The sequence below is a fragment of the Symphalangus syndactylus genome, chromosome 13 (genome assembly GCF_028878055.3).
Source record: "Symphalangus syndactylus isolate Jambi chromosome 13, NHGRI_mSymSyn1-v2.1_pri, whole genome shotgun sequence".
NCBI classification, from domain to species: domain Eukaryota; kingdom Metazoa; phylum Chordata; class Mammalia; order Primates; family Hylobatidae; genus Symphalangus; species Symphalangus syndactylus.
In genome coordinates, this window is record NC_072435.2 from 88605193 (window position 1) to 88727088 (window position 121896).

At 43.3% G+C, this 121896-nt stretch overlaps 1 protein-coding gene, 1 long non-coding RNA gene and 1 other non-coding gene across 4 annotated transcripts; 2 read left to right on the top strand and 1 right to left on the bottom strand.

The window, feature by feature from the left end:
* Positions 1 to 52071: 52071 nt before the first annotated feature.
* Positions 52072 to 92633, bottom strand: LOC134732038 (uncharacterized). Its single transcript, XR_010114902.1, has 3 exons — positions 92309 to 92633; positions 69442 to 69563; positions 52072 to 52329 (listed from the first exon to the last, which is right to left on the bottom strand). It is a non-coding gene; the product is annotated as an uncharacterized lncRNA (long non-coding RNA).
* LOC129461372 (small nucleolar RNA U13) lies at positions 55553 to 55653 on the top strand. Its single transcript, XR_008650520.1, has one exon. It is a non-coding gene; the product is annotated as a small nucleolar RNA U13 (small nucleolar RNA).
* Positions 92634 to 92718: 85 nt separating the features above from the next.
* Positions 92719 to 118943, top strand: NUDT4 (nudix hydrolase 4). 2 transcript variants are annotated; one of them, XM_055237597.2, is made up of 5 exons: positions 92719 to 93290; positions 110404 to 110514; positions 111585 to 111629; positions 115484 to 115571; positions 115831 to 118943. In XM_055237597.2, the coding sequence occupies exons 1-5, from the start codon at positions 93192 to 93194 to the stop codon at positions 116031 to 116033; spliced, it is 546 nt and encodes a 181-aa protein (XP_055093572.1). In that variant the 5' UTR covers positions 92719 to 93191; the 3' UTR covers positions 116034 to 118943. The 2 variants fall into 2 exon arrangements, with proteins under 2 accessions (XP_055093572.1, XP_055093573.1); XM_055237598.2 differs by having other exon boundaries at positions 92721 to 93290; positions 115487 to 115571.
* Positions 118944 to 121896: the final 2953 nt, after the last annotated feature.

Genomic DNA, 121896 nt, shown 5'->3' on the forward strand with positions numbered 1-121896 from the left:
AAAAGAAATACAATTCCTTTAGAAAACAAATGATCAGGCCAGGCACAGTGGTTCACACCTGCAATCCCAGCACTTTGGGGGGCCGAGGCTGGTAGATCATGAGGTTAGGAGTTCGAGACCAGCCTGGCCAACATGGTGAAACCCCGTCTTTACTAAAAATATAAAAATTAGCCAGGTGTGGTGGTGCACGCCTGTAATCCCAACTACTTGGTAGGCTGAGGCAGGAGAATCACTTGAACCCAGGAGGTGGAGGTTGCAGTAAGCCGAGATCACACCAGTGCACTCATCCAGCCTGGGTGATAGAGCAAGACTCTGTCTCGGGGGAAAAAAAAGAAAACAAATGATCAGACCCAACTCAGTGGGTTTAAAAGGCTTTCCTGAAGAAATGAGATGTTTGTTGAGGTTAAGAGGAAAGAAGTAGATGTTAGCTGGTGGGGGCAGAGAGTGGGTGAGCGGGCTTAGGAAGAGGGGAGCCTTTCATCCGAAGGAAACTGCACTTGCAAAAATCTTAAGGCTTGCAACAGTGAGCAGCAAATGCATAAGAAGAACCTAAGAAAGGCCACCCAAGCAGGAGAGCAAAGAACCATTGAGCAAAGCAGTGATAACACAGGTGGCATAGGCCAGGCATGGTGGCTCATGCCTGTAATCTCAGCCCTTTGGGAGGCCGAGGCAGGCAGAACACTTGAGGTCAGGAGTTAAAAGACCAGCCTGGCCAATATGGTGAAACCTCATCTCTACTAAAACCACAAAAATTAGCCAGGTGTGGTGGTGGAGTGTGTCTGTAATCCCAGCTACTAGGGAGGCTGAGGCAGGAGAATTGCTTGAAGCTGGGAGGCGGAGGTTGCGGTGAGCCAAGATCGTGCCACTGCCCTCCAGCCTGGGCAACAGAGTAAGACTTTGTTTCAAAAAAAAAAAAAAAAAAGACAGGTGCCATAGGTAGGAAGGGGTTGACCCATGCAGGGTCTGGCTGGCCAAAACATACATTTTGATCTTTATACCAGGAAGAAGAGTTTTAGGGTAAGTTGAAGATCCTTGAGCAGATGTGTACTTCTAAACATCACTCTTCCTGCATAGTGGAGAGTAAGTTGAAAGGGGCTAAAGAGGAGGCTTGGAGACCAACTTAAGAGGATCTGCGGTTGTCCAGGTGAGGGATGCTGGTTCCCTTAGTGAAGATGAGGAGAAATGGACAGGGCTGAGATACTGAGAAAATAAATGCCTGTTAATAAGCAAAGGTTAAGAAAAATTGTCCATACCATGGTGTCAACCTAAAGGAAAAAACTGAGGCAAAATTTGTATACGTATAGAGTTTATTTGGGCCAGATTTGAGGACTGCAACCCGGAAGCATAGATTCAAGTTGCCCCAAATATACACTCCAAATAGACTCAATGCAATAATGGGACAGAAATTTAGGGGAATGGCCAACGAGAATGGCCGGGAAAGAGCACTAAGGAAACTTGGGAGGTGAAATCTTGTGTTGTTGGTTACATAAACATAATTTTTTTTTTTTTTGAGATGGAGTCTTGCTCTGTCGCCCAGGCTGGAGTGCAGTGGTGCGATCTACAACCTCTGCCTCCTGGGTTCAAGCAATTCTCTCGCCTCAGCCTCCCAAGTAGCTGGGATTACAGGTACCTGCCATCATGCCCGGCTAATTTTTGTATTTTTGTAGAGATGGGGTTTCACCATGTTGGTCAGGCTGGTCTCGAACTCCCGACGTCAGGTGATCCGCCCACCTCAGCCTCCCAAAGGGCTGGGATTACAGGCATGAGCCACCACACCAGGCCATGAACATTTTTTTAATTCATCCAAATATATGTTTAAATGATTAAGTTTCATTGTATATAAAGTACACCTCAATAAGGTTAATATTTTAAAAAATCAGTTTAGCTTAATTATTAAGAGCAAGTACATGGATTTTGGAAGTGTACAGATATGGCTTTGAATCCTAGCTTTACCATTAGTAATTGTGCACTCTAAAAAAGTCAATTAGCCAATGTAAGCTTTAAGTCTTATCACTGGTAAAATGGGGAGGGAGGATGGCTGTTTTGAAGACCAAATTGCCTAGCTTAGCAGATTGCCAAATACAAAGGCAAGAGGGCTTTTCATTCAAATTTTATTCCTTGCCACAGTGGAAGCATTAGGTGAAAAATTAAAGTTTCTTGAGTGCTTCCTTGTTTTCTTTTTCTTTCTTTTTTTTTTTTTTGAGACAGGGTCTCATTCTGTCACCCAGGCTGGAGTGCAGTGGCATGATCACGGCTCACAGCAGGCTCAACCTCCTGAGCTCAAGCAATCTTCCCACCTCAGCCTCGCAAGTAGCTAGGACTACAGGTGCATACTCCCACATCTGACTAATTTTTTTAAGTTTTTTTAATTAAAAATAACTATGTTGCCCAGGCTGGTCTCAAACTCCTGGGCTCAAGTGATCCTCCCAAAGTTCTGGGAGAACAGGCATGAGCCAGCAGACCCAGCCCATTTCTTGAGGGCTTCCTATTATTAGGCCTATGGTAGGCCCTTTACAGGTATTGTCTCATTTGATCATGGTCATTGTTCCTATAGCTTAGAAACTTCCCAGGAGCCAGTAAGTCAGTCAAGGTCATTCACAGAGAGAACAGGGAGCCAAAGGTCCTTGCCACAGTGAGAGAATGCTGCCTTCGCCCCACCCTCAGTGACTGGGGAGGAAACATGAGGGTCCTCACAGGGGATTTTCCAAAAGAGAGTTTAACCCAAGTGATCTGAAAGATGATTCTAAATGGCACACAGTTGGTCATTTATTATTTTGCTTTTATTGTATTCAGTTAACTTCTGTTTCATAGTAGTCTTCCATTTATGATAATTAATTTCCTTTTAAAATAAGCTTAAGTTTTTAAAGTGAGTCAAATTAAAGAAAATTATGAAAGAATTGATAGTATGGGCATTACTTGTATATTTTTCAAAATTGTGAAGAGGATTTGGAAATGACTGAAGCTTGAGAAAGGATGGGCCAGCCCAAGCAGGGGCATGTTAAGGCCCTGAGATGCCAGAAAGACAGTCCAAGGAGGCGGGGAGGATTCTGGCTCGCTTATGACCCTAGAACACCTGAGAAGAGGGTAGAGGGTCAGAAAGGGGGCGATCTCTTTCCTCGCCATCATAGAGGTTACAGCTGACACCTATAACAAAAGACAGGTCAACAGGAGAAAAGCCTAACACATTTATTTGATCACAGTTTTATGTGACACAAGAGCCTTCAGAATAAAGACCCAGAGATACAAGGAAAACTGCCCATTTTTATGGCTTAGGTTCAATGAAGAATGGACAGCCATGTAGAACTGCGGTTGGACAGAAAAGGAATAATCTAAAGGAAATAGACTGAGTGGGGAAACCTTTTAAGCCCTGTGGACTCAGATTCTTCTTGGCCTCTCTGCAGCATTTCTTTCTTCCCAGTACGGGGCCGGACCCTTTCTGCAGTGGGAGTCTTATGACCTATTACCAAACAAGGTAGGTTAGAGAATTTCTTTATGGCCCCTCTTACACAGAAAGGCCTGGGAAGGTTAGAGTAATATTTTTAGCTTTTCTGGCTGGCTTTGGGGAAGAGCAGTTCTGGTGTCTATGACCTCCCTTGCGGAAGGATTCTAGTTTCTACGGCTAGCCTCAAGGGAGAATAAAGGGTGAGAGACAGGAAGGCAGGGGAAAGTCAGAGAGAAACTTTGCTTCTGTGGCTGCTTTGATACCTTCACTTGGGGTATTGTTTTCAGAGCCCCACTGAGGGCTTATGCTCACATTACTATTGCCTCCTATTTGAGTAGCTTCAAGACATCTAGGGACAATACCTGGACCCCAGAGAAGGAATAAAGATAGGGAAGGAAGACATGGGAGGAGGAGAGTAGGAGGAGGATGGAAGGAAGCTGGAGCAAGTGATCCAGATAGAGTAGCTGTCAGCTCCAGGCTGGGATTCCAGTGCCATCATCTCTCCACCCCAGCTAGGGCAGCTGTCTGGGGAAAGCCAAAACAGCTCAAAGCTTTCAAGAGCCCTATTTTCCCTTATGAACTAGGGAGAACCCGGCTGTAAAAATGATCATTTTCAAAAACAAAGAATTAAAATAATGAATCCTCTTGCAGTTTCAGCCTTGTTCAGTGACTGTCACAGGTGGCCTTTGGAGACAAGGCAAGAGATAATAGGGTAATTATTCCTAGAAAAAGACAGTGATGGTCTGCAAATTTAAATCCAGAGCTTCTTACACCAGGTGTTGTGTTTTCCAAGCAAGAGCTTTGCAGAGCAGCTGAATGGCACACAAGGTACATTCTTCTCAGAAGCTACAACTGCTTGGGTTTTTCCTAATCTTTAGGGGATTTTTTTAAATGCTTATAGAATTTATTCTATGCCTTGTTTCCGCTCCTGTTTTTCTGATACCAGCAGGCTGTAGCATTGGATTTGGTCAAATTAACTTTTAAATAAAGCCCCTAAATTCTACTCCTGATACCCTTACCAGGATCATCCCCCAAAACACACACTGTCTATGCCCAGGCTCTCAAGAGAGATGTTCTGGAAGCTTATTCACTTACAAAGGGAGCAAGAGCAAGAGAAATTAAGAAGCTTCTTTAAAACTGCAAATCAGTTTGCACAAAGAAAGAGCAGGAAAATAGGAAAGAGTGGCCAGGCTTCAGTGTTAGACAAAGTCTAGACCCAGGAGAAAGAACATCAAACCTACACACTACGGGTGGATTTTTGTGGGGGTTAAAGGATTATAAGCCAGAGGCTGGCTAATGCAGGAGGATCACTTGAGCCCAAGCATTCAAAACCAGCACTGGTCAACATAGCGAGACCTGTCTTGAAATACACAAACAGCCAGCACAGAAAGACAAACTTCACATGTTCTCACTTATTTGTGGGAGCTGAAAATTAAAATAATTGAACTCGTGGAGACAGAGAATAGAAGGATGGTTACCAGAGACTGGGAAGGGTAGGTGGGAGTAACGGGGTAGCAAGGATGGTTACAAAAAAAAATATAAAGAATGAAAAAGATCTAGCATTTGCTAGCACAACAGGAGGACTATAGTCAAATATTTAATTTAATCGTACATTTTTAAATAACTAAAAGGGCATAATTGGATTGTTTGTAACACAAAGGATAAATACTTGAGGTGATGGATACCCCTGATGTGATTATTACACACTGCACGCTTGTATCAAAATATTTCACGTAACCCATAAGTATATACACCTACTATGTATGCACAAAAATTAAAAATTAAAAAAAATTAATAAAAAGAAACAAAAAGGGGGGGGCTTGCAGGTTCACAAGAGATCATTTGGGAGAAGGCCTGGTTCAAAATGAACACTGAATGTTTGCAGATTGACTCAATAAATGCATGAGTGGCTGGCTAAGCTGGTGGGCCCATGGCAAGCCCAGGAGAGAGAAGATAGGGAGCAGACCACCAGAAGCTTATTCTTAAATGCTTCTCTAGTCTCAGTCAAATTTGGGTCAAAAAAAAAATAGATGACACATCTAGGTACCTTAGGGCCCCTTTGTCCAGATCTATTCATTGGAACAATATGAGAATCAGCACCTCCCCACCTACATTTCATAATAAAGATCGTAGGAGTTTTCTCAATTAATTGTTCACAGTCAGTTACAGCTGGAACTGCTTGTTCTCCGCTTTCTCCCCTTCTTACAACTGCACTTGACTAGTCTTATTTTTTTTTTTTCTTTAAAAAGATCATATAAGCTCCTAGGCCTTTCTAAGCTTAAAAAAGCTGAAACTCACTAAGAGGAAAAGAACTGTGAACATGCTGCATGATAACTTCCATATGAATTAGTAAAACTTCCCTAAACATGTGGTTGTTATCATAGATAGCATCATTGTTTCAGGGAGCATTTACTGAAAGGCTACTATGTACCTACAGACCTCATGTCGATGCAGGACAGGTGCTTGATCCTAAACGGTGGTGACAGTTCACATAGACAGAGAGCACTGGGTGAAGAGTCAGGAAATATGAATTCCAGTCCTGGCTCAGACACTAAGTGGCTTTAGAAAAAAGGCATTCCAAGCAGAGAATAACTTGTGAGCCATCACAGACTGACAAGAAAAAGCATGTGAGATCAAGAAACTATAAGCAGCATGGTGTTCAGTAGAATCACTGGGCAGGAGTGGCTAATACATAGTGAGTGCTCAGTAAATAGTTGTTGAATGAACAGATGAGGGGGAGGAAGACACAGATCACAGAGGATCTTATATTCATTCTATGCTAAGAAACATGAATGTCTCAGCCAGGCATGGTGGCTCATACCTGTAATCCCAGCACTTTGGGAGGCCAAGGCAGGCAGATCACCTGAGGTCAGGAGTTTGAGAGCAGCCTGGACAACATGGTGAAACCCCATCTCTACTAAAAATACAAAAATTAGCCAGCCGTGGTGGCGGGTGCCTGTAATCCCAGCTACTCAGGAGGCTGAGGCTGAAGAGTCGCTTGAACCCGGGAGGCAGAGGTTGTAGTGAGCGGAGATCGCACCATTGCATTCCAGCCTGGGCAACAAGAGCGGAACTCTGTCTCAAAAAAAAAGAAAAGAAAAGAGAAAAGAAACATGAATGTCTCTTGGAGGCAATGGAGAACCACTGAGGACAGAGGACTTTATTCAGACTTAGGTTGTAGCTAGGGGCTGTGCTACATAAGGAGTTAATTTAGGAGAACAAGGAATTACACAGAAAGACCCATTAAGGCTGGTCGTGGTGGCTCATGCCTATAATCCTAGCACTTTGGGAGGTGGAGGCGGGAGGATCACTTGAGGACAGGAGTTCCAGACCAGCTTGGCCAACACAGCGAAATCCCGTCTCTACTAAAAATACAACAAAAAATTAGCCGGGCGTGGTGGCACACACCTGTAGTCCAGCTATTCAGGAGGCTGAGGCAGGAGGATCGCTTGAACCCAGGAGGCGGAGGTTACAGTGAGCTGAGATAGCGCCACTGCACTCCAGCCTGAGCGACAGAGTGAGACTCCATCTCAAAAAATAAAAAAAAAAAAAAAAGAAAAAGAAAAGAAAGAAAGAAAGAAAGACCGGTGGCCGGGCGCGGTGGCTCACGCCTGTAATCCCAGCACTTTGGGAGGCCGAGGCGGGTGGATCACGAGGTCAGGAGATCGAGACCATCCTGGCTAACACGGTGAAACCCCGTCTCTACTAAAAATACAAAAAATTAGCCGGGCGAGGTGGCAGGCGCCTGTAGTCCCAGCTACAAGGGAGGCTGAGGCAGGAGAATGGCGTGAACCCCAGGGGGCAGAGCCTGCAGTGAGCCGAGATCGCGCCACTGCATTCCAGCCTGGGTGAAAGAGCGAGACTCTGTCTCAAAAAAAAAAAAAAAAAAGAAAGAAAGACCGGTGAAGAAGCAATGATCAAAGAGAGGGAGAAGAGCAAATGGCTTGGAGAAACCAGACCTGAAACAGACAGCACTTGCTGGGTGATTAGATGAGGGAGGTAAGTGGAAGAAAAATTTCATCATGGGCTTTTAGGGTAATAAAGTTCTTGATAGCAACACTAGTTTATATAGAAAGTGCATAAAGTGCAAGTAACTGATAACTTCAGTTTGGAATGTTAAGTGGAATATCCATGTGGAAATAAACCACAGCTAACATTTACTGAGCCTTTCCCATATGCCAAAAGCTGTTTTAAGTCCCCTACAGATGTGAACTTGTGTAATCCTGCAACAGCCCCATGAGATAGGTACTATTATTAGAGTCCCTTTTTTAGACAAGGAAAACAAGGTACAGAGAGTTTAAGTAACTTCTCAAGGTCACACAGCTGGCAAGTGGCAGAGTCAGATTCAAACTTGGATAATCGACTCCAAATCCCACTTTCTTAACCTCTGTGTAAATGGGTATTTGCCATATAGTAAGAGCACAAAGCCATCACTCTACCTTTTCTTGGAGAAGTAAAAAAACAAAAAATAATCAAATCAAAGTGATGATTTACATTTTTTAAGCACACAAAATGCAAGAATTCCAACCATCAGATTGTGAATGCCATTATTTTTGGTGCGGTAAAACATATTAATAGTTAAATCTAAATCTACATTTTAATATACATCTAGTCTCCAAAGCAAACAAGATGTAATGTGATTTTTAATATGCACTTGTCAAGTCCTGCTTTATTTATTTATTTATTTATTGAGACAGTCTTGCTCTGTCACCCAGGCTGGAGTGCAGTGGCAGGATCTTGGCTCACTGCAACCTCTGCCTCCTGGGCTCAAACGATCCTCCCACCTCAGCCTCCCAAATAGCTGGGACCACAGGTGCATGCCACCACATCAGCTATTTTTTTGTATTTTTAGTAGAGATGGGGGTCTCACCATGTTGCCCAGGCTGATCTCAAACTCCTGAGCTCAAGTAATCCGCCAGCCTCGGCCTCTCAAAGTGCTGGGGTTACAGGCATGAGCCACTGCGCCCAGCCCTAAGTCATGCTTTTTTATATAATCTATTTAGAGTAAATTAAGTAGCATATGTCATTTGTTTAAGGAAAAGTTAAAGCTGGTGTTTATATGCATTATAAGTATTATTACAGAATATATTAAGACATACTTCAATATAATCTTTAAAAACAATTCTCATAAGTTGATTTTTTTTTTTTTGAGACAAAGTTTCATTCTGTCACCCAGTGAAGCGGCATGATCATAGCTCATTACAGCCTCAACCTCCTGGGCTTAAGCAATCCTCCTGCCTCAGGCACCTGAGTAGCTGGGACTATAGGTGCCCATCATCATGTCAGGCTAATTTTTAAATTTTTTTTTTTTTTGAGACGGAGTCTTGCTCTGTTGCCCAAGGCTGGAGTACAGTGGCGAGATCTCAGCTCACTACAACCTCTGCCTTCCAGGTTCAAGTGATTCTCCTACCTCAGACTCTCGAGTAGCTTGGACTACAGGCGCCCACCACAATACTTGGCTAATATTTTTGTATTTTTAGTAGAGATGGGGTTTCACTATGTTGGCCAGGCTAGTCTCAAACTCCTGACCTCAGTTAATCTGCCCACTTCAGCCTCCCAAAGTGTTGGGATTACAGGCGTGAGCCACTGCGCCAGGCCCTAATTTTTTTTTTTTCTCTGTAGAGATGAGGTCTCGCTATGTTGCCCAGGCTGGTCTTGAACTCCTGACCTCAAGCAATCTCCCACCTCGGCCTCCCAAAGTGCTAGGGTTATAGGCATGAGCCACTGCACCTGGCATTAATTTGATTTTTTTAAAACCTAAAATAATTTCTTTATTTTCTAACTACTTTGCAGAAATAACATAATGACTTTAGTTCCTTAAAGGGGGTCATAACATTATTTATTACTATAAAATAGATTTGAGTTTGAAAAGATCAGGAACTACTGCTTGGCACCGAGGTGTAATTTCTGCCATTTTGAGACCTATTCCATAACCCAGTGATCCCCGTGAACAACTACGACAAGAATAAATATGAGGTCCTTTCCATTCCAGGGTTTGTGGTAGAGGGTTTAGCTTTGACTTGGACCCCTTACTGAGTGACTAACCATTACATAGACAGAGCTTGTGACCTCATGGACATGCTCAGCTGGTGAGCTATTCTGCCAGGAGCTCAGTGCTATTTTCATTTGGCTTTAATCTTTCCTAGATCAAGACATAGCCTTCTTTGAAAAGCCAGGTTTAGTAAGATATACACATGATGTATTCTCAGAAATGAAAGGAAACAATTTTAGCTTCCTTCCCTGGTTACCAAAACTCTAGAACTTACTGTAACCTTAATAGCAGCCAAAAAGAAGGTCTTTTCTCTTGACCCTTGGCTGACCCTTCTTCCACTTCCACGAATTTTCTCCCTCTTTCTGGCTATGGCATAAGTTTTGTTCCCCTTGAGATTCAGCCCTTAACAGAAATAATTCAGGCAGGGTAACAGAATGTTCTAGAGCACTCAGCCATGACTACTGAGTGCTCAAAATATAGCTACAGTGACAGAGAAAGAAGATTGTAATTAATTTAAACTTTAATTTGAAAACTTAGACCAGATTTAGTTATTGAAGAACTTCTACATAATTTAGTTATTGGAGAACTTCTGCATATGTTTGGAATAACTTTGATATGTAAATCTACTTTTTCAACTGTAAATTTTGTGAAATCTAAATTTTATAAAATCTAATTTTATGAAATCTTATGAAATCTAAATACAGACCAAGTATTTCCAATGAAAATTTAGTCTCCAAACCGAGATGTGCTATGTGTTACATCCACACCAGATTTCAAAGACTTAGCACAAAATAAGTAACTGTCTCATTAATAATTTTTATATTGATTACATGTTGAAATGATAATATTTTGGCTATATTGGGTTAAAGGAAATATATTATTAAAATTAATCTCACATAGTTCTTTTTACTTTTTAATGTGGCTATTAGAACATTCTAAATAATATATGGGGCTCACATTATTTCTATCAGATGGTGATGGTCTACAGCATGGGTGATGGTGTCACAGAGACTAAGCTCCCCCGACTTGCTGGCTCTGTGACTTTAAGCCATCTTCTTAACCTCTTTATTATTTTATTTTATTTTAGAGACAGAGTCTCACTCTGTCGCCCTGGCTAGAGTGCAGTGGCATGATCTTGGCTCACTGCAACCTCTGCCTCCCAGGTTCAAGCGATTCTCATGCCTCAGCCACCTGAATAGTTGGGATTACAAGCATCTGCCAACATGCCTGGCTAATTTTTGGATTTTTAGTAGAGACAGGGTTTCACCATGTTGCCCAGGCTGATCTCGAACTCCTGGCCTCAGGTGATCCACCCATCTAGGCCTCCCAAAGTGCTGGGATTACAGGTGTCAGCCACCGTGCCTGGTCTACTTAGCCTCTTTAAACTTCTGTTTACTCACCTGTAAACTGAAGAAAATATTGGCCGGGCGCAGTGGCTCACGCCTGTAATCCCAACACTTTGGGAGACCAAGGCAGGCAGATTGCCTGAGGTTGGGAGTTCGAGACCAGCCTGACCAACATGGAGAAACCCCGTCTCTATTAAAAATACAAAATTAGCCAGTCCAGGTGGTGCGTGCGTGTAATCCTAGCTACTCAGGAGGCTGAGGCAGGAGAATTGCTTGAACCTGGGAGGCAGAGATTACGGTGAGCTGAGATCACGCCACTGCACTCCAGCCTGGGCTACAAAGAGAGACTCCCTGTCTCAAAAAAAAAAAAAAAGAAAGAAAAGAAAATATTACAATCTTCTGAATGGGCATACAGTGAATTTCACATGAGACAGTGAACATAAACTCACCACTGTGCCTGACTTACAGTAAAATATTCTGCAAATATTTACTTTTATTATCATTGTTATTATTCTCTAGCAATCATCCAGATATTTAGCAAAAGAATGCCTCAAAATAAATATTAGTTCCCTATGGGTTGCCTCTTGTATCTCATGACTAGATAAATTGTAACCTCATTTTCCAAAATGAAAAAAAAGGGACTTGAGGTCAGATATAGGTTTTTCTCATATTTGTCAGTTTTTTAATATTTAAAAGATCACTTTTTTTAGTTGATGAAATGCTTTTGGTAGGGGGGTTAAAATAATGAAATTACTTAAAACCCAGACTTCCCTGAAAAATCTAGGGCATGAGGTTTACTCCTAAGAAACAGTGATTCTCAATATCTCAAATAATCCAAACTCAGCAATCCTTCATTTGATTCAGTTTTGGCCAGGTGCGGAGGCCCATGCCTGTGATTCCAGCATTTGGGGAGACTGAGACAGGAGGATTGTTTGAACCCAGGAGTTCGAGACCAGCCTGGGCAACATAGTAAGACCCCATCTCTACTAAAAATAAAACATTAGCTGGGCATGGTGATGTATGCCTGTGGTCCCAGCTATTCAAGGGGCTGAGGTGGGAAAATAGCTTCAGCCTGGGGGGTCATGCCACTGCACTCCAGCCTGAGTGACAGAGGGAGACCCTGTCTCAATAATAATAATTAGATTCAGGCCGGGCGTGGTGGCTCATGCCTGTAATCCCAGCACTTTGAGAGGCTGAGATGGGCGGATCACGAGGTCAGGAGATCGAGACCATCCTGGCTAACACGGTGAAACCCCGTCTCTACTAAAAATACAAAAAATTAGCCGGCCTGGTGGCGGGTGCCTGTAGTCCCAGCTACTCGGAAGGCTGAGGCAGGAGAATGGTGTGAACCCAGGAGGCGGAGCTTGCAGTGAGCCGAGATTGCGCCACTGCACTCCAGCCTGGGCAACACAGCAAGACTCTGTCTCAAAAAAAAAAAAATTAGATTCAATTTTGAAGACTAAAGTTTCATTAATGTCCACACTTTTTGCAGCGGAGGGGCAGAATTAAAGAGACTTCTAAATAAATGGGCTGAATATACATTAGGGACATCTGCTTTGAGAAAAATGGAGAAGTACATTTCCCTATCCCTTCTGCAAAGTACAACTAAAAATCATGGACCTTATATATAAAGGTGGAAAGAAGAATGCAGACTGCTAGGAATCTCAGGACCCAAAGAATGACATGGCAGTGAATTTCCTGGGTTTCTTTATTGCCTCCTATATCCCAAACTGTGCTGGAGCTGGAGAAGGTAGATGCACAGAATGCCAATAGATACAGACAAAGAAAGTCTAAAACAAGCCTGATGTTTCTAGCCAAAGGACCAGGAAAAGAGAAGTTTAGCCAAACAGCAAGATAGAAAACTTTTTGATAATAACCACTCTACTCCAGCTAAACATCATAGAAAAAACTTTGACTCCACCTCCACCCATGCCATCAAAGGTAAAGGAGGGAGTCTGGACTTCCACTTCTGTTAATGGGGCACCCTTCCCCTTCTCCACTGGGATAGTGTCAAAGTAGCTCTAGTGGAGATAATAAGACTTTTTCCAGTGCTCAAAAGTAACAAGGCCACTCCAGTGCTTGCGGTATCAGTGGAGGCAACATGGGGAGCCAGAAATCCCACCTACACCCGGCACTAATGAGGAGCCCTTTCTGTCCTGAGGATGTTAATGGATGCTAAGTGGGGAACCTGGATTTCTACCACACCTGGCATTAATAAAGAGGTGGCTCCCTCACCCCTTTATTAGAAGAAGCCAACTAAAACAGAAGGCTTAAATAAGATCCAGAGTCCCATAACACAATACCCAATGTCCAGGTTTTGATAAAAAAAAATCATTCATCATAGTAAGAACAAGAAAAATCTTAACTTATTTAAAAATATAACCAAAAGGTGCCAACAGTGAAATGATAGAGATGCTAGAATTATCTACAAATATTTGTAAACAGCTATTATAAATATGCTTCAATTAGCCATAATAAACATTTAAACAAATGAAAAAACTAGAAAGTCTCAGCAAAGAAATAGAAGATTTAAAGAAGAACCAAATGGAAATTTGGAACTGAAAACTACAACGATAGAAATTAAAAACTCAGTGGACGAGCTCAACAGCAGAATGGAGGAGACAATAGAAATAAACAATGAACTTGAAGATAGATAACTAGAAATTACCCAGTCTGAACAACAGAAAGAAAATAGATACCCCACCTCCAAAAAATTAACAGAGCAATAGGGATCTATAGATTATTTTAAACAGTCTAACATTAATATCACTGGAGTCCCAGAAGAAGAGAGGAAAGAAGATGAAGCTGAAAAAGTATTTGAAGAAATAATGGCTAAATATCTCAAGTTTGGCAAAAGATGTAAACCTAGAGATTTAAGAAGCTCAATGTACCTCAACAAGAAAAACCAAATGAAATCCATACCAAGACACATCATAGTCAAACTTGGGAAAACTAAAGACAAAGAAAAAATTATTAAATTAAGTCTCATCCATGGTTCATGACCAAAAAGAAAAAAACAATATTGAAAGCAGTGAAAGAGAAATAACACCTTACTCATAGGAGAAAACAATTCTAATGACAACAGATTTCTCATCAGAAATCATGGAAGCCAGAAGGAAGTGGCATAGTGTTTTTCAAGTGCTGGAAGGAAAGAACTAACAATCCAGAATTCTATATTCGGAGAAAATATCTTCAGGAATGAAGGGAAAACTTAGACATTCTCACAGGTAAGAAAACTAAGAGAATTTGTCACCATCAGACATAAGCTAAAAGAAGGGCTAGGCCGGGCGCAGTGGCTCACGCTTGTAATCCCAGTACTTTGGGAGGCCGAGGCGGGCGGATCATGAGGTCAGGAGCTCGAGACCAGCCTGGCCAACATAGTGAAACCCTGTTTCTACTAAAAATACAAAAAAATTAGCCGGGTGTGGACACTCCTAGTAGTCCCAGCTACTCAGGAGGCTGAGGTGGGAGAACTGCTTGAACCCGGGAGGCAGAAGTTGCAGTGAGCTGAGACCATGCCATTGCACTCCAGCCCTGAGTGACAGAGTGAGACTCCGTCAGAAAAAAAGAGAAAAAAAAAAAGTGCTAAAGGAAGTTTCCTAAACAGAAAAAAAAAAAAAAAAAAAAAATGATAAAAGCAATAATCTTGGAACATCAGGAAGAAACAGTAAAATTATGAGTATATATAATGTATTTTTCTTCTCCACTTAAGTTTTCCCGATTTTTTTAAATAGCTAAAGCAAACATAACAGTGACGTGGTTCTAAATGCATATAGATGGGATATTTAAGATTTATGGGCTGGGCGCGGTGTAATACCAGCACTTTGGGATACTGGGGTGGATGGATCGCTTGAGCCCAGGAATTCAAGACCAGCCTGGGCAACATGGCAAAACCCTGTCTTTACTAAAAATACAAAAAATTAGCCAGGCGCCATTAGTCATGCCTGTAATCCCAGCTACTCAGGGGCTGAGGCAGGAGGATCACCTGAGCCTTGGGAGGTCGAGGCTGCAGTAAGCCATGATTGCACCACTGCACTCAAGCCTGGGTGACAGAGTGAGACCCTGTCTCAAAAACAAACAAACAAAAAAAAAGAATTATAAATATGGAGAGTAATAAGACATAAGGAGAAGTAAGGTTTCTATCCTTCACTTAAATGGCTAAAATATCAATTCCAGTAGACGGTGATAAGTTATGTATATATAACCACTAAAAATACTATGCAAAGATACACTTAAACGCACTAAGTTTTTTTTGTTTTTTTTGAGACAGAGTCACACTGTCGCCCAGGCTGGAGTCCAGTGGCGCGATCTCAGCTCACTGCAAGCTCTGCCTCCCTGGTTCACACCATTCTCCTGCCTCAGCCTCCCGAGTAGCTGGGACTACAGGCACCCGCCACCATACACAGCTAATTTTTTTTTTTGTATTTTTAGTAGGGACGGGGTTTTACCGTGTTAGCCAGGATGGTCTCGATCTCCTGACCTCGTGATCTGCCGGCCTAGGCCTCCCAAAGTGCTGGGATTACAGGCGTAAGCCACCGCGCCCAGCCTAAATGCACTAAGTTTTAATAACCCATAGGAAGTTAGAAAAAAAACAGAAACATAAAACCAAGAGAAAACAAAAGATACGAAATACAAAAAATAAAATGTCAGGCACAAGTCCTATGACATAATTATGTCCAATGTAAACGACCTAACACACCAATGAAAAGACAGAGATTTGCAGAGTAGATGAAAAAACATGACCCAACTATACATGTGTCTACAAGAAATTCCAATTATAATTAGATAGGTAGATTCAAAGTAAACAAATAGAAAAAATACATCTCATCTAAACATTAATCAAAAGAAAGCAGGAGTTGCAATATTAATATCAAATAGACTACTGAGTAAAGAAAATTACCAGAGATGGGGCAAAACATTCCATAATGGTAAAAGAGTTAGTCCATCCAGAAGACGTAGCTTCCTAAATGTGCGTGCAACAAACAACAGAGCTGCAAAATGTGAAACACACCTGATAGAACTGAAAGAATAAATAGACAAATCCACACTAATAGTCATAAACTTCAATGCCTTCTCTCAACAACTGATAGAACAAGCAGACAGAAAATTGGCAGGGATGCAGAAGAAGTCAGGAATACTTTGTTTGTTTGTTTCCTTGAGACAGGGTCTCACTCTGTCACCCAGGCTGGAGTGCAGTAGCATGATCACAGCTCTCTGCAGCCTGGACCTTTCAGGTTCAAGTGCTACTCCCACCACAACCTCCCTTGTAGCTGGAACTACAGGCACCTGCCACCACACCTGGCTAATTTATGTTATCTTATTTTTTGTAGAGATAGGGGCCTCACTACGTTGTCCAGGCTGGTTTCAAACTGCTGGGCTCAGGCGATCCTCCTGCCTTGGCCTCCTCCAAGTGCTGGGATTAAAGGTGTGAGCCACTGCTCCCAGCCTAATAATACTATTAACCAATAGGACCTAATCTACATTTATAGACTATTCCACCCAACAATAGCAGAAAACACATTATTTTCAAGCGCCCATGGAACACATCCCAAAATAGACTATATCTTGGGCCATAAAACCAACATCAACAAATTTAGAAGACTAAAGGCTGGGTGCAGTTACTCATGCCTGTAATCCCAGCACTTTGGGAGGCCAAGGGGAGTGCAGATCACTTGAGCTCAGGAGTTCAAGACCAGCCTGGCCAACATAGTGAAACCCTGTCTCCACTAAAATATTAAAAATTAACCAGGCGTGGTGGCGGGTCCCTGTAATCCCAGCTACTCAGGAGGCTGAGACAGAAGAATCGCTTGAACCTGGGAGGCAGAGGTTGCAGTGAACCGAGATCGAGCCACTGCACTCCAGCCTGGGTGACAGAGACTCTGTCTCAAAAAAAAAAAAAAGTATAAATAAAACAGCCATATTTAAGAAAAATATTGTTGCAGGTTGGGTTTCCTGGGAAACAGATTCAGAGATGGAGGCTTACACACAGGAGGTTTATTGGGAAATGATCTTGGGATTAACACCTGTGGAGATACCAAAGCTGCTGATTCAGGCAGAGGGGGATGTTGGGCTGCAACGCAGTCACAGCAAGGGCTTCCGCCCATCTCCTGGGGAGCCCTCGAGCTAGGATGGCCTTACAGAAATATCCCAAAATAAAGCAAGGGGGCTGGACATTTAGATCTCACATCATGATGTGAAGGGAAATGACCTTGGACAGCAGGCTCCTCATCACTAGGGTTGTGGGGGGAGAGCAGGAGGAGACAGGTGTGAGCTGTCAGCCAATCAGACTGCCAGTTTCAGTCCTGAAGTGGGAGATCTTGGCAGCACACCCAGTGTTTATTCTAAGTATGAATCACCTACTCATTCACTCTCACCAGGGAAACCTTTACGTAGACACAATAGACAGTAAAGGCTACCTCCTGAAGAAAGAGCAGGCTGTTAGAAAAAAATAATCATAGGCCAGGCGTGGTGGCTCATGCCTGTAATCCCTGCAATTTGGGAGGCCGAGGCGGGCGGATCACAAGGTCAGGAGTTTGAGACCAGCCTGGACAACATGGTGAAACTCCGTCTCTCCTAAAAATACAAAAAATTAGCTGGGTGTGGTGGTGCATGCCTGTAATCTCAGCTAATTGGGAGGCTGGGGTAGGAGAATTGCTTGAACCCAGGAGGCAGAGGTTGCAGTGAGCCGAGATTGTGCCATTGCACTCCAGCCTGGGCAGCAGAGTGACACTCCATCTCAAAAAAAAAAAAAAAAAGAAAAGAAAGGAAAAAAATAATCATAGCTACAGAACTTATTCTTACCAGAGGTAAGATGACTTGTCACCACCAAGGTAAGGCAGCATCTTATGCTCAGCACAAGACTGATCCCAGCTTCCCTGTCCCACGTAAAGGCAGTCCAGCAGTGAACCTCATGCCAGTGACCCACTCTTCTCTCTGTCCCTTGCCAGCACTGACAATATCTTACCAAATGCCAGTGACTGACACATGAAATGCATTCCATCCCAGAGAGCCTCCTGCATGTTAATTTTTTCATGAATGGACAGGGAGAAAACATTTATGTGGAAATCGTTATGACAGAAAAATGGTCTATGGCTGGGTGTATACTTTCAGCAGAGCTCAAAGGTCAAACCTTCAGTCTGATCATACAGTTTTCATGCTTTCTGCCTGCTGGAGATTTCCCCAGAATTTTCCAATAGAAGAAAGAAAGAAAAAAAAATCATTAGAACCAGAAAGAATATCTGCCTGTCATACTCAATGTTAAAAAAACCATGTGACTCCGCTAGGCATGGTGGCTCATGCCTGTAATCCCAGCACTTTGGGAGGCTGAGGTGGGTGGATCGCCTGAGGTCAGGAGTTCAAGACCAGCCTGGCCAACATAGTAAAACCCTGCCTCTACTAAAAAATACAAAAATTAGCCAGATGTGGTGGCAGCTGTCTGTAATCCCAGCTACTCAGGAGGCTGAGGCAGGAGAATTGCTTGAACCTGGGTGACGGAGGTTTCAGTGAGTCGAGATTGTGCCAGTGCACTCACTCCAGCCTGGGTAACAACACCAAAACTCAGTCTCAAAAAAAAAAAAAAAAGTGACTATTTAAAACAAGGAAACTCATTCTTTTGCCCACTTATGGTATGATCATTTAAAATAACATTTTTAAAAATATATAGTACAAACTTGCGGGAGGTTGTGGGGAGAAAGAAGGAAGCCTTTCTTCTCAGCACTTTCCAAAAGCAGACAGATGAAATATAGACCCAGCACTAGAATAATGACTTCAGATGAAGTCCTGTGAAAGCAAGTTCTGTCTGACTGTCTGTCTGTCTGATGTGACATCAGTGGTCAAACCCTGGAAATGATAGCTAGAGGGCAAAATCTATTTTAGGTGTTCTCTCAATCCCCTTAGCCTCACCAACCCACTTGTCCCAGGTTTATCAAATCTGTGCTAGAACCTGGCCATACTGCTAAGTCTAAATCTCCAGGAAAAATAACATTTAAAAAAGAAAAGACTGGGCCAGGCCCAGTGGCTCACGCCTGTAATCCCAACAGTTTGGGAGGCCGAGGCAGACAGATCACCTAAGGTCAGGAGTTCGAGACCAGCCTGGCCAACATGGTGAAACCCTGTCTCTACTAAAAATACGAAATTAGCCAGGCATCGTGATGGGCACCTGTAATCCCAGCTACTCAGGAGGCTGAAGCAGGAGAATCACTTGAACCCGGGAGGCGGAGGTTGCAGTGAGCTGAGATCGCGCCATTGCACCCCAGCCTGGGCAAAAAGAGTAAAACTCCGTCTCAAAAATAAATAAAAGACATAAATACAGATGAAACTCAAAGGTAGGGGCAGTAAACCTACTTAGTGAATAATCAAGGTTCTGCATTTCCTTTTCCTTTTGGTATGAGTGCAATAATCTTGTCCCCAGTCTACGGGCTTTTCTGGTACTTCCAATCAATTCCTTCCAGGGACCTCACCTAATCCTTTGTACATGGTCCCAGTTGTCTGCCTTCCTGAGGTAAACGCATCCCTAAAACATTCTGTGTGAAGGAGATGTTCATAGTACAAATAATACTTTTCCACTGACTTTAATTCTGATTCTCTAGTATTTTTATCTTGGTTTCTAATCTATCTCTTGGCTACAACAAGTGAGTCATTCGTAAAGTGAAGAATTTATTTTAAAGTAAGCAATCATACCACCCATTTTCTGTTTTCATCCAGAGAGGCATCTAAAAATGACTTTCCCCTTGTAGTCCCAAAGTTCTCAAACCTACACTCACCTCTTTGCCCGAAACTTCCAGCCTCAACTATGTTTAGGTCTCTCTCTGCCTTGCTTAGAGCCCCACCCTCACTGCGATAGTTTTCTAGAGATGCCCATCAAAGTATCGCAGAGTTGTTAAAGAACAGGAATTTATTTTTCCACAGGTCTGGAAGCTAGAAGTCCAAGCTCAAGGTGTCAGCAGGGTTGGTGTCTCCCAGGGCCTCTCTCCTCGGTTGTAGATGGTTTTCTCTCTGTACCTGTCTATATCCACATTTCTTCTTGTAAGGTCACTGGTCATATTGGATTAGGGCCTACCCATAATTTTATTTTAACCACTTCTTTGAAGACCCTATTTCTAAATACAGTCACATTCTGGGGCTCCCTGCCTTAAGGGACAACATCCACCACATTGACCGGTATGCTAAAAGGAAGTATTACATTTCTTTGTGCCAATTGCCTTAAGAAGCACGGCAGAAAGAAGCAAGAGAAGCATGTCTTGGTTTTCCCAACTCACTACTCCACCTTCCAGGTCCCTGATTTAAATGATTTCATGACACAAGTAGGAACAGACCCTTTGGGCAACTCAGCAGCTAAGCCAACATCACCTTAAGCAAAATGTTAGACATGAAAATATCACATTACATGGAAAACAGAGTTAAGGGACCACAACTACAATAAGGAGAAGACTGGTTTTTTTTCTCTCTTACATTGTTTGTGTAACTAGGAGGATTCCTATACATAATTTCTTTATATGCATATGTATTCATATATTATATATAACATTTATTGAGATCCAGCCATGTGCCAGGCACTGCTCTAAAAGCATTATGTGTACTAGCTCACTTAATCCTCACGATAGCTCCATGAGGTAGATACTTTTATGATCCCTAAATTATGGACAAGGTGCTGAAGCACAGAAGTTAAGCCGCTGCCCAAGGACACACAGCTGGTAAGTGTTGGAGGTGGGATTTGACCCTGGAAGTCTGGCTTTGGTATCTCATGCATCACAGTTAGCAGCCTATTGCTTATTTTGATCAAGTCTTTTCTATTTCTAATATGCAATTAACATATAAACACTGTTAGTTCCATTGAAAAACCCACTGCAGAGATTTCAGAAGGGGCTGCAAACCCCTTTGAGCAGGCTCCCATCAGGCTACCTTTCCTGAGTGGTCAGCAGCTGCTTTGCTCCTCTGTGAACTTTTTCCTTAATAGCAAAGTGTCCTCAAGAAGACCTCTGGCCTCAAGAAGCTCCCCACTCTTGTACTGGCAATTGCCAATACAGTGTACAAATGTACACTGCGTCAACTGGTCCTAGACCACCTGGGAACAGATGCATCCCCACGAGGAAATATTAGAGTTGAGGACCAGGTGAAATCATAGTCATACCTTCAGGACCCTCCATATACACTTGCCTTATTCAGCACATACTCAGTACTAAGAACTTGTTTAAGTTATATACACATATTAGCTCACTTTAGCCTAGAAGAAGCCTACGAGAAGATATTAATGTTCATCATTAAGAACAATGTATATAAAAATGTAAACTGCAAAATGTGTTAAAAATCTTAAGCTTTAATAAGCTGGAGTTAAAAGAGAAATTGAATTCAATCACATTATCCTTACTCAAGTTCAAAACCATATATATTTTCAAAAATTATTTTGTGTAGAGATGTGGCCTCACTATGTTGTCCAGGCTAGTTTGGAACTCCTGGGCTCAAGCAATTTTCCCATCCCAGCCTACCACAGTGCTGGGATTACAGGCACAATCCACCTCAGCCAGTCCAAAAATATTTTTCTTAAATCATACTCTCACAAAAACGTTTTGTCTCACTCCACTTCCAAAGTAACTCATGGAAGCCATGAAAACCAGAACCAATTGTTAGGTAACATGGGGTACCTTAAAATGGCGCCGTACCTTAAGATGGGGCCGGTTCCGGGTTCTTCTCCCCTCCTTGACCGGGCACTGTCTGAACTGCCAAAGGAGGGACAATCAGAAAGAAGCATCTCCCAACTTCCCTTGGGCCCACCCCTAGCCCAAGCCACGTAGGCCCAAGGGATATAAAACCCAGCACACCAACAGCCCTCTCTCGATACCTCCAATAAAGATCTCTTGACTGCGACCGGTGTAGTTTGGTCTCTGCCCGGCCCCTTTCACCAATAATAGTAATGGGATTAAAAATAAATAGAATTTATTAAATATCTACTGTGTCCCAAAATGGCGTGTATTTCTTTTCTTATTCTTTTTTTGTAGAAATGGAGTCTCACTATCTTTGCCCAGGATGGTCTGGAGCTTTTAGTCTCAAGCAATCCTCCCACCTCAGTCTTCCAATGCACTGGGATTACAGGCATGTGCCACCCAACGGCGTTTCCTGGACTCACACTGATGTCTCAGGTCTGCCTCTACAAACTACTGGATGTTGAGAAAGTCCTATAACTTTCCCATGCCTCAGCTTCCTCATCTGTAAGTGGGATGACAAAGATACCTACCTTGTACGGTTGTTGTGAGGATGAACTGAGCATATGTAAAACGCTCAGAAAAACACCTAGCATATTGTAAGAATGATAGAAGTGCCTGCGGCTATCACCAAAATCTCACAACCTTGGTAGTACACATTTTTACATCTGAGGAAAACATCTGAGGCTTAGACCTGAACTTGCCCCAGGTAACTCATTAGAATGTGGCTGGGGCGGGGGACAGTGGTGAAGGTTCCAACCCAGGTGTGGCAGATTCCAGAGCCTGCGGTCTGAACCAGCCCCTGGTGACCTTTACCCCCAGAGCGGAAGAAAGGCAAACAGGCGGAAGCCCACAGCCAAGGCCATCGTGCTGCGCATGATCCGTGGCACCCGTCCTTCCCTGACCTTTGCCCACTGGAAAAGCCAATCCCAAAGCAGCCTGGGGTAAAGGGGCGGGGCCTTGTGGTTGGCATAGCAACAGAAATGGGTCAAACTCACCTGGGGATTAGGGCGGGGTTGTTTGTCACTAAGGAATCATTGCTGAATGACACTACAGTGGAGAACCAGAGCCCCGGGCTTTTCTAAACAAACAGCCCTGGTCACTGCTGGATTCAAAGTGCACCGCCGGGGCCGGGCGCGGTGGCTCACGCCTGTAATCCCAGCACTATGGGAGGCTGAGGCAGGCTGATCACGAGGTCAGGAGATCGAGACCATCCTGGCCAACATGGTGAAACCCCGTCTCTACTAAAAATACAAAAATTAGCTGGGTGTGATGGCGGACGCCTGTAATCCCAGCTACTCAGGAGGCTGAGGCAGGAGAATCACTTGAACCCACGAAGCGGAGGTTACAGTGACCCGAGATGATGCCACTGCACTGCAGCCTGGCGACAGAGCAAGACTCTGTCTAAAAAAAAAAAAAAAATGCGCACCGCAGGGCCCGCCCGCCTCAGCAAGCAATGCTGGTCGGAGCCCTCGAGCACACAAACTACCTCCGGCGAAAGGAAAGAATGCGGGGACAGAGACCTGTCCTGGGAGAAGCTCCTTAGGAGATGGAGCACCGAAAGATGCCTGACGTTTTTACAACTCCTCTTTGACGTTTGTGTCCCATCTCTTCTCAGAAGAATTAGCCATGTTTTGTGAATTCCAGGTTCCATCTTCAAAAATACCCTTGGATTCTAGTCAATCACCAAAATGGCAGAGACAGCCACCTGAGACCAACTAGAATATCCACACCAGTGGAAGACAGCCCCAGTGGTAAATTTCCTAGATGTACAACTATTGATTTCATGATGTATTATTCCATAAGGTGACTTTAAAACAGGACAAAAGTCATGATTCATATCTTTGTTTCATCTTGTCGTTAATATTATATCTGGTAATTTTCTTGAAAACATAAGCACTTATTTTACAAATTTGTATGCTTTCATAAGTACTTCATTGTAACTTTAATAGTAAATAAACTTTCGGTTTATTAGGGTGTAGGAGAGAAAATCCTACAAACAGAAATAAAACAATTGTGATGAATCATTCATTAATCCCTGGGAGAAGGAGAGTGGGCATACTGTGGGCTTAGGCCCACTAAGAAGGACCTGGATTCACATCCTAGCTTTGTCCATTGTATGTGGCCTTGGGCAGGTCTCATAAGCTGCACTCCTTTGCAAAATGAAGATAACAGTATCTATTTCTGAGAGCTGTTTTCAGAGGATGAAAGTGCGTAACAAGTGCCTTATCTTACACATGGCCCAGTCTTGGCTCAAAAATGTTACTTTTCTTTCTTGAATATCCCCACTTCCTCTTGAACAGCCTCCCCCAAGGCAGTTAGTTGCTTGTCTTTCTCCCTAATCCCCAGATAATTTGTTCTGAACAGAACAATTTTTATCCCGGTAGCTTAGAACAGTGGCCAGCCCACAACAAGTACTTGGTAAGTGTCTGTTTATCTGGACTTGGTTGTGCTGTAATTTATGTGCTGACTGAGAGCTCCCAGGGATAGGAACCACGTCAGCTAGCATCTAGCATAGTACCTAGTACATAGTGCCTACTACATAGGCTACGCTCAGTAACATAGTTGTGTTACTACGCATTGCACTTCTCATTTTTGCAAGGTACACAAACATATCTGTCTTCAGCAGCCAGGCAGGTGAATTAAGATAAGAGCGATAAAGTCTGTGACAAACTGGAGGCATTCCCATTCAACTAAACAAAAAACACTTTTCTGGCCAAACACAACAATCTGTCCACAGGATTTACCCCTCTACCATAAAACTGCCACCATAAACAAAGCTTTGTAATTAACAAGTTCTTTTTTTTTTTTTTTAATTTTTTTTTGGGGGGGCAGGGTGTCAATCTGTCTCCCAGGCTGGAAGGCAGGAGAGAAGTGGCATGTGGTTCACAGTAGCTTCAACCTCCTGGGCTCAAGTGATACTCTCATCTCAGCCTCCCAAGTAGCTGGGACCACAATCACATGCCACCATGCTGGGCTAGGTTTTTTATTTTTTGTAGATATGAGGTCTTGCCATATTACCCAAGCTGGTCTTGAACTCCTGGCCTCAAGCAATCCTCCCACTCCAGCCTCCCAAAGTATTGGGATTATAGGTGTGAGCCACCATGCCCAGCCCACAATTACTTTCTTATATGTTATCTCATTTGATACTTGAGCAATTTTCTGAAGAAAGCATTTTTGAGTTCATTTTACAGGCATCTGATAGAGAAGCTGAGACTCAAATACAGAGATTTGTCCAAATCAAACTAAGTTAAAAGCCAGCCAGGGATTTGCATTTGTCTTCTAACATCGACCCAGGACTCCCGCTTCTCTTTACACCATATACTCTTCTTTATATGCTGCTGTTTTTCTCTTTATAGTTTTTCTAGGACGAAAACCAAGCCCCAGGGGCCGGGCGCGGTGGCTCACTCTTGTAATCCCAGCACTTTGGGAGGCCGAGGCGGGCGGATCACGAGGTCAGGAGATCGAGACCACGGTGAAACCGTCTCTACTAAAAATACAAAAAATTAGCCGGGCGTGGTGGCGGGCGCCTATAGTCCCAGCTACTTGGAGAAGCTGAGGCAGGAGAATGGCGTGAACCCGGAAGGCGGAGCTTGCAGTGAGCCGAGATTGCGCCACTGCACTCCAGCCTGGGCGACAGAGCGAGACTCCGTCTCAAAAAAAAAAAAAAAAAAAAAAACCAAGCTCCATCAGAAGGTTAAACCTGTGTCAGGTTTACAGTCCAATGACCGCCATGGGTCATAATCCATCTAGAGCTCTGAGACAGGTGCCTTTAGAAACAATGCCCTCTTTGCAACCAGAGGAGCGCGAGTTTTCCTCGAGTCATCAGCATAGAGAGTCTTGGCAACAAGGTATGATGAGCATGATGAGTGGGCTGATAGGAAGAACTCTGCACTCAAATGGCAATGAGGAAGCAGGCTCCTTATATCAACGTGAAGAATCTTTAAAGGAACTTGAGTTTGTAAAGAGAGCGAGAAAAACAAGATAGAGTCTTAGCAACTAGAGGAAACAAGCATCTCATTTATGTAGGCCAGTGTTGTCCAACAGAAACAAAATGTGAGCTACATATAACTTTAAATTTTCTAAATAGTAACATTAAAAAAGTAAAAACAAAAGAAATGAATTTTAATAATACATTATATTTAACCTAATATATCCAATATATTTTTTAACATGTGACCAATATAAAAATTATTAATGAGCTATTTTATTTAATTTTTTTTTTGAGACAGAGTCTTACTCTGTCACCCAGGCTGTAGTGCAGTGGCTCAGTCTCGGCTCACTGCAACCTTGCCTCCTGGGTTCAAGTGATTCTCCTGCCTCAGCCACCTGAGTAGCTGGGATTAATTAGCATGTGCTACCATGTCTGGCTAATTTTTGTATGTTTAGTAAAGACAGGGTTTCACCATGTTGGCCAGGCTGGTTTTGAACTCCTGACCTCAAATGATCTACCTTCCTCGGCCTACCAAAGTGTTGGGATTACAGGCGTGAGCCACTGCGCCTGTAATTCTTTTTTTAATTTACATATCTTTTTTTTTGGACAAAGTCTTTGAAATCCATTGTGCATTTTACATTTACACTCAGTGGCACTGGCCATATTTCAAGTATTCAGTAGCAGCTGGGCGTGGTGGCTCACACCGATAATCCTAGCACTTTGGGAGACCAAGGCGGGCGGATCACCTGAGGTCGGGAGTTTGAGACCAGCCTGGCCAATATGGTGAAATCCCGTCTCTACTACAAAAAAAAAAAAAAAAAAAAAATTAGCCGGGCATGGTGGCGGGCACCTGTAATCCCAGCTACTCGGGAGGCTGAGGCAGGAGAATCGCTTGAATCTGGGGCAGAGATTGCATTGGGCCAAGATCACGCCACTGCACTCCAGCCTGGGCGACAGAGCGAGACTCTGTCAAAAAAAAAAAAAAAAAAAAAAAAAAAAAAGAAGTACTCAGCCACATGTGGCTAGTGGCTGCCATCTTGGACAGCACAGATCTAGGCCAAAGAAATTCCTAAAGGTCTATATTTCTGGCATAGTGGAAATGAATGACATGGCTCTCTTCAAGACCACTGAGAGGTCTCATTTCCAATGCTGCTAGTCCAGTTTGAAGACCGATCTTTTAGGGTCAACTTCAAACTTTGCCACCATTTAGAGGGCAGCGTGTCAATTTCCAGCCAGTTGCTCTGCAAAGCCAATCAGAGCCCATTATGTTTGGCTCCCTGTTTTTGCCTTGCAAGAGTGCAGTCCTCAGCATGTCCCCTTTCAAATACCTATTATTCTGGTGCTGTCTTCAGTGGTGCCATGACTGGCAGTGATTAGGGTGACATTTTTTATGTGCCTGAGTTCACAGAGCAAATTACATAGCATGAGTGGCATGGTGATTAAGTGGCTGTGTGTAAAGACTAGAATCGCTACATTTGCATGTCTCTGAATAATGAGATGCTTATCTCCATTATGTGGCAATGAGGTCGAAATTGATAGCGCTATTAACTGTTTACACAGTAAGCATAATTTTCTATTCTCTCTCTCTCTCACTGGTTTCAAAGCAGCCAAAAGCTTTGAGCCCCCTAGCAACCCTCCCAAATAAGTTTTCCATAATAAGAGATTTCCACAACCCCCTCAATAAATTTTCTGGCTGCCTTCCAGAGCCCACAGATAATCCAATCCACCCTCTTGGTTTCACAGGGAGGAAGCTGCAGTGTAGAGAGGTGAGATTTGTCCAAGGTCACACAGAAAGAAAGGGAGCTGGAAAACAGAGGCCTCCAACAATACCCATTCCTTCTCTGATTTGTGTCCTCTAGCGCCCGGCTGCAGCTTTGGAATAATGAAGTCCCAACTTCCAGCCTACATACATAGTGTGCATTCTGGTCACACACCCATTTTGCTGCTGAAGAGATGATGAAACTGGCTGAAATTATAATTTGATTCTCCAAACACAAAGACCTTTTCAGTTGACCCTAGAGATGAGCCCTAACTATACTTTGAATCAACAAACATCAATTTTCGCAGCAATGAAATAAATATATGGAGAGAGAGTTATAGTTACAGTGGGTTATAAAACAGGGCAGGGGAAAGCTGTGACTATTTATTTGGCTCTGCTCCTAGCAATGAAGTATTTATCCATCAGCCATGTGGCAGTGACATTTTTGATATGAAGTGCAAGTTTGAATTAATAACTAAAGAGACTGTTTTTAAAAATAGATCATCAGTGTAGCAACCCAAAAATGTATCCAACAAAGTGCTTCACTAGCAATATTGAAAAACATGAGGAGGAAAAAAACCCTCTCCAATTAAATTCTAACTCACCGGTGCTTTAGTGGTGGAACAACCACAGCAGCATGAAGGTTAACTGCCTCGGCACAAAAGAGGAGACCGAGTAACGGGATTTGTCAAGTAGATCGTGGCATCAGCTTAACATTTGTGGGAGTTAAACGAATGCATGAACAGTTGTAATGCTGAGTTCCATTAATAAATATGATGGTGAAATGGCCTGGAGTGAAGTATTATTATTTATTATGAACTAAAATGGACTATTTGTTTGTGATATATCTTAAAAGTACTGAGTGCCTTAAAATCACTAGAAGGGTTCATTACCTCTGTATCCCATCAATAACCAAAGATCTTGTCCTAGGAGTCAAAACTGAAGGAGATTCCAGGTAGCATAAAGCACAAGAAAGCTGATTCCCATTTAGCAGTGGGTAAAGAAGTTGTGAAATCCTTCAGGACTCCACTTAAACTTTGCTGGATTGAAAGAGGCCCTCCCTGGAACCCATAGTCTAAATTATACTTCTTTGGTATAAGTCACCATATTTCTTTTTTTTTTTTTTTAAGATGGTGTTTCACTCTTGTTGCCCAGGCTGGAGTGCAATGGTGTAATCTGGCTCACTGCAACCTCCACCTCCCAGGTTCAAGCGATTCTCCTGCCCCAGCCTCCCAAGTAGATGAGATTACAGGCAAGTGCCATCACGCCCGGCTAATTTTGTATTTTTAGTAGAGACAGAGTTTCACCATGTTGGCCAAGCTGGTCTCCAACTCCAGACCTCAAGTAATCTGCCCGCCTTGGCCTCCCAAAGTGCTAGGATTACAGGTGTGAGCCACCATGCCCAGCTAAGTCACAATATTTCCACATGCACTGTTTCATTTATTGTATTTGTTACACAAAGGTACTTACTACCTGTCTTCTCCACAAAGTCTGTGAACTCTAGCAAGGCAGGTGCCTGTGCACCTAACAGCATATTCATCCAATCAAAATGTACCTACAGAGCACCTACTAAGAGTTAGGCAACATAATTCTGCCCTCATATAGTTTACATCCAGATAGGGGGACATAGATCTTAAACAAGCAAGTTGATTTGCTTTTTTTTTTTTTTTTTTTTTTTAGGCAAGGTCTAAAGTGAAGATCATGCCACCACTCTCCAGCCTGGACGACTGAGCAAGATTCCATCTGATTTCTATGAGCAAGATTAGGGGTTTTTCTTAATTTTTTTTTCTTTTCCAGGACAGTCTTGCTGTACTGCCCAGGCTGGAGTGCAGTGGCGTGATCTTAGCTCACTGCAACTTCCACCTCCTGGGTTCACGCTGTTCTCCTGCCTCAGCCTCCCGAGTAGCTGGGATTACAGGTGCCCACCACCACGTCTGGCTAATTTTTGTATTTTTAGTAGAGACGGGGTTTCACCATGTTGGCCAGGCTGGTCTCAAACTCCTGACCTCATGATCCACCCACCTCAGCCTCCCAAAGTGCTGAGATTACAGGCGTGAGCCACTATACCTGGCCAAGATTAGGGGTTTTTCCTTCTGTAGGTTCTGTAGCATCCTATTTTAGCATTCCTACATTGCTATAATTAATACTAGACATATCCGTCCCACCTGACATGGATAGGAACTATGTACCAGCCATATTTTTATCCCTTTTTTTCTCTCTCTCTTTTTTAAGAGGCAAGACCTCGCTCTGTCACCCAGGCTGGAGTACAGTGGCATGACCATAACTCACTGCAGCCTTGAACTCCATGCTCAAGGGATCTTCCTGCCTTAGCCACCTAAGTAGCTAGAACTACAGGTGCGTACCACCACACTCAGCTAATTTTTTTATTTTTGTATAGAGACAAAGTCTCACTATGTTCCTTAGACTGGTCTCAAACTCCTGGTCTCAAGTGGTCCTCCTGCCTTGGCCTCAAAGAACTCTGGGTTTACAGGTGTGGGTCACCCTGCCCAGCCTATTCCCATTCATAGTACACCTTCAGTAAATACTTGTCAAAGTAATGACCAAGTAAATGCATTTTTATCTTTTTAGGACACTATTATACATGCCTAGTCCTTACAACCACTATTAGACCAGGGAATTATTGTTAGCATCCCAGGAAAGAAATAAAGTTAGAGTACAGGCTGGGTGCAGTGACCCACACCTGTAATCCCAGCAATTTGGGAGGCTGAGGCAGGAAGATCACTTGAGGCTAGGAATTCGAGACCAGCCTGGGCAACATAGGGAGACCGCTCTCTACAGAAAAATTTAAAAATTAGCTGGACATCATGGCGTGAGCCTCTGGTCCCAGCTAGTCAGAAGGCTGAGGTAGGAGGATCACTTGATGCTGGGGGTTTGAGGCTGCAGTGAGCCGTGATCATACCACTACACTACAGTCTGGATGACAGAGCAAGACTCCATCTCAAAAAAAAAAAAAAAATTAGAGTACACAGAAGCCATCAACCCAACTTCCAGCTAAGAGACTACAAATGCTGAGGTTCATTTGGAACGTTTGCCCCTTGGTTTATGGGGCACAAAAGATGGCCTGGCTCCCTTAAGCCTTCTTTGGCAGTGAATGAATGGTCCTGCTCATGACTATCCCAGCTCCTACAGCCACTGACCAAGAGGCAGTTCCTGACAGCCATCTGGACTTACACATCACTCCATGACTCACCTATTCATAAGTGTCAAGGGAACTTGCCTCCAAGTGTGTGTGGTGTAGTAACACTCAAGAGAACATAATTCTGAGCATGTGTCATAAACTAATTAGAACAAATTCCTCCCTTTAATTTATTTATTTATTTATTTATTTATTTATTTTTGAGACAGAGTCTTGCTCTGTCACCCAGGCTGGAGTGCAGTGGCACGATCTTGGCTCACTGCAACCTTTGCCTCCCAGGTTCAAGCGATTCTCCTGCCTCAGCCTCCCAAGCAGTTGGGATTACAAGGCCCACCACCACACCTGGCTAATTTTTGTATTTTTAATAGAGATGGGATTTTGCCCTGTTGGTCAGGCTGGTCTCAAACTCCTGACTTCATGATCCACCTGCCTTGGCCTCCCAAAGTGCTGGGATTACAGGCATGAGCCACCACACCCGGACAATGGGACACTTTTAAGAGAGTCTCAAAAGAATCTCTAAGATTTTGGCCAGACTCGATGGCTCACGCCTGTAATCCCTGCACTTTGGGAGGCCAAAGCGGGTGGATCACCTGAGGTCAGGAGTTCAAGACCAGCCTAGCCTACATGATGAAACCCTGTCTCTACTAAAAATACAAAAAATTAACTGGGCGTGGTGGCATGCACCTGTAATCCCAGCTGCTTGGGAGGCTGAGGCAGGAGAATCGCTTCAACTTGGGAGGCAGAGGCTGCAGTGAGCAGAGATCGTGCCACTGCACTCCAGCCTGGGCAACAAGGGCAAAACTCCATCTCAAAAAAAAAAAGAAAGAATCTATAGGATTTCATCAAAAATTGATGTCCCTGTGACATCTTCTCCCCCAACAAATTAAGGAGGCACATAGACTTCTCTAGCTAAACTAAGAGGCTCTAAGGACCAAGCACGGATGACCTCTGAAGTTTTCCTTTCTCACTTTCCTAGCTCTCGGCCCAAATACTAGTTATCAAATGGTACCTGGGTAACTTTTGGAGATATTTTTTGTTTGTTTGTTTGTTTGTTTGTTTTTGAGACAGAGTCTCCCTCTGTCGCCCAGGCTGGAGTGCAGTGACACGATCTCGGCTCACTGGGTTCACTCACAGTGACACCCCCTCCTGGGTTCACGCCATTCTCCTGCCTCAGCCTCCTGAGTAGCTGGGACTACAGGTGCCCGCCACCACATCTGGCTAATTTTTTGTATTTTTAGTAGAGACAGGGTTTCACCGTGTTAGCCCAGGATGATCTTGATCTCCTGACCTCGTGATCCACCTGCCTCGGCCTCCCAAAGTGCTGGGATTACAGGCATGAGCCACCGTGCCCGGCCTTTTTTTTTTTTTTTTTTTTTTTTTACTTTCAGAGATATTTAAAGCTTCTAAAGCAAGACTCTTGACACTGCTCTAAGATGAACTTAATCATGATGCACTTTTAAAAACAATGCCTGGGTGTGGTCCAGCTTTGGGTTTATAAACATGCTATCTATTTTTCTTCATATTCTTATAAGTAATTCTGCATCATTGCTAAACCATGCAAACGAGCTTTTCATGATTCCTAATGAGCAGCCTCTTAGTCACAGCACAAGACATCCCTCATGATAACAAATATGGAAGGAACTTGTTTCCATCTTGAATATAGACCTTTCTTCTGTCCTAAGATAGAAAGTGGAAAAATCAGAGAAACATGCCTTGTGTAATGTCCCATTTATTCTTCTTTCTGAAAGACAGAAGGTAGGAACTACATTAGATGCATTCTGAGGTTTCCAATTCGGCAATACCAAACAAATGTTACAGGCTAAATTGTGTCACCCAAAATCCATATGTTGAAGTCCTAACCCCCAGTACTTTAGAGTGTGACATTATTTGGAGATACAGCCTTTAAACAGGTGATGAAGTTAAAATGACACCCTTTAGGGTGGGTCATAATCCAACCTTACTGGTGTCCTTATAAGAAGAGGAGATCAGAACTCAGACTGGACACGAAGGGAAGACCATGTGAGGACACAGCGAGACGGTGGCAAGCCAAGGAGAGGGGCCTCAGCGGAAACCAGGCCTACGGACTCCTTGACCTTCCATTCCAGCCTCCACAACCATCAGAAAATAAATTTCTGTTGTTCAAGCCGATGAGCCTCTGGTATATTATTATAGCAGCCTGTGGTATATTGTTATGGCAGCCTGGCAAACTAATACAACAAATGATTTTTAAATGTTAGAGCAATTTTACAATCCTAGTGCATGATGCATTTTGTTTGTTTGTTTATTTGTTTGTTTGGGTTTTTGTTTTTTGTTTTGTTTTGTTGAAATAAGGTCTCATTCTCTTGCCCAGGCTGGAGTGCAGTGGCATGATTTCAGCTCACTGCAACCTCTGCCTCCCCAGCTCAGGCGATCCTCTTGCCTCAAGCCTCTTGAGTAGCTGGGACTAGGGACTACAGGTTTGTGCCACCATGCTCAGCTACTTTTTAAATTTTTTGTAGAGATGAGGTCTCACTATATTGCCCAAGCCAATCTCAAACTCCTAAACTCAAGCGATCCTCCTGCCTCTGCCTCCCAAAGTGCTGGGATTACAGAAGTGAGCCCGGCCGTGATGTGTTTTATCTGCCATTTTGGCTAACAATGTTTTGACTCAACATCTATAATACAAATATTTTAAGTAAATAACACCAATACTAATTAATTTGGGTTAAGAAATAATTTTTGGTGTGAATGCCATTAAGCCAATTTAAATTTTTAGTCCATTTTCTATGGAGAACAATGAAACCATTTTCAGCTTTTTCCATTTTAGGTTTTATTCAGCCGCAGTAACTGTCACTGAATCAATTTTTATGAACATACATTTCATGACAAAGATATGATTCATCAATGAATGTTTTGCCCAAATATAATTTGATCAACTGTGGCCTTTTATAATCTTTCTGCTGCAGTTAGTATTTATATTATATGGAAAAATTTATCAAATTTTTCAGGTCAAATTTTACAGGTAAAATTTTAGTCTTTGGTCATTTTTTAAAAATAATAGTTGTATTAAGACATAATTCCCTAACCATAAATTTTATCCTTTTAAAGTGTACAGCTAACTGGTTTTAAGTATATACAAAATTTATGCACCTATCACCACTATCAAACTTCAGAATATTTTCTTTTTTCTTTCTTTCTTTTTTTTTTTTTTTTTTTTTGAGACAGAGACTCACTCTGTTGCCCAGGTTGGAATGCAATGGCGCGATCTCAGCTCACTGCAACCTCCACCTGCTGGGTTCAAGCGATTCTTCTGCCTCGGCCTCTGGAGTAACTGGGATCACAGGCACGCACCAGCACTCCCAGCTAATTTTTGTATTTTTAGTAGAGATGGGGTTTCACCATATTGGCCAGGCTGGTCTTGAACTCCTGACCTCAAGTGATCCACCCGCCTTGGACTCCCAAAGTGCTGGGATTACAGGCGTGAACCACCGCACCTGGCCAAATTCCAGAACATTTTCATCATTCTTAAAACATACTTCCCATTTCTCCTTCCATGTCTCCCAGCCTGTGGCAACTACCAATCTACTCTCTATGGACTCACCTATTCTGGGCATTGCACATTCAGTCATGTGTTACTTAACAACAGGGATACCTTCAGAGAAATGTGTCGCCGGGTGGTTTTTGTTGTTGTGTGAACCTCATAGGTGCATTTATACAAACCTAGAAGGAATAGTCTACTGCATACCTAGGCTATTGTAACACAATGGTAAGTATTTGTGTATCTAAACATATCTAAACATAGAACAGATATAGTGAAAATGGCCAGACATGGTGGCTCACGCCTGTAATCCCAGCACTTTGGGAGGCCGAGGTGGGTGGATCACTTGAGGCCAGGAGTTCAAGACTGGCCTGGCCAACATGGCGAAAACCCATCTCTACTAAAAATACAAAAATTAGCTGGGCGTGGTGGCACACACCTGTAATCCCAGCTTCTTGGGGGGCTGAGGCAGGAAAATTGCTTGAACCTGGGAGTCAGAGGTTGCAGTGAGCCGAGATTGCATCACTGCACTCCAGCCTGGGTGACAGAGCAAGACTCTGTCACAAAAAAAAAAAAAAAAAAGAATTTTTAAAATATTTATAGCTGGTTGAAAAACTCAAAAGAGGCATAATATTTTTGTAATTCATGAAAATTATATAAAATTCAAATTCGCTAACTATAAATAAGGTTATACTGGAACATCACCACACTCAACCACATCTACTCATCTAGGTACCATCTATTACTGCTTTCTCATTGCAATAACAGAGTTAAGTAGTTGTAAAAGAAATCATTTGAGCCACAGAGCCTAAAATATTTACTAGCTGGTTCTTTACGGAAAAAGGTCTATCATATGGCTGAACCATCTCATCTTTGTCTTTCAGACCGTATGGTATGATAGGCACTAACTGTCCAAATAGTTGGCAGAAAGAGCAAATGGCAGCTACCCAAAGTATGGGTCTCAGGCTGTTGCCAGTTGAACTGTTAGGATCATAATGAGATAAATACAAAAACTGAGAGTAAGCCTTAGAAAGTTATAGAAAATTGACAAAGTAATTTTATGTCTATTTGAATCTAATACCTGAAAAATGAGGTTTAGGCCAGGCATGGTGGCTTACGCTTGTAATCCTAGCACTTTGGGAGGCTGAGACGGGAGGATCTCTTGAGCTCAGGATTTCGAGACCAGCCTGGATAACATAGTCTCTACCAAAAATACAAAAAATGAACCACGTATGATGGCATGTACCTGTAATCCCAGCTACTCAGGAGGCTGAAGCGAGAGGATGGCTTGAGCCTGGGAGGCAGGGGTTGCAATGAGCTGAGATCACACCATTGCACTCCAGCCTGGGTGACAAAGCAATACCCTGTTAAAACAGAAAGGAAGGAAGGAAAAAAAGAAAGAAAGAAAGGAAGGAAGGAAGGAAGGAAGGAAGGAAGGAAGGAAAGAGAGAGAGAGAAAGAAAGAAAGAGAAGAAAGAAAGAGAGAGAGAGAGAGAAAGAAAGGAAGAAAGAAAGAAGAGGGAGGGAGGGAAAAGTGAAGTTTCTATTTTGTATGTCTTTGGGATTTTTTAAATTTCATCTTTCTAGCCATGGATTTTTATTATATTTTATTAAAATATCAGTTCACGACTAATGGAATTTTTAAGACTGACCCTTTTACACAGTTTGAGATGCACTGAAATAGAAGATCAATATCTTTAGAATCAAAGAAGTGGATCTACTAGGACATGAGCATCCTGAGGGCAGGCGTTTCATCTGCCCTTGTGCACCTGTTTCGCCAGCACCTACGACAGTGCCTGGTACACTATAATAGGTGCTCAATAAACACTGGATGAATGTACAGATCCAAAACAACTCACTTCTTAACTCTAGTATTGTTGTCAAGGATTATCATTTTCTAGGTTTGTTTTTGTTTCTAATTTATTTTCAGAGGCAATAGATAGCATAGAAGCTAGTACCAGGCCTGTGTTCATATCCCAGCTTATATTATTTATTTATTTATTTATTTGTTTATTTATTTTCAAGACAGAGTTTCACTCTTGCTGCTCAGGCTGGAGTGCAAGGGCGCAATCTCGGCTCACTGCAAACTCTGCCTCCCAGGTTCAAGCAATTCTCCTTCCTCAGCTTCCCAATTAGCTGGGATTACAGGCGCCCGCCACCACACCTGGCTAATTTTTGTATTTTTAGTAGAGACAGGGTTTCACCATGTTGGCCAAGCTCATCTCGAACTCCTGACCTTAGGTGAGCCGACTGCCTGGGCCTCCCAAAGTGCTGGGATTACAGGCATGAACCACCGTGCCCGGTCTGAGTCCTACCCTTTTAAAACAGTCCCTCCAGGTTAAGATCACCAGATATTTTGGCAAATTGTAAGGTATCTATTTGTATATGATTTTTCATGAATTCATAAAGTAGTTCTCATAATTTTTTTTTTTTTTTTAAACAGAGCCTAGCACTGTTGCCCAGGCTGGAGTGCAGTGGTGCCATCACAGCTCACTGCAACTTCGACGTCCTCTGCTTGAGTGATTCTACCACCTCAGCCTCCCGAGTAGCTGGGACTACAGTGTGAGCCACCACACCTGACTAATTTTTGTATTTTTTGTAGAGATAGGGTTTCACCTTGTTGCCCAGACTGGTCTTCAACTCCTGGGCTCAAGTGATCCACCTGCCTTGGCCTCCCAAATTGCTGGGATTACAGGCATGAGCCACCATAATCAGCTCATAAATTTGATCAATACAGTCCAAAGACCTAACTTCAGGTATATAAAGTACACCTCATGCGTTGATGCAAGTAATGTGTAGAAGTTTCCATTCTGACATCCCGCACACAATCCCACCTCAATCCCAAACAACCTTCACAAAAAAACAAAATTTTTTCAGAGTGAATCCCCCTAAGTCTGTGGTAGCCCTTTCTTAGGAAGGTCCCCAGGCATTGTGGGGGTGGCAGAAATACTGAGTGGCTGTCCGAGGAATGACCCTCTTTATTCTTACATACTAGCACAATATTCAGGGTTACTGGAAGACATAGCTGAACCAGAAAATGTCTGTGTCTCCATGAACCTTGCTGCCTTGTTGCCTGGCTGTGTTCTTCCTTGAGCCTGGAATAATCTTTTTTTTTTTTTCTTTGAGATGGGAGTCTTGCTCTGTCGCCCAGGCTGGAGTGCGATGGCACAATTTCGGCTCACTGCAACCTCCACCTCCCAGGTTCAAGCGATTCTCCTGCCTCAGCCTCCCAAAATAGCTGGGACCACAGGTGCACACCACCATGTCTGGCTAATTTTTGTATTTTTAGTAAAGTTGGGGTTTCGCCATGTTGGCCAGGCTAGTCTCCAACTCCTGGCCTCAAGGGATCCGCCCACCTCGGCCTCCCAAAGTGCTGGGATCACAGGCTTGAGCCACTGCAAGCCTGGAATAAACCTTCCCCCAGTCTCTGCCTACTGAGAACTAGACATCCTTCAAGAACATCTACGTCTTCACTTCACTTATTTATTTATAGTATCACAGTCACTAAAGTTCCAGGAAGTCACAGAATCATAGCTATGAATGCTAGAAGGAACCATAGACAGTTGAATCCAGGGGTTGCAAACTCAAAGGCCTATAGAAGCTGCACAGGTTATTTGATAGAAAGAAGACTGCCAGATGGGGGCTGGGGAGAAGAGCAAAAGATAGAGCCATTTAGAGAGGGCAGATACTCAGCTCAAGTGGGCTGTGGCCAACTGGTACATGTGGCCCAATATGCCAGATTTGTTTTAATATATTTTTTAAGTCGACTATTCAGGTTTTCATGAGTTACCACTCTTTATTTTAATTTTGGTAAAATATACATAACATAAAAACTTACCTGGCCGGGCGCGGTGGCTCAAGCCTGTAATCCCAGCACTTTGGGAGGCCGAGGCGGGCGGATCACGAGGTCAGGAGATCGAGACCATCCTGGCTAACACGGTGAAACCCCGTCTCTACTAAAAATACAAAAAATTAGCCAGGCGTGTTGGCGGGCGCCTGTAGTCCCAGCTACTCAGGAGGCTGAGGCAGGAGAATGGCGTGAACCCGGGAGGCAGAGCTTGCAGTGAGCCGAGATTGCGCCACTGCACTCCAGCCTGGGGGACAGAGCAAGACTCCGTCTCAAAAAAAAAAAAAAAAAAAAAAAAAAACAAAAAACAAAACTTACCATCTAACGATTTTTTTTTTTTTTTTGAGGCGGAGTCTCGCTCTGTCACCCAGGCTGGAGTGCAGTGGCGCAATCTCGCCTCGCTGCAAGCTCCGCCTCCCGGGTTCAAGCCATTCTCCTGCCTCAGCCTCCCGAGCAGCTGGGACTACAGGCGCCCACCACCACGCCCGGCTAATTTTTTGTATTTTTAGTAGAGACGGGGTTTCACTGTGTTAGCCAGGATGGTCTCAATCTCCTGACCTCGTGATCCGCCCGCCTCGGCCTCCCAAAGTGCTGGTATTACAGGCATGAGCCACCGCGCCCGGCCCATCTAACGATTTTTATGTGTCCAGCTGAGAAGTGTTAAATACAATCACATTGCTGTGCAACATTTTAAACTTGCAAAACTGAAACTCTAGACCCACTGAACAATAATTCCCCCTCTTCTCCCCCATCCCTGGTATCCACCATTCCATTTTCTGTTTCTGATTTTAACTATTCTAGGTACCTCATAAAAATGAAATCAGGTCAGGCACAGTGGCTCATGCCTGTAATCCTAGCACTTTGGGAGGCCGAGGTGGGAGGACCACTTGAGCCCAGGCGTTTGAGACCAGCTTGGGCAACACAGCAAGACCCCATCTCTACAAAAATATATATATATAAATAACAAATTAATATTGGGCATAGTGTCACGTGCCTATAGTCCTAACTGCTTTGGAGGCTAAGGCAGGAGGATGACTTGAGTCCAGGATATCAAAGCTGCTGCAGTGAGCCATAATCTTACCACAGCACTCCAGAAGAAAGAAAGTGGAATCATACAGAATTTGTCTTTTTATGACTGGCTTATTTCACTCTGTATAATGTCCTCAAGACTCATTCATGTTGTAGCATGTGTCTGAATTTCCTTTTTTTTTTTTTTCTGAGACAGAGTCTCACTCTGTCACCCAGGCTGGAGTGCACTGGCACAATCTCAACTCACTGCAGCCTCGACTTCTGGGGTTTTGACAATCCTCCCACTTCAGCCTCCCAAGTAGCTGGGACCATAGGTACGCTCCATCACTCCTGGCTAATTTTCATATTTTTGTTCGAGATGGTGTTTTGCCATGTTGCCTAGGTTGGTCTCCAAGTCCTGACCTCAAGTGATCCACCTGCCTCAGCCTGCCAAAGTGCTGGAGTTACAGGCATGAGCCACCATGCCCAGCCTCCATCTTTTTAAGGCTGCATAATATTTTATTGTATATATAGTCCACATTTTTTTGCATTCATCCATCAATAGACACTTGGTTGCTTCTACCTTTGGCTGTGTGAATGATGCTGCTACCAGCATGAGTATACAAATAATGTATCTTTTTTTTATTTTGAGACAGAGTTTCACTCTTGCTGCCCAGGATGGAGTGCAATGGCACGATCTCGGCTCACAGCAACCTCCACCTCCCGGGTTCAAGCGATTCTTCTGCCTCAGTCTCCCAAGTGCTGGGATTATAGGCATGCACCACCATGCCCAGCTAATTTTGTATTTTTAGTAGAGACGGGGTTTCTCCATGTTGGTCAGGCTGGTCTCAAACTCCCAACCTCAGGTGATCCACCCACCTCGGCCTCCCAAAGTGCTGGGATTGCAGAAGTGAGCCACCGTGCCTGGTGAAGTATACAAATAATATATCTTTTGAGTTCCTGCTTTCAATTCTTTTGGGCGTATATCCAGAAGTGGAATTGTTGGATCACGTGGTAATTCTATTTTTTTTTTTTTTAGGAACCACCATACTGTTTTCCATAGCAGCTGCACCATTTCACATTAATACTAACAGTACACAGCATTCCAATTTTTCCACATCCTCACCAGCATTTGTTGTTTTTTGTTCTTTTGATAATACCCATCCTAGTGGGTATGAAGCAGTAGTATCTCATTGTGGTTTTGATTTGTATTTCTCTAATGATTAGTGATGTCAAGCATATTTTGATGTGCTTGTTGGCCATTTTAAAAATTAGATTGTTTTACTATTGTTGAGCCCATTTTTAAATGATGAACACTAGTTTAAATTTTATAAAAACAAACAAACAAAAAATGGCCAGGTGCAGTGGCTCACACCTGTAATCCTAGCACTTCGGGAGGCTGAAGTGGGCAGATCATTTGAGTTCAGGAGTTTGAGACCAGCCTGAGCGACATGGGAAAACCTCATCTCTTCAAAAAAATACAAAAATTAGCCAATTTAGTGGCACGCGCCTGTAGTCCCAGCTACTCAGGAGGCTGAGGTGGGAGGATCACTTGAGCCCAGGAGGCAGAGGTTGCAGAGAGCAGAGATCGTGCCACTGCACTCGAGCCTGGGTTACAGAGCAAGACCCTGTCTCAAACAACAACAAAAAACAAACAAAAAAACCACCGTAACACCATGTGGATAAAATACATGCTTTCAGGCAGTATATGGCCTGGAGACCTCCATTTGGTGACCTCATCTAGGCCCAACAAACTCATCTTCCAAACAAGGAAACCAGAGCCTAGATCATAAAGCCAACAGTTGCACATGGCTATCTGATATCTGAGCCAGCATTAGATCTGAGGTCCTCTAGTGCACAAGGCATTAAGAATACTCACCAGAGCCAATGCGTCTGATTTGTAAGGAGTTGCAATTTGCTAAAAATTCATAACTGGGCTTATTGACTTGTGGGTGAAAGTGCAAAAGTCAGGCAAGGCGCAGTGGCTGGTGCCTGTAGTCCTAGCACTTTGGGAAGTTGAGTGGGTAGATCACTTGAGCTCGGGGGTTCGAGACCAGCCTGGGCAACATGATGAAACCCCATCTCTACCAAAAATACAAAAAATTAGCTGGACATGATGGCACACGCCCGTAATCACAGCTACTCAGGGTACTGAGGCAAGAGGATCGCTTGAGCCCAGGAGGTCGAGGCTTCAGTGAGCCATGCTGGTGCCACTGCCCTCCAACCTGGGCGACAGAGACTCCTGTCTCAAGAAAAAAAAAAAAAAAAAAGAAAGAAGGAAAGAAAGTGCAAAATGCAGCAGCACAAGAAAGAGTCAGGAACTTTCTGAAAGGAACTCTCTCTGGCAGCTGCTTCAATCTTCTTTCTCTAGAGGTAGTAAGAGAGGGCTGGAGATCTATTCATTATCTTTTAACAATGGACAAAGAGAAGCCTGTCTGCTGCATTAGTCATTGCTTGGAGGTCCCCGACTTCTGCTTCCACTACTGCTCTCTACCCCTAAAGTGACTTCTCTTTGATGCTATTTATAAAATGGAATGTGACCCTCCAGCTAGGCAGGGCTGGGGGCTTGGGGCGGGGGGGGGGGGGCATGAGTGAGATATTAAAGCCGTATTTCTGCTTGGGTCTGGTATGTGGCTTCTCAAGAGTACATGTGGCAATAAGAAAGTGGAATGATTGTTATTTGGGATATAGCTCTCACGGGAGGAAAACTGAGCAACTTTCTTGAGAAGGAATAGTGAACATGTGAAGGTGTCCAATTTAGAAAAGGGGATGGGCTTCCTCTTTCTGGGAAAGACTCACCCCGACTTGTGGATTACTAAGGAATGGAGTATTTCTGCCTCTAACTTGCTGTGCATCCTAAAGTGAGATCCTGTACTTCCTTCTACCTCAATTTCTCTCTTCATAATATTGAGGAAAAGTTACATAAATGCAGAGTTTCCTGCCTTGCTGACTGTGGCACTTAATCACACTAAATAGACATAAGTCGCATATCCATGCCATCCTGCCTTGACTGGTGTCTTCTGCTCAACTGGCCCTTGACCAACTTCAGCTGCCTTTGGTAGTTCAAGAATTGACAGTTTGAGGAGACATAAGAGCAACTGTAATAAACTGAGGGACCTCATTCAAACTCATTTGTTGCTAAAGACCATCTTAAAATTTCTGGTCACCTGGAGCAAACCATCAGCCAGCAACTCCCAGATCTCATCATATTTGATGTTGCTGTGAGAAGTGCCACTCCCCACTTCCATGATGGCTGGAGGCTAGGAATGTGCCGGGGAATATCTAAAGGGGTAGTGGATATTTGAAAATGCATTTGGGGGATCCGGGCCGGGCGCGATGGCTCATGCCTGTAATCCCAGCACTTTGGGTGGCCAAGGTGGGTGGATCATGAGGTCAGGAGTTCGAGACCAGCCTGGCCAACATGGTGAAACCCTGTCTCTACTAAAAATACAAAAATTAGCTGGGCATAGAGGCACGTGCCTGTAATCCCAGATACTCAGGAGGCTGAGGCAGGAGAATCGCTTGAACCCAGGAGGCGGAGGTTGCAGTGAGCCGAGATTGCGCCATTGCACTCCAGTCTGGCGACGGGGCGAGACTGTATCTCAAAAAAAAAAAAAAAGAAAAAGAAAAAGAAAATGCATTTGGGGGATCCTCAGAAAAAGCTGCTAACTACACCTAACGGCCGGCAACCAGCTGTGTTATCCACATTCTAGGGTTGAGTATCATGACACAACCACAGTTTAAGACCATCTGGGCTGGGCACAGTGCCTCATGCCTGTTCTCCCAGCACTTTGGGAGGCCAAGGCAAAAGGATCACTTGAGTCTAGGAGTTGGAGACCAGCCTAGGCAATGTAGGGAGACTCCACCTCAACAAAAAATAAAAACAAATTAGCTGGGCATAGTGGCGCATGCCTGTAGTCCCAGCTACTCGAGAGGCTGAGATGAGTTTGAAGACCAGCCTGGGCAACATAGTGAGATCAAGATGGGATCACAGGCTGAACCTGTCATTGCACCACAGCACTCCAGCCTGGGCAACAGAGCAAGACCCTGTTTCAAGAAAAGAAAAAGACCATTTGAATGATGCTTTTTATACCAGGATTGGAACTTGTGATGCTCAGTTGTCTACTTCTTTAACCTCCAAATTCCATAGCATAAACTCAGGAAAGTAGGTTTAACAAATGTTTGACATAGGCAGTAAATGGCCCAGTGTGGAGCACCACTTATTGAATAAGTGTGCCCAGGTTTGTGAGTGCATTAATGTACATTGCCTGATAACATTATATGCTATCTGGATTTAGCCAAAAATTAGGCTTTATTATAATCTCCTGTAATCCCCTTTTCAGGGCAAAGGCCATGTCTTAACTCATTTTTGTATTCCAAGCACGTATAATAGTACAAGGCCTGGCCCAGAGTAGAGCCTCTCAACCCCTGATTAACTCCTAATCATCCTGCAGTTCATTCAGTCAAGTTTGAATGCTGATTGAGTACACATGTGTGCAAGGCAGTGTCCTGGGAACTGGGGGACAGCAGCACAGGACAGCAAGGTCCCTCCCTCAGGGCACTTGCAGCCTAGAGGAGCTTCACCTCCTGCAGGAAGGTTCCCTTTCCCCCCATCCCTCCTGGATGCTCCCCGAAGACACTGCACCTATCCCAAAACCACACTTACTATACGGCACTATAATTACCTGTATGGATTTCATTAGTACAGGGCTGTGAATTATTAATCCTTGGAACCTCAGAGTCTAGAACGAAGCACAGTTCTCTGTAGATGCTACTCAAATGCTCATTAATCACTGAATCCACACCTCCCTTCTGGCTTCCAAGACAGGAAAAGGAGGCTCAGATGCTGCTCTCTTGGCTTGTTCCTTGTGCTAACCAGCTGCTTCGTAACTGCCCACTTATTAACCTGGTTGCCCCACTAGAGTGTAAGTTCCCCAAGACCGAGGGCCATACCTTATTTACCGTTGTATCCCAACATGCAGCACAAGCAGGCGCTCCATAAATATTTGTTAGATCATTGAATAAACAAGTGAATTATGAATAAAATGAAAGAGGCTTAGATATAAAAATGATACCCAGTCATACTTATAATGATAGATCCCTAAAGAGTAAAATAAGACTATTCTGTTTTTGTTTTTGAGACAGGGTCTTGCTCTGCGGCCAGGCTGGAGTGCAGTGGCACGATCATGACTCATTTCAGCCTCAATCTCCTGGGCTCAGATGATCCTCTCATCTCAGCCTCCTGAGTAGCTGGGACTACAGATGTGCACTACCACACCCAGCAAATTAATTGTTTTGGTAGAGACGGGATCTCACTGTGTAGCCCAGGCTGGTCTTGAACTGATGGGCTTAATCCTCCTGCCTCTGACTCCCCAAACGCTAGGATTACAGGCATGAGCCACCAAGCCCAGTCTATTCTGATATTTCTAACCTGTTATTGGAGACCCATTAGGTTTGCTCCTTACTTAGAACAAAACCTAACTGGCTGGGCATGGTGGCTCATGCCTGTAATCCCAGCACTTTGGGAGGCAGAGGTGGGCAGATCACCTGAGGTCAGGAGTTTGAGACTAGCGTGACCAACAGGGAGAAACCCCATCTCTACTAAAAATACAAAATTAGCCTGGCATGGTGGCGCATGCCTGTAATCCCAGCTACTCCGGAGGCTGAGGCAGGAGAATCGCTTGAACCCGCGAGGCAGAGATTGCGGTGAGCTGAGATGGCGCTATTGCACGCCAGCCTGGGCAACAGGAGCGAAACTCTGTCTCAGAACAAACAAACAAACAAACAAAAAAAAACCTAACCCGAAGATAGACAGAAATCTGTCAACAGTTGAACTATTATGGTTTCTATTATCGGATCATGCAATGAAAACACTTTAACCCGCCGGGTACGGTGGCTCACGCCCGTAATCCCAGCACTTTGGGAGGCTGAAGTGGGAGGATCACGAGGTCAGGAGATCGAGACCATCCTGGTTAACATGGTGAAACCCCGTCTCTAATAAAAATACAAAAAAATTAGCCAGGTGTGGTGGTGGGTGCCTGTAGTCCCAGCTGCTGGGGAGGCTGAGGCAGGAGAATCGCTTGAACCCGAGAGGCGGAGCTTGCAGTGAGCCGAGATCGCGCCACTGCACTCCAGCCTGGGTGACAGAGCGAGACTCCGTCTCAAAAAAAAAAAAGAACACTTTAACCCTTCTTCACTTAACCAATTCACTCAATTAATATAGGTCTCTGTTTCCTCTCTAAAACACACTGACCTGTCACTAGACACCCACTGAAGGGATGCAGCAGGAAGGGTCTTCATTTGCATGTCTGAGTGCTTCTGTTCCTACCTGCTGAACTGAATGCTTTCCAGTTACAGTGGAGATTGTGCCCACTCCCATTGATGTCCATTGTTATCATTTTACAATTTAATTAAATATTACATAACTGATGAAATAAGAATGCAAAACAAGAGTTATTTTTGTAAAAATTAAGTTGAATGTTTTGGGGAAAGTTGATAGAATAAATCATTAAAAATATTGTCATACAGATGCAAGCTAGTCAACTCTAAAACTTTGGGGCAGAAAAGCCTACTAAGATTCTGCCCTCAAAACCAGAAAATGTAAGCCGGGCACGGTGGCTCATGCCTGTAATCCCAGCACTTTGGGAGGCCAAGGTGGGCAGATCACTTGAGGTCAGGAGTTCGAGACCGGCCTGGCTAACATGGCAAAAACCCATCTCTACTAAAAATACAAAAATTAGCTGGGCGTGGTGGTGGGCACCTTTAATCCCAGCTACTTGGGAGGCTGAAGTGGGAGAGTCGTGAGAACCTGAGAGGCAGAGGTTCCAGTGAGCTCCAGCGTAGATGATAAAGTGAGAATCAGTCTCAAAATAAATAAATAAATAAATAAATAAATAAATAAATAAATAAATTTTTAAAAATTGGGAAATGTGGATAATATTTTATGAAAATAGTTTGTGCAAAAAAAGACAGAGTCAAACCTGAATCAGCAGCTCCATCTTGAAAGGAAAAGCCTTGAGGCCTAAACCAAAAATAGACAAATGAACCTATAGTATATGCTGTGAACTGTATAAAAATATTTAAGGCTTATAGGTATATCAAATCTTTTTTTTTTTTTTTTGTCTCACTCTGTCACCCAGGCTGGAGTACAGTGGCACAATATCAGCTCACTGCAACCTCCACATCCTGGGCCCAAGTGATCCTCCCACCACAGCCTCCCGAGTAGCTGGGACTACAGGCATGCACCACCATGCCCAGCTGATTTTGTGTGTGTGTGTCTGTATGTGTGTGTGTGTGTGTCTGTGTAGAGATGGGGGTTTCACCATGTTGTTCAGGCTGGTCTCGAACTTCTGGACTGAAGCAATCCTCCAGCCTGGCCTCCCAAAGTGCTGGAATTATAGGCATGAGCCACTGTGCCTGGCCTGTCATATCATTATTTGTGATTATAAACACTTCCAGAGTTTTTTTCAGTTTACTAATTTACTGGTTCCTGATCTATGGATCTGGCAGATTTTCTACTGTACGTTGGATTATTCAAAGGCTCTATCTGAAAATGGTCCAGATCTGTCTCTCTTTGTCCTTTCTCTCTCTCCAGGAAGGTCCCTGTAATTCCATCCTCCTGGCCCGCTACCCTACTAATTAGAGTGATATGGGATGGCCATAGCTACGTTTCCATCTTGCCATTTTCTCTAACGTCACATCCTGAATAAGGTAGGAGAGTCTAACCAACTGTAAGGCATTTAGATATCCATCATCATATCTTTCTAAAAGGAAATTTTACTTTAACATTACAGTGAAAACAAGAAACTCTTTTCTGAAACAGAAGCCCTCTCTAGAGAGCCTATTTTCAGAATGGTAAAATGGGGAACTAACTTTAGTTAAGTATCCTCTGAGAGCAGATGCTTTCATATCTAATTTTCTGTAATCTTTGCAAACATTCTGTGAGTTCAAAATCACTGGCCCCATTTTATAGATGAGGAAACTGAGCCCCAGAGAGGTTAAGAAAGGTCACACACAGCCAGTACTAGAGAGGTGTCATGTGACCCATTGTGAGCCAATATACTTCCCAAGTCACCAAATTACATCTGATGATTTGCCCCAAATGTGACATCCCAGTTTTTCAGAAGTAAAGTAGTATGGTGGCTATATATTATGTTTCTTAAGTTCCAGCTACTTCAAAGGGATTGCCTTTGTTTCATTATTGGCCTGTGTCCAAACTGAGCAGCTCCCCTGCCCTCCTTCGACACTGGCTGAGGTTGCTGAGGCCCTATAAAAAACCCTTGTGCTATGCTATGCTATGCTATGCTATGCTATGCTATGCTCTGCTCTGCTCTGCTCTGCTCTAGTTATTCTAGAAATTCTCCAGGCTATCCCCCACCCCTCTACTTTCAACTCTCTCTCTCTCTTTCTGTCTCTCTTTGTCCTTTCTCTCTCTATTATGGGTTAGTTTCTCCCCAAAAGATATTGAAATCCTGTTACTATGACTTTATTTGGAAATAGGTCCTTGCAAGTGATCATGTTAAAATGGGTCCTGGCCAGGTATAGGTCCTGGCTCACGCCTATAATCCCAGCATCTTGGGAGGCCGAGGTTGATGGATCACTTGAGGTCAAGAGTTTGAGACCAGCCTGGCCAACATGATGAAATGCCATCTCTACTAAAAATACACAAATTAGCCAGGCACGGTGGCACGTGCCTGTAATCCTAGCTACACGGGAGGCTGAGGTAAGAGGACAGCTTGAGCCTGGGAAGCAGAGGTTGCAGTGAGCCAAGATCACGCCATTGCACTCCAGCCTGGGTGACAGAGTAAGACCCTGTCTCAAAGAGATAGACAAGAGGGAAGATGATGTCAGGACACAGGGAGGGAGGATGCCACCTACAAGCCAAAGATACCAGAAGCCAGGATGGAAGCAAGGAAGAGATTCTCCCTCACAGCCCTTAAAAGGAAACAACTTCTGCAGACACCTCAATTTTGTACTTTTTTTTTTTTTTGAGATGGGGTCTCACTCTATCGCCCAGGCTGGAGTGCACTGGTGCGATCTTGGCTTACTGCAACCTCCACCTCCCGGGTTCAAGCGATTCTCCTGCCTCAGCCTCCCGAGTAGCTGGGATTACAGGCACGCACCACCAGGCCCTGCTAATTTTTTATATTTTTAATAGACACGGGGTTTCATCATGTTGGCCAGGCTGGTTTTGAACTCCTGAACTCAAGTGATCCACCCGCCTCGGCATCCCAAAGTGTTAGGATTACAGGTGTGAGCCACCGCGCCCACCCAGGGAAGAGCGCTTTAATGAATTTAATTTTCTTGGGAATCCCCAAATTTAATTGTGCTCTTATCAGTAATGTTCATTTTGTTAATGTAAAAGAAATATATACACCCTGCAGAAAATATAGAAATTAGAGGAACTATAAAGAGTAAAAGGCCAGGCGAGGTGGCTCACACCTGTAATCCCAGAACTTTGGGAGGCCAAGGCAGGCAGATCATCTGAGGTCAGGAGTTCAAGACCAGCCTGGCCAACATGGCAAAACCCTGTCTCTACTAAAAATACAAAAATTAGCTAGGTGTGCTGGCACATGCCTATCCTAAGCGCAGTTACTCGGGAAGCTAAAGTAGGAGAATCGCTTGAACCCAGGGGTTGTAGGTTGTAGTGAGCTGGGATCACACCACTGTACTCCAGCCTGGGCTACAGAGCGAGACTTCATCTCAAAAAGAAATAAAATAAAATAAAATAAAATAAAATAAAAGAGTAAAATTTAATGACAGTAAATCAATCATGTAGCGAGAACCATTGTGAATATTCTGGAGTATTTCCTTCTTGTCTTTTCTTCTATAAGCACACACACACACACATACACACACATAAATTCATATACTCAGCACCCTCTGCAGTGTCTGAAACATCTGTGTGCTCAATAAAGTTCAAAGAATAAATGAATGAAGAAAATTTTATTTTTACACAGTCAAACTTACGTACAGTAGGAAATTCATTTTTAAAAATCTTACTCAACACATTATGTGTATTTTTCTATGTATTACATAGATTTTTAAAGCATTTTTTATGAAAGCATAAGTGCTACAGAATAATGCTGACCTAAACGAACATCCAGTACATAACCCTACATTTGTATCTCTGAAGATTCCCTTAGGCTAAATTCTTTTTTTTTTTTTTTTTTGGTGAGATGGAGATTTACTCTTGTTGCCCAGGCTGGAGTGCAATGGCACGATCTCGGCTCACAGCAACCTCCGCCTCCTAGGTTCAAGTGATTCTCCTGTCTCAGCCTCCCGAGTAGCTGGGATTACAGGCATATGCTGCCATGCCCGGCTAATTTTGTATTTTTAGTAGAGATGGGATTTCACCGTGTTGCCCAGGCTGATCTCGAACTCCTGACCTCAGGTGATCCGCCCGCCTCTGCCTCCCAAAGTGCTGGGATTACAGGTATGAGCCACCGCGCCCGGCCAACCCTTAGGCTAAATTCTTAGCCATGAAATCAATAGGTGAAAAAGAATAAACTATTTAAGGTCCTTGGTGTCATTCAATGTTCACAAACGTCCTGAATTGAAGTGATACTTCACATGAAAACCCAAGCAAGCCTGTGCAAGCTCCCTGGCAGCCCATAGGCACAGATTCTCCATCTGTGGGGTGATCCTCTTATATAGACTGTAGCTCCCTTATCACCTCAGACCAGGGATAACCCTCCTTCTCCAGCATCTTTAGGTCATCCCTGGAATGACCTGAGCTGGATTAAGCTCCAGCTCAGCTGCCCTGTTCCTCCACAAAGGCTCAAAGGAGAGATCTAACTTTTGGTGTTACATTCCATTTATTTATTTATTCATTTATCAATCAATTTATTTTTCTTTTTGAGATGAAGTCTTGCTCTGTTGCCCAGGCTGGAGTACAATGGCGTGATCTCAGCTCACTGCCACCTCTGCCTCCCGGGTTCAACCGATTGTCCTGCCTCAGCCTCCCGAGTAGCTAGGATTACAGGCACTCACCACCACGCCCAACTAATTTTTGTATTTTTAGTAGAAATGAGGTTTCATCATGTTGGCCAGGCTAGTCTTGAACTCCTGACCTCAGGTGATCCACCTGCCTCAGCCTCCCAAAGTGTTAGGATTATAGGCATAAGCCACTGTGCCCGGCCTTGCATTCCATTTAATTCTCACTTCAGCATGTCTTTAGTATCTTTCTACTTTCTCTAGCCATATCTATTCCAAAGAAATTCTGTGTCACGAGCTAGTTCTTTTTTTATTAATTTTTTCATATTGTGTGCAGTGTGAGATGGAATTTAAGTGGGTGGCTTTGTCCTTCCTTGAAACATAACTTGTACCAAAAATAACGTCATTTGAATTGTGTGTCTTTGGTAACAATGTGACATATGCCACCGCAAGTACATTCATCCAATATGTGCATGTTACAGGGCTATGCACTGCAAAGTCTTGTTTGCTTGTTTGTTTGTTTTTTGAGATAGAGTCTCGCTCTGTTGCCCAGGCTGGAGTGCAGTGGCGCGATCTCGGCTCACTGCAACCTCCGCCTCCCGGGTTCACGCCATTCTCCTGCCTCAGCCTCCTTAGTAGCTGGGACTACAGGCGTCCGCCACCACACCTGGCTAATTTTTGTATTTTTAGTAGAGACGGGGTTTCACCATATTGACCAGGCTGGTCTCAAACTCCTGACCTTGTGGTCTGCCTGCCTTGGCCTCCCAAAGTGCTGGGATTACAGGCGCGAGCCACTGTGCCCAGCTTGTTTGTTTTTCAATAACTAAAACTCTGCCTTTCAGAATTCAGATTCACCATATAACATCTTCACCCAAATGTTACTCCCCTGGAAGCCTTTCCTGACCATCCTTTTTCCGTTTGCAATGCCCTTTCCTCCTATGCTTAATTCTTTTCATAGCAGTTATCACCACCTCATCTACTATATATTTTACTCATTTGTCTTGCTAACTATTTGTCTCACCCACTGGAAGCATAAGCATGACAGAACCGTTCATTCATTCATTCACTGTGTATGTAGTGAACATCTACAGGTGCCCAGGAATGTGCTAAGCATGAGAGTATGGCTGCTTTCCAGCAGCTTACAATTAGAAATACCAAACAGCTAAACAAAGATCAGAGTGTAATCTTTTTTTTTTTTTTTTTTTGACACAGGGTCTTGTTCTGTTGCCCAGGCTGGAATGCAGTGGCACAATCTCGGCTCACTGCAGCTTCAATCTTTCAAGCTCAAGTGATCCTCCCACTTCAGCCTCCCAAATAGATGGAACCACAGGGACGCGTCACTACACCTGGCTAATTGTTTATTTTTAGTAGAGATGAAGTCTCACTATGTTGCCCAGGCTGGTCTTGAACTCCTGGGCTCAAGGGATCCGCCCACCTTGGCCTCCCAAAGTGCTGGGATTACAGGTGTGAGCCACTGCGCCTGGCCTCGGAGTGTAATCTTTAAACACTAAAATAAGTGGGGCAGGCCACGTTAGGTTTCCAGAGGAAGAGAAGAGCTCAGACTGTCTCAAATGAGGGTCAAGCTATAGGAAGTAGGTGAGAGTTAAATGCAGGTCAGAACTTGATGGAGGAATTTGAGATAGAAACATTTGGCTCATCTCATAAACAGGGCAGATTTGTGAGCAGGAGAATGGCATGATAAAAATGATTTATTTAGATTAAGCCAAAGTGAATCACACCTGTAATCCCAGCATTTTGGAAGGCCGAGGCAAGCAGATCAATGGAGGCCAGGAGTTTGAGACAAGCCTGGCCAACATGGTGAAAACCCATCTCTACTAAAAATACAAAAATTAGCTGGGCGTGGTGGCACGTTCCTGTAATCCCAGCTACTTAGGAGGCTGAGGCAGGAGAATCGCTTGAACCCGGGAGGCGGAGGTTGCAGTGAGCCAAGATCGCGCCACTGCACTCTAGCCTGGGCAACAGAGCAAAACTCTGTCTCAAAAAAAACAAACAAACGAAAAAAAAGAGAATGGGTGAAACTAGTCCGAGAGTCAATTTGGCCCTGAGATGGGGAGACACTAAAGGAAGGTGATAAATAAGAACGGACAAAGAAGGTGGAGGCTGGCACTCAGTCAAAACACATTCACCTCAAAGCAGGCAATTCTCAGAATAAGATGTTTAAGATCAACTGTTAAAGAGGGCCTCGTTAGTGGGTTACAGGAGACTGAGTTTTGCTGCCTGAATTGGGAGAGAAGGAGTGAGAGATACAAAAATGCAGAGAGTAAAGTCAGCTCGGTTATTCTATGCAAAGTTAAACCCATTTAGAGAGCCCAGATGAAGAGGAAAAAAAAAATGAGAGGAGGGGATAAAATGAGAATCGCTATTTTAGACAAATCCCATATGGGTTATACTCTTAATTTACTTAAGCCAGATGGCTAGGCTGGGGACCGACTAATTTATTACCATCCTGCAATTCACAGCCAGAGCCTTCCTTAGGTTCCTAAGCAACTCTGACGGGGAAATGTCAGATTGCATGAAATTTCCTGATTAGGTCACGTGACCCAAACACAGCCCACTGAAAATGATTTGAATCCTCCAAATCGCATGTTCCAGATCACAGCTGTCAGCTCTGCCCTCTCCTGCTTGTGGCAGATGCACGGGCCTTCCCCTCTTTGCAGGCAGTATGGTGGCAGTTCTAGGAATAAGAAACACCAAAATAAAGGCTGGGGGAGGACTAAGAAAAAAACTTTAGAATTTGGCATTTCAGATTCTCCCTTTGTACCGTGTACTTCCCAAAATTTTCTATAAAAGAAGGAAAGTAGCAAAATGTTTTTAAAAGGAGCATTTAAACTACTGTGGTAATTAAGCAGCAATCTCTGAGTCAGCAAATTCCATCCAGCAAACTGAGTAACATCTGAGATAACATGAGAGGATTAAAAAAGTAGGGACACTAGCCGGGTGCAGCGGCTGAGGCTGGTAATCTCACCACTTTGAGAAGCTGAGGAAGGAGGATTGCTTGAGCCCAGGAGTTTGAGACCAGCCTGGGCAATATGGCAAAACCCTATCTCTACAAAAAAAAATACAAAAAATTAGCTTGGCGTTGTGGTGTGCACCTGTAGTCCTAGCTACTCAGGAGGCTGAGGTAGAAGGATCATTTGAGCCCAGGAGGTTGAGGCTGCAGTGAGCCAAGATCATACCACTGCATTCCAGCCTGGCCAACATGGTGATACCCCATCTCTACTAAAACTACAAAAATTAGCTGGGTGTGGTGGCAGGCGCCTGTAATCCCAGCTACTCGGGAGGCTGAGGCAGGAAAATCCGTTGAACCGGGGAGGCAGAGGTTGCAGTGAGCCAAGATCGCTCCATTGCTCTCCAGCCTGGGTAACAAGAGCAAAACACCTTCTCAACAAAAAAATTAAAAAAAAAAAAATTGGGAAAAAATAAGCAGCTAGGCTGGTTTATGATCTGAAGAGGAAACCATAATGATATAACAAAAGCAACAATGAACATGTTTTAAGATGGAGTCATTATGTACCAAGCCATGTAGAAACTATTGTTTCCCGCATTTTATATTATGGGTGAGAAAACTGAGGATTTCTAAAGGACTTAAGTTAGGTCTCACCGCTAGTAAGTACCACTGTTAGGGATCAATTCTATTCATCCATCAGAGAGTAAGAAAATGATTGGCCAGAAAAAGTGAAGGGCAGGCCAGGCATGGTGGCTCACACCTGTAATCCCAGCACTGTGGGAGGCCGAGGTGGGTAGATCACCTGAGGTCAGGAGTTCAAGACCAGCCTGGTCAACATGACAAAACCCCGTCTCTACTAAAAATACAAAAATTAGCCGGACATGGTGGTGGGCACCTGTAATCCCAGCTACTCAGGCGGCTGAGGCAGAAGAATCGCTTGGACCCGGGAGGCGGAGGTTGCAGTGAGTCAAGATCACGCCACTGCACTCCAGCCTGGGCAACTCTGTCTCAAAAAAAAAAAAAAAAAAAGTGAAGGGCAGCAGGCTGCAAATGCCAAAATGAGAGCATAACTAGTAGTTCCTGGGGCCTGTCTATGAGCAGAGGTGGTTAGAAAGCTAACAGAACAGTGACTGCCAAATGTGGAATGGAGCATGTGCCAAATTCAATGGGGATTGAATCCTGGAACAGAAAAAGGATATTAGTGAAATCTGAATAAAGTCTGGGGTTTAGTTAATAGTAATGTACCAATGTTGACTTCTTGGTGGTGACAAATGTACCATTGTCATGTTGAGATGTGGGTAAGGGACACAGGGGAACTCTCTGTACTCTCCTGCAACTTTTCTGTAAATCTAAAATTATTCTAAAATTAAAAGTTTTAAATAAATTTAAATGAAATTAAAAGTTTATTTTTAAATTATTTAAGAGAAGAGAGTATTGGTGACATGTTTACAAATATTCTTCAGAAGAGTAACATTTTAAATGGCAATGGCGAGGGTAACGCTGCATTTTTGTGGCCAGTCATATTTCTTGGCAGATAAGATGACTAATGACAATCACAAGGTCTAACATTATTGAATGCCTATAATATTTCAGCTTCTGCCCTAAGGATGTTACATGAATGCCCACGTCATCTTCAAGATTATTTTCCCAATTTACAGATGAGAAAAGTTCTTAGAATAGTGCCTGGAATCTGGCAGGTGCTCAAAAATTAGATCTTTTTTGTTTTTTTAACAGAGGCTAAGAAATGTACCCAGCTTTTGAACAAGAGTCACAATTCATGTCCAAACCCTAAAAGGTTTTTTTTTTTTCCTTGTGATGGAGTCTCGCTGTGTCACCCAGGCTGGAGTGCAATGACATGATCTCAGCTCCCTGCAACCTCTGCCTCCTGGGTTCAAGTGATTCTCCAGCCTCAGCCTCCTGAGTAGCTGGAACTACAGGTGCCCGCCACCACACCCAGCTAACTTTTATATTTGTATCTTTTAGTAGAGATGGGGTTTCACCATGTTGGCCAGGCTGGTCTCAATCTCCTGACCTCAAGTGATCTGCCCACCTTGTCCTCCCAAATTCCTGGGGTTACAGGTGTGAGCCACCAAGCCCAGTCCCTTCCAGGCTTTTAAATCTTAGCCTTGCCACTTACTAACTCTATGACCTTGGGCAAGTTTCAAAGCCAAAACAAAGCTAACTGATATCATAGAATGGATTTTAAAAGTATGTTGAAAGTTGCATAATATCAACCTAAATTTACAAACAGACAAATTATTTATGAAATATTTCAAAATTGTCAAATTGAATAACTGGAAAATAATCAGGCTGTATAGTTCTGCATTTAAATCAATAAAAATAGGGCTCAAAATAACAGTTCTGAAGAATCCTTGGGCACACCTCTGGATATAAGAACCAAACAAGAGACAACTAAGGAAATTGTTAACTCCTGGTAACTACCAGAGCCTTGAGGAAAAACGTGCTTTTAGCTCTCCTCTGGGGTCAAATGACTATAGCTCAGTGGGCCAGATAGGGTCCATGATGAGACTTTCTCAAGAGGGGAAGGTGGTAAGGGCAAATTATAAAGATACATCTTCTGGCTGGGTGCAGTGGCTCACTCCTGTAATCCCAATGCTTTGGGAGGCCAAGGGAGGCAGATCACTTGAGGTCAGGAGTTCAAAACCAGCCTGGCCAACATGGTGAAACCCCCTCTCTACTAAACAATATATAAATATAAAAATTAGCCAGGCATGGTGGCACATGCCTGTGATCCCAGCTACTCAGGAGGCTGAGGCGAGAGAACTGCTTGAACCCGGGAGGCAGAGGTTGCAGTGAGCCGAGATCATGCCACTGCACTCCAGCCTGGGCAACAGAACATAACTTTGCCTCAAAAAATTAAATGAAATAAAGATAGGCCTTCTGATGACTAACGCCCAGTCATCTCTACTAAAAAATAAAAAAAAAAAAAATCCTTTCGTAGTTCATGAGCATGATGATTGTGTTCACACGCATGTTTGAAACGTACCACCACAAATCTTGTTACAACGTTGGTACATTACCTGCCTGGCATGAAAAAAAAAAGAGTGAGAGAGAAATCCCTGAGTCACACCTCTGTTCACACATCTGTTCATTTTAAACTAGATCTTGGCCTCAACTGTTACAGCAAAAGGGAGGTCACAGCAGAAAAACTAAAGTTTTTTTTGGCTTCCAGGTAGGCAGGAATCCAGATTCAAGCAATATAAAGACTATTGAGGGAGGGTTTCAAGAACTAACTTTAGAGGCCTACCGCATCATTAGCCGTACCCATCCCTGCCAACCTAGGTACAAAGATGGGGGTGCTGAAATCCAATTCACACGTTGCTGATACAAAGCTGCTTAGAGCCTGAGAAGGCTGAAGCCCTCTTCCAGTACATCTGCCCAGACCTCCAGCCATTCTAATTAACACAAAAGAAGGAAACATGCCTCACCCTTCCCCATCCCCATACCCCCCTAAAATGTGACACCCTTGCACATCTTGATCCAAAATACATTGCGTAAACAATAACAAAACCCTAAGCCTGGAGTCACATATTTATTTTTTTTAACAAATACTTGTTCAGCCCCTGCCGAGACCAGCTTGGTCGGGGAGACCCTAACCCAGCAGCACTAGAGGAATTAAAGACACACACAGAAATATAGAGGTGTAAAGCGGGAAATCAGGGCCCTCACAGCCTTCAGAGCTGAGAGCCCTGAACAGATTTACCCACATATTTATTAACAGCAAACCAGTCATTAGCATTGTTTCTATAGATATTTGATTAACTAAAAGTATCCCTTATGGGAAACGGGATTAACTATAAGTATCCCTTATGGGAAAAAAAGGGATGGGCCTAATTAAAGGAATAGGTTGGGCTAGTTAACTGCAGCAGGGGCATGTCCTTAAGGCACAGATCGCTTGTGCTATTGTCTGTGGCTTAAGAATGCCTTTAAGCTGGCCTGGCGCGGTGGCTCACGCCTGTAATCCCAGCACTTTGGGAGGCCGAGGCAGGTGGATCACAAGGTCAGGAGATCGAGACCATCCTGGCTAACACAGTGAAACCCCGTCTCTACTAAAAATACAAAAAAATTAGCCGGGCTAGGTGGCGGGCACCTGTAGTCCCAGCTACTCGGGAGCCTGAGGCAGGAGAATGGCGTGAACCCCCGGGGGGTGGAGCCTGCAGTGAGCCGAGATCGCGCCACTGCACTCCAGCCTGGGCGACAGCGAGACTCTGTCTCAAAAAAAAAAAAAAAAAAAAGAACGCCTTTAAGCAGTTTTCCACCCTGGGCGGGCCAGGTGTTCCTTGCCCTCATTCCAGTAAACCCACAACCTTCCAGCGCTGGCGTTATGGCCGTCATGAACGTGTCACAGTGCTGCAGAGATTTTTGTTTATGGCCAGTGTGGGGCCAGTTTATGGCCAGATTTTGGGGGGCTTGTCCCCAACAAGCCCCTACTCTGTGCCCTGGCCCATTTTCTTCTCCATGGATCCCTGGGGCTGCCTTTAATCTCCCTATTCCACCCTTGCTTGCCCTGCAGGTCTCCAGTTCATAATCTATTTACTGTTCCTTCTCCAGGGCCCCACCTTCTGGTGTGCAGATCTGCCATCCCTTTTCTCCAGCATGGATTATTGTTCTACAGTCCTCTCTGCCCCAGGCTTTACCTCTTTTCTCCTGGCTTAATTTCATCACCCTTAATCTCTTCATTGTTCAGCCCTTCTTGCAGCTCTTTCCCAGTCTCCTGCCACTAATATCTGATCTCAACCAACCCACACAACAGCCCCTGAATACAGCAAATGGGGCTGAAAGAATGTAATTCATTTGCCTGTGCTAATCCCACCAGTGAGTGGTCCCATTCAACAAATTCTGTAAATTAGTAATGGTAACAATAATAGCTGGCACTTGAAATTGAGCTGATGGACAGGTTGCAGTTATTAGTAACGATGAAGTCTAAGGATTGACTTTGGGTGTGAGTGGCATGGAAGGATGCAAGGCCATTTGAAGAGGGGAAGCCTAAGAACACTAAGACTGATACTGTATTGAAGAAAAATCATGTGTAAGGATAAAACAATCATCAAGAAGGATGACAGAAGCCACGTGGGTGAGAGGAAGTTTGAAGGAATGAGGGCGTGTGTGGGAAGGAGGAGGCGTTAGAGGACCGCAACACAGTGGGGTAAAGTTTGATGATGTGACAGTCAGAGGTGGTAGTGGGAGCTACGGAATGGGAGGGAAAATGGCCTGGACGCAGGAACGAGAACCCTCACCCCATTTGCAGGCCTGTGGCCTGAGGAGTGCGGGAGAGAAAACGGCCATCAACAGCAAGGGGAACAGTGTGCTCAAGAGAACCAGGTCTAGCAAGCAGGCAAACAGAGCATTCAGAGAAGTGAGGAAGTGAGGTTTTTGAAAGAATACAGCTGAGGTCCCTGTGGAAGAGTTGCAGAAGTTGGGTAGTGGGCCGGTGTGGTGGCTGACGCCTGTAAGGCCAGCACTTTGGGAGGCCGAGGAAGGCGGATCAAATGAGGTCAGGAGTTCGAGACCAGCCTGGCCAACATAGTGAAACCACGTCTCTACTAAAAATGCAAAAATTAGACGGGCGTGGTGGTGCGCACCTGTAGTCCCAGCTACTCGGGAGACTGAAGCAGGAGAATCATTTGAATGTGAGAGGCGGAGGTTGCAGTGATCCGAGATCACGCCACTGCACTCTAGCCTGGGTGACAGAGCAAGATTTTGTCTCAAAAAAATAAAAATTAAAAAAGTTTTTTTTAAAAAGAAGAAGTTGGAGAAGGGTAAGACATGGGATCAGAAAAGGGGATATCCAAGGCCATGTGGATATCAGAGTCTAAAGGATGAGCGATGACCTGGGAGACTGGGCTGACATAAAGAGGGAGGAACAGGAAGGACATGATGGGATTAGTCTCAGGATCCCAGAGCAGATTGCAGTGGCACGGCTGTGAGTGCGGGGGGCAGGATAGTAAGGGTTGTCAGGAACATGAGGAGTTCTTGCCCACTGCAAATTAATAATCTGTTGGGGGAGCCCCATAAACATGACAGAACCATACATCCCAGATGTCTTTGGAAATTGCAGATATGGAAACCTACAGGAGAGGGACCCAAATCCAACATGGAGGGTCATAAAAAACTTCGAGGGAGAGAGAGAGAATAACAGAATTCCATAAAATGATTGCAACCACTAGAAAAAAAATGTTTTTTTTTTTTTTTGAGATGGAGTCTCACTCTGTCACCCAGGCTGGAGTGCAGTGGCATGATCTTGGCTCACTGCAACCTCCACCTCTCGGGTTCAAGCGATTCTCCTGCCTCAGCCTCCCAAGTAGCTGGGACTGCAGGCATGTGCCACCAAGCCTACCTATTTTTTTTTTTTTTTTGTATTTTTAGTAGAGACAGGGTTTCACCATATTGGCCAGGCTGCTCTCAGACTCCTGACCTCGTGATCCGCCGGCCTCAGCCTCCCAAAGTGCTGAGATTACAGGCGTGAGCCACCGAGCCCAGCTGGAAAATAATTGAGATGCTTCTCCTATGGCAATGAGTCTTTGTATAAATGAACCATAAGTTGAAAAAAGTTGTATAATATTTTATATTCACATTATTTGAATAGTCTTTAGTCTTGTCAGAGAGAAATGTATTGCATTTGGCTAGAGAACTTTGCAAGATTTACACAGCACAAGGTGAGTATATTACCTTTAATGTAAGTTGTAAAATTCTAAATAGATGTAGGTTAGAGATTTTCTGAGTCTAAGATTCTAATTCTTTCCCTATCCCTTTATTACCTGAAATCTCTGAAATTGCCTCCAGTATTTGGGGTGATGGCTAGAGATGGAAAATTAAATTGATGGAACCTTCCCTGACTCCCTTATCTAAATTAGCTAAACTACCTTTATATCAACATGTGTTGATTGCCTGAATGTATCTCATATAATCCTCATAACAACCAGCAAAGTAATAATTTCTATTTTATAAACAAGAAATCTAACTTTCAGAGAGCCAAGATAAGTTACTCCCACCGCTAGTGAACAGCTGAAGCGGGACTCATGATTGTCTGTTAACTGCCCTTTCCTGTAGACCATAATGCAATCACATTTTCAGCGTTGTTAACATGCAAAAAAAAAAAAAGCTATTGTGTTGTCCATGCTAGATGGTAATTCACTTACCTCTTCTAGTAGTTTCAAGGGAGAATACTAGTTGATTAAATCTTAAAGCCTTTTATATGGTCATTGATAACATAAAAACAAATTAAAATAGAATGTGGAAGAATCCCCCTAGGGAATTCTAAAGATTACAAGCTAGTTTTCCAAGAGGAAATTGGCTTGTGTTTAGTAGAAGCAATAGATTGGAGACAGACTGACAGATTTGGACAGCCAGAAAGTCCAAATGGGACCGCTCATTATATCATAACCAGACAGGTAGTGTTGAAAGCGGGCTCAATCTACAGAGCATCCTCATTTCATTTTATTTTATTTTGAGACAGGGTCTCACTCTGTCACCCAGACTGGAATGCAGTGGTACAATCATGGCTCACTGCAGCCTCAACCTCCTGGGCTCAAGCAGTCCTCCCACCACAGCCTCCCAAGTAGCTGGCCCTCATTTTTAAAAACAAACAAAAAAGGCATCTGTCAACCCACATGGATGGACTACTATTCAAATGTAGAGCATTTACTCATCTTAAAACAAATCTGGCCGGGCACGGTGGCTCACGCCTGTAATCCCAGCACTTTGGGAGGCCGAGGCGGGCGGATCATGAGGTCAGGAGATCAAGACCATCCTGGCTAACATGGTGAAACCCCATCTCTACTAAAAATACAAAAAAAATTAGCCGGGCATGGTGGTGGGCGTCTGTATTCCCAGCTACTCGGGAGGCTGAGGAAGGAGAACGCGTGAACCGGGGAGGCAGAGTTTGCAGTGAGCTGAAATCGCGCCACTGCACTCCAGCCTGGGCGACAGAGCAAGACTCCGTCTCAAAAAAAAAAAAAAAAACAGGCCGGGTGCGGTGGCTCACGCCTGTAATCCCAGCACTTTGGGAGGCCGAGGCGGGCGGATCACGAGGTCAGGAGATCGAGACCATCCTGGCTAACACGGTGAAACCCCGTCTCTACTAAAAAAATACAAAAAAAATTAGCCGGGCGAGGTGGCGGGCGCCTGTAGTCCCAGCTACGCGGGAGGCTGAGGCAGGAGAATGGCGTGAACCCCGGGGGGCGGAGCCTGCAGTGAGCCGAGATCGCGCCACTGCACTCCAGCCTGGGTGAAAGAGCGAGACTCCGTCTCAAAAAAAAAAAGAAAAAAAAAACAAAAAAAACAACAACAACAACAAATCTGTGGCTGGTTGCAGTGGCTCACACCTGTGATCCCAGCACATAGGGTGGCTGTGGCAGGAAGATTGCCCAGGAGTTCAAGACCAACCTGAGCAACAAAGAGAGACACAAACTCTACAGAACATAAAAAATCAGCCAGGCATGGTAGTGCACTCCTGCAGTCCCAGCTACTCAGGAGGCTGAGGTGGGAGGATTGCTTTGGCCCATGAAGTCGAGGCTGCAGTGAGCGGTGATTATACCACTGCATTCCCAGGGCAACACTTTCTCAAAGAGTGAGACCCTTTCTCAAAAAGAAAAGAAAAAAAAGGAAAAGAAAAGAAAAAGAAATGGATTTGGATGCAGGATCAGAATCCTGGGTTTATCATTATCAGCTGTGCAACCTTGGGTTACTTAACCTTGGGTTCCTCATTACCTTACCTATAAATTGGGTATAATATTGGCACTCACCTCACAGAGGTGCCGTAAGAATTAAATGAATTGATGTTTGTAAAGTTCTTAGCATAGGCCTGGCTCATAGTAAACCTTTCATAAATGTTCACTATTATAATTATCCCTGGTTCTTAGACTTTTTTTTTTTCTTTTTTCTTTGTTTCTTTTTTTTTTTTTTTGAGACAGGCTCTTGCTATGTTGCCCAGGCTGGTCTTAAATTCCTGGGCTCAAGCAATACTCCTGCCTCTCGGCCTCCCAATGTACTGGGATTACAGGTTTGAGCCACCTCACCTAGCTGTTTCTTAGGCTTTCAAACTTCCAAAATCAGTGTTTAAAAGAAGAATTAGGAAATCAATATAGGTTTGTCTTCTTTGCTTTTTTTTTTTTTTAACTTTTCCCAAATCAAAACAGTTTTTAAAAGCCAGTACTTTCTATAATAACCAATATTTCATAGAAAAAATAATATTTTAATAACACAAAATTTAGGCAGAAGATAATGTCAAAATAAATGACTTCTATTATTACCTTTAGCTTTGAGAGAAACTTAAAATTTTTTTTTTTTTTTTTTTTTTTTTTTTTTTTTTTTTTTGAGACGGAGTCTTGCTCTGTCACCCAGGCTGGAGTGCAGTGGCGCAATCTCGGCTCACTGCAAGCTCCGCCTCCTGGGTTCACGCCATTCTCCTGACTCAGCCTCTCCGAGTAGCTGGGACTACAGGCGCCCGCCACCACGCCCGGCTAATTTTTTGTATTTTTAGTAGAGACGGGGTTTCACCATGGTCTCGATCTCCTGACCTCGTGATCCGCCCGCCTCGGCCTCCCAAAGTGCTGGGATTACAAGCGTGAGCCACCGCGCCCGGCCTAAATTTTTTTTTTTAGAGATGGGGTCTCACTCTGTCATCCAGGGTGGAGTGCAGTGATACAATCCTAGCTCACTGCAGCCTCGAACTCCAGGGCTCAAGCGATCCTCTAGTGTCAGCCCCCCAAGTAGCAGGGACTAGAGGCCGTGCCACTATACATAGTAATGAGAGACATTTTTTATGTTATACATATTTTTCTCAGTTCTCCTTGGAATAGTAAGCATATTTTTTGTTCACTGTATTTGAGGACGACTTAGTCATACTTTCCAACACGCTTACATGTATAGTTTTTACTAATTAGTAGTTAAATGTTTTTAATTTTTTTTTTTTTTTTTTGAGACGGAGTCTTGCTCTGTCACCCAGGCTGGAGTGTAGTGGCGCGATCTCGGCTCACTGCAAGCTCCGCCTCCCGGGTTTACGCCATTCTCCTGCCTCAGCCTCTCCGAGTAGCTGGGACTACAGGCGCCCGCCACCACGCCCGGCTAATTTTTTGTATTTTTAGTAGAGACGGGGTTTCACCATGGTCTCGATCTCCTGACCTCGTGATCCGCCCGCCTCGGCCTCCCAAAGTGCTGGGATTACAAGCGTGAGCCACCGCGCCCGGCCAAATGTTTTTAATTTTTAAAAAACTAATCATAGACTATAGACAGTAGTGTTTGTAAACTGTGAATGAAAGAACAGGATCATAAGGTCAGTTACTGGCTTTGCACATTGCAAATAACAGACAAAAAAAGAAATATTTTTCTGTAAGACACTGGAAAAAATAAAAGTGGAGTTAAAACCTATTCTTTGGACAAGAAACTTGGCATTCCTACTTTTACTGTGATAGAGGAGTCCCTAAAAGCAGTTGAAGTGAAAATGAAATTCCCAAGCACCCACGTGCCAACTCATTTGTGGAAGAGCAAAGAATCTAATTAACTCGAATCGAGACCTGAAAAGGGATAGAATGCTCAGGAAAACCACATGAACTGTCCAAACTATTGACTGAGCAATTTGCAATCATTTCTAGTTTAAAAACAAATAGTTTGGGTAAATGAATGAATATTCCTATTGCATTATTTATTTAATATTGCTATTGCATTGCTTCTTGCAAAGTTTTCCAAGGAATTTCCTAGTTGTCAGGCATATATATAAATATAAATACATATATGTATATACTTTTTTTAAAGACAGAGTTTCACTCTTTTTGCCCACACTGGAGTATAATGGCACGATCTTGGCTAACTGCTGCCTCCCCCTTTCAAGTTCAAGAGATTCTTCTGCCTCAGCCTCCCGAATAGCTGGGATTACAGGCACCAGCCACCACGCCTGGCTAATGTTTGTATTTTTAGTAAAGACAGGGTTTCACCATGTTGGTCAGGCTGGTCTTGAACTCCTGACCTCAGGTGATCCACCCGCCTTGGCCTCCGAAAATGCTGGGATTACAGGCAAGAGCCACAGTGCCCAGCCATCAGGCATATATTTAACAAGTATATAATAGTAATAAAATTAAACTACCACTTAATGAGAGCTTACTATGTGCCTTGCCCTGTGCCATTATCTCATTTCATCATCACAGCCATTCTTAGTGATAAGGGAATATTGTTATAATGTCCATTTCAAAGATAAGGAAACTGAGACTTATACAAGTTTTTTTTTTTTTTTGAGACGGAGTCTTTCTCTGTCCCCCAGGCTGGAGTGCAGTGGCGCGATCTCGGCTCACTGCAAGCTCCGCCTCCCGGGTTCACGCCATTCTCCTGCCTCAGCCTCCCAAGTAGCTGGGACTACAGGCGCCCGCCAACACGCCCGGCTAATTTTTTTTTTTGTATTTTTAGTAGAGACGGGGTTTCACCGTGTTAGCCAGGATGGTCTCGATCTCCTGACCTTGTGATCCGCCCACCTCGGCCTCCCAAAGTGCTGGGATTACAGGCTTGAGCCACCGCGCCCGGCGAGACTTATACAAGTTAAATAATCTGCTCAAAGTTTACACAGGTGGAACCAGAACACAAACCCAGACTGGCTGACTCCAGAAGTCTTACTCTTTTGTTTGTTTGTTTGTCTGTTCGTTTTGAGACAGGATCTGGCTCTGTCACCCAGGCTGGAGTGTAGTGGCATGATCTCGGCTCACTGCAACCTTCGCCTCCGGACTCAAGGGGTTCTCATCTCCCAAGTAGCTGAAACTACAGGCGGACACCATCACACACAGCTAATTTTTTGTATTTTTTTGTAGAACTGGAGCTTCACTATGTTGGCCAGGGTGGTCTCGAACTCCTGACCTCAAGTAATCCACATGCCTCAGCTTCCCAAAGTGCTGGAATTACAGCTGTGAGCCACCACACCTGGCCCGCTAATTTTACTCTTGATCAGTGTGCCACACTACCATCCTAGGCCCTATTTTATCATTTTTATTTTTTCTTTTATATATATATATATATATATTTAAAAATTATCAATAGAGATGGGGGCTTTACCATGTTGGCCAGGCTGGTCTGGAACTCCTGACCTCAGGTGATCTGCCCACCTCAGCCTCCCAAAGTGGTGCTGGGATTACAGGCATAAGCCACCATACACAGCTGATATTTTCCTTTTTTTTCTTTTTTTTTTTTTGAGACGGAGTTTCGCTCTTTTTGCCCAGGCTGGAATGCAATGGAGTGATCTTGGCTCACTGCAACCTCCGCCTCCCAGGTTCAAGCAATTCTCGTGCCTCAGCCTCCTGAGTAGCTGGGATTACAGGCATATGCCACCACGACCAGCTAACTTTGTATTTTTAGTAGAGAAGGGGTTTCTCCATGTTAGTCAGGCTGGTCTCGAACTCCTGACCTCAGGTGATCCGCCCACCTTGGCCTCCCAAAGTGCTGGGATTACAGGCATGAACCACTGTGCCCAGCTGATATTTTACTATTTTTAAAAGTTAAGGAGAGGTCAGGTGTAGTGGCTCACACCTGTTATCCTGGTACTTTGGGAGGCTGAGGCAGGAGGATGGCTTGTGGCCAGGAGTTTGAGACCAGCCTGGGCAAGATAGAGAGACCCTATCTCTAAAAAAAAAAAAAAAAAAAGTTAAGGAGAAAATACAATGCTTCAGCCAGGTGCAGTGGCTCACTCCTGTAATCCCAGAACCTTGGGAGGCTGAGGCTGGTGGATCACCTAAGGTCAGGAGTTCAAGACCAGCCTGGCCAACATGGTGAAACTCCGTCTCTACTAAAAATACAAAATTAGCCAGATGTGGTGGGCGTGCCTGTAATCCCAGCTACTTAGGAGGCTGAGACAGGAGAATCACTTGAACCTGGGAGGTGGAGGTTACAGTGAGCTGAGATCACGCCATTGCACTCCTGCCTGGGCAAAAGAGCAAAACTCCAACTCAAAAAAAAAAAAAAAAAAAAAAAGACACCAACCTGGGCAACATAGCAAGACCCTGTCTCAAAAAGAAAATAGATTGGGCACAGTGGCTCACTTCTGTAATCCCAGCACTTTGGGAGGCTGAGGTGGACAGATCACTTTAGGTCAGGAGTTCGAGACCAGCCTGGCCAACATGGTGAAACCCCATCTCTACCAAAAATACAAAACTTAGCTGGGCATGATGGCGGGCACCTGTAATCCCAGCTACTCAGGTGGCTGAGGCAGGAGAATCGCTTGAACCCAGGAGGTAGAAGTTGCATCACACCACTGCACTCCAGCCTGGGCAACAGAGCAAGATCCTGTCTCAAAAATAAAATAAAATATTTTTTTTTTTTTTTTTTTTTTTTTTTTTTTTTTTTTTTTTTTTTTGAGACGGAGTCTCGCTCTGTTGCCCAGGCTGGAGTGCAGTGGCGCGATCTCGGCTCACTGCAAGCTCTGGCTCCCGGGTTCACGCCATTCTCCTGCCTCAGCCTCCCGAGTAGCTGGGACTACAGGCGCCCGCCAACACACCCGGCTAAATTTTTTGTATTTTTAGTAGAGACGGGGTTTCACCGTGTTAGCCAGGATGGTCTCGATCTCCTGACCTCGTGATCCGCCCGCCTCGGCCTCCCAAAGTGCTGGGATTACAGGCTTGAGCCACCGCGCCCGGCCAAAATAAAGATTTTTTAAAAAAATTTTAAAAAGAAAATATAATGCTTCTACCTAACAAGAAAAGACAACATGATACGAGCCATCTTTAACAAGCATCTTGGAAGACACCTGAATTACAAGAAATCTTCCGGCCGGGCGAGGTGGCTCGTACCTGTAATCTCAGCATTTTGGGAGGCTGAGGTGGGTGGATCACCTGAGGTCAGAAATTCGAGACTAGCCTGGCCAACATGGTGAAACCCCATCTCTACTAAAATTACAAAAAATTACCTGGGCGTAGTGGTGAGCGCCTATAATCCCAGCTACTTGGGAGGCCAGGCAGGAGAATCCCTTGAACCCAGGAGGCAGAGGTTGCAGTGAGCCAAGATCGCGCCATTGCATTCCAGCCTGGGCAACAAGAATGACACGCAAGAAAAAAAAAAAAGAAAGAAATCTTCCTTTCCAGGCCAGGCTCCCAATTCACTCCATAGCCCTCAGCAGGTGCCAGCAGCCTCGGCTTGCTCATCTCTTTTTTTGAAATCGGCGATGTCTAGTTCTGGTCAACCAAGGAATTTATAGGGATAAATTATTCCACTGATTTCTTCTTTTCTTAAAGAGTTGGCTTCTAGTCAACCATTTATTTATTTATTTATTTATTTCAATTACAACCTTTTTTTTTTTTTTACTTCATAGCCAATAGTCAACAATTTAGATGGGATGGGGATAGTGTGGAAAAGAAAGAAGACACTACTTTTTACTGTTTTTTTTTTTTTTTTTGGTTGAGATGGGTCTTGCTCTGCCACCTAGGCTGGAATACAGTGGTGTGATCATCCCTCTGTAATCTTGAAAATCTCAAATCCCTGGGCTCAAGTGATTCTCTCACCTCAGCCTCCCAAACTGCTGGGAATTACAGGTGTGAGCCACCATGCCCAGCCTTTTTTTTTGGGGGGGGGGGTGGGTGGGGAGGTTCCTAGCCACTAGACCACTAGGGAGGAATCTTAAGAATTATTTTAGAGGACGAGCAGTCACTTTTCTTTCTTTTACTAGTTATACATCTAGCAAGGCCATATTAGTTACATGCACACATGAAGTTATACACCAGGATCTTGGAATATTCATTTTACCAAAAAAAGTCAGTAACGTCAGTTGTGCTGCTACAGTTTTCATATTTTCTACAGATTTCAATGAGCCAACACAAGTTCTACTAATAAAATCTCCGCACAAAATAAAATGCAGTCAGTGGAAACTCTATATGTACATTGTAGGCATTTATACTAAGACTGTTGAACACAATATTCTAGAGTAAAATGATCTCAATAACAACTATGAGGCTTCTTTTTTTTTTTTTTTTTTTTTTTTTAAAGAGATGGAGTTTCCCTACATTTCCTAAGCTAGGCTTGAACTCCTGGACTCAAGTGATCTGCCTGACATGGCCTCCCAAAATGCTGGGATTATAGGCATGAGCCATTGTGCCTGGGCCTATGAGGCTATTTTTAAAGTCTGAATCTTAATGTTAGGTTGGATGATATTAAATCCCCATTTACTCATTCATGAGCTCTTCTGAGAGAGATTTTTCTCTCTTAGAACCAGTTTTCTTTTTTCTTTTTTTGAGACAGAGTCTCGCTCTGTCGCCCAGGCTTGAGTGCAGTGGCGCAATCTTGGCTCATTGCAACCTCCACCTCCTGGGTTCAAGCAATTCTATGCCTCAGCCGCATGAGTAGCTGAGATTACTGGCACCCGCCACCATGCCTGGCTAATTTTTTTGTATTTTTAGTAGAGATGAGGTTTCACCATCTTGGCCAGGCTGGTCGCGAACTCCTGACCTCAGGTGATCCACCCGCCTCAGCCTCCCAAAGTGCTGGGATTACAGGCGTGAGCCACCGTGCCTAGCAGGACCAGTTTTCTTATAAGAATACCCAATTTTGGAATTATAAGATGTATACCCCTTGAATGGGAAATTAGATTTGCATTTTACAATCATCACACACAGTACTCTTGAAATAAAAGCTAAACATATTGTTCTTTCATTATAGACCAAAATTATAAGCTCATACACATTTGCCCTATTGAATAAAATAATGATGATTCCTAATTGCATCCAAATCAAACTAAATTGTGTGCATAGTACATTCATATTAAAATGGAATGAAATGGGATCTGTAAAATATGTAGTCATATACTAAGATATATTCCGTTGACAGTGACATTCTTGTAGACTTATCACAGTCCAGCATTAAGCAAGGTGCCTGGCACAGAGTAGATGTCCAATAGTTGTTGAATGAATGAATGAATGAATGAATGAACGAACAAATGTACACACTTCTCTGTAATTTACACCTTTTTAAGTCCATTTTCCCCAAGAAATACTGTTTCCTTTTCCTCTAATCCACCTTGCTCATATAACTACACTAGACCCTTTTTCCCAGTGGCTGACATGAGTTTGAATCTTCACAGAATCACTTTCTGATCATTAAAAGCTAATATAATGAGACTCAGAGATCTATGATCAGAAAATGCCTTTTAAGTATTTCTTTTTCTCTTGGTTGGTTTTAGGTAGTAGCCCCCAAATTGCAAACATTAAAATGACCAACCCAGTTAAAATGGTTTTTATCCAAAACACAGGCAATAATGAACGCTGGCAAAGATATAGATAAAAAAGGGAACCCATAGGCCAGGTGTGGTGGCTCATGCCTGCAATCCCAGCACTTTGGGAGGCCAAGACAGGTGGATCACGAAGTCAGGAGTTTGAGACCAGCCTGGCCAATACGGTGAAACCCCGTTTCTACAAAAAATACAAAAATTAGCCAGGCGTGGTGGCACGTGCCTGTAGTCCCAGCTATGCGGGAGGCTGAGGTAGAAGAATTGCTTGAACCCGAGAGGCAGAGGTTGCAGTGAACTGAGATCACACCACTGCACTTCAGCCTGGGCGACAGAAAGAGACTCCATCTCAAAAAAAAAAAAAAAAAAAAAAGAAATGATAAATGCTTGAGGTGATGGATACCCCATTTACTTTGATGTGATTATTGGATTTTGTATGTCTGTATCAAAATATCTCATGTACCCTTGGCCAGGTGTGGTGGCTCACGCCTATAATCCTGGCACTTTGGGAGGCCGAGGTGGGCAGATCACTTGAGGTCGGGAGTTTGAGACCAGCCTGGCCAATATGGTGAAACCCCGTTTCTACTAAGAATACAAAAATGAGGTGGGTATGAGGTGCATGTGGTGGCACACACCTGTAATTCCAGCTACTCAGGAGGCTGAGGCAGGGGAATCACTTGAACCCGGGAGGTGGAGGCTGCAGTGAGCTGAGATTGTGCCACTGCACTCTAGCCTGGGCAACAGAGCGAGACTCCATCTGAAAAACAAAACAAAACAAACAAAATCTCATGTACCCCATAAATACATATATCTACTACGTACCCATAAAAATTAAAAATTTTTAAATAATAATAAAAATAAATAAGTTGACAGTCAAAAAATAAAACTAAAACAACCAATTAAGCTTAAAAGCAAATGGTTCTGTTCCCCCATATCTATGGGTTTACGGTTAAACTCCATGCCAAGTATTTTCCTTGTCTTTCCCCTAGATCCTTTGAATGTTACTTTAGCTAAATCTTTTTTTTTGAGATGGAGTCTCACTCTGGTCACCCAGGCAGGAGTACAGTGGCATGATCTCAGCTCATTGCAAACTCCACCTCCCAGATTCAAGTGATCCTTGTGCCTCAGGCTCCTGAGTAGCTGGGATTACAGGCACATGCCACCAGGCCCAGCTAACTTTTGTATTTTTAGTAGAGACAGGGTTTCACCATGTTGACCAGGCTGGTCTCAAACTCTTCATCTCAACCAATCCGCTCGCCTCAGCCTCCCAAAGTGCTGGGATTACAGGCATGAGCCACTGTGCCTGGCTTAGCTAAGTCTTTATAGTACCCATTTACTCCCACATTCCACCTCCATGCACCATTCATAAATTTATACAGCATCAAAGGTTTGATGCTTCAAAATGAGGACACACTGACTTTTCCCCAAATTCATTTCACACAAATAAAAAACAACCAAACACTGACCAAATGACACAAGAAAATGCAGCAAGACTGAAAACTGCACCACATATGTTGCTTGTATAAGTTTGTGTGGCAGACTGCAATATATGTGTTTTTATGGTTTTGAAAAAACAGCCCTAGGAAATGTGAGATATAATTATGTCTCCTAATTTCAATAAGGCTTGCTTTGGCAACTGGCTAGAAATAAACCCAAAATGTGATTGAAAGCCAATTTTTGCCATTTTAAACGATGTAACATTCAATCAAATCAGAGGTTGGTTTCAAAAGAGATGTCATTCTCCTTCTTTGAATCTCATTAAAAAAAATACTAAAATATACCCACTGGAGAACACTTAACGAGAATTAGGCTCTAAATTAATTCAAGACTCTGTAAAATATACAGTAGTGCACCTGAAAATAGTTTTTATTCTTTCCTTTGTGTGAAATTCAATTACATAGAAAGCAAACAAATGGAGCAGTGAAAATGACACATGGGTTTTTTTTTTCAATTACTATAAACTGTAAACTGTACTCTCTAAAACAAAAAGACCATTTATGCAGCAATTGCATCTAATGATGTGCATTGTTCTCCCATCAGGCTACTTCTGATTTTAAAAATGCTTTTGCTTAGAGCCTCATACCACTAAACCCCGTTATTAACTCCTTTAGAACAAGAAATTACCTCTCCCCATAAATGCAAACTAAATAATAATCTTGCTTTCGTCTTGATCTTTCTGTGAAAAAGCTTAAAAACTTAGACAATATTAAGAAAGATTCAATAAGGTGTTTATGTCTTTCTAGAAATTTTCACTGAGCCTACTGTGACCATTCTAAAGCAGGAAAAATGGAAACTATGGCATCTTTTTGCTTTTACTTAACTACTACTAATATATTATTTTAGAATAAGAAAAAAAAATCTACTATATTTTACAGGTGTAAACCTAAAAATACCAAATCATACATCTACCAGACTGTCTTTGTTTTTCTTGCCGCTATAAGAGAATATCACAGATTGGGTAATTTATTGACTTATTTTATGTATTTATTGATTTATTTTGAGACCGGGTCTTGCTCTGTTGCTGAGGCTGGAGTGCAGAGGTGAAATCACAGCTCACTGCAACCTCAACCTCCCAAGCCCAGGTAATCCTCCCACAGAGTGGATGGAACTACAGGCGCAAGCCAGCACACCTGGCTAAGTTTTTCTAATTTTTGTAGAGACAGAGTCTCACGATATTGCCTAGGCTAGTCTTGAACTCCTGGGCGAGACCTCTCAAGAGGTCAAGGCTACAGTGAGTTGTGATCACGTCACTGCACTCCAGCCTGGGTGACAGAGTGAGACACTGTCTCAAAATAAATAAATAAATAAATAAATAAATAAATAAATAAATAAATACTAAAATTCTTTTCATTTCTTAAAATAGCAATCTCTTATATTTAAAATATAACTCATAAACAATTAAAATTTGGCTCCAAGGCTGGGTGCAGTGGCTTATATCTGTAATCTCTGCACTTTGGGAGGCCAAGGTGGAAGGATCATTTGAAGCCAGGAGTTCAAGACCAGCCTGGGCAACATAGCAAGACTCTATTTCTTTTTTTTTTTTTGAGATGGAGTTTCGCCCTTGTTGCCCAGGCTGGAGTGCAATGGGGCAATCTCAGCTCACCGCAACCTCCGCCTCCCGGGTTCAAGTGATTCTCCTGCCTCAGCCTCCCTAGTAGCTGGGATTACAGGCATGTGCCACCACGCCCGGCTAATTTTGTATTTTTTTTTTTTAGTAGAGATGGGGTTTCTCTATGTTGGTCAGGCTGGTCTCGAACTCCCAACCTCAGATGATCCGCCTGTCTCGGCCTCCCAAAGTGCTGGGAAGCAAGACTCCATTTCTACAAGTAAAAACATTTCATATTAGCTGGGCACAGTGGCATGCGCCTGTAGTTTCAGGTACTCGGGGGCTGAGGGGAGAGGATTGCTTGAACCCAGGAGATTAAGGACGAAGTGAGCCATGATCATGCCACTGCACTCCAGCCTGGGTGACAGAGCAAGACTCTGTCTGAAAATAAGCAAATAAGAGATAAAATTTAGCTCCAAAAGACAAAAAACAGATACTGTAACACATTTCTGTGAATAACACATGTCTAGGAGAATAATACCAAGAGAGGTTGTCTGAATTTAAAATACATGTGTATAAATATATTACTAGTTTATATATTATATATAGTGTGTATATATAGTATATACATATATTACTAGTATATCTGTGTGTATACATTATATTACTATATAATGTATACTGTATATTACTAGTATATATGTGTTTGTGTATAAACAAACACACATATACAGGTAATATATGTATATACTATAAATATACTACATATATGTATACACACACATATGTGTATTAGTAATATATGTCTTACTAGCAGATACTAGCAAAAATCTGGGATGATTTCTACATTAAATGATTGGAAAGATGTTACAACCTTGCCCTGTGCCTTCCAACTGACCCCTTACCCCAATCCTGGAGCATAGATTCAAGTTGCATTTTGAATACACTCCCCCAATGTTTTTATTATTATTATTTTTATGTCTTTTATTTTATTCTATTTTATTTTTGAGACAAGGTCTGGCTCTGTTGCCCAGGCTGGAGAGCAGTGGTGCCCCGTCTCAACTCACTGCAACCTCAACCCCCGAGGCTCAAGCCATCCTCCCACCTCAGCCTCCTGAGTAGCTAGGACTACCAATACGCACCACTATGCCCTTCTGATTTTTGTATTTTTTGTACAGATGGGGTTTCATCATGTCACCTAGGCTGGTCTCAAAGTTGTGAGCTCAAGTGACCCACCTTCCTGGGCCTCCCAAAGTGCTGGAATTACAGGCGTGAGCTACCTGGACTGTGCCTGGCCTCCCCTTCTTTCATTTAAACACCCTGCACTCCAGCCTGGGTGACAGAGTGAAATTCCATCTCAAAGAAAAAAAAAAAGTGCATTTTTTGGACATAGCAATTTCACTTCTACGAATGTAAACTACAAAAACAATTAAGCTTTATGTGCAAAGGCTTACCTATAATGATATTAATAACAGGGTTGTTTGTAATAAGATGGAAGGAAGGAAGGTTAAAGGGGGAGGGAGAGAATAAAGGAAATCAGAATTTCCATCAATAGGAACTGGTTACATAAACAAATGTGGTACAGTGCATGCATCAAAAGCAGTATTATTTTTCCATTGAAAGTGATGCTGTGGATAAATATTATTGAAATGGGAATTGCTCACACAGGTTACTAGATTTAAAAAACAGGTTACAAAACTCTATGTAACTGTATGTTTCTATTTATATGAAGGTCAAGATCAGGCAAAGCCAATCTGCAGTGATAGAAATCCAAACAATGGTGGAGGGAAAGTGGGTAGAGCAGAGGCTGATTTGGAAAGAAGTAAGGGAACTTTCTGGAGTGATGGAAATGCTCTAAGATGATATTCTTGCCATATGGCTTGTGGGGGGGTGGGAAGTACAGAGTAGGTGGACAATTGTCAGAATTCATCAAAATGGTCACTTAGCATCTATACATTTCATTTCATGTGAGTGATACTTCAATTTTAATAAGAAACAAAATCCTCAAATGTACAACATCTTAAGTTTATAATAAAAACAATGGTTTCTATTTGTACAGACAGAAAAGGATTTGGAGACTGTCTTAGTCCATTCTGTGCTACTACAACAGAATATCACAGACTGGGTAATTTACAATAAACAGAAATGTATTGGCTCACAGTTCTGCCAGTATCTGGCAAAGATCTTCTTGCTGCATCATAACACAGCAAAAGGCATCACATGGCAGAAAAGTGATAGAGAGAGAAGGGGCGTAGGGAGAGAGAGGGAGAATGAGCAAGACAGCAAGAGGAGGCCAAACTCATCCTTTTATAAGGGACCCATTCCTGCAATAATGTAATAATGGCATTAATCTGTTTGTGATGGATCCACCCCCATGACTAAACTCCTCCCATTAGGCCCCATCACCATCAGGTTTCTAACCCGTGGACTTTGGGGAACACATTCAAACTATAGCAGAAAGGATTTAGAGGTAGTGGGATTGTGGGCATTTTTAAGCTCTTTTTTTTCCTCACTTGTCTCAACAAATGTTGTAATAATTTAATCATAACAATTAAACACAAAATGCAAATGTATCCAAATGTGTTTCAGTGAGCCTCTCTTGCTCTTAATCTGAATATTTCTTAACACCACATTAAAGGGTACTGTGCAGATTACCCAGTGCATCACGGACTTCCTTGAAATTCCTTAGAAGGATACCAATGGCGTCCCACCCCTTGTGGAGGTCTTTCACCATATGCACTTCCTGGCCATTTGTTTTACTGTTTCAAACAGCTCAAAATGCCAAAGTTAAATCAAGAATTTTATCATTTAGAGGCATGCTTGAAGTAGATTTTATTTCTGGTGCCCGAACCCCTCTCAGGTCCAGAGTAAAAAGCTTCAAATTCCTGAAGGTAACGCAAATGCTTTATGGGCTGAGAAGTAGCTGTTTCTTTGCATGTGTCCTGCCAAGCTTCTAAGAATGGTTTTGCCATTAGTTCCAAACCCACAAGCAGCCTGGTCTGAGCTCCACCACCTCCAGCAGCCTTATTACAGATAAGTCAGCTGGTCTTCATGTGACAGAGAAGCCTTCTGTGCCAGGTGTGCTCACAGCCAAGACTGGGTGTCTGCCACCTCATGCTGATGGCAGCTCATGTTCACATGCAGCCCACAGATCTCAGCACAGGCTGCTGGGTGGTTAATGATGCAGGCACAATTACCTCCTAACAATAATAGTGCAAACAACTATGGGCAGTTGGTTGAAGGATGGGAGAGAGGAGGAATAGTAACAAGCAGATGAAACACCATTACAGTTCTCTAAACTCCTGCAGGATGCGGCCCAGCATGGTGGCTCACATCTGTAATACCAGCACTTTGGGGGACCAAGGTGGGAGGATCACTTGAGGTCAGGAGTTTGAGACCAGCCCGGGCAACATGGCAAAATGCCATCTCTACTAAAAATACAAAAATTAGCCAGTCATGGTGGCGTGGGACTGTAATCCCAGCTACTCGGGAGGCTGAGGTGGAAGAATGGTTTGAACCTGGGAGGCAGAGGTTGCAGTGAGCCAAGATCGTGCCACTGCACTCCAGCCTGGGTGACAGAGCGAGACTCCATCTCAAAATAATAATAATAATAATAAACTCCTGCAGGATGGATACAAATTGAGAACTGAAGTAAGTGGGAATAAGTGAGAACTGAAATCTAGCTTTTCCTTGGGATATAGCCAAAGAAGCCAATGGACTAACAGTGCCAAAAGAAACTCACCTCCAACAACCTGGCCTGGATCTGGTGCAGAGAGGAAGACAAATGTCCATGGATCTGTATCTCTAGCCTACTGGATAGCTAGACAAAAACGTCCCACAGGGCCATCAGAATTAACTGGTCTAACATCCCTGAACTGAAGTCAACTTCCCTTCCTTGCCTCCAACCTGCTATGTCTTTTGCAAAGACATATAACAACCAGTGTATAACACAGGCTGATGGGTGTATAATAACCAGTGACCCCTTTACAAGAGCCAGAACTTAGAAGCCCTTTAGACCTCCTCCTTCATCTTCCACATATGATTAGTTCCAGGTCCTAGTTAGGACACTATCATCCTAATATCTTTCTGACTAGCCCTTCCTTCTTGTTGTGCTGCCAACTGTCACAAAATCTAATTTCCACCTCACTGCCTGAATGATCTCTCTACATTGCAAATCTGATCATGCCTCTGGCCTATGCCAGTCTTTCCATGGTTCTCCGTTATCTACCCAGCGTATTCTTGAGAAGATCTCATACGCCTTCACTACCAGGCACTCAAATGTGTGAAGCCATGGGGTTTAATATGGCCAAGAAAGAAGTTGTATGGACCTGGAGAAGATCTATCCTACCTAAAGTTACTCAAATCAAAAATTATTTTAAAACAGCTGCACTGGCCTGGGAAAACTTTCTGAGGTCACTTTGATACTCTTGGTCTACAATAGAGTCAAATTCCTTAGCCTGTGATGTAGCTGAAGCCTGCTTCTCTAGCCTTGTCTTCACCTATTTTCAATTAAGCAGACTGCATTTTCCTGAAGGTTCTCTTTCACACAGTAATGCCTTTGAACATGATCTTTTCTGCTTGGGTCTATCTCCTTCTTTCCCCACCTTGCCTAGAAACTTATGTCAAGACTTCGTCTGCCAGCCTTTGCGGAGCCCCGGGAAGACCTATACCCTGGACATGCATCTGTTATTGTTGTTCTTTCCAAGCTTGCAAATATTTATTTTCCTTCTCTGCAAGTAGTACTTAGGGGGCCTGTCTTATAATGGCACAAATTGTATGTTACAAAATAAACAGCAAAGGCTAGAGACAGTTTTCCTCTCCAACATTTAAAATAAGATTGAGAAATTATTGTTTACATCACAAAATGTCATTAAAAAAAAAAATTCGGAGTGTCCTTTAGGAGCTAATAGAGATTTTATGAGGGCCTCCAAATATGCCCTGTGTCCCTAGCTAGCCTTCACCAATAAACCTATATTGAATATGATAGTACAACAATCCTAGGCCAGAAAAACTGCTTCAGGCCTTGATCAGGTTCCCAAAATATTAGAGGTGATATTTATTATTATCATAAAATTTTAGTTGTTCAAAAAAAAAAAAAAAAGAAAAAGAAGTGGTTACATGCTCCAGTGCCTTTTTAAAAATCACTTAAAGAAATAAAAGAGAACTCAACTCCACTCCCACAACTGGGTCATAAGCTCCATTGGCTAAGGTAGTTGAGTTCCCAGCCACATGAAATAGTTCGATTTCTCAGAACTTGTCCAAAAGACCTCTCCTGCCTGCAGAGATAGAAGTAAGGAAAAGAGAATCTTTCCTATGCCTTTAAGTTTGACCTGCCTCATTTTTTTCCCTCCCTTTCTGTCCATTGATTTAGGCCATCAAGGAACTGTAGAAGTAAAATAGGAAGTGGGAAAGGGAAGAGATAGTGAAGGATGAAGGGGTGGGCCAATCGTGGGGGGGCTTTCAAGGGATCTATGCCTATAGTGGCTGAGGTTAAATGAAGTTAACCACAGAGCTAGAGTCAGCTCACCACTTCCTACTTTGTAGACTAATAGGCTGAGCTCTGGTTTAACTTAAACTTGAGTGGTCTGGAGTGAACTCATTGGTTCTACACCAGTTCCTCACAGAATATTATATATTTTTTATCATTATTATTGAGATTTTATGTGTTTTTATTCTTTCCTTTTTTTTTTTTTTTAGAGACAGGGTCTTGCTCAGTTGCCCGGACTAGAGTGTAGTGGCGTGATCATGGCACACTGTAGCCCTGACCTCCCAGGCTCAAGCAGTCCTCCAGCCTCAGCCTCCCAAGCAGTTGGGACTATAGGTGCACACCACAACACCCAGCTAATTTTTCTTTTTTTTTTTTTTTTTGGAGAGATGGGGTTTTGCCATGTTACCCAGTCTGGTTTCGAACTCCTGAGTTAAAATAATCTGCCTGCCTTGGCCTCCCAAAGTGCAGGGATTACTGGTGCGAGCCACCACGCCTGACTGTTTTTTTCTTATTAACCAATCTGAAAACAATTTACTTAATATCTTGCTGAACACACACACACACAGACTATATTCTAATACAAATGAACATGCACATGATGTAATTTTGAGAAATACAGGAAAGCATAAGGAAAAAAACTATAGTTAACCCAAAAATAAAAATTATTAATTATTTTGTCAATTCTGCTATTAAGATCTTTATATAGTTGGGACTGTATTGTATTCACAACTTTTTTTTTTTCCTTGAGACAGAGTCTCACTCACTCTGTCACTCAGGCTGGAGTGCAGTGGCACAATCAGGCTCACTGCCTCCCGGGTTCAAGGGATCCTCCCACCTCAGCCTCCAGAGTAGCTGGGACTACAGGCAGATGCCACCATGCCCAGATAATTTTTGTATTTTTTTTTAGAGATGGGTTTTGGGTTTGGCCATCTTGCTCCAGGTGATACAACTTTTAATACTTAGAAATCTAACTTTGTAACAAGCTCTTGCCTTGCTTTTAGAAACTATGTAAGCATTGTTATTTATACCTACATAGAACTCCTTGAAGTGTATATGTTGTAATTTATATGACCTTTTTTTTTTTTTTTTTTTTTGAGACAGTCTTGCTCTGTCGCCCAGGCTGGAGTGCAGTGGCATGATCTTGGCTCACTGCAAGCTCCGCCTCCCGGGTTCATGCCATTCTCCTGCCTCAGCCTCCCGAGTAGCTGGGACCACAGGCGCCCGCCACCACGCCCGGCTAATTTTTTGTATTTTTAGTAGAGACGGGGTTTCACCATGTTAGCCAGGATAGTCTTGATCTCCTGACCTTGTGATACGCCTGCCTCAGCCTCCCAAAGTGCTGGGATTACAGGCGTGAGCCACCGTGCCCGGCCTACTTATATGACTATTTTTCTACTACTAAGCATTTAGTTTTTAGCTAAACATATTTTGGGATAATAATATGGATTTTGACCTTTTAAAAGCTCCCACTACCAGCAATGAGAAAATAAGACCTCTTTAAAAAAGGTATAGGCAGCAGTAGTTTAAAAGTATTTTAGTCATTGCTTTCCTTTAGCCAAGAAAAACAGGTACAATATCACTGAATTATGGACAAAAGCAGGAAATACCCTGAAATTTTCCCAAGAATAATATATTTCTTAAGCATATGCTGATGTGAAGGTTGGACTTGTTCTAGGAAGGCTTTAGGAAAGAAAGGAGTCTTGAATAGGAGAATAAATATACAAGAGGTGGTACAAAGACATGAAGTTGGGGGTAAGAGAAAAAACATGGCAAATGTCGTGAGGCGAAGAACTCAGGCTCTTAATGTGGTGCCTGACAGAGTTTCTCTGCCATCATTGCCTTTGATGGTGACTGGACTCTGGTAAGCTTACCACAAATCCTTAAATTCTAGGCAGAACACTTTCTTAAACAAAGAATTTAAACAACCATTTGCTAACGGTAATCTCCTGCCTACTCTAAGTGTCTTTTCACCAAATCATTCCTCTTTTTCTATGCTATTTAGACTTTGCCAGCAATAGAGTGGGCAGCCAGATGTTATTTCACAGAATTCACATGGCTGGAATCACTGCTGTGAGAATTCTTTTAAAGGGATGTAGAACTTATAGTCTTCCTAAAGCCTCATGTCCCTGAACTTTTGTATCAATCTGGGGTAGATAGAATGCTGCATTATTATATTACATTCGATTTTCATTTAAATCAATTCTTTTCTTAGAAAGTTATCTAAAAATTTTGATTCATTCTACATGTTTTGCCCAATATGTTTGCAATTATTTATCGCAGTTTGTCTTCACAACACCCTGAGAGATGGGTAGGCCAGATGTTACTACTTCCATTTTCTTCAAAGAGAAGAAAACCGATGAAGAGACTGAAGGCATTGCCACCAGAACCCAGGTATCTCATCTTTTTGGCCCAGGGTGTGTTCCTCTGACACATTAAACTGTCACCGTGGCTTTGACAGATGGCATTGGCAGAGAGTCCATAGAGACATGGGTTTTGTCTCTGCTATTGGATATCTCAGGGAAGTTTTATACTTCAGTTTTTCAAACCTGCCATAAACCCTGAGTATTTCTTTAAGCACATATCAAAGTAGTCTATCTTAAAGTATCTCCAAGTTTTTTCCAGATTTGGATTTTTTAATTTTTTAATTTATTTCATTGTATTTTATCGGAGACAGAGTCTCACTCTGTCACCCAGGCTGGAGTGCAGTGGCGCGATCTCAGCTCACTGTGACCTCTGCCTTCTGAGTTCAAGAAATTCTTGTGCCTCGGCCTCCTGAGTAGCTGGGATTACAGGTACATGGCACCACCAGGCCCAGGTGATTTTTTAAAATTTCTTATCTAATTAACCTACATAGGCCAAGCGAGGCTGTTCACGACTGTAATGCCAGCACTTTGGGAGGCCAAGGTAGGCGGATTGCCTGAGCTCAGGAGTTTGAGACCAGCCTTAGTTAGCAACATGGCAAAATCCCGTCCCTACAAAAAACACAAAAATTAGCTGGGCTTTTGGAGGTTAGGGGTGGAGGGTGCTGAGGCAGGAGGATTGCTTGAGCCTGGGAGGTTGAGGCTGCAGTGAGCAGAGATCAAGCCACTGCACTCCAGCCTGAGTGACAGGGCAAGACCATGTCTCTTAAAAGGAAAAAAAAAACTGGCCGGGCGCTGTGGCTCATGCTTGTAATCCCAGCACTTTGGGAGGCCGAGGCGGGCGGATCACGAGGTCAGGAGATGGAGACCACGGTGAAACCCCAACTCTACTAAAAATATAAAAAATTAGCCGGGTGTGGTGGCGGGCGCCTGTAATCCCAGCTACTCGGAGAGGCTGAGGCAGGAGAATGGCGTGAACCTGGGAGGCGGAGCTTGCAGTGAGCTGAGCGTCACTGCACTCCAGCACTCCAGCCTGGGTGACAGAGCGAGACTCCGTCTCAAAAAAAAAAAAAAAAAAACCCTACATAGAAGTAGGAATAAAAGATGACTTTAGCATTCATTTTCCAAGTATATATAAGAGGAATTAAGATGAATATGTACATAAAGTAACATATTTGAAAATCTGTTGAGATTTAAATGACAAACAAAATTAGGAAAAGCCAGTATCTCTTTTTAATTTTTAATTTTTATTTTTTATTTATTTTTATTTTTTGAGATGGAGTTTCACTCTGTCACCCAGGCTGGAGTGCAATGGCGCCATCTTGGCTCACTGCAAACTCCACCTCCTGGGTTCAAGCAGTTCTTCTGCCTCAGCCTCCCAAGTAGCTGGGACTACAGGCGCCCACCACCACATCCACATAATTTTTGTATTTTTTTTAGTAGATACAGGGTTTCGCCATGTTGGCCAGGCTGGTCTCAAAATCCTGACCTCAGGTGATCCACCCGCCTCAGCCTCCCAAAGTGCTGGGATTAAAGGCGTCACCCACCGCGCTTGGCCTTTTTTTTTTTTTTTTGAGACAGAATCTTGCTCTGTCGCCCAGTGGCATGATGTTGGCTCACTGCAGCCTCCACCTCCTGGGTTCAAGAAATTCTCCTGCCTCAGTACCCCAAATAGCTAGGACTACAGGCATGCGCCACCACGCCCGACTAATTTTTTGTATTTTTAGTAGAGACGGTGTTTCACCGTGTTAGCCAGGATGGTCTTGACCTCCTGACCTCGTGATCCGCCCTCCTCAGCCTCCCAAAGTGCTGGGATTACAGGCGTGAGCCACTGCGCCCAACCAGAACAATGCTTCTTTAAAAATGACTAAAAATACAAAGGGCTGGATGTGGTGGCTCATACCTGTAATCCTCGCACTTTGGGAGGCCAAGACAGGAGGACTGCTTGAGCCCAGGAGTTTGATACCAGCCTGGGCAACATGACAAAACCCTGTTTCTACAAAAAAAAATCCAAAAATTAGCCAGGCATGATGGTGTGGGTCTGTAATCCCAGTTACTTGGGAGGCTGAGGTGGGAGGATGGATAGAGCCCACGAGGTTGAGACTGCAGTGAGCTGTGATCCCACTACTGTACTCCAGCCTGGGCAACAGAGTGAGACTCTACCTCAAAAAATATAAATAAATGAATAAATAAATAAATAAATAACAATTTTAAAAAATTATATAGAAAATTTTTTCAAGCTGAGCATTATATAAAATGCATTTGTGTATGTAGGTCTCCCTTTGTAAATAATATGACTTTTCTATAAACCTATAATATAAAAGACTCTTGGAGAACATACAACAGAAAAAGGACATGTCCACTCTATATCATACTTGAAAGTATTATTGATTTTCTTTTTAAGATAGAAAGGAAAAGTCATATTAAAAGCTACTTTTGGCTGGGCACTGTGGCTCATGCCTGTAATCCCAACACTTTGGGAGACTGAGGCAGGCAGATCATGAAGTCAAGAGATTGAGACCATCCTGGCCAATATGGTGAAACGTCATCTCTACTAAAAACACAAAAATTAGCTGGGCGTGGTGGCGCACACCTGCTACTCGGGAGGCTGAGGTGGGAGAATCGCTTGAATCCAGGAGGCAGAGGTTGCAGTGAGCCAAGATTGCGCCACTGCACTCCAGCCTGGTGACAGAGTGAGACCTGGTCTCAAAAAAAAAAAAAAAAGGCCGGGCGCGGTGGCTCACGCTTGTAATCCCAGCACTTTGGGAGGCCGAGGCGGGCGGATCACGAGGTCAGGAGATCGAGACCACGGTGAAACCCCGTCTCTACCAAAAATACAAAAAAATTAGCCGGGCGTGGTGGCGGGCGCCTGTAGTCCCAGCTACTCAGAGAGGCTGAGGCAGGAGAATGGCGTGAACCCAGGAGGCGGAGCTTGCAGTGAGCCGAGATCGCGCCACTGCACTCCAGCCTGGGTGACAGAGCAAGACTCCGTCTCAAAAAAAAAAAAAAAAAAAAAAGCTACTTTCACTTAGGATGTGTGTGTGCACACATGTGTTATTGTTGTCAAAGAGCAGTTTCCAAGAACCCTCAACTAGCCTATGAACGTGGTTGCAAGTTGACACTTGACAATACTCAGTTCAAGACTATACCTGATACTGCTGTACTCCCTTGTATTATTTCCTGTTTTCCCAAAAGATAGCAAGTGTCTTGAGGTTAATAACTGTCTTTTATTTCTGTTATGTCCTTCATAGTGTTTCCCATCATATTTGTGTTGAAATGAACATTCATCTGATGTTCCAGGAGACCCAGTCCCACTAATTTATCCAATCTTTGAAATAAATTGCTCTTATTCTCTGAACTGTAAAATTGAATGTTAATATTACTATTTTTTGGAATATCTTGACTCTACAATAATCTACATTTGTATGATATGGTTGCAAGCATTACTATCCTGTGAAAAATAATAGTTTTTTTGTGCTTATTCCCTAAAAATTTTGAAACTTTGGATATAATTTTATCAATGTAGTAAGTCTGTGTGTGCACGCTCTCTCTCTCTCTCTCTGGCTCACTCCCACCTTCTCTTGCCTTCCCTCACCCTCCCTCCCTTTCCTTACCTCTCTCCCTCTCCTCTCCCTCTCTCCTACCTCTCTTCCTTTCTCCCTCTCTCCTTCTCTCCCTGTCTTTCCCTCTCCCTCTCCTTCCTCTCTCCCTCTCTCCTTCTGTCCCCTTCTCCTTCTCCTTCTGCCATAAAATGAAAATAAAAAAAGTAGTGAATAGGAGTAAGTAAATAATAGAAAAGCAAGAGCCCATCACCCCCTGAATCGCTTGTAGATTGTTTTTAAGGTATGAGGAAACCTCTTAGGTTTCTAGGTTTCTCTTAATTTCTCCCATTAGAATTCAACTGACCAGCATTAACATTAAAACAGAGATCTTGAGACTGACAAAACAGACACTTCTAGTAGAAGATACCAAATCTCAACCTGACTGTATATACTGACTGTAGTATACCATCACATGACAAATAGCAAGGCCTTAAAGAAATCCAAGTATTTTACCCCAAAATACATTTCTTTGACATATTTTGGAATGGCCCTGCAAAGCTGTCTCTTGTGGGGAAAATCTACATTCTGTAGAAAATCTCCTTTCCTTTCCAAATCTTTTCTTCATCCAGGAGAGATTATCTGTCCCCCTAAAATGTATAAAATCAAGCTGCAACCAACCACTTTGGGCACCTGTTCTCAGGACCTCTTGAGGCTGTCTTAAGACTTAGTCACTCATATTTGGCTCAGAATAAACCTCTTCAAATGTTACAGTGTTTGAATCTTTTCATTGACACTTTCAAGAGGTTCATGATCTTTCAGAGGCCCCTTATTTATTTATTTATTTATTTTATTTTTACTGAAAAGGCATCTTGCCATGTTCCCCAGGCTGGTCTCAAACTTCTGGGTTCAAGTGATCCTCCCCCATCAGCTTCCCAAAGTGCTGGCATTACAGGTGTGAGCCACTGTGCCCAGACTAAAACTATTTTTTAAACATCATTTATTAATTAATTTATTTTCGGCCAGGCGCGGTGGCTCACGCTTGTAATCCCAGCACTTTGGGAGGCCGAGGCGGGTGGATCACGAGGTCAGGAGATCGAGACCACAGTGAAACCCCATCTCTACTAAAAAAAATACAAAAAATTAGCCAGGCGTGGTGGCGGGCACCTGTAGTCCCAGCTACTGGAGAGGCTGAGGCAAGAGAATGGCGTGAACCCGGGAGGCGGAGCTTGCATTGAGCAGAGATTGAGCCACTGCACTCCAGCCTGGGTGAAAAAGCAAGACTCCATCTCAAAAAAAAAAAAAATTAATTTATTTTCGAGACAGGGTCACACTCTGTCACCCAGGCTGGAGTGCAGTGGCACAACTACAGCTCACTGCAGCCTTGACTTCCCAGGCTCAAGAGATCCTCCTGCCTCAGCCTCCCAATTATTTGAGACTATAGGCACATGACACCATGTCAAGATAATTTTTTGTATTTTTTGTAGAGATGGGTTTCACCATGTTGTCTCACCTGGTCTTGAATTCCTGGGCTCAAACGGTACACTCCACCTGCCTAGCCTCCCAAGTGCTGGAGTTACAGGGGTGAGCCACTGTGCCCTGCCCTCAGAGACACCTTTTGAGGGATTTCTGCTGGTAGTAACCTATAGCATTTTTTATTTTATTTTTTGAGACCAAGTCTTGCCCTGTCACCCAGGCTGGGGTGCAGTGGTATGATCTTGGATCTTGGCTTACTGCAACCTCCACTTCTCGGGTTCAAGCAATTCTCATTCCTCAGCCTCCTGAGCAGCTGACTATAGTTATCTGCCACCACACCTGACTAATTTTTGTATTTTTAGTAGAGAAGGTGTTTCACTATGTTGGTCAGACTGGTCTCGAATTCCTGACCTCAACTGATCCGCCCACCTCGGCTTCCCAAAGTGCTGGAATTACAGGCGTGAGCCACTGTGCCTGGTGATAGTATTTTTTTAAACTACAAAAAACAATGCACATACGTTTCAGAAAATCCTCAAATTGTGTTTTTCTTCTGCTCTCACACAACAATCATAAATACAGAAGACTTCTGTGACCAAATATTAGCGATTCTCTTCACCACCAATTCTGCAGTAGATACCAGCTGGGTGTCCTCTAATTCAATTCCGGGGTTATCTACCTAGAGATAGTGTGAGATCCCACAGTTGAGGGCTCAGCCCCCAAGGCTGGACCCCATCCCCCACAGTCACAAGGTCAGGCCTCTGGAACTTCTGACTGACCAGCTTCAAGTTGGGGTTTCCATGACCCTCTCTTTGGGTTCGATTAATTTGCTGGGGGCAGATCACAGAACTCAGGGAAACACTTACGTTTACTGGTTTATTATGAAGGATATTAGAAAGGATACAGATGAAGAGATGCCGGGAGCAGTGCCCAGGGAAGGAGCACAGAGATTCCGTGCCCTCTCTGGGTACACCACCCTCTAAGAACCTCCCTGTGTTCAGCTATCTGGAAGCTCTCTGAACCCAGTGTATTTATGGAATCTTCATAGTGTTGGCATTCCTTCCCCCAGGGTATGGGGCGGAACCCTCTCTGGAATGAGGGTCTTAGGAATCACAATCAGAAAGGTGGAGAAAGATTACAGTCCTACCTTGGAGCAGGTGAAAGGAGGGAGAAGGTCAAAGAGTTTCTGTTTCCTGAGGTTGGCCAGGCCCAACAGAGTAACAAAATGACTGTAACATAATCTAGGATTTTTTTTTTATACCTGCCAGTGAAGATGTTCCTTTCAGTTTTGGGGGGTTTTTGTTGCTGTTGTTTGTTTGTTTGTTTTAAGACAGAGTCTCCCTCTGTCACCCAGGCTAGAGTGCAGTGGCACGATCTCAGCTCACTGCAACCTCCACCTCCTGGGTTCAAGCAATTCTCCTGCCTCAGCCTCCCGAGTAGCTGGGATTACAGGCACCCGCCACCACGTCCAGCTAATTTTTGTATTTTTAGTAGAGATGGGTTTCACCATGTTGGCCAGGTTGATTTGGAACTCCTGACCTCAGGTGATCCACCCGCCTCTGCCTCCCAGAGTGCTGGGATTACAGGCGTGAGCCATCGTACCTGGCTGTCCTTTCAGCTTTTAGAGAGAAGGGAGAAAGAGGTAAACTCAGATATGCAGAACCAAACTAATGAAGTTATATCATTCTTTTCTATTTCTGATCAAATAAGTTTCTAAACAGCCATTCCAGGCTCTAATATAACAAGTGTACACAACTTGTATTCTAGCAGTGTGGGGATTCATGTCCATGTCTACAAAACATTCTTCCTCTCCCCAATTTTCCCAATGGCTTACAACTTAATATTTTAAGCACTTATAGAAAATTTCAAGAAATGCAAAAAAAAAAAATAAATAAGAATGCAACCATATCTCAACTATGACAATAATCAACTAATGGCCAATCTAGCTTCCTTCACACTCCTACTCATTTTCCTTGCCCCCAACAACCTAGATTTTTCTCCATCATAGTACTGCAGCTGCAGATATTTTTGTACATATGCTTAAAAGATAAGGACTCCTTTTTTGAACATCATCACACTGCCCCAAAAGCAAAAACAGATGCTTAATATCATCACATATTCAGTGTTCACATTCCCTAATTGTCCTTATAAATGTCCTCCTAAAAATCTTTTCTTGCCTATTGGGAAAAATTAGTCATATTAAAAAATTGTTTGAAAGTTTGTTGTTTGGGGCCAGGTGTGGTGGTGGGCACCTGTAATCCCAGCACTTTGGGAGGCTGAGGCAGGAGAATCGCTTGAACCTGGGAGGCAGAGGTTGCGGTGAGCCGAGATCATGCCATTGCACTCCAGCCTGGGTAACAGAGTGAGACTCTGTCTCAAAAAAAAAAAGGTGTGTTTGAATCTGCATCAAAACAAGGTCCCGGTTGGGCATAGTGGCTCACACCTGTAATCCCAGAACTTTGGAAGGCTGAGGCAGGAGGACCACTAGAGCCCAGGAGTTTGAGACCAGCCTGGGCAACATGGTGAAACCCCATCTCTACCAAAAATACAAAAATTAGCCAGGCATGCTGGTGCATGTCTGTAGTCCCAACTACCTGGAGGCTGAGATGGGAGGATCGCTTGAGCCTGGGAGGCAGAGGTTGCAGTGAGGTATGATCAAGACTATTGCTCCATCCAGCCTGGGCAACAGAGTGAGACCCTATCTCAAACAAACACGCAAGGGCAGGGTGTGGTGGCTCACGCTTGTAATCCCAACACTTTGGGAGGCCAAGGTGGGTGGACCACCTGAGGTCAGGAGTTTGAGACCAGCCTGGCCAACATGGTGAAACCCCCGTCTCTACTAAAAAAAATATGGCCGGGCGCGGTGGCTCACGCTTGTAATCCCAGCACTTTGGGAGGCCGAGGCGGGCGGATCACGAGGTCGGGAGATCGAGGCCATCCTGGCTAACACAGTGAAACCCCGTCTCTACTAAAAAATACAAAAAATTAGCCGGGCGTGGTGGCGGGCGCCTGTAGTCCCAGCTACTCGGAGAGGCTGAGGCAGGAGAATGACGTGAACCCGGGAGGCGGAGCTTGCAGTGAGCCGAGATTGCGCCACTGCACTCCAGCCTGGGCGACAGAGCAAGACTCCGTCTCAAAAAGAAAAAAAAATTAATTAAAAAAAATTAAAAAAAAAATAAAAAGAATAAAAAAAAATTAGCCAGGCCTGGTGGCAGGCACCTGTAATCTCAGCTACTCAGGAGGCTAAGGCAGGAGAATCGCTTGGATCCAGGAGCTGGAGGTTGCAGAGAGCTGAGATCGCGCCATTGCACTCCAGCCTGGGCAACAAGAGTGAAACTCCGTCTCAAACAAACAAACCTCCAAAAAACCAATGTCCATTTATTGTGATAATTAGCATGTCTCTTATGGGCAACATCGTCCTTTTTTAGCCTTTGCCCTCAAATAAAAAAATTGTTATGTAGCAAAAACAACCATTTTCAGATGATGCAAGAGTTCAAAATGCTGGCCTGAAGAAGTCTATGAAAATGTCAAGTCATGCCTTTGCGAGGAGATAGCTACTTGGCATATACCTTTCCCTGAATGATAAAGAAGGAAAGAAAAAATGTACTTCCAGTAAACATATTCATTAGGCACAGAGAGCTGCATATAAACATGATGCTTGCAAAACAAATGCTCTGCAGTAAATGGAATTGAGAAAATAGGTAATAAGTTGCAAATCTGAAAATCACTTATTTATTTCAATGTAAGAGAAGTTTATAAACAGTCAAATCAAAAGGTCTGCTTTTAAAGTTTTACAAATGCTGGTCAGATTAATTAGTCCTTTTTTAAATTTTTAATTCTAAAGTGTTTTAATTTAAGGCTTTTTAATTTTCAGTTTGCTTACACCATTCTTTTGTAAAAGAAAAAAATCACTTTAGATTAAATGAAATTGTAATTAAGACTTCTACTTCCATTTCTCACCTTATGAGCTGATCTTCTGGATCCCCCCCTTAGAAAACAAAGTTCCCTTTTCATTTAAAAATTAAAGAAACTCCTGGGTTAGTATCTAACACATACAAACTAATAATTACCATGTAATAGAAGCAACAGGACAAGCTCACAGTAATATTACAATGCAGGAGGTAAAAACTTGGGCAACATAGAAAGAAGGCTGCCCCGTTTCTTAGTCTGTAGATGGGGACAATAAATAGTAGCTGCCTCATAAGGCTGATTCTGGGATCAGTCAAATGAGATCATGCAAAGCACCCAGCACTGGCTAACACTCAATAAAGAATAGCCATTATGATCATTAAGAAGACATAGGAAGAGACTTTTGTCATTGTCACAGTTTTATCTTGAAAAGGAACTTACTGTATGGTAACATTCTGAGTCAGTTACAAGAGAAAGCAACAAGTGTCCTGCATTGCTGAGGATCCTGCCTCTTCCAAGCTACCCTGCTACATTGTCAAAACACCCTGGGGGAGAAAAGTATCCTATTCAGCCAATGTTAAACTGTTTCCTTTTCTGAAAGTTAGAAATAGATGAAAATAGCATAAGAAATAACTCTGTATATAGTAAGTTCTAGGTAAGACAATATTGTGGTAAGCGAACTAAACAAAGATTAATCTGAAATTGGACTCTGATCCCCAAGTGAACCAGCCGGTGTAGCCCAGTCTTTACTGGACCTGAGGAGGAAAAACAAGCCTGTGTCTATCTCAAGCGTGATCTGGCTAGATATGATCTAAACTTTGAAAAGTGCCTAAGCACATTTCAGATGCGTATTATGTGTTAAATACTAAGCAGGGAGCTCTGAGCTGGGGCAGTGCACCCTGATACTGAGGAACTGACACAGGAAAATGAACACCTAGCATTGTAATTTGGCCTTTTGCTATTTATTTATTTATTTATTTATTTATTTTTGAGACAGAGTCTCGCTCTGTGGCCCAGGTTAGAGTGCAGTGGTGCAATCTCGGCTCACTGCAACCTCCGGCTGCTGGTTCGAGCGATTCTCCTGCTTCAGCCTCCTGAGTATCTGGGATTACAGGCACATGCCCCCACGCCCAGCTAATTTTTGTATTTTTAGTAGAGATTGGGTTTCACCATGTTGGCCAGGCTGGTCTCGAACTCCTGACCTCAGGTGATCCACCTGCCTCGGCCTCCCAAATTGCTGAGATTACAGACATGAGCCACCACGCCCAGCCTATTCTCTCATTTTAGTCAGACAAGTTTCCTTTTCTGTTAGATCTCTCCCCAATAATTGCATAAACCAACCAAATAAATAAGTATGGGAGAGAGGTGGTTATTTATATTATGAAAGCATTCTTCAGTTTAATTCATTGCAGAATCTAAGATCCTTCCCTCCACAGTGTTAAAATCCATAGCCCTCTCAATTACTCTTCCACGCTTTGAGGAAAAGGAAGAGAGGGAGGAGAGATCTCCAATGGAAATTTCCTTGTTAATAACATCTTATGTTTCTCTAAATGTTTTATAGTTTCAAAGCACTTTCAGACTCACTCTGGTATGTTAGTTAGGCCTTGTACAAGATACCATGAATCATATTATACTCAATTAAGAGGTGAGAATAGACAAGGCTCAGAGGTGAAGCAAATATAAATAGTAGTAATTAGTTATATATATATATACATATAACTAATATATATAACATATATATATATATAGAGAGAGAGAGAGAGAGAGAAAGAGAGCGCGCAATTGGTACATGTGAGACCTGAAGCCAAGATTTTTAAACCAAGTCCAGTGGCCAAGAAGCTGAAGCAAGTGGCTCACACTCACTGCCTTGGAGCTGCTGTTTTTCCTCCCTTCCGTGATTTGGTTCTAAGCATCTTCCCTTTTTTTTTTTTCTCAGTTAATTCTGATTCATGCCTTCCCTCATGTAATTAATAAATGGGAAAGACTTGAGTGAACAAATATTCAGCCAACTAGTATTTATTGAGCAACAACTAGAAGCCAGATCTTTGAAGGGTTTTAAACAAAGGAAATGGAATCTCTTGTCATTTAAAAAGACCATAGTAAAACAAATAAAAATAAAAAATAAAAAAAAGACCATACTGAGGACGGTGCAGTGGCTCACGCCTGTAATCCCAGCACGTTGGGAGGCTGAGGTGGGCAGATCGCCTGAGCTCAGGAGTTCGAGACCAGCCTGGGCAATATGGTGAAACTCCATCTCTACTAAAAAATCCACAAATTAACCAGGCATGGTGGCGTGCAACTGTGGTGGTTACAGCTACTCAGAAGGCTGAGGCAGGAGAATCCCTTGAGCCTGGGAGATGGAGGCTGCAGTGAGCTGAGACAGCACCATTGCACTCTAGCCTGTGCAACCAAGCCAGGATTAATAACTTTATTGATATGAACCAATTATCCAAAAATAATATCACATATTAGCCATAGTGGACTCCCCAGCTAGATGTTTTCTGCCTGTGTTTGTAAATCCTGGACATAGTTAAATTTCAAGTGCCTTCAATAAGAAATCAATGGCTTGGAAAACATCTCTGCGCAGTCTTGATAAAATTTCTAATTGTGGTGAAGCCTCATTCCTTAAATTATTTATTCAACACTAACCCATTCTACAAACTTACATCTGCTGGGCTCTGGGAGTAACAAGATGAGTTAGATGCAGCAGTCCCAAATCTACTGGAGACTACAAAGACCAGTACTTGCTCTGAGCTCTCCAGTGGTCCCCAGCCTCTCAGACAGGCCTCACGGGCCCCTCTGCCAGAGGCGGAACCAGCTTCCCTCCGCTCTGCAGCCACACTGGCCTTTTCTTTCATTTCTGAGAACTCTCCTCACTCCCTCCCACTGTGGGCTCTGCAGAAATCCCAGTTCCCTTTGCCTTGAAAGCTCTTGGTCAATTTAGCTCCTCCTCCTTCAGCCCTCAGCTCCTGCCTTGCTGCCCCAATAACCTTTTTCTGACTGCAGATATGGTCAAATCTGGTCTGAAACCCTCTACTACCTTAGACCCCATTACATTTGTAGTTTTACGTGTACACGTGTGATCATTTAATATTTGACGGTTTGATCTCAGGTGCCTACGCTCCTGGAGAGGCAGGGGCTGACTGGTTTTGTTAGATGCCAGTGCCTGGCACACAATAGGACCTCAAGGGATGAAAAACCAACCAACCAAGTCAGGACCCAAGCAACCTGGGCCTCTGTGGAAGGGCAGGATGGCCTGAGTTTGGGTTTCTCTTGAGCTACCTTAAGATCAGGCCTCCTGGCTCCTATCTTAGCCCTTCTAACACTGAATTGTAGAGGTTGTTTGTTCCAAGTCCCCAAGGTACTGTAAGCTCCCAGATAGCAGAAATCCCATTATATTTTAGTGCTGTGGCCCCAGCATCCAGCTGTGCTGTTACTTAGCATGAGATCCACATGAAAACCATTTCGCAACTATTAGCCATTGCCAGTATTAATACTTTCCGGAAGGTGGCACAAAGTGGGGGATGTTATAGACAGCTTCAAAGAAATGTTTAAGCTAGAGTTGACTCTTTAAAAAATACAAGCCATCCCCAACCAAAGATTAAAAATTTAAATACAAAAAAAAAGGAAATTTGCCTACCCCTCATTTGTGAAAACAAAGAAAAAAAAAACACTTAAGGTCTTAACCTTTCTAGGCCTTCACTCTCGCCTCTCCCCGCGCTACACGGGCGAATTCTGGACGTATCTACACAGTCACCGCGGAGTCTGCAATCGCCGCAACGTCCCCTGGCATTTCTTGGCCAGGCTGTAACTTTGGTGACGGTGTATGTAGTTAAATTCCCCGTAGTGCAGCCGGTATTTAGGGTCCTCATTGGCAAAGTTGAGGGTATAAGGAGGGAGGGAGGGGACCTTGGCTTCTTTCCATTCACTGGCATGTTTCCGGGGCACGGTCATCCCACGCTGGGCTCCAGCGCCAGTCCCAAGGCCTCGCCGAACTCCAGCCCCGGAGTGCGCGCGGCCCCGCCCACCGGGCGGCCGAGGTCCCGCCCCTACCTCCCCCGCACCACCTACCCACCCACCCCATTGCAACGGTCTCTATACGCAGGCGCAGTGGCGCGCGGGGGAGGCGGGGCGCATGTGGGCCTCACTTAAACCGAGCAGAGGGGGCGGCGCACGGTCGCCGCGGCGCTGCTGCTCGGTGGGAGCAGGTCTTTGCAATTGTCTCCGCGTGGCGCGCGCCTTTAGCCGCCCTACCTCTGGCGGCTACGGCCGGAGGGAGCGGAGGCGAGCAGGAGTCGGGCTCCATGGAGAGCGGCGGACAACTGGGCAGAGGCGGAGCCTTCATCTCGGCACCCGGGCTCCAGTGACCCGCGCTAGCGTCCCGTCCCGCCCGCGTCCGAGCGGCCGCCGGCCCCGGGACTGACCGGCCTCGCGGCACCTCCCGCACCGACTAGCGCTCCCGGGCGCTCCTGCGCCCGACTCGCCCTCGCCCCCACTCCCCGGCGGGGTGGCGGCGGCCGGGCCCCCACGGCGGCGGCCGGAGCAGCAGCAGCAGCAGGAGCCCGCCTCTATGATGAAGTTCAAGCCCAACCAGACGCGGACCTACGACCGCGAGGGCTTCAAGAAGCGGGCGGCGTGCCTGTGCTTCCGGAGCGAGCAGGAGGACGAGGTAGGGCGCCCGGCGCCGCACGCTGCCCTCCGGGGCTCCGGGATCTGGGGCCCGGGTGCTTCCCCTCGCTCCCCGCCCCTGCTCAGGCTGCCGGGCTGGGAGGGATTAGCCCCCTTCCTCCCTCCCTCCTTTCCTCCCTCACTTCTTCCTTCCTTTCTCTGGGCTGATAGATGAGACAAAGGGGGCTCGCCCAGCCCGTTTCTCCATCTGGGCACTCGAGAAGGCGCCTGGTCCCTGGGAAGGTCCCGGGCCGTGTAAGTCTCGCCTAGCGGGAGTCACCATCTTAACGTGCGAATTGAGTTGAAAGCCGGATAAACCTCGAGTGCTTAGCGAGAGGAGGGTGGAAATGGCGTGAGTGTTGCAGCAGAGCCCTTGTGCCTCTTTTACATATTTTCCTTCCATGTTACAGCCGTTTGCGGTCTCGGATTCGATCTAAGCATGTTTGTGGAGTAACAGACAGTCCTCGTGCTTGGAATTGAGGACCCCACAGTCTAGTCTTGGCAATTCTTGTGGGTCCATGAACCCACAAGCTGTTGGGATAATTATGCCTCATTTTTAAAACGGCCTTCCTTTCTTAAAGTTTTCTGACTGCAGAAAAATGGTTAGTGAAAAATATGGAATAATGCCAAAAGGGAGACGATGGACTAGAGATGGGCAAAGCTGCCATTTTCAGACAGTAATCTCCAGCTCTCAGCTTATGTGTAAAGGGTTCTTTGCTGTCTGGCTTGACATCTGGAAAGGAGTAGCCTTTCTCGTTCTAAGAGCAGTCGTTCTTCTGTAATGTACCCATCTGCATTGGGCTGAGAATGAGACCCTTGGGGTTTCCCTGGAGAGCGATTTTTACTTAATTCAGTCATATTTATTTAAAATGGCTAACTGTTGAAGTTTGCTTAGGGCAATAGTAGCCTTTTGGTATTGCCACTCTTAAGATAAATTACACAGGTGAAAAAAATTAATATTCTGAGTTCTGCTTTCATAACCAACCGTGTATAAAATACTAGGGTAAGGCTGGAGATGGGAATTTAATGGCTTCCTTACTGCTAGTCCCTGTAGTTGTGATGAGTATGACACAGAATACACTCAGTGGCTTAGTTCTTGTTATGTTAACGAAAAGTTCTCGAAATTTGCCCTTCAAACCCTTGTTTTGCCTTTATTTTTTTGAAAAGAAACCAAGCCCTTTAAATGGGTTGCCCTGTGCTCACTCATAACCTTTACGTATTAGACTTGAATCCCAAACGAGTGTGCAGAGAAATACGGCCCCAGCCTTTGAGATGAGTCTGCTTAGGAGAGCTAGAAACTGCAAAGGGAAAGGTTATTAACTTTTACAAAATGAACAAGTCAACAAGCATTAAGTGTGTTCTGTAAAAAAGATAAAGCCTTAGCGGAAAGGGGCCATGTTGGGGCAAAGTAGTAAACTTTAAATATAAAAGAAATGATAGCCAAAAGGGATCAAGGTAGATCAAGGATCTTGTCTGGTTTCCTCAATATTGGGTAATGATATTCTTAATTGAGTGCTTACAATGTGCCAGGCGCTGCCAGAAGAAAACTTGTTCTACATTTAATCCTTTTAACACTGGGAGGTAGTGAAGTTACTCCCATTTTATAGGTGAGGAGACAGTTGCAGAGCATAAGTACTTTCCCAAATGACACAATTAGGAAGTGGTAGAGTCAGGATTCAGGGTCCAGTCCTTACTCCTGACGGTGGGCTCTGTTGAATGAGTGAGATTTTTGTGAGGCTAAGTTTGGCAGCCTTTCTGAAAGTGGCGACTGAAGTGTTGCCATAATGTGAACTTGGAATTCAGGCTTTGTAAAAATACTAGACTCTAGGGGAAAATATGAGTGATGGAAATTGAAATGATGATCTATATTGTGTTTATGGTAAAGCAAAGACTGGATAGAAGCTTTAGGAATTACTTTAGCAATAAAAATAAATGATTATTTTTATGCTTGGATATTATTTCTACTGAAATAAATACTAAATTCATAGCGTCTGGTTGAGTCAAGGGACCAGTGTCATTAGGTAAGGTGAAGTAGGGAGCAAGTTTCGGAGAATGTATTAGAGAAATCCATTGTGTAAAACTTTGTAAATCTGATAACCTGTAGGTTGAGAATCAAGAGAGTGAGTCATCTTGTTAGAGGATATGATCTGAGGGAAGACTCTAGAATTCTCCTTAAGTGAAATGCACAGCCAACTTTAACATCTGGTTTAGCTCTTCAGAATTTTCATTTCTGTGATTTTGTGTAGTTGAGGCTGTATCTATTACATGATGATTACAGAATAAACTCTGTTAGCTTTCCTGGAGATCCTATTGTTTCTCTATGAATTTGCCTTCACTCTGTTGAAATTGCATTGCCAGACTTCCCAGGACAGTCTAGAAAACCAGCTTGAACCCACCTCTCTAGTTAATAGGTGAGAAATGTTTCCCTCTACTGGATGAAAAACACCTAGATCCTGGTTAGGAGATTTAAATATATGTTTTGTTTGAGGATGAAATGTTTATATAGAGTACAAATGGAAGTTAAAAGAGTAATTGCAATTTGACCCCAAAAAAGCTATGTGGTGCTCCCATCTGGCTGTTCCCGTACTGAAGTTCTCAGTAAGTTTCTGCTTTAGAACAGATTGTTCTAGGAAAGAAGGTTGTTCTAAGAGCAGAGTTATTCTTTTAAGGTGGCTTTATATATTAAATATTTTCCATTTTATCTTTTGCTGTTCTTTAGGGTAAATAAGTATTAGTATTTGTTTAGGAAGAAATTAGGTAGCAGAAGTAACCTATCCCAAGGTCACAGAAGCTGGCAGATCCTTTTGAGCTCTGGTCCTTTGTTTCTAAATGTTTTGTTTATTTGACCTACCTCCCCAGCTAGTTATTTCTGTGGGGAAGCACACTCAGTTTTGGCAGCTGGGCTTCTAAACAGGCCTACAACTAATTGCCCTGTAAAGTAGCTGGGTTCTGTGCTTGTACAGTGAAAGATGACAATGCTTTTACAAATAGGTAATCAGAAATGGATTCTGTTGAATGTATTTACATATATGATAGTTTAAAAGGGGATGAAGAGATGAGGTCTTAGCTCCTAAGAAACATTCTGTAGGGGAAGGTTGGACAAGGGATCAATGGAAAGGGAAATAAAGTAGGGGAAAAGTGCGGTCAGGTATTCTGGGGTTCAGATCCAATGTGAGTCATTTGGAGTTGGATGTGGGTGACTGGGAGAGGAGGGACCAGATGTCCCAAATAGAGCAAGACTTGGGGCTGTGGTAGATTTGGCTACAGCTTAGGGATAGCATAGAATCAGTAATAGTTGAAAAATATGCAACACTTCAAATGTAAGGTTGAGAAATTGCTACACAAAACAAAGTTTTGTTTTGAACTTAGTTTTGAACAAAGAACATTTAGATATTAGATGTGTTCAAGCTTGAGAGTGATCTGGCAGCAAAATAGGTTTAGACTGCTAAGGGGAGAAGTAGAATGACTTGATCCTGGGTGAAATCCAGACATAGTTGCAAGAGAGGCATTAACAAATCAGTCTTAAGGACTAACCACTACAGGCCAGGCGGGTGGCTCAGGCCTGTCATCCCAGCACTTTGGGAGGCGGAGGTGGGCGGATCACCTGAAGTCAAGTGTTCGAGACCAGCCTGGCCAATATGGCGAAACCCTGTCTCTACTAAAAATACAAAATACAAAAAGTAGGTGGGCGTGGTGGCATGTGCCTGTAATCCCAGCTACTCAGGAGGCTGAGGCATGAGAATCCCTTGAACCTGGGAGGCGGAGGCTGCAGTGAGCCGAGATCATGCTATTGCACTCCAGCCTAGGCAACAGAGCAAGACCCTGTCTGCAAAAAAAAAAAAAGAAAGAAGAAAACCACTACTCTATCATAGGACTTGCTGCCCTAATTAGCTTTTAAGCTCTATGAGCCAGGGGCTGTCTTCTACAGATGGTCTGCTATAATGCTGAATATATATTCCTGAAAAATCTTGAGTTGTACAAAATCATGCAGTAAAGCTTTGGTGGGAAAAGTCGAGTCTGAAAACCAGAGCTCCGATGAACAACAAAAATATTACTAGAGTTAAATCTCAACTAGCATTTTTATACTTAGAATCAACAGTCAGTCCACCCTTTTCACACATACTCTGGGGCTCATAGTTCTTCAGAGTTAAGTTCTTGAAGGTATTTGTTTCAAATGGAGACCACTTTCATCAAAAATAAGTACTATCCAAAGGTAGCCTTTCTTTTTTTTTTTTTTTTTTTTTTTTTTTTTTGAGACAGAGTCTCAAGGCTGGAGTGCAGTGGCGCCATCTCAGCGCACTGCAAGCTCCGCCTTCCAGGTTCACGCCATTCTCAAGTAGCTGGGACTACAGGTGCCCGCCACCATGCCCGGCTAATTTTTTGTATTTTTAGTAGAGATGGGGTTTCACTGTGTTAGCCAGGATGGTCTTGATCTCCTGACCTCATGATCTTACCCACCTTGGCCTCCCGAAGTGCTGGGATTACAGGCATGAGCCACCGTGCCCGGCTTGGAAGCCTTTTTTAAACACAGGGAAGTGTCACCAACTTCTTCATCTGTGCCTCCAGCTCTCCCAGAAGGTTTCCTGTCATTAAACCAGGCATTAATGCAGAATTTGCATTGGATTTTTTTTTTTTTCCTTAGGGTCTTGGTGTAGCTCAAGCCTTTCTCTAATTGAAAAAAAGCTTACCCCGTCACTTTAAAACATTGACCTGCTAGGTAAAAAAGCCATGGTCAACCTGACTTACCACATTATTGATAATACTTATCTACCAATCCCATATAACTTAGAGCTAAACATAGTTTAGAAGAAAGAACTGTTATTTCTGGTCTACTCTGCCTCTGTGGTCCAAAAAGAAGTACTAATTTTCTTAATAATAGTAGATAGCTGTTTAGCATGTATCAAACCATTTTCATAACCTATGTTCTTTTAAAATGTCTATGTGCATAGTGGGTGTTCCTAATAACACTGCTGGCCTAATTTTGGCTAAATTTTGGTTAAGTGTAGTAGAAGTAGGTTAACATGTAGTTTTAACCATTCATGATACCCTGATTCATGATAATTTGGAAAAAAGAACAGCAACCTCGAAACAGTCTCTAAGTAGGCCAGGTGCAGTGGATCACACCTGTAATCCCAGCCCTTTGGGAGGCCAAGTTGGGTGGATCACCTGAGGTCAGGGTTCAAGACCAGCCTGGGCAACATGGGAAAACCTCATCTCTACTAAAAATACAATAATTAGCCAGGCGTGGTGGTGTATGCCTGTAGTCCTGGCTACTCCAGAGGCTGAGGTAGGAGAATCCCTTGAACCCAGGAGGCGGAGGTTGCAGTGAGCTGAGATTGCGCCACTGCACTCCAGCCTGGGCGACAGAGCGAGACTGCATCTCAAAAACAGCAACAACAACAGTTTCTGAATAGCTACAGTTTTCATAATAAACCTCTTCATTCTTAGGGATCACTTGAGGTTCTCTGGATGGCTCCTCTGCTTCTCTTCCTGGGAACAGAAGTGGTATCTGTAGTGGTTGGAGTTCCTAGAGCCAAGCCATGACAATTGCAGCTTTAAGGGTAAAAGCCGAAACACAAATGGGAATTCGAGGCCTAGGTACCTACAGCCTTTGAAGGCATAAATGCATTACATAGCCCTTGAACAGCACCCTTTTATACATCGCCAGCGAGGAGGACCTGTCAGGTGATAAAGGGTATAGATTCTATACAATAGATCAGGGGTGCCCAGTCTTTTTTTTTTTCTTGCTCTGTCACCAGGCTGGAGTGCAGTGGTACAATCTCAGCTCACTGCAAACTCTGCCTCCTAGATGCAAGCGATTCTCCTGCCTCAGCCTCCCGAGTAGCTGAGACTACAGGCGTGTGCTACCACGCCCAGCTAATTTCTTGTAGTTTTAGTAGAGACGGGGTTTCACTATGTTGGCCAGGATGGTCTCGATCTCTTGACCTCGTGATCTGCCCACCTCAGCCTCCCAAAGTGCTGGGATTACAGGCGTGAGCCACCGTGCCTGGCATGGGGTGCCTGATCTTTTAGCTTCACTGGGCCTCATTGGAAGAATTGTCTTGGGCCATACATAAAATACACTAACATAAATGATAGCTGGTAAGCTAAAAAAGTAATAATTGCAAAAATATTTTATAATATTTTAAGAAAGTTTACAAATTTGTGTTTGGCTGCATTCAAAGCCATCTTGGGCTGCATGCAGTCCACGGGCCACAGGTTGAGCAGGCTTGCAATAGATCATTCTAATTCACAGACTTTTATCTAGTAAGATTTACGGTTGGTTTCCTGTTGACTACTGTCAATACACTATTCTTTTTTTTTAAGAGTCTCACTCTTTCACCCAGGCTGGAGTGCAGTGGTGCGACCTCAGCTCACTGCAACCTCCGTCTCCCAGGCTCCAGCCATTCTCCTGCCTCAGCCTTCCAAGTAGCTGGGATTACAGGCGCATGCCATCACGCCCGGCTAATTTTTGTATTTTTAGTTGAATTTTTATTTGAATTTTAGTTAAATTTTGTGTTTTTAGTCACCATGTTGGCCAAGCTGGTCTCTTACTCCTGACCTCAAATGGTCTACCTACCTCGGCCTCCTAAAGTGCTGGGATTACAGGTGTGAGCCACCATGGCCAGGCAATACACTATTCTTTTTTTTTTTTTTTTTTTTTTTTGAGACAGAGTCTTGCTCTGTCACCCAGGCTGGAGTGCAGTGGCGCAATCTCGGCTCACTGCAAGCTCCGCCTCCCGGGTTCACGCCATTCTCCTGCCTCAGCCTCTCCGACTAGCTGGGACTACAGGCGCCCGCCACCACGCCCGGCTAATTTTTTATATTTTTAGTAGAGACGGGGTTTCATCGTGGTCTCGATCTCCTGACCTCGTGATTCGCCTGCCTCGGCCTCCCAAAGTGCTGGGATTACAAGCGTGAGCCACCGCGCCCGGCCTTACACTATTCTTAAAGTGATAAATGCTTCTCTCCAAATGCTTAAAACCTTAGGTATCTAGGAAAAGAAATAACTCTTCAGCAGTGCCAGGTGAGCGGTGTTTTATTCTGGTAATTGTCAATACATGGAAAGAGGGAGTAAGATTTAGTAGTGTAGTAGGAAGAATGCTTATGTGAAGATAGGTTGAATAGAGTAGGAAGAGATGTCTTCACTTTTCACCACACTAATAGCGTTGGTTTTGGGATCTGAGTGTGCTCCAGGTCTGGCTCTGCAACCTGGTAGAATAAGTAGCATCCTTTTCGTAAATCTTTCATATGGTCACAGCTCTGATTTATCTGGAAGGTTGAATGCATCTTCCTTCATCTCTGTCATCACTAATGTAACAGACCGGCATCTTGATGGATACAGAAAATCTAATATATTCAGAGAAGGGAATTTCAAACCTATGAATGACCATGTGTGGCTCTGTCAACTATTGGTGTGTCTTTGTAGAATGAGCTTTTATAACCCATCTTTAGAGCATTAATTAGCATGCTAACTATACTAGTAGATTTGGGGGTATTATAGAAATGTATAGATGGCTGTTGTGTGCGTTTAGAGGGAGTATTGAAGAATAATGCATTGTGATAGGGTTCTAGAGATTGAGATTCTTCCACTTTTGTAGGAGGGGCTTAGGAGCAGCTGCCCATTATTTGAAATCAATATTATTGCAAGAAAAGCAACCGTTATGATTATGTTGCTGTGATTCAGCAAATGGCGCCCCCAAAACAAGCTAAAAAAAATCTTTACAATAAATTGTGCTGAAATTTGATTTTAGATTTCTGCATGTATAGATTTTATATATATAGTAAATCTTTTAAAATATATATATGCATGTATTATATATATATGTATATATATATACATAATCTTTTTTCTTTTTGAGACGGAATCTCACTTCTGTTACCCAGGCTGGAGTGCAGTGGCACAATCATGGCTCACTGCAGCCTCGACTTCCCAGGCTCAGATGATTCTCCCACCTCAGCCCCCTGAGTAGCTTGGACTACAGGTACATGCCACCATGCCTGGCTAATTTATCAATTTTTTTGTAGAGACAGGGTCTTCGCCTAGGCTGGTCTTGAGCTCCTGGACTCAGTCCGCCTGCCTTGGCTTCCCAAAGCACCGGGATTACAGGTGTGAGCCATCGTGCCTGGCCTATAGAAGATATTAATAATTCAGGCTGGGCACAGTGGCTCACACCTGTAATCCCGGTGCTTTGGGAGGCCGAGGTGGGTGGATCATTTGTGGTCAGGAGTTCAAAACCAGCCTGGCCAACGTGGTGAAACCCATTCTCCACTAAAAATACCAAAAAAAAATGAGCCGAGCATGTGTGTACCTGTAATCCCAGCTACTCAGGAGGCTTACGCACGAGAATTGCTTGAACCCAGGAGGCAAAGGTTGCAGTGAGCCGAGATTGCACCATTGCACTCCAACCTGGGTGACAGAGTGAGACTCTGTTTCAAAAAAAAAAAAAAGCTATTAATAGTTGAATTTTCCACAGAGTTTTAGTAGAAAAGATATAATGAAGCTGAAAAATGTGAATATATAACTAGTAAAAACACGGACTGCTCAGAACTAGTATCTCCAAAATTTATGTAAGAAATAAAATTTCCATTATTGACTATACTAGATATTTTCATCATTCTCAAGAAAAATTTTTTGTGGAACACTTAAAATTTGTATTAGCAGATACATCAAATCTTTTGTCTAGGTTGGAAAACTCAACTGGAAGAACACAGCTAAATCTTTGATAGTGAAAGTATACCTTCTTATTAATTTTGGCCTCTGGAAAACAATACTAAATGGACTCTGATTTTTTTTATTATTATTTTTGAGACAGAGTCTCACTGTGTTGCCCAGGCTGGAATGCAGTTGTGCTGTCTCAGCTCACTGCAAACTGCCTCCTGGATTCAAGTGATTCTCCTGCCTCAGCCTCCCGAGTAGCTGGGATTACAGGCATGCACCACCATGCCCAGCTAGTTTTTATATTTTTAGTAGAGATGAGGTTTCACCATGTTGGCCAGGCTGGTCTTGAACTCCTGACCTCAAGTGATCCTCCTGCCTCGGCTTCCCAAAGTGCTGGGATTATAGGTATGAGCCACTGCACCCGGCTAGACTGTTTTATTTGCATGCTCTTTACCAAACGTGTTTTTTCAAGCTGAATTGCTTTAGTAGTTCTATAAAAATGTAGTCCAGAAAAATCTACATTGATGATTTTCATCTTCAACAGATTCCAAGTGACTTCAACAGAAAAGCTGTAATTCTTGAGTTCTTGATAGTTCTGGAGTGACAATACTCCACTACGGTGCAACTCCTCACCACCATCCCGTTTCTCTTTTATAATCTCAGGCTTTTTAACTTGGTGAAATGTTTTTCTGGAAAGAGAAATGGTCATATAGCACTGAACAACAGAGCAGGTGTGGGGGTTCTTAGGAAACACTGAGTTGTGTTTTCATCTTAATCTCAACCCCTTGCCTAAAAAGTTGTTAGTGTCCTCTGTTGTCTGCCTAATTAAAATATAAACATGCTCCAATGTGATACCAACTTTTTTTCATCTGTACTGGTCTAGATCTAGTGCTGGGGACCGCTTCCAAGTGCATGACAGACCCCAGGTAATCACAGGATGGCCTGTCTATCACACTTGTTGGCCTTAAGTTAAAAAACTTTTCACTGTTATTGGGGTGGGGGGCAGGTAGGGGACTGTTTTAATTGTCCTTTCTACTAATGCTATTCATATTTTTCCACCCTGGCAGACATACACTATCATCCAGTCTATATTCTCTTATCTGGAGTGTATCCCTCAGTTCTTGCTCACTCTTAGTCACTGCCATCTCCCCACCACCACCCCCAAGATGTGGCCTTGCCCTCATTTGAACACCCAAATGAACTATTCAAGATAAGTAGGCAAGTACTTAATGAAACAGACAGACTTTCAAATCTGTCACCATGACATCTGTGTGAGACCTCTTTTCATAAGCTAGTTGTTTAGATTGCCAATCATTTCTATATCACAGATATTAAGTACCCATTTAAAGCGATCATTTTATGGAAAGATAATTTGAAGTTATTGGTTTGACTAAATTTATTCTTCCTGGGATGTCAAGGGAGTCTTGGATGATAAGTTACTGGATTAGGCCAAATCGTTTGTCCACAATTTATAGTGATATAAATTTATATACATGTATATGTTCTTGCAGTTTTTAGACACAAAATATTGAGCATTCTATGTGACTTTACTCCAACCCCACCTCCAAGAATATAAGCTCTTTGAGGGAAAGATGTATATTCAGTATCTTTTCATCACATACAATTCTTGTTGAGTATCACACAATTAGTAGATAAGGAACAAAATCAGCAACTCCTTTCTCCACAGTGCTTCTCTTTAAGATGGAGAACTTGTGCTGAATTGTCACTTTTTGACAGGAGTCAGTCTGTTTTCTATCCTTCTAGAGGTTGAAGATTGTAAAGACAAAAGTGAATGGATTTAGTTTGGATACCATGTGCATGATGCTTCTTTCCTGCTAGCCCATTTTCATGATTCTGATTTTCTTTTGAAAAGCGTTTTAAAGTGGTAAGGTTTTGCATGAAAATTAAAAGTGGATAAATAACTAACAGTTACATATTCTACCTGTTCTGAAAAGGATATACCAATAATTGGCTGTAGATGTCCAATATGTGACCCTTGAGATGAGCACTTGAAATATGACTGGACTAAGGAATTGAATTTTAAATTTTATTTAATCTTAAATTTAACCATATGATGCTCGTGGTGACTGTGTTAGCTTTAGAGCCTCAAAAGCACGAAAGGTTCAAAAGTAGCAGTTTAGGACAGACTGGAATTAATTGGCAGATCAAGGGCCCAGAGGAGCCCAATTCCATCTGCAGGTTTGTCCATTTAGATGAGTAGACAAGTGCTTAATGATTTGAAACATACTGGATTTCAAAACTACCATCACCAAAAGTTGGATATTAGCAAATCTGCCTTAAGCTAGTAATTTAGATGTGAATCATTTCTGGACCATAGATAATTACTCATTTAAATTTATCGGCTTTTTTTTGAAAGATACATTTGGCTGGGTGTGGTGGCTCATCCTGTAATCCCAGCAGCTTGGGAGGTTGAGGTGGGCAGATCACCTGAGGTCTGGAGTTCAAGACCAGCCTGACCAGCATGGAGAAACCCCGTCTCTACTAAAAATACAAAATTAGCTGGGCGTGGTGGCACATGTCTGTAATCCTAGCTACTTGGGAGGCTGAGGCAGGAGAATCGCTTGAACCGGGGAGGTGGAGGTTGCAGTGAGCTGAGATTCTTATATCATAAATTATTGGATTGTGCTAAATCACTTATCAAATTTATATACTATTTTCATGAGGCTTTCTAAAAAGTAATTTATGAAAGAGAGATGTTGAGACACAAGGGTTCCATGTTACTGACTTTTGGAAGAAAAGTTTAGTCATGCTGATGTCTTGTAGTTGCAGGGTTGGTTTTAAATCTGAAGCATAGGCCGGGCGCGGTGGCTGACACCTGTAATCCCAGCATTTTGGGAGGCCAAGGCAGGTGGATCACGAGGTCAGGAGTTCAAGACCAGCCTGGCCAAGATGGTGAAACCCCATCTCTACTAAAAGTACCAAAATGAGCTGGGCTTGGTGGCGGGAGCCTGTAATCCCAGCTACTCGGGAGGCTGAGGGAGGGAATTGCTTGAACCAAGGAGGCGGAGGTTGCAGTGAGCCGAGATCACGCCACTACACTCAAGCCTGAATGACAGAGCGAGACTCCATCTCAAAAAAAAAAAAAAAAATCTGAAGCATAAAATGTTTCTTCAGAAAAGCAGACACATCTTATACTAATGGGTTTTCAACATTATTAATCTCCTGTAATTTAGCTCTGTCTTGGAGAACTGGAAACATCATAGTCAATGACCTAGATACATGAGACTTTGCATTTCATTTATTCAGGACTGCAACATTTTGAATATGGATGATTTTGAACTCTCGTTACTATTTACTAAGTGATGATGTACTTTTCAGGCGGCTAGCCACCTGCGTTATGTCCCATTATTAACGTAATCCAGGACGTTGCTTAGAGAGCATAAAATTGTGTAACAAGAATTTCATCTAGGCAATAGAAACCAGTTTATTCCTAACCCATACCTAGTGACCAGAAAAAGAGGCCTGTAACTCTGCAGTCCGGACCAGTAGTTGCTGTTTACTTTTCCAGTGATGCGAGACAAACTCTTAACATTTTTATTTAACTTAAAAACTAACATTCACTTGCCAGTCTTGATAGAGGGCCAGTGCCTTTCGTTGCCATAGATCCTCTGTAAGCTTCCAATTTTGAATAAAATACAAAGGTTTTGAAATCTGATTTGTAGTTTCTCTGTTTAAAGTAGAATTTGAACTTAGAGACCCTTGCATGCGCTTTTGGATTTTTAATTTTCTTTTTCTAATTTTCTATAAAGTCTCATCTGGGTCCCCCACCCCCACCCCCCCTTTTTTTTGAGACAGTCTCATTCGGTCGCCCAGCCTGGAGTGCAGTGGCATGATCACAGCTCACTGTAGCCTCGACCTCCTGGGCTTAGGTGATCCTTTCCACCACAGCCACCTGAGTAGCTGGTATTATGGGCACATGTCACCCCATGCATGGCTGATTTCTGTATTTTTTGTAGAGAGAGTTTTGCAATGTTGCCCAGGCTGTTCTCAAACTCGTTAGTTCAAGAAATCTGCCCACTTTGGCCTCCCAAAGTGCTGGGATGGGATTACAGGAGTGAGCCACCATGCCTGGCCTGGAATGCTGCTTTTCTAAGAGGGGGTTCTATGCCTAAATAGATATTCTCTTTTAACTCAGCATTTTGGGGGCTTGAGAGAAAGCTGGGAGTTGCTGAATTGTCAGCTTGAAACTTTCCAGTTTGGAAAAGTTGAGTTCCTGGTAACTTAGTCAAATGAGAGAGGACTCCTGTGCTGGCTGTGAACTCTTAAAGGCCAGCAGCTCTTGGCAGCAGGGAGGGAGCAGGGCAGATAGAAGTGCTGGCATGCATTTAAAAAAAAAATCAGTCATGGCTCTTGCCTGTAATTCAGTTGGGAGGCCAAGGTGAGAAGATCACTTGAGCCCATGGTTTTGAGACCTGTCTAGGCAACATGGCAAGACCCCACCAAAATAATACAAAAATCAGACTGGGCGTGGTGGCTTACTCCTGTAATCGCAGCACTTTGGGAGGCCAAGGCAGGCAGATCACTTGAAGTCAGGAGTTTGAGATCAGTCTGGCCAACATGGCGAAACCCCATCTCTACTCAAAATACAAAAATTAGCTGGTCGTGGTGGCAGGTGCCTGTAATCCCAGCTACTTTGGAGGCTGAGGTGGGAGAATCACTTGAACCTGGGAGGCAGAGGTTGCTGTGAGCCAAGACCATGCTACTGCCCTCCAGCCTGGATGACAGGGCGAGACTCCATTTCCAAAAAAAAAAAAAAAATACAAAAATTAGCCAGGCCTGGTGGTGGGTGTCTGTACTCCCAACTGCTCAGGAAGCTGGAGTGAGAGGATCACTTGATCCCGGGAAGTGAAGGCTGCAGTCAGCAGAGATTGTGTCACCACACTCCAACCTGGATGTCCAAGTGAGACCCTGTCTTAGTTATCATCATCATCATCTCTGTCCACACTGGGAATTAAACTTCGTGATAAACCCTATGTGTTTTCGAGGGAGAACTGTTTAAATTTACTTGAAGGTAGTATACTAAGATAATTTTGTGGACATTTTTGTTCAAATTGACTTATTTATTTTTATTTTTCATTTTTTTGAGACAGGGTCTCACTCTGTTGCCCAGGCTGAAGTGCAGTGGTGCAATCTCGGCTCACTGCAACCTTTGCTTCCTGAATTCAAGCAATTCTTGTGCCTCAGCCTCCTGAGTAGTTGGGACTACAGGAATGTGCTATCACACCCAGCTAATTTTTGTATTTTCAGTAGAGATGGGGTTTCACCATGTTGGCCAGGCTGGTCTTGAACCCCTGACCTCAGATATCCGCCCACTTCAGCCTCCCAAAATGCTGGGATTATAAGCGTGAGCCACCACGCTCACCTCGAGTTGATTTTAACTTTAGTGAAGTTCAACCTAAGCTAGCCCACAAATATTCCTTTTTTTTTTTTTCTCCCTTTTTTTGAGATAGAATCTAGCTCTGTTGCCCAGGCTGGAGTGTAGTGACATGATCTCGGCTCACTGCAACCTCCGCCTCCCTGGTTCAAGTGATTCTCCTGCCACAGCCTCCTAAGTAGCTGGGATTACAGGTGCCTGCCACCACGCCTGGCTAATTTTTTGTATTTTTAGTAGCGATGGGGTTTCACCATGTTGGCCAGGCTGGTCTTGAACTCCTGACCTCAGGTGATCTGCCCACCTCAGCCTCCCAAAGTGCTAGGATTACAGGCATGAGCCACCGCGCCTGGCCAAATATTCATTTAAAAGATGGGTATGTAATACCTGTTACCTGTTAAATAAAATCTAGGATACTTGTCTAAGGTAATAGGGTATTTTTGTAACAATTTGTACATTTCAGTCTTTTTTTTTTTTTTTTTTGAGATGGAGTCTAGCTCTGTTGCCCAGGCTGGAGTGCAGTGGTGCAATCTCTGCTCACTACAACCTCCGCCTCCCGGGTTCAGGTGATTCTCATGCCTCAGTCTCCCAATTAGTTGGGATTACAGGCATGCACCACCACGCCCGGCTAATTTTTGTATTTTTAGTAGAGACGGGGTTTCACCATGTTGGCCAGCTGGTCTGGAACTCCTGACCTCAGGTGATCGCCCACCTTGGCCTCCTAAAGTGCTGGGATTATAGATGTGAGCCACCATGCCCGGCCACATTTCAATCTTAATACTATTCTTGGTAAGGGGTCCATAGACTTTTCCAAATTAAGGGCCAGATAAACATTTTAAGCTTTGAGGGCCACACAGTCTCTGTCACAACTGCTTTGACTCTGCTGTTGCATCACTAAAACAACCATAGGCAATATGTAAAAATGAGTAAGTGTGACTCGATTCTAATAATTCCATCTGTGGACACTGAAATTTGAATTTCACATAATTTTAAAATGTAAAAATACTTCTGGCTCACAGACTGTGCAGGTGGTGAGCTGCAGATTGCCAGTCCTGTTCTAGATCGTAAATGATAGCTGCCTGTTAGCAGAATGAAGTGACTTTTTTTTTTTTTTAATTAATTTTTTTTGCATACAAAAACAATAAACATTTTCTAAAAATACATACAAACAAAAAGATGCGTATCAAACATATTAGGAAGGTTGCACATGGGAAGTCGGGGAATAGAAATGGGGGTGGGAGTTAAAATAAATGAGAGAGGGACTTTATATGGATCAGTGATAATAACTCAATCCTCTATTTGACAAAGAAGAGGGAGAAGGAAGAGGAAGAAAAAGAAAGTGGGATAAAGGATCAGAAAGGGAGGAAAATAGAAAAAATTAGAGTATGACTCCAGGGTAGACCTGTTTTGTTGTCATTGAGTTGGTTGGTTGGTTTGTCTGTTGTATTCTTCATGTTTCGCCAAGTTGGCCAGACTGGTCTCGAACTCCTAGTCTGAAGTGATCAACCCGCCTCGCCCCCTAGAGTGCCGGGACCACAGGCGTGAGCCACCACGTCCAGCCCCCACATTGCTTCTGGCCTCCATGGTAGACCTCCCAGACGGAGCGGCCAGGCAGAGGAGCTCCTCACTTCTACCCAGACACGGGGCGGCCGGGCAGAGGGGCTCCTCACTTCCCAGACGGGGCGGCCAGGCAGAGATGCTCCTCACTTCTTCCCAGACGATAGGTGGCCGGGCAGAGGCGCTCCTCACTTCCCAGACAATGGGTGGCCGGGCAGAGGCGCTCCTCACTTCCCAGACGATGGGTGGCCGGGCAGAGGCGCTCCTCACTTCCCAGACGATGGGCGGCCGGGCAGAGGCGCTCCTCATCTCCCAGACGATGGGTGTCCGGGCAGAGGCACTCCTCACTTCCCAGATGGGGCAGCCGGGCAGAGGCGCTCCTCACTTTCCAGATGATGGGTGGCCGGGCAGAGGCGCTCCTCACCTCCCAGACGATGGGTGGCCTGGCAGAGGCGCTCCTCACCTCCCAGACGATGGGTGGCCGGGCAGAGGCGCTCCTCACCTCCCAGACGGGGCGGCCGGGCAGAGGCGCTCCTCACTTCTTCCCGGACGGGGCGGCCGGGCAGAGGCGCTCCTCACTTCTTCCCGGACGGGGCGGCCGGGCAGAGGCGCTCCTCACTAGAATGAAGTGACTTTTGCCCATGTATGCAGGTTTAAAATATGAAGGATGCTTCTTGCCACCTAATCATAACAGTAACAAGCACTCTGTATCAAGAATCAGCTTTATGTGCATTTCCCTATTTCTTTCTCACACATCTGTTCCTCTTTAGGTGAGGAAACAAGGTAACCTACCTATGGTCATTTCCTTAAATTTGGAATATTCCATAACTAAAGAAACTTATGTGACCATAGACCTCAGTGCATACAACTCTGGCTAATAAGCCAAGTTTCTGTTTTTTGTTTTTTTGAGATGGAGTCTCTGTCACCCAGGCTGGAGTACGGTGGCACGATCTCGGTTCACTGCCACCTCCACCTCCTGGGTTCAAGCGATTCTCCTGCTTCAGCCTCCCAAGTAGCTGGGACTATAGGTGCCCGCTACCACGCCTAGCTAATTTTTTTAGTAGAGATGGGGTTTGCGGTTTCACCGTGTTAGCCAGGATGATCTCGATCTCCTGACCTCTTGATCCGCCCACCTCGGCCTCCCAAAGTGCTGGGATTATAGGCGTGAGCCACCCCACCCGGCCAAGTTTCTGTTTTTATCCTTTGTTAGTATCCAATAATTCGAGAGTTTTACCAATTGAATCTGGTAGTTTAAATTATTTTATTAGATACAGGTGATTTGGTAGTGTGACCATGTTAATATTAATTCTGATTTCAGAAAGATGGTGTTTAACAAAGGTTGTCAATTGCATTTTTGTGGTATAATTCGCACCCCTAATTTTAATTAAATTTTAAAATGGATTAATCTAGAATAGAGTTACAGCCTTGCAGAGGTTTGAGAATGTTGTTTATATACGAAGTGCTTCTCAGGCTGGAAGTATACAGTTACGGTTCACCTTACAGGTGCTGCTGGTGAGTAGCAGCCGGTACCCAGACCAGTGGATTGTCCCAGGAGGAGGAATGGAACCCGAGGAGGAACCTGGAGGTGCTGCCGTGAGGGAAGTCTATGAGGAGGTGAGATGTTCTTTCACACAAATTCTGTTTTGGAGTTTTAAAAACAAGGCCCTTTGCTGCATAACACTAAGACAGGGAGACGGGTCCAGGAGTTCTTTTTGCCTGATGCAACTTAATTTTTAATTTTTTTTTTTTTTTTTTTTTTTTTTTTTTGAGATGGAGTCTCGCTCTGTTGCCCGGCTGGAGTACAGTGGAGCGATCTTGGCTCACTGCCACCTCCGCCTCCCAGGTTCAAGTGATTATCCAGCTTCAGCCTTCTGAGTAGCTGGGATTACAGGCGCGTGCCACTGCGTCTGGCTAATTTTTTTTTTTTTTTTTGAGACGGAGTCTCGCTCTGTTGCCCAGGCGGGAGTGCAGTGGCGCGACCTCGGCTCACTGCAAGCTCTGCCTCCTGGGTTCACGCCATTGTCCTGCCTCAGCCTCTCGAGTAGCTGGGACTACAGGCGCCTGCCACCGCGCCCGGCTAATTTTTTGTATTTTTAGTAGAGATGGGGTTTCACCGTGTTAGCCAGGATGGTCTCGATCTCCTGACCTCGTGATCCGCCCGTCTCGGCCTCCCAAAGTGCTGGGATTACAGGCATGAGCTACCGCACCCGGAAATTTTTGTATTTTTAGTAGAGACAGGATTTCACCATGTTGGCCAGACTGATCTCGAACTCCTGACCTCAGGTGATCTGCCAGCCTCAGCCTCCCAAAGTACTGGGATTACAGGCGTGAGCCACTACGCCCGGCCTTAATTTTTGTATTTTTAGTAGGGACACAGTTTCACACATGTTGGCCAGGCTGGTCTCGAACTCCTGACCTCAAGTGATCCTTCTGCCTCGGCCTCCGAAAGTGCTGGGATTACAGGCATGAGCCACAGCGCCGAGCCAGAAATACTAATTTTTTATCAGTCCTTGCTACTTATGAAGTAAATGACAATAAAAACTTCACAGAAGCAGGAAGATAGTGAGTTGGTATGGGGAGGGGTATTGTATTTAGATTTAAGTAAATAGCCAGAGTATAACTTGTATTTATATACATTTTGTTATAAAAAGGTAAACATTTTATATTTCATCTTTTTTTAATAGGCTGGAGTCAAAGGAAAACTAGGCAGACTTCTGGGCATATTTGAGGTGAGTTAAAAAGTAATCTTCACTTTGCTGATAATAGAATTAATGATTTCTTCCTAACCAACCAAATAATGTGGCAGCAGCCTGAACCAGACATTTCTCTCAGACTAGCAGTAGGCAGGGAGAGTCAGTCCAGGATTAGGTAGGGAGGGAAGTAAAAGCCACTTTTTCATATGCCATCACTTTTATTTATTTATTTATTTTTAATTAATTTTTTTTTTAAGACAGAGTCTCGCTCTGTCGCCAGGCTGGAGTGCAGTGGTGCAATCTTGGCTCACTACAACCTCTGCTTCCCAGATTCAAGCAATTCTCCTGCCTCATCCTCCCGAGTAGCTGGGACTACAGGCACGCGCCACCACGCCCAGCTAAGTTTTGTATTTTTAATAGAGACGAGGTTTCACCATGTTGGCCAGGATGGTCTCCATCGCTTGACCTAGTGATCCGCCCGCCTCGGCCTCCCAAAATGCTGGGATTACAGGCATAAGCCACTGCGCCCGGCTGCCATCACTTTTATACAGCATTACTATGGTAGTGGTTACTTCTGTTTGACAATACAGTGGAGCTGATACTGAAATGTTTATCTTAATCCACTGTAGACTGTTTAGGGTATAGATCTTTTAGGAGGTACAATATTTTTAGTATGACCTAAGAGCTTAGGTCTCTGCCGGGCGCGGTGGCTCACGCTTGTAATCCCAGCACTTTGGGAGGCTGAGGCGGGCGGATCACGAGGTGAAACCCCGTCTCTACTAAAAATACAAAAAAATTAGCCGGGCGTGGTGGCGGGCGCCTGTAGTCCCAGCTACTCAGAGAGGCTGAGGCAGGAGAATGGCGTGAACCCAGGAGGCGGAGCTTGCAGTGAGCCAAGATCGCGCCACTGCACTCCAGCCTGGGCGACAGAGCGAGACTCCGTCTCAAAAAAAAAAAAAAAAAAAAAAGAGCTTAGGTCTCATGTATTTTATCTGGAAATGTCCCTATTGCCCATAGCAAATAATATTATATGATATACCTAGTGACTTAAAGGATTGTATGAAGATATAAATCTCAGGTACATACAACAGATGCTAAAAGAATAGAATTCTCTTTCATATATTCTCTTATTACTGAAGGCAGAATAGAATTTTCAGGGAGGGAATTTGAATGTGATAGGCACTCTCTGGAAGCCAGGGAGAAAGGAGGTCCAGATGTATTTTCATCCAAGATTCAGACCTAGATACACAGTATACCAGAAACATGGTCACTTTCCTTTTTTCAGGGTACTATTTATAGGTTAGTTCAGTCTTTATAGTAGAACCATATAAATTTTATTTTTAAGCCTTAGAAATTGAGAAAAAATCCCGATTTTGTAGCACTTGGTAGAACTGATGATGTCTTTTACCGGAATACAGTAATTAGGAGTAAAGTTGGCCAGGCGTGGTGGCTCATGCCTGTAATCCCAGAACTTTGGGTCGGCCAAGGCAGGCAGATCGCGAGGTCAGGAATTCAAGACCAGCTTGGCCAATATGGTGAAACCCTGTCTCTACTAAAAATACAAAAATTAGCCGGGCGTGGTGACACACGCCTGTAGTCCCAGCTTCTTGGGAGGCTGAGGCAGAATGGCTTGAACCCCGGAGGTGGAAGTTGCAGAGCGACACTCCATCTCAAAAAAAAAAAAAAAAAAAAAAAGTCATTCAGGTAGAATTCAGTCTTTTCCAGAATTCAGCAATTGCTTCACCTAGTTAAATAGCACCATCTCCTGGTTAAACTGAAAAACATAATGAGGTTTTTACAAATAACATATTTGTCAATATGCTGACAAGGTTTTTGAAGAAAACGTCTCACATTATAAATAAAGCTTAAATAATATGGGAAGGTAACAGTATTAAGTGCTTTACAAATACTGTTTAACAGGATATGTCAATCAAAAAATACCTTTCCCCTTAGAAAATATAAGGGAAAATTGGATTGCCCTGCCTATTCATCCCAGTGATTTTTATGAATTTGTGAATATAGCATAATAAATGTATTGATTTGTCAGACATAGAAATAAAACAACTGATTCTTAAAAATAATGATGTGTTAAGTGACAGTTGCCTCTAATTTATTGTTGTTTTTATTCCTTCTCAGATATAAAAAGATAATCCTTCCCAGCTGTAAAAACCCACTGTTTTGAGTAGATTATTCAGGTTGTTTGTGGCCAAAATCAGGACAGTTATCTAAAGTCGTGGACTACAGCAAAGAAGGCTAATTTAGTCAGGACGAAGGAAGGCCAACTTGTTTAATTCTTAACCCAGAAACAAGCTCAGGCGCCTGTTTGATTTAATTTATTTATTTATTGATTTATTTTTGAGATAGGGTATCATTCTGTCATCCAGGCTGGAGTGCAGTGGCATGATCTGGGCTCATTGCCACATCCGCCTCCTGGGCTCAAGCGATCCTTCACTTCAGCCTCCCAAGTAGCTGGATTACAGGCATGCGCCACCACGCCCGGCTAATATTTTCGTATTTTTAGTAGAGACAGGGTTTCACCATGTTGGACAGGCTGGGCTCAAACTCCTGACCTCAAGTGATCTGCCCGCCTTGGCCTCTCCCAAAGTACTGGGATTACAGACGTGAGCTTCTGCGCCAGGCCATGGGCTATTCTTTATGTATACCTTGATAGGCCTGCAGGAGGAGTGCTTAAAGGAACTGGTGCTGTTTGCTCTTACAAAGGCCCTAAAGGAAGCAGTTTTCCATGGCACTGAAAGGTTGTCAGGATTAGCCCCAGGGAAGAGGGGATAGGATAAAAACTATGGGAATGCAGGTCTGTTACTTTAATAAGATTCCATTCAACTCTTAAGATTTTCTTTTTTTTTTTTTTTTTTTTTTTTTTTTGAGAAGGAGTCTCGCTCTTTCACCCAGGTTGGAGTGCAGTGGCGCGATCTCGGCTCACTGCAGGCTCCTCCCCCCGGGGTTCACACCATTCTCCTGCTTCAGCCTCCCGCGAAGCTGGGACTACAGGCACCCGCCACCTCGCCCTACTAATTTTTTGTATTTTTAGTAGAGACGGGGTTTCACTGTGTTAGCCAGGATGGTCTCGATCTCCTGACCTTGTGATCCGTCCACCTTGGCCTCCCAAAGTGTTGGGATTACAGGCGTGAGCCACCGCGCCCGGCCAAGATTTTGTTTATGAAAATAACATCACATAGGCCGGGTAAGGTGGCTCACACCTGTAATCCCAGCATGTTAGGAGGCCAAGGCGGGCAGATCATGAGGTCAGGGTTTGAGACCATCCTGACCAACATGGTGAAACCCCGTCTGTACTAAAAATACAAAAATTAGCCAGACGTGGTGGCGCACACATGTAATTCCAGCTACTCAGGAGGCTGAGGCAGGAGAATCACTTGAACTTGGGAGGCAAAGATTGTGGTGAGCTGAGAGCCCGCCACTGCACTCCAGCCTGGGCTACAAAGCGAGACTCCCTGTCTCAAAAAGAAAATAACATCAGATATATAGAAATAAGTGTTAAAAGTTTAGTACTGGAGGCTGGGTCCTCATACCTGTAAGCTCAGTTTTTGGGAAGGCCAAAGCAGGAGGTTCCCTTGAGGGCAGGAGTGGACCAGCCTGGGCAACATCTCCAGACTTCTGCAAAAAAAGTAGTATTGAGAGCCAATTTCACCGCCAGTAATGACGAAGCTCTAGTTCTAGTCTTCTGTTTAACTTTTAAATGTTTTTTCTTATATAAAATCACTTTTGTGTTGGACTATACAACTGAATATACTTGCCTGTGATGGGAAATATGCTGTGCTAATCAGCAGTATGCCAGACTAATTTTTTTCCCTTGGAAAACATGTCCATGACTAGCTCCTGTAGATTAAAATGCATTTCTTTTTATATTCAAGCAGAACCAAGACCGAAAGCACAGAACATATGTTTATGTTCTAACAGTCACTGAAATATTAGAAGATTGGGAAGATTCTGTTAATATAGGTAAGTTCCCTTTTGTTATCTGAATACTCTTAAATATATGCTTATATTCCTGTGTCCAGTTTCCATCTTAGATTTTCTTTTTTGGTCACTTTTCATTTAGAGTAGGGAAGATAATTCAAATGTAGAGATGCATATTCATCTTAATTCTTCCCCAACATATTGTTGTCTAACTCATTTATCGGGGAGTAAGTGGACATTACTTAAATGGCTTACTTTTTAAAATGGACTCTCTTGTAACCAATGTCATTCTTTTCTCTAGGAAGGAAGAGAGAGTGGTTCAAAGTAGAAGATGCTATCAAAGTTCTCCAGTGTCATAAACCTGTACATGCAGAGTATCTGGAAAAGCTAAAGCTGGGTTGTTCCCCAGCCAATGGAAATTCTACAGTCCCTTCCCTTCCAGATAATAATGCCTTGTTTGTAACCGCTGCACAGACCTCTGGGTTGCCATCTAGTGTAAGATAGAGAGAACTGGGTAGGCCTCTCCCACCATGTGCAGTCTCATGGGGAAAGGCTTCTTTCGTTTCTTCGTCAAACATCTGAATGACGCTTGCAAACTGTCTGAATTTGCCATGCAAGGTTTTCAAACAATTTGCATGTTTTTCAGATGCTTTCAAATCTTTTTTTTTAAAAAATAGTGTAAAATATTTTAATAAGCCAAAGCCATGTGGAATTTTTGTTTAGATGCCTTAACTGTGCCACACCTCGCAACCCCCTATACTATTGGTTGTCTATTTCTCACAGCATATTTTCAGTTTTGTGTCCATTTGACATCAGTCTGTGGTTTATTTTGTCATCAGATTACTTGTGGGTATACCTCCCCCAAAATTGTTTTCTCATTCACAGCATTAGCATATTCAGCAAATCCATCTGTGGTGGGAATTAAAAATATTAGTGGTATTAAAGAAATCCGTTCACCCCAAAACTTGTTTTACAGGATTACAATTTTAATTCAAAATTTCCAGATTTGGGCTATTTCTGTATGATCCAGTAACTTATTTTGTCACAGGGCTTAATTTGCCATTTTTGGGGATTTGTCGACTAATTTGTCTGAATTTTCACAACTGGTATTATGTCACTAGCTACCTGATATGGCTATTTCCCTTATAACTCAATAGTACCTTAACACAAAGTATAACTCTGTAGAGTTGGTGAATATTTTAGGGAAATATTAGCAAAATGCATGTAGTAAAGACATCTTCTGAAAACTGTATTCATGGAATTTGATTTAGCATGCTCAGTTGCCAGTTCCCATTATCGATACTCTTTCTATGCAGAATACCTTAGAACCATTATTTCCCTCAATGTAGATTGCTCTTAAAATGTATTCAGTTATTTAATCTAGTGGCCCCCAACAGGAGTGGAATCTTGAAACCTAACTCTAAATGCCAGTCAGTGATGATTGCATCACAGTTGAGTGAAATGGCTTTCCTGTTCAGCTGTTAGAGACTGAAGATTGTTAGGGCACCTTAGAATGTCTCATCTTTTCTAGGTTGTCAACAGGTACTATTTGTCACATAACTAACTTTCAAGGCACTGGAACATACCTGAACTAAGAATTAAATCTTTTACTTTATACTCACTTAAAATCAAGAATCCCATCTAAAACACATAGGTACCTTTTCTGAAACTCTTGCACTTCCCCAACCAGGGCAGAAATGAGGTGGGAGAAGTTTGACTAAAATGAGGGATGGGGGAAAGTAAAAGTTTTTTTTTTTTTTTTTTTTTTTTTGAGACTCGCTTTGTCGCCCAGGCTGGAGTGCAATGGCACAATCTCGACTCACTGCAACCTCCGCCTCCTGGGTTCAAGCGATTCTCCTGCCTCAGCCTCCCAAGTAGTTGGGATTACAGGCACCTGCCTCCATGCCTGGCTAATTTTGTATTTTTAGTAAAGACAGGGTTTCTTCATGTTGGTCAGGCTGGCCTCAAACTCCTAACCTCGTGATCCACCCACCTCGACCTCCCAAAGTGCTGGGATTACAGGCATGAGCCACCACGCCCAGCCAAAGATCATTTTTTTATATAGACTTCAGCCCTTTGTAAATATTGTAACTGGGGAGTATAGAGTAGAATAAGGTATAGTTAAAACATTTGTTCTACAAATTAACCTTTAAAAATATAATTACTGCTAAAAATAGAGTGCTGTTACACTTAAGGAAAATTAGTGCCATTTTGAAAATGAGATCTTGTGCCATAAATACAGCTGAACTAAATGTAAATGTTCACAAATTAATGCTGTCAAAGGAATGAGTAAAGCAGAAAAACTTTTAACCAGCAACATTTCATTCTAAAGTACGTAGTGTGATCAAACATTATCATCCAGAATTTTTATATTTTTTCTTTGTACAGAGGTTACATATTCTGGGTGTTCTTTTATAAAGGAAACATTTTAAATCCCACAAATTGGCACTTTCTATCTTCAATGGACTAAGATTTTTTTGGTCAGTAATCTCTGAAATTTCCTTAAATTATATACTTAACATAGCAGAGAAACTGGATTGTTTTTGTATATAAGACTGCTTCCACCTGAAATGCTATCATAAGTACTGGGGGGTGGGGGAGTGCCTATCTTGTACATGATATTCTTAGAGGTAATAAGGTAATAATGCATGAATTTATTTTATAAACTTGGACTATGTATTTGACATGTAAAATATGTACAGTATTAATGTCAACCATCTCTTTAAAGTTAGCCTATAAATATTGTTGTATAATTTTCTTTGGTCAGAAACATTTGGACTGAGTAGTGACACTCAGTAAGGATTTTCAGTGCCATTTAGCAAACCGTCTTTAGTCTATGCAACTAGCAAAAATCTGCATAATGCAACAATACAGTTTTCACACTTCAAATTTTACATGAGGGGTTCCTCACGATTCTCCTGGAACCCAGTCTAGCAAAATTAGAGGACAGGCCCTAGGGAGATTTATTTCTGTTAAATAGTTAACTCTACTGAGTATAACAGATAGTGTCTACTATCTCAACCCTCCAAAATTTGCAGTGTTGGGACTGTCATTTGTGATTTTTTTTTTTTTTTTTGGGTGGGGTAGTTGAATAAAATTGGGCAGCTAAATTTTTCAGTTCCATGTGCCTCCCAAATAAAAAACAAAATAAGTAGTTTTTGTGAATTGACTTGCAGACAAAGTAGAAACTGTCCTGCATGATGTTGTTATTTTGTAAACAGATGACATTTTCCAACCAGGCACATGCCATCCAATTTTTTGTCAATCACACTGTTGTATAAAGCAGCAGAACTGAAGGGGAAAAATGATTGTTGTATACACTGAATTGCTTTGCATGGTCTCATTTGAGATAATTGATGTAAGAATCTTGACTTTTTTATATTTGGAAACATCAAATAAAAATGGAAAAAATGATCGTGGCTTTAAAAAAAAAACAAGAAAACACAACACATGAACTCAGATTTGCAAACCAGGTTTCTGAAACTTTGGGTAAGGTGTATGCTTTTAACTTTGAAATGTATAAACACCCAGCGGAAACGTATACCTTTCAGTGCATAGTGCATTATGTGCTCACCATGGATTGTTTAAACTGTGTTCAAATATTCCCCCTCCAAGTGAAAGCCTGTCGGGAGTTCCACAGTAACACCTTTACTGTTCTCCCGTTGATGATCATATACATTACCTCTTCCTAGCGGTACATTTGTGTGATCCTTACTAGTGGAATTACTGGGTTAAAAGGAAATGCTTACCACTAAGATGTCAGTATTCTCCTCATGGATATTTTCCTTCTTAATGTTGCCAGTCTAATAGTATAGTATGTGGTTGCTTTATTGCTGTTCTCCCCACCCCCATGGAGTTGTGTCATTTTAATGAATATGAGCTCTTGACTTACTCTGGAATTCTAATACAGATACTTTCTGCACTAGTATCACTTTTATTATTGCAGTTCCATTTAAAAGCATAACTGGCTAAGGCACCCCCCCACCGCCTTTACATTTCCTAAAACATACTGCTGCTGAAGACCAACTGTAGAATACTTATGTAAAAGTCCTGTTCAAGTGTCATTTCATTTTTTATTAGGGTTTTATTAGTTGGAGGGGATGAGAAACTTGGCCCTTTCCAATGTTGTCTTCACATTGGAGTATAAGAATTCTCTATAGGACTCTTATTTAATTTTTTTTTTGGTAGAGATGGGGTCTTGCTGTGTTGCCCGGGCTGGTCTCAAACTCCTAGGCTTAAGCAATCCTCCAGCCTCAGCCTTCTCAAAATGCTAGGATGATTGGCATGAGCCACCTCGTCTGGCCTGCAGGTCTTTTTAAGCATTTGCTGTTCAATAACAAACATCTTCTTTATGCCTAGTATTTGTGATAAGAGCACAAAACAATTTTCTAATCTCAAAGAGCTTATATTCTAGTGGGGTAGAGATAAGTGATTTATCTTGGTGTAGTTTTGGCTTTTTTTTTTTTTTTTTTTCTGAGACGGAGTCTTGCTCTATCGCCCAGGCTGGAGTGCAGTGACGCAATCTCGGCTCACTGCAAGCTCCGCCTCCCGGGTTCACGCCATTCTCCTGCCTCAGCCTCTCTGAGTAGCTGGGACTACAGGCGTCCGCCACCACGCCCGGCTAATTTTTTGTATTTTTAGTAGAGACGGGGTTTCACTGTGGTCTCGATCTCCTGACCTCGTGATCCGCCCGCCTCGGCCTCCCAAAGTGCTGGGATTACAAGCGTGAGCCACCGCGCCCAGCTTGGCTTGTTTGTTTTATTGAGACAGAGTCTCACACTGTCGCTCAGGCTGGAGTGCAGTGGTGCAATCTCAGCTCACTGCAACCTCCACCTCCCAGGTTCAAGCGATTCTCCTGCCTCAGCCTCCCGAGTAGCTGGGATTACAGGCGCCTGCCACCACGCCCGGCTAATTTTTTTTGTATTTTTAGTAGAGACAGGGTTTCACCATATTGGCCAGGCTGGTCTCAAACTCCTGACCTCGTGATCTGCCTGCCTCGGCCTCCCAAAGTGCTGGGATTATGGGCACGAACCACTGCACCTGGCCTATCTTGGTGGTTTTACATCCTTCAGTATTTTTCAAGGTTTTACAGCTTTTTATCTATAGGCTTATACCATCTTCAAAAGCAATACAATTTTATTTGTAGATGTGATTTCCCCCACCAAATGCACAACATTTTATGGAGCTCTAGGACAAAAGTCAGGATGAAAAGTTATCGCAGATGCTACTTTAATACCTTCCTGACTGGTGCCACTGGCTAAATTCTAGCAGTACGATGAGAGCCCTCATTAAGGCCTATCTTAGCAAGACATGATAGCAAAGACCTAAACACTCAAAGGTTCGACGTCTTCTAGCCAGGGAACTATTCTCTAATTCTTCCACCTTGATATGATTTCAGCAAATTCTGATACCCGGTATTACTCTTAATGCATTTTTGTAACATTTGACAAACATCTCCCAATATGTAGACTGCCACGCTAATCAGTATCAGACAATGAAAGTAAATTTTCCTGCTTTTCTCAACTTTTCCTCAAATTCATTAAGTTAGTGAAACACTTTCATTATTTGGCCACCATTATTTATCAACCTTAAGAAACATGCCTATTGACGAAGTAAATATACTAGGAATTCAACTTATCTACAGGAATGTGGACAAAGAAAGACTTGACTTATATACCAAGACAAGGCACTAGAGTGGAAAGCCATTAAAATAAAATGCTCAGCAGCAAAGGATTTGTAATGGTTAACTAACTTGTAATATATCCATATAGTGGACTATTACAGTCATTAGAAATGACATTCGAGTAAGGATCTGAGTGTGGAAACTGATACAGCCTGTCGGAGAGCTACTGAGTAGTAGTTATCACAGCTGCATACATACCCTTTCACCCAACAGTTCCACTTCTGGGAGTCTAGTCAACAAATGGACAAGCTGCACAACCAAGCTATGGTCAAATATGTGTGTTGTAGGATTTATGAAACTGGTACTAATTTAATATTCAAATGTGATTAAGTCATGGCAATCTATTTACTGAATACTTTGTGGTTACCAAAGAGCTATGTGCTGCCACAGGGAGTCCTTTCAATAGTGACTGAAAAAGGCAGAACACTAGACAAAACTACCTGTTTTATGCACGTATTTGCATACACTGAAAAAGCTTAAGTCACTTAAAATGAGGTTGTACAGACTGTAGATTTTGTTTTTAAAGGCCTGTATGGTTTAAAAAATGTTTTGGGAAATAGACATGAGCAGGGCAGAGAACTACAACCTACAGGCCAAACCCCACCCCACTGCCTGTTTGTACGGCCAAGTTCAAAATTTTTTTTAATGTTTTAGGTGTTTTTTTTTTTTTTAAATACTATGCCC

What these genes read in the sequence shown, in the direction of transcription:
- NUDT4 (XM_055237597.2), top strand. Translation starts at nt 93,192, where the DNA reads ATGATGAAGTTCAAGCCCAACCAGACGCGGACCTACGACCGCGAGGGC. An exon ending in GGAGCGAGCAGGAGGACGAG is followed by an intron (nt 93,291 to 110,403) that starts GTAGGGCGCCCG and finishes TTCACCTTACAG; the next exon opens with GTGCTGCTGGTGAGTAGCAG. An exon ending in GACTTCTGGGCATATTTGAG is followed by an intron (nt 111,630 to 115,483) that starts GTGAGTTAAAAA and finishes TTTATATTCAAG; the next exon opens with CAGAACCAAGACCGAAAGCA.